The sequence below is a fragment of the Molothrus ater genome, chromosome 1, assembly GCF_012460135.2.
Source record: "Molothrus ater isolate BHLD 08-10-18 breed brown headed cowbird chromosome 1, BPBGC_Mater_1.1, whole genome shotgun sequence".
Lineage (NCBI taxonomy): Eukaryota > Metazoa > Chordata > Aves > Passeriformes > Icteridae > Molothrus > Molothrus ater.
The window spans coordinates 53,600,070-53,744,248 of record NC_050478.2 but is presented as its reverse complement, the minus strand read 5'-3'; positions in this window follow the sequence as shown (position 1 = coordinate 53,744,248).

The window sequence follows — 144,179 nt, the reverse complement described above, 5'->3', positions numbered from 1 at the left end:
GAGCCTGATCAGCTGGGAGGAAAATTATTTCTCTATCATCAGACAAAAAGCTTTAATAACTAGCAAACAAAAATCAAAACACTTATCAGTGAGATGATGAGTCTGTGTGAACACATTTAAAGACAAAAAGAAGTACTAAGACTTGGTTATAATGGCATCAGTTATTGTTTTGTATAATAGGAGAGTAACTTGTGGAGCACAAAGTAAGAGTTTATGTTGCAGGAGCACCCTTGACCCATTTTCTAGAGCTGGGATTCTCACAGAGATAATACCAAGATATTGAAAAGAGTTTACTGTGCTTCCAGAAGATTGAAACCCAGATGAATTACAAGAAATAACATGTGGATGAAGAAATTGGTAGAATTGGATAGTGGTAGGATGAGCTCATTTACAGACGAATAGCTATCAACCAATGAATCTATTCTTGGCCAAGCATTACTGTCTGGCAGTGTTTGGTAGGCCTTGTGGCAAAAGCAAGCCTTGAGATGGGATGAAATCCAAATTTAATAGCTCTTTGAGTTAAACATAGTCTAATCTTATTAAATTATTCGGGGAATTTTAGCGGGACAGGTGAAGGAGCAAGCGGTAAGGTTCAGTAGCTGGATGATTTTCTGAAGAAACCTGTTCTTACTGCAGCAAAGGCACTGAGGAGGGGAAAGCAAATTCCTCCTTGTCCTGGCTGCAATGGCAGCACACTGGTGTTGGTCAGTGAGAGGCTTAGATGTGCCCAAGCAGAGTGTGTCCTCCTTGGGCATCTGTTTAAAGGGGGAGGGCGGGGTGCCCTGGTCAAAGTTATTCCACCACCTTTGCCATGCACAATTAAAGAACCCAATGGCTTCAGAGCTGGAAATCACTCTCAGAACCCTTAGGTTTCAGAACTGGTTCTCACAGATTAAGTTTAGCCATAATGAGGCAGTTCACTGTCCTTTTTGTCTTTTTCTCCTTAAATAAAACTTGTTTGGTTGTTGCAGCAAGATTTTGAGGATTGGTGAATTGCATGTAGAGTTAGAAAATAAATCGCTGGTCATTGTTGTCAATAAAACTATGAAAACCTATATCTAAGTACTATATAACAAACATTAATTAGGTGAAATATTTCAGGAATATATGTGGGGAACACATTTTTTCTTTCTACTTTTAGAATTAGCTTTATTTGCATTTCATTTTATTTGTGTTATTCTTTGGGTTATTTAAAAATCCTTTGGAGTTAAACATGACAAGTTGTATGTGTGCATTGGAATATGATTTACCACATTTTTCCCATGCCATGAGTGTATGAATTCCTGCTTACATAAGAAAATATTTGAACATAAAAAGCAATAATTTGGAATCAGATTGTGCAGGATGAATCATGAGACAAAATCTCCTTAGAGATCCAAAAACATATTCTGGTATTTCTGCCAGAGTGTTTTCATAAAACATTTTTTTCTTGAAAGGAAATGCTCAGAAGGTAATAAATAAAAATCATAATAAAAGGCAAGCAAAAGTTGCAACTTGATTTTGCAAAATGTATATGTTAAATGAAAGAAGAAATATACCTTTGTCCTCATATAGATTACTTTTCCAAGCCCCTCCTGAATCACAGTTAAAGAAAAAACTTCTATTTTGGTGTCTCACTTTTTGTTGCTTAAATATAAAATATAAATAGTATTATTAGATAGTGGAATAAAGTAGCCTACAGTCTTCATCCTTTTTTTTTCTTTTTTTTTAAAAGCCAAAGCTATCCAAATTCCCATGTCCCTTATAATCAGTGTGACAAAATCATGGGCTGCAAGTTCTCAGCTTGCTTTCTTTCTTACATTGTATTCCTGTGCTAAAAGCATCAGCCTGTCTTCACCTGCCAGCCAGTTTCTGTAGGAAATGCTGCTTGAAGTTTCCACTCCTGTGTTAGTCTCACCAGGATCACAAGGGAGGTACAAGGTAATGAGTCTAACACGTGCCTCCAGGAAAACACTGCAGAAGGACCCCCATATGTCTCTGATGGGACTCTTGCTAAAATTGAAATGTGCCAAAAATGAACATAGCAGTTTTTCTGAGAAAAGGAAATACTTCTTTCTTTTTCTATCCCTTTGGAATGAGGTAAGGGATGCCACATTTAAAATGTGTTTTATGTACAAAATACAAACAATTACTGCAGGTTTAAAAATTGTGCACCTATAAAATAGTAAGTCTGGCAGTTTTGAGTTGATAGAATTATGATAGAAATGGTAAGGTTGAAATTTTGTGGGATTTGCTGTTGAAGTTATCTGAAAGCGTAGTTCCCTGTAACTGGACCTATACTAGAGCCTCAGTTTATGTATAAGATTTGATGAATTTTCCAGTTAAAAAATAATTAAAAAAAAAAAGTATCAAAACATTCAAATGTAGATTTTAAAATCAGATTTTTTAAATTTAAAGCTATTATCCATTTGACAATATTGGACAGTTTTTAATATTTTAAATATTCTTTAATATTGCATAATATTTTAAAAGAAAAAATAACCTCAAAGTTGAGTATTTCTTTTTAAAAAATTGATAGTCCCATTTAGGATACACAGGCTCATTTCTTGCTTGTGGGAAAAGCTTAATGCTTCAATTTTTCAGTTCAACTTTTTGAGATCATAAAAATTCTAGAAATACAGGAAATCTGTTTTCCACTCCTGCACGCAGAGGCACAAACCTGTGGCCACGCAGCACATTATTTATTGGGAAAATAAGGCACTATATTAGTATAGTACTGTTTTACCAATGGATGTGCAAATACCTTCATGACATCAGGGAGGTAACTGTTAGTATGTAAGAGTTAGGAGCTAAGAAAAATCTGCTTAGCAAACATGCCAGGTTATTGACTTAAATGGCAGTCCCTGTTGTTCACCTTTCTGTAGTGGGGGGGGAGGGGACTACATATGGAGCTCATTGGAAAGTTCTTAAGCCTAAACTAAGTGAGCCCAAAAATCCTTTCAATTCCTCTTGCGTGGTGTGTGTATGCAGGTATTTTGGGGGGGGGTTGGAGGGTGGTGTTGTAAAATAATTATATTGATCTTCAGCTCTATTATTTTCATTGCACTGTCCATTATCATATTTCCCCCAAATAATTTTGGATCTACTGGCTTACTTCAGGTAAGTTTGCTAGAGGAATTAGGTAGTTGAAAGAGCAGAGACCTTGTCAATGTCCCCACACAGGAAAGGGCACTGGTGTGAGATTTCCCATAGTACATGCCAGAAAATTCACAGGATACAGAAGCCACCAGAATCACTGAAATTGCAGGGAAAAGAAGAAATTGGAATTTACACTTTGCTATAAGCCACTGTTTGAACTTTACACAAGGAAAAAAATATAGAAATTATCTCTAGCACTCACAAGCTACTTACTTCAGCCAACCTGTCTTTTTTTTTTTTTTTTTTTTTTTTTTTTCCTCCCCACTCCAATCTTTTGTAAGTACGAAGCTTTGCAAGCAAGCTGATTCCAAAGTAAAATCTTACAGTGACCTGGAAAGAATGGGGATGCCGCATGGGGAATATAGTGGAAAAATGGATATAGCAAAGTCCTGTATGGTGGGAAGGTAGCTGCTTGGAGAGTACAGCAGAGGGCTGACCATCATTCAGTGTTGCAGACTGCCCTGGGACTCTGAGCTGGCTACAAGTGTCTTCATGCCAGCAGGCAGCCTAGGGCTGAATAAGTGGCCTGGGAATGGCTGTATCCGCTTTTAGGTACATTTTCTTCATTTCAGAGATTGTATTATGAAGCCGGAGGGAGTGCTTCAGGCAGAATATATAAATTAACTGGTTACTGAACTGTGTAGGAGGGACTGAAGTCCTGAAAATGGAAGCTTACAATAAAACCTCTGTCTGTGTGCTGCAGAAAGGCGTTCAAACTGCCCAGGTCAAACCTCACACACTATTTCCAGCAGACGAAAGTGGTGGCCTAGAACAGCTCAGGAGACTGAACTGGTGAAAACAGAATCTTGGCTCACCACATGGTTTTTCAACAATTGCGTTAATGTAAGATTTCCAGCAGACATGGGTGGAAGATTCAGGATGTGAATCAAAAGACACTCTCATACTATCCCAGAGTTTGGAAATGGGGTTTGGCTGTAAGTCTATTATAAAAAAAGGCAATTTTGTAGCACTCAAATCCTGTTCAAGCTATCAAGTGTCCTCCAAAATTTAGAGGTATCTGGATCAAGCCTTCTTGCTATGGTCCATCTCTAATTTTCACAGAGTATTCTAAACTTCTGAATCCCCTTTCTGTCCTACTTTTCTTTCCTGATTGTATTTTGACTCTATTACCTTTATTTTTCTTGTCTGTTTAAAAATGTCAGTTGGGGTTTTACCAGGGAGTTTTATTACTTTGGAATGCATTAAGTTTTGTTTATCTGGTCTTCTTTCTCCAAATCCTCTCCCCACCTCCCTGTCCCCGCTTACCCCTCCCCTCCCCAATCTGTTCAACAAATTTATTTTGTTCTTTAACTGCAGTTCCAAAGAATAAGCAGCAGTCACATACATTTAGCATTTTAGTCACATTACACTATCTGCTCATAACTAGATACAGTGAAATACTGTTTGTGCTCTATACTACCCAGAAGTTTAGGGGTTTTTAATTTCAAAACATCTACGTGTATTTGTGTTGCAGTTGGAGTAATTTTGAACTATTTCTCCTGCAAATGTTTTTAGTTCCAATTACAATATGGAATTATATATGGATGATAGAAAAAATGCTATGACAAAGATATTCTAAAGCAGAATCCATGGCAAGCAGAAATTTCAACAGTATTTAGTACTCACCTTTGTATGTGTACAGAATGTATGTTTATAGTGCAGCTTAGTTCATTAATTGATGATTTTATTATCTATAAAAGCAATGAGTCATCTCATCTGCATGTTAGAAAAATACTAATCTACTTAATCCAGCACACAGTCTTTAGCAGCAGTCTAAGCAGTGTGAAGACACAGGTCAATAGTAATATCAGATTTTTACATTTTTACACTTTTACACTCTGGGTCTGAACACAAAAAGCAACAGTGAAGCATGTATAGCCTGTTTCAGAATTATGTGAAGGGAACAAAAGATGTGTCTGAACAACCCCAGCTTCATGGGTACAACCATAACAATCTAGAAGTAAAACTAGTGTTAAGTTGCTTTTATTTAGCCATACAACAGTGACAAATTCAATATTAATGTGTTAATGTACATCTGTATGTGAAATGGACCCTTTCTCCTGGAATGAGGCAAAAAAAATAGAGTGCTTTTTGTCAAAATATTGAGATAGATCTATTTATTACATTTAAATACACCATCTTTGACTCTAGGTGCCAGAAAAGTTTTTAAAGTATGTTCTTTGCCACAAATATAGTGGTGACTGTTTAAACAGAAAGAAATGAAAAAAAAAATTTAAAAAGTCTGAGAAGGTGAAGAATGAACGAAAGTATGCATCTTTGTGGTCTTAGTATTACTTCTTTTTGCTTGCAGTAACATTTATCAGTACAAGGCCTTATTAGCATAGAGATTTTGATTATGCTCACACAGTGCTTAACGCACTCATCTAAATTTACTTGGGGTTTTCCAAATTCAGCTGTGTAAAGTGTGTGCATAAAGCTTTCCTCTGCTAACAGAGGATATTAATAAGTTTGCATCTTCAATTGCTCAAGTAGTAGGAAGTTGCATTCTGTAAGACTGTCAGCAAGAACTTGGTGAGTGCCTTATGTATCTATGTTGAAAGATTTACTCAATCACAGAATTCCATGCTTCTCTTTCTGCATAACCTTTTCAATATTTATTGATAGACATTACTCTTGGAGTTTGCAATTAATCTCAATTAATGCTTTTTGTTGTTGTTCAAAGTTATTTGAAACACAGTCTGAATGCATGAAATTATGCATTGTTAATTTCCTCTCAAAAGTGCATTTTTAAAAAATAATTATTATCAGTGCATTTTCAAATTGTGTCAAGGATTCTTTCCTCACCATACCAGTGAAACAATTGAAGTGCTGGCATCCCAGAAACCAATGTTCAGAGAAATTAAGCTAAATGCATAAATTTATTTTTGGGAAATCTGAGATGTCTAAGGCCTGATTAGAAATTAGACATTCCAATACTATGAATTAGTTTGATCTATGCAACATGGAATGGCTGCAGTCACATCTGACCAGCACCTATGTAATTCAAAACTCAGCTTTCAAAGTAGGCATCCAGAAAATGAGTTAATTTGGAGTTAAACAGAGCTTGTGACTATCTCTGACGAGTTACCTACAAAAAGCTTACACGATAATTCAAAGGCCATAATTTGAGTGCCTTTTCATGGAGATTAGAAAGCCTTGGAGCTATAACAATAAAGGTTACTAAACTTGTATCTTGTCAAACATGACTTAAACAATTTTTTTCTGCTTCCTCCTACAAATTGCACTCTTGGAAATAGTCAAACCCATTTTATTGAAATTAGGGATAACATATAATTCAGTCCACAAAAGAAAACAGTAAAAAATTCAAGCAATAATAATTTGTCAGTGTCAGAAGTGAAGAAAAGTGGGATTGTGCAAAAGGCTTCAGTGAACAGTGGTTGGCAGGAGAGCTTATTGCAATGCTTGCAATAATACACATCTCAGAAGTCACCTATCTCAATAGCAATAATGAGAGTAAAAGGATCAGTAAATTATACTGCAAATACAAAAAGAGATAGAAGGGATGCCATACTTCTTTCTTACCCCTGTGTTCAGGCAAGAATGACTAAATTGACTATTGAGACAGGTCCTACATTTTTGTGTAGGCCTGCAAAGCTTGTCCTCCTGTGGATAATTGATTTGTTCACAGGGACTATAGCATTATACACAGGGCTATTTGAGGATGGTAGGTCAGCAAGTTGATTCCCTGAAGCCTGCTCAAACTAAAAGTTTGCCTCAGGCCCGAGAAGCTTGCTAGAATGAAAATATTGTGGGAAAACACTGTATTTATTTGCTTCCTTTTACTTTAATATCACATAGTCTTCATTCTCAAATATAGCTGCACTGAGCTTCAAGGGTTGGCAAATAGAAACAAAATGCCAGCCTCTAGATAAAGCTGTATTCTTTCTTCTTCATATCTCACCTGCCACTGACAAGTGTTTCCCAGGCTGACTCACACTTGTACAGAGCCTGTGCTTGAGAAGATGCACAAGTGTATGCTATGGAAAGGTGGGTAGTAAATCCAGCTGTGAGTAGGAAGAGTCAAATATGTTCTATCCTCCCTTCCCTGCTTAGAAATATGGGGAGCAAAAGCAATGAAGAACAGGTTAACTCAGGTTTGCCTCTTCCATCTGCAGTCAACGCTCACCTGTGACGTGGACCTGATGCTGCTTTAATTCTTGGGCTGAAGTAGTTTAATTGACTACTGTAGGAAACTGGAAGGAGGAAGGGAGGCCTTCCTGTCGCCTGGACTTTTGTTTCAGTGGAGAAATTGAGCTGATTAACTTGCTGGTTTCCCTTTTCACACCCCTCGGCAGACATTCAAACAGCAAGGACACTGTTGGGTCTGCTTTGGCAATGTTCTCCATGTCTCTTTGTGTGTTTACTTACAAACTTCACTGAAAACCTGCTGTCAACAGTAGTTTACCATGCAACACTGAATTTCTAATGCAAAGACAGCTTTGGTATAAAAGCTTTTTGTGCATTTTTCTTCTATGGACAAGGTAGCCTTTGGGTAGAAAAGGCTGGATTCTAAAAGGCTGGGATTTGAGAATAGTGATATCCTTAGAAAAGACTGTCTAGGAACAAACTAATGCATGCTCCTGATCCAAAGGGAAAAAAATAAGTAACTGAAAATTCATTTGAAGGAAATACAGTTTTGTCTTGCTGAGGAGAGGGATCTAAGCATCAGATTGTTTCATTTAAAATAGTTATCTTGAAGGTAGTGTTACTTTTATTGTCTAAGCCCTGAACTAGAAAGCCTTTAACAATATGGAGACCTTCAAGAATGTAATGTCAAGGTTCTAATTGCCTCTTACAAATTAAGCTTAGTTCCCCAGGCAAATAAGTAAAAAAAGAAAACAACTCCCACAAAAGAGAATAACTGTTCTTTTTCCTTTTTCTTGGTCTTTTTTTAATCCATTGTAAACTCATCTGTTATCATGACTTTGCATTTGTTAAAAATTTGAAAGGATTTTCCTAGAAGTCTCACAAATTATGATAATGCCACAGTGTTAGAATTCTTGGGGTTGCCTAAATTCTTCCAGTCCCAAATTTTTTAAAGGAATATTTACTGTGAAAGGAGGCACAAGAGGAGCATCCTATTCTAAGTATTGAAGAAAGACAGAACAATAGTTCTCTTTGCTACAGGTAGCTCATACAAGTATCACCCTGTTGTTATGCAGCGACAGCCCAAAATAACGCAGCTGAAAGTTGCCTTGCTACGTACTCTATTCTGTGGGACACTTTGTACAGCATATAGTTACAGAGGTGAACCCTTCAGACTCAGCTTGGTTGCCATCTAGAGCTTGGTTCTGTGGTGCTAGACAGCAGTTTGCTAGAGCCTGTCAGAAAATGGAGAAGCTTATTTATTCAGTTTGAAACCACCGGACCATCCCTGGATATTTCTAGTCTTACACTCCGGGAGGGTATAGTAACTGCCTGGAGTTTGTCAACAGCAGCTAACACACTTAGCCTCCAAAGTTGTCCAGAAAGGTTTTTATCCTCCAAAAAGGTGGATTAAGTTTCTATGAAGCTAAGACATTATTTCTGAGTCAAGGTATTATAACATAACCCACCCCAGCCAGGTTTGAGGTTCAGCTGCAGGTGTAGGTGTGGGTATTTTGCAAGTGTGTCTCACTGTGACAGCCTGGATTTATAATGGACCCAAAGATAACTTTTTCTCTCTAAATTAAATGTATACTTTCTTCATGCAGAGCAAATGCAACAACCTAAGATTAATGAGCAGCTTTTCACAAGAAGTAATATAATTCTGAAGTTCAAATCATTAAGTATAATCATGAAGGAATGTCTGACTAAATAAACAAATAACCTCTATGATTTTATATGCCTGACTCTGCATGTTCTAGTGGGTTTTGACAGGTGTAGGATTACCTGTGACCATGATAAATGGTGATTTAAAAAAAATTAAAATTAATAAAAATAAGTAGGGCATCTGGGCATTATGTCACCTTCATTTAATGCTCTCAGGAAAGAGGAAAGTATGCCAGGCTTCCGGGGACTTTGTAAAATCTCTTTTCAACTGTGTCATGCAACACAGGAAGTTAAAATGTAGGTGGAAAACCCCATAGAATGTGAGATTTACTTGAAAGCCTTATTACAGAGTTTGAAGCTAAAAATGCATAGTCGACCTTAAATTTAGAGGTTCTCTTTCCAATACCTGTTTTATACTATAGAGTTTTTTTTTAATATCTATATTCACTTCTATTGCTTTTTAATACAGTCACAATAATTGGCTGCTACAGGTTTGATCCTGCTCTGCATGCTACTGGATGTGTTTATTTACTATGATAACCTAAAAAAGCTGTCAAGATGCTGATTTATGGTAGTGATCAGCTTGATATTTTCATTTTCTTTGCACATGGGAAGGCACTGCCTGCACAACATCAGCTGCTTGCAAATTAATTCCTGCCTTCACCCTTTTGCCTAGGGCATAACTATCCTTCCCTAACCTCAGCCCAAAAGAAGATTTCTTGTAAAGCAGATTCAATTGCAGTGTGACTCCTGCTTCTCCAGTTCCACTGCAGTCATCTGAGAGTCAGGGAGTGAGGGAACACATGGTTAGAGAAGAGGAGCAAATAGATCCATCTGCCCTGATGGCAGATGTGTTGTGTGAGCTTCTAAAAACCATGTCAACTACTTGTTCTTCCCTGAGCTCAAGGGGAGAGTGAATGGGCAGCATTCACAATCCATATGCTGAAATGAAACTGGGCTGTTTTAGAAAAGAAGTTGAGAAGTTGTACAAAACCAGAAAAATAAAGTTATGTTCCCCTTGGAAACAGTTTTTGCACTTAGAATGGAAGGTAATTGGGCATTTTACATGGTTAAGAGCCTAGGTTTATGCTTATAGGGTGTTCTTCTAACAGTGTATATTTTTGATTGATGTTTTATGAATGCATGTTGGTTTAAACAGAGACTCCAGAATATTTGACTGGCAAAAGAATCTATATTAGAAAAGTTACTTAGGGATGACCAGTTCAGGATGGATCTGATTCACCATAAGTGGAAGAAGAACTTGTAGAAAGCGTTCAGGTTTCCTCAGTACTTTCATAAATTAAAGACTATTGTTTTGGTGAAGGACTGTGTGAGGACCTAGGAAATAGTTTCTCATAAAAGAGATGAGGAAAAAATAGTCAATTCTTTCTATTCATAACTTTTGCCTTGAACTTTTAATGATGCAGTTAAAGTGAGACCCTATATTCAGCAACTCTTACTTCAGAGTCATCAAGGAAAAGCACACAGTTGCTTTCAGTAATTCCTTAACAGTTTCACTGTTCTATACTTTGGGTTTCTGCAAGAAATTACTTGGTTTCCATTTGTGCCCTACCATAACTCATAGTGCAAAGTTTTTAAAAATAATTCTCCTGGCCAAGTGCAGATTGCAAACTGTTATGTAATGCTCCAGTGACGTAGTAGTGGGATTTTTCCAGCATTGCTGAATGGGTCGTTGTTAACATTTGGGGGAGATTTGCAGCAGCTCTTGAAGAGCTGGGTCATGATATTAGCAATACTACCTCAGTATGCCATCTTGATATTTCATGAGTTCAGCTGATTTTTTTAAGCTGAACTTCTGTTCTAGTCAGGTTATAAGTTTCTCCTTCATAATTTTCATTCCATGAATCACTGAAACAGGCCCCAACTTGGTATGAATGTTCTACCTGCCACTTGCTTACAAAGACATAATTGGCACTGTTTCAGCTGTTAAGCACAAGGGTTTAGCCGGAACATTTCACCACACTCAACAAAACCCACCTGGCTTCCAAGTTTCAGAACTTGTTAGCCAGTGATTTTTTAAGATCCTGAGTAAACAAGAATTATCTAAATTCACTATGGCCACAAATGGTTCCTTGATCTGCCAGCTATAACAGTCTGTGTAAGTTTCTGGACTTATCAGTTTTCTCTATGAAAATTTTACTCTTAAGCGAGAGGCTCTTCAGCTTGACTTTATAAAAATGTCCTGGTTCAATTAAGCTTCATTTTACTCATCATAACTGGTATCTCAGTTTGCAACTTCTATCCTAACTCAGATGATCTTTCACTAATTGTTTCTCACTTCTTTACTTTTGTGGGTACTTTTTCAATTAGGTGGAAATAAAGTGAAAGTACTATTTTTCACTCTGCTTCAAATCCTGTTTTTTTTTCCTGCAAAAGACTTATCCGCCTGCAGACTTTCCTTTTACATTCAAGAAAAACAAATGTGAGATGAACGAAAGACCATATGAATTGTAGCTGTGAAAATAAAATCAGTGAAAGTCAAGCCAAATTATTACGTTTTCTACTTGTTTGAACAACCATGGTTTGCCTACACTGGACTGCTTTTCTTTTTTTCACTAATTGCCTTCAATTACCTGAATGCCAGTTTACTCAAGGCAATTAACACATCTCTAAAAGTTAGTTTGGGTACATATATTTCAGCATAAGAATTCTTGTGTTCCATCTCAGTGAAGTCCAAGAATAAATAATCATGAGTGTCTTGGAAATATCTAGTCTAGCTTAAATATATATATATATTTAAATAAACTAGTTGTTAGGACATAAGTTAAAAACTCCATGAAGAAAAATAGGTTAAACCCCCCCAAAGCTCAGCCCCTTGAGCATGTCTCATTTTAGACAAGGGAGTCACAGTTGGAGTGGTGGAGAAAGAAAGCACAAAATTAATAAAAGTCACTGAAATGTAGCTGTAGTTAGATATAAAAACCTGGATATAATCTATATAGAGTTGTATAGGCCTATGAAGGGGGACCATGATTGGTGCATACAAAGGTCTTTGACATCAGTTCAGTGCAATTGAGACTTATGAAGGAGATTTATCTACCTGTTTGCTGGGGCTAGAGTCTGTCCTGCTGTCTTAGGCTGAAAATGCAAGATGTGGGCCGGGGATGTGTATTCTATTGCCATCTGTTAGAGGTTGGACAGTTATCTTCTGTTAATTTGGCTACCTGTTAAAACGAGGTAGGGTGGTTTTCTTTATCTCTTCCATGACCCATCCTCCCTCTGGAAAATATCTGCAGTTAATGAGCCATTGAGTCTCACTGCATGACCGATGAAATCTCATCGTCCCATTGTGAAATGCTCCACCCAGGGGGAGGAGCCAAGCATTCCTACATGGATATAGCCTGAGATTCAGAACACCACAGGCAGCCTTTTCCACTGGATTCCCAGAGGAAGACCAGATCCATCTACACCACCACTGGGCCTTCAGAGAAAGATTACACCCTTCTACAGGATCACTGCTTCAAAGGAACCACATCTGTCACTCCAGGAGGACTGCAGCCACCATTTAATGGGACTGCTACAACACCCTGACCAACAGGGCGCCAGGTTGTATTCTGACTCTGTCAATGTTGTTTTGCATCACTGCATTTTAATTTTCATTTTTCTTAATAAAGAACTGTTATTCCTACTCCCATATCTTTGCCTGAGAGCCCCTTTAATTTCAAAATTATAATGATTCAGAGGGAGGGGGTACATTCTGCATTTCAAGAGAGGCCCTGCCTTCCTTAGCAGACACCTGTCTTTTCAAACCAAGTCATCTATGCAGTGCAAGCCCAAGACAATTTGTGAAGCAGGGCAAGAGATAAAAAAAAAATGTTTTTTTTAATATACAATTGGCAAAGTAAGATTATTCCATACAGAAGGAACATGTTTCACATTTAAAGAAGCTGGAGAGTGACAATTTAAGGCTAAACTATGGAACTGAACTTTCCTTTACAAAAGCAGATTAAAAGCAGCAAATGGCTTAGTCAGCAAACCACAGTTACTTGTTCCAGAAAAGAGGAGTTGTGTAGAATTTAAGCAAATTAACCACAGCCTTGGACACCTGATCACAGGAGTCCAGGAACTGTAAAAATCACTGTTCCAAAACAGAATCATTGACTTGTGATCAATGGAGCACTCTTCAAACCCTGGCTGCTCTACCTCTGAAAATGTTAGCTGAAAAAAGTCCCCTTACATTTTTAAACAGAGAAACTGAACATGCACTGTAGAAGACAGGCCTATGGGCAGTTTTTTGTGTCCTTTAGAGGAAGTATGCCTGCAATTCCTTTGCTCTGGATACCAGTTAACACAAGCTACTGGTTCCATCCATGTTGTCTGTATGTTAAAGGTTTTTTGGACTTTGGCTTCTTTTATGATACCTACGTTTCTGTGATTTTTTTCCTTGGGCTATGGGTGTTTTGCTTCATATCATTAAATTAAGCAATCAGTAGGCAGGTTTTTCAGAAGGATGTCACAACATTTTCATGAAGCTCAATATGAGGCAGTTTAGACTTCAAGAATATCTGTTTCTCTCTGGATCAGTTATGAGGCTTAGTTCTGGATATATCAAAGTAGATCTTGCGCCAGGTGCTTTGTACCTGAGCTTGGAATGTCAGAGGTAGATTTTGTTTCAGATTTCAAGGAAATTTCTGTTCTAAGTTTATATCATAAAAAACTCAGAGCTTTATTAAAGTGGCTTCCTTTCCTCATCCCCCCATCTTTCCCCCCCTTATGGAAAAAAAGCATCCTTCTGCTGCTTGATTGACATTGCAGTTCTGGAGGGCAGCCCACACTGCTTGAACATGATCTTCACAGTGCAGGGATGCATGCTAGATTTCTTCCTAGTTATGCAACATACTGATTTTGTGCCAAAGCTGAATAAATTGTCATTCACAGGGCCACAGAGGAAAACTGTGAAGTGTGAGGACTAATCTGGGGGCCACAGGGAGGCTAATTCAAGGCAGACACTCGGCCTCTCTGGAACACCCAGAAGGTGCCCAGGCAGACTAACAGAGACACCAGCTGAGCTCAGCCTTTCTTGTTTCTTTCCACAGGGTTTCCTTTTTCTACCATTCTCCTCTCCTTGAAATGAGTGAAAATGACTTTACAGGTTGGGTGCCAAGGGTCACTAGGTTTGCATTCAGTCGTACTTTCTATAGCCTATTCAGGCTACTGGTAGTGTTATTTGTTTTCTTTCTTGAATCATTAACTGACTAATGACTTTCTAGTAACATTTAAGAACTATATTAACAGGTATTAACATTTAAGAACTATAAATACATCAGAAAAATGAACATGTTTAGCATCATGTAAGAATGAAAGTGCAACTTGCAAAAGGATGGGATGATTTCCCTCTCTCATCAACCCTCCAATGACAGACCCTAATTGATAGCTCACTGAAGCCAACACATGTTGTCCTCTCAGAAGTTGGGGATAATCTCTCCAGGCAGCCAGGGTGGTACAGGGGCAGATTGCTCTTGATTTGAAGAATGTCTAACAGTTGTCATTCAAAAATCACTTAGGTGCATTCTGCTCAGAAAAAAATTACACCTATCAGACTGAATTTCTACAACAGATCTGGACCTTTTTCTGTAGACAAAGGAAGAAAGGGTCTGGAAAGCAGCTGCAAGCATCCAGCCACATCACTGAAGAACTCTTTGCTGGCACATACATGTTGGTTTCCAGCATTGCACATCCTGCCTGTCTTTCCAAACCCTCATCACCATGGGATTTATGCTCTTGAGAAATTCAGCAGCTCCCAAGAAGACGGCATTATTTATGCCTCTGTTTGAAAAAGTGCACAAGAATAACAATAATAAGGCTAAAAACATAAAAAAAATTAGATAAGCAAGATAGTTTTTATTTTCCATGAATGTAAAGTAGTAAGATGAAAGAATACTTAAAAGAAACCAAAAAAAAGCTGAGTAGAAACTAACCTTTTGAACAAAGGCTCAAAACAAATTCTCAAATGAACATTTGTAGCTGGAGGAAACATCATATTTCACTATTACTGGGACTTTGTGGACTCCTGCAGAAGGAGGAGAAGGAAGGGTAGAGTGTTTAAATACCTAAATGAATGGAGTAAATTGAATGTATCTGTCTTAGTGTCAACGTTCTTATGCCTCAGATCATGTCACTGATACCACCATTAACCCCCTCATATGGTGATATCTTGTTGGAATGTGTCAAATGTTTGCAGTATTTTGTTGTTAAATGTCATGGGATTAGAGCAAATTACGTAAGTCATCAGGTTTCTTAGAGATGCATTTTTGCAAATCTTCTTTGGTCACAAAAGGAACTCAGTCACATGTTCTCTAAGACAAAAAGGTAGAATCCTTCTTTCAAACACAGAAAAGGGAATTTTACTTACAGCATTTCAAGTAAGGCCACAGGGCATTTCTCTATGAAACCAAGGCTAAAATTAGTTACCTCCTTTCCTATATTCATTTGGGTTAACTACATATATGTGTGACAGTATATGAAGATTGAGATTTTTTGACCTGCACGTGAAAGACATACATGAGTTTTCTGAGGAAAACTCATAACTATTTCTTCTACAATCCCCTGCCTACTACGTCTTTGGCTAGTTGTGACATCCCAGCTGCTCTTTGATACCATGGTTTGCTCTAGCTGGTTTAGCACCATGGTATAACCTTTGGCTGTGGGTGTGCCCACACTCACATCCTGACCTTGAAAAGAGATTAATTTTGTTGACTCCTTCAGCTTTACTTTCTTGGTTTTGAGACTGTCCCAGCAAATTTATGCTGTCAGCTTGGGCACTTGCTTGTTGTGAGGCATGATCTTTAAAGAGCAAGCCAATATAATTCAATTGTAGAAGGAAAAATATCTTATGGGATTTTTGACAATTGGTTATTGTTCTTTTAGAAATAAGAGAAGTACTTTAATTATTTTCATTCCATATCCTACATGTTATGTCTCAACACTGAGGAATGAGAAAGCTTTTATTTTTTACTGATCTTTCTCAAGAAAATAATCTTTTAGTGTTGCTAATGAGATGGTATCAAAAATAAGTTATTTTTGGTCTGTGAAGCCTTGGAGATAATAGAAATCTGTTTTCTCTTTCACAAACAGAATTCAGTACCTACATATTGATGTGTCTTTCTTGCTTATCTGGCTGGTCCAGAGAAAGATGTTCTGGGTTTTCTTCTGCTTTTCTGGAATTTGCCTCATTGCTAAGAAAGATTAGGTTCTCTTTAGATGGCCTGCAAGACCAGGGAAGTTTACATTCTTTTCCCACAAAGTTACCAGAGGGAAATCATAAAAGTGTAAGCATTCAAATTTTTGTGAAACCTTGCATTAATTTCCCACAGAAAGGGAAATTTCCAAGCAGTGGTCTCTAATTTCTTTCTGCCTTAATTTCTATTGAATTTTGGCCTAAGTAAAAGAACTTACTTTTGTTCCCTTTATGTTTTTCAGCCATGGACATCCTCATCAGCCACCATCAGAACTGATGACATCCATTTAATTGCAATTTGTTCCCACTGAACATATATTGCTATTTTTTGTTTTGCCAAGGAGGTAGCACCTCTTCTGTGTTTTCACATATTTGCTGGTGCAAACTATGGTGACCAAAGGAAGAATCCTGCTGTCCATGTTCAATACATGGATAAAACCCTGCCTTTTACTCACAGAGTTTTCTAGAGAATAAAGATAAGTTGTCACCAGTTGAAATGAGTTGATACACAGTTGTCTTCTGCATCCCAACAGCATGAGAGATTCACTGTGCCTTAGCAGTAATCAGGCCCCAAAAAAGAAAGTTATACTTGCTGGATTTGTTTTCAACCCTGTCCAATTGTATTTTTGCTCCTGGAATTCCAGCGGTATTTTTCTACCCATTGTCTTTTGTCCATCTGACAACTTTGTGGAGCTGGAAGATAGCATTACTCAAATTGGAAAGAATCATAATTTAATTCCTGCATTTCTACAAGAAAAGAAAAATAACCCGTTCTGACTGTGAGGTGCAGGGGGTTGGAGGAACACATTCAGTCAGTTCCCAAACTCAGCTGGAGGCAACCCTAGTAATCCAAACTTTCTGGGATGCATGAACACTCTCCTCTGCAGTAACCCTTCATTTTACATTCCTATCTTTTTTGGTCCATCTGTCTTTCTCTATACAACTCCTGCATTCCTTGATTATTTTCTGTGCTACTCAGTTTTTAAACTCACACATTTTCTTTCATGTTCTTTCCTCCTTACTTGTTCCCAGAGTCCCATCTGTGAAATGGGAGACTGTGCATAGTCCACTCTGTCCTCACTGCTGAACTGCCTGATGTCTTCTGGTGAGTGAAAGAGGAGCTTTTGTTTCCTCAGCTTTATGCTGATGGATTCATGCCACTGCACAGAAATGAAATGCCATTTCGGCTGTCTCTGTTCTTTAACCCAAATTTAAAGAGCATGTAGTTCTTTCTTCACTGTCTAATGGAAAGTAATTTCCTGTTAAAGACGTGAGGAATTCTTGTTTACACTCCTTGCTCACTTTATGCAGGGAGAAGACAAGCTCTCTCACTTTGTTCCTCTTTTCATAACCCCAAAGTTTATTGGAAGGTTTCACTTCTGGTTCAAGTCTCCGCTTTCTTACACAGACTGTGATGAACATCTCTATGTATTGTAAGGTTTTTGCTTGCTTTATGTTAGGGAATTTATCTGACTAAGGATTTCTGATTGCTGATTTCTTTTGAACAATAATGAAAAGAACTTTTTGGTTTCTCTTGAACTGTAATGAAAACCCTTTCTTAGTTCTCATTTCATGGTTCTTTTATACACAGCTGAAAGATTCCACACCTCTATCTGGAGACCTAAAGCAATTACAAATACAAGAAGTATTCCCTGCTGTGCCCTCTTACTGATTTTTCCCATGCATGTTACCGTTTCTTCTCTTGAAACTCATACCATATAACAGAGAGTGGAAATGAAGAATCTTTCTCATAGAGTTCAAGGATCCATCCTTCCTCTTCTTATCACTGTTTCAATTAGCGCTGGCAACTGTTGTAAAATGTTATGGTTGGGAGGTTTTAACGTTTTCTTTGCCTGTTTTTTAAACATTTTACTGTGTGTAGTGTTTGTTTTCCCAGGAACACTGTGATGTTCCAGTTTTGACATTCTAGAGTGACCTTGAACTGTACTTTCAGATGCTTTACATACAAGTATAAAAAAAGTGGAACATTTGGGTTCATTTCTGTAACAGAGCAGCCAGTGAAAATGTGTGGTGTGGTGTTTTTGTTTTGTATTTGGAATAAGTCTTTTGGCATAGAATTTGTATATATGAGAAAGTAAAATTGTGGTAAGGTAGAAAATGCCATTGTGGTAGTGTATATGTATCTAGGTAGTTAAAAAAAAAAAAAAACATTTTCTCAGTATTGCTGTGGCACTGGGGCAAAGCTATTGAAGGATATAGTTTGAATTATTCTGGAGAGTGTAAAAATAGCTGGCAAAATATCCAAAGTTAATATCTTGCATTATATAAATAACTGCTTTTATAGATCAAGGCTTTAAACATAAGCCCTTGGGAAATGAGACACTGAATTTCAAAGCAGGTGAAGATTTTAAAAATGCCTTTTGTCACATACATTGATGTATTTATATGAACAACTCAGATGGTCATCACCAACAAAACTGCCTCCTACTTTCCAAAAGCTGCTTGAACCTGTTTATTCCTCTCTTGCTGAACAAGCAGATATAAATTATGTTGGCAAAGATAGAGAAAATCAACTCTCCATTTAATTTCTCCTCAATCTGTTGAAATAAATAGTACTTGCTGACCCAAGCATTTCTTCCAGATCTGTACATGTGAATCCTGTCAGAGATGGTAGTTACAATAAAGTGAAGGAATAGAGTTCTTAATATCTTTGATTGCTATATTTTCTGACAAGTCAACTTCACATCTATGATGGTATTCCTTTCTTGACAAGCAGTGTTTATAGGTAGCTTTGATTGGTAAGTCCCACATCTACAGCCTTCTTGAGATGAGTTGGTTCTAAGCTACTTTGGCCAAGTTGCAGTTTTCATGTGGTTTAGGACCTGGGAGTAGAATATCCCACACCAATTTAGATTCAGACCAGGTAAGCAGTTTAACCTATTTTTCCAGAGACACTTGACATTATTTTCTGCTCAAATACCTAATTCATGTAAGCCCTGTGACAGGTAGCCTTTAACGTTTTTTCTTTGATTTCAATAAAAAACAAACATTTCTATTCCAAGCAGCTACCTAGCTGTAAAAACCTTCTGGAAATGATCCTCTGGGGCAAAAGGATTTCCAGAAGCTGCTTACCAACAGCAGACCTCCTCTTGATGTGTACGTTCAGAGTTACAGAATGATGTGAGTCAGCAGTCATACTCCCTAGAACTGTCCAGCCAGGTTTTGGATGTTTCTACAGATGGAGACTCAATCACTTCTCTGAGCAGCCTGGCCCTGTGCTCAGTTACCCCCCTTACAGTGAAAAAGTGGTTCCTGATCTCCAGATAGTCTCCCAGGTTTCAGTTTGTGCACGTTGCCTCTTCTCCCATCACAGAGCACCACAGAAAAAAGTCTCACTCTGTCTTCTTCTGAGGTGCACTGCTTGCTGCTGACCTCCAGCTACACTTCATACCACTGATCACCACCCTTTGGGCCTGAATGTTCAGTGAGTCCTGAGCCCAATTTACTGCTCATCCAGCCTATTCTTCGTCAGTTTCCATTTGAAGATCCTATGGGATACAATGTCAAAATGCTCCCCTGACCGGTTGGCAATGTCCTCTCCCCTCAACTGCCAACCTATTCAGTTTATTGGAGAAGGTTATCAGGTTGGTCAAGTATGATTTCCCCTTTGTAAATCCATACTGACTACTCCCAATTGTCTTCTTCTTTTCCATGTCCCTGAAAAGCATTTCCAGCATTAATTATTCCATGACCTTACCAAGAACTGAGGTAATGCTGAAAAGCCTGTAGTTCCCTGGGTCTCCCTTCTTGTCCTTTTTAAAAACAGAACTGACATTTTCTTTCCACCAGTCACCAGGCATTTCTCCCAGCTGCCATATTGTTCTAAGGTAATCGGGAGTGTCCTTACATTTCATGACAAAAGATGTCATCACATCCCCCAGCTCCCTTAGTACTTGTGGGTGCATCATATTGGGGCCCAGGGATTTACATATGACCAATTTGCTTAAGTGTTCTCCAACCTGATCTTCATCCACCAATAGCACATCTTCCTTGCTCCAGACTTTCCCCCTGGTCTCTGGGGCCTGGGATCCCAGACTGCAAAGTCTTTGATGAAGACTGAGACAAATGTGGCATTTAGTACCTCAAATTTTTCTAAGTCCCGTGTCTCTTCCCCATTCAGCATCATGTCTCTGCATGATTGGATACCGTCCTATGTCCTCTCAGGTCGCTTGTCTCTACTTCCATCTTTTGTATACTTCCTTTTCATATGTAATCTTTGCCAAGAACGTCTTGTTTATCCATGCAGGTATTCTGGCATTTCTGCCAGGTTTGCTGCTTGTTGAGATAGACCCTTCTTGAGCTTGAAAGGGGTGATCCTTCAATATGAATATTTGCTTGGACCTATCTTCCATCCAGGGCCCTATGTGAAGAGATCAAAGAGTACTTTCTTGTTGATGCACTACATGATCCCTTAGCCAGGGAATATGCAAGTGGGTCTTACAGTTGTCTCTCATTTTTGCTCTCAGGCTGATCCAGCATGCCCTGAAGTCAGAATCTAGGACTTCTACCTTTCTGCCTTGAAAAGAAGGGCCTGAATCACCATGAGGTTGTCAGCCTTGCAGTCTTCCAATGCTGCTCAGGTCACACAAGGACATGGGGTCACACAAGCACACTGGTTTTCACAGATCCACATTTCCACGAACTAACCAGCTGTGTGGGCTGACCTGTGTGTGCTGGATGAGGGAAGGGGAAAGAGGAAATGAGCAGTAGAATAGTGGTATAAGTAATCCCTCACACAGATATTGGCATTCCCAATGTCAAATAAAAACCAGCTGTTATCTTAAAATTGGAGTATTTGGTGTTTCTTTTTTTCTTTTCTTTCCCCCCCTTTTTTTGATTGGCTTGACTACTCACAGTCATTTTTAAGCACCACCTCTTTCTCTTTGGAATCATCCTGCTACAACTTTTTAATTTGCCAAAAGTCTGCCTGGACTTTGCTCACAAATCACAATCATTATGTTTTTCTTTTCATTTTTTCTGACTATTTTCTGAACCAGAACTAATGAAAGTTCTGGTTCAGAAATCAACTTATGCAGTCTGTTTTCCTAGCACTTTAACAGTAGGACAAAGGTAGCTGAAAACTGAGAAGAATATTTTCATAAGTGCTTGCTCATACATAAAGATACATAGTTTGTATTAGAAAATACAAAGCTAAACAAAGGTACTAGGACTCCTGCTATCCTGACTCATTCAATTTCTATTAATGACTCTCAATGATGGGATGCAGATTTTAGATCTAAAAGCAATGATTAGCTCAAAGATTCTAAAGAGGATAATTTTAGAAAATTCAAGGAAACTCTGAATTCTTTCTTAGACTTAAAGGATTAAGTTGATCTGAATAATATTCCTATTGTCATCTAAGCAGTTGTGGGCTTACCTGAATCTAGCATCTGTTCCTTCAATTTTCATAGCAGAGCTGGAATATTATGTCTCTTTTTTATAGGAAATGTCTACAGTATTAACAACAGCATAGAGTTATGATTATTAAAATCAATCACTGTTAAAACTGTTTTTTTTTCTTTTAGTGATTTAACATACATAAATTCTCTCTGATGTGGAAAGAAGGTTCTCATTGAATAAAATAAGTTACCCAGATAATTAATTTTTAGAGAAAATATGATAATTTTATTAGTGTGAGACATTCCAGTGCTTTGAAATTGTGAGTGAAAATTTTGTTTCAACTTGACAGCATACATTAGTTGTGTTTTAAGTGCTTTCTACCACACATTCAAAACAAATTTTAAACTATTTCATGGGATAGGTGCTCAAAAAGCAATTTCCTGCTCCACAGAGTAGGGACTGTTACAGTGTACTCTGGTGTTAATGGTTAATAAATGAGAAGCTGGAAGTGCTGAATTCAGACCTAGTCCAAGACATCTTGTCCTGCTTTGGTCAAATCTAGGCTTCTCTTGAATGAAGACTGTTTCAAGCTAGTAGAACCAAAGTTTTCTTCTTTGGCCTTTAACAACGTACAAGAGCGGACACTGTCTAACTCAATTATGTGTGACCTAAGACTGATTTAATTTAATTCCACAATGGCAGAGAACCAAGTGTTCGACACCAACAAACCATTATTCCCACTGAAAAAATACCCTTGTGTGGTACTATTCTCTGAGGACGAACAACATCTGATTTTGTGCTTCTATAGCAAAGAGTCTGGCATGAATTTGGTCTGGGTTCATTCAATCAATGATGTTGGCAAACTACAGAAGTTGCTGCCATTTGAGTCTTATGAAGTGAAATGTAAAGGGTAGCTAGTTTTGTACAGGACTCAAAATCTTCTTTGCTGTCTTTTAAGGATCCACATGAGTTATTCTGGGGTAAAGAGAATCTCTTCTGGAGAGTGGCATAGATACATAATATATTGATTTTGTAAAAACAGTAACAGCTGTAAAAATGTAATGGATTTTATGCACTGTATGATCTAACTGTTGGAGAAATTTTGTACCAAATGCAAATGGAATTATATTAGAAAGAAGTAACATGGAACATGCAGACTGCAATAAACTTGCCATTGTTTATAACAACACGTTTCATATTAAATAGGAAGTGGCATGGCAGAAGTGAAACAAAGCTGTGGGAACATATCTAAGCCACAAATTTTTGAATTATTTATTATTATTTTGAATTATTATTTTGAATTACTAAATTAAAAGTTATAGATATACTAATGCAAATTTCTAACACCTACTTAACAAATGAAAAGGAGAGGAAGGTTCTCTGTCTTTTTAAAAAGTGTTTGTATTTTCCTGGGTTTTTTTGTGCATTTTGATGAAAAACTTCGTGATGCTCTTTGCTTGAGTTTGAAAACTGATGCAGAGTTAAGTAGTAGAGGCTGTTAGTCTTGGAGGTTCCCTCAGCTAAAGAGTAAGGGGTGATACAGGGCAGGCCTCCTGGGGGCCACCTGGTTGTGCCCAAGACTTCTGGTTCTACAATACAACAATTCTGAGCACAATCCTAGATCTGCTCACTCAAAAAAAGCATTTTAAGCATGTTCTGTCATTGACTTTGTAAATGGAACTGGATGTCTTATCAAGTACAAGCAGACTGAAACAGAGATAAGAATTTTATCCTGCATTCATTGAAATAAACATTAGTTCTCCTGAACTCATTATTGCAGAAGGTAGTTCTAAAATATGCATTAGGAGAATGAATGCATTTATAATTTTTATTTAATAAAAGGGAAAAAAACAAAGCCAGATAAAAAGGTTTTTTATGGTTTCTTTCATGCTATTCCTTTTCCTTTTTACACATGAGCCTAAACTAGTGGTTAATCCTCAACATTGGACACGGAAATGTGAGTAGTAAGGGCTAATAAATGTGAGTTTCATCATTAGTTGCTTTTCACTTTCTCTTTGCATAACATTTTGAGAAGTTCTAAATTATCCAATGCTTTGCCTGAATAAGACCACCCACAACTGGGATATGATAGCTGCAAAAAGATTTAGTGGAAGTTGTAGCACATCATAGAAAAGTAAATGAAATATTAATGATGTCATCTAAAGAAACAATGCATTTAATTTGCAAAATATTTTCACCACTACAATGAAATAATCATAGTAAAAACAATAAACTTCAGAAATATAAGATTCTTAAATAATCAATCCCACTACATTGGGCAGTTGTGAGAGTTAGCGATTATGTGGTTTGACCCTCATATGGTACATCAATCATGGCAATGCACTTTCCCTTTGCATCCAAGTAAAACCACTACTTCCCACGCAACATGTCATTACCATCACAATTGGATCTGCTTGGTAATAGCATCTGGAAGGGATCCTTCACTTTAAAGCACTGCTTGAAATCAAAGCTCCCTTCCTGTTGCAACTTAGCTTTAAAACAGACTTCTAGTGATCCTGGCAAATACAATGCTCTTTTTCTTTACCCTCCTCAGTTCTGATTACATTCATTGCCTTTTGGCTATATTTTTTAAATGGAAAACCAAAAAAGAGGTTTTCCAGATCTTGAAGTGGTATTAAATTCTAAATTTCAGAGGGGAAAAAAGAAGAATTTTCCAACTGACATTTGCCTGTGTAATTTTGAAACCTCCATAATATGTCCTTTAACTGAAACCATCCAACAAACTGAAAAAATCCCCAAAAATCTCCAAAGAATTAAACTGCAAAATTCTACTTTAATACAGCTGCATTATAAAGTAGTAAGCTGCAAACAGGAAAAATCCAGAAAACACACTAACTCCACCTGTTGCGGTAAACAGTAGCAAATGGTATTCACTCACAGACTTCACTGTTTGCCAACAAATTGTGCAAGAATTCCATCTCTTTTCCTTAATTTTAAATACTGAGTCATTAGTTGCTAAGATTTGTGCCCTCTCACATAATCAAAGGCTAATGTTGCAAAAGAAGATAGTTTGCTTTTATGTTTTGATCTTTCAGTACACATGGCTGCTGGTTTTTGGCTATTATCTATCCAAGAGTATTAGATATGAACCCAGCACTATGCGATGTGGGAGTTCCAGAAACATAATGGAAAGAGCTATCTTTCTTAATTAAAAAGGATAAATATTTCCCTCCTTTCTCATGTTACAGCTGCTCTCCTAAATAGGATAAAATCCCCACTGGGCTTTTGGGACAACCTAGCTGGAGGTTTGTATCTTAGGAGGGAGAGGGTCTGCCTGAGCACATTCATGTTGTGCCATGTTTTAAAGCTGTATCAGTCTGATTCCCAGCTGAAGCTGGATGCTACAGGCCATTGACCTCTTCTGAGAATATCCAACCACTATGAATTCACATAAAGTTTCCCCACAAACTTATCTGCTGTTCAGGCAAATAAGAAATGGCTTAGGATAGTAGAAGCAGCTGTAATTTTCACAGCTACGTATTAGAACTGCACAGTCAGCTTATAAATGGAATTTGAATTTGTCTAGTCACCTGCCAGTGGCCTTCTGGTCTTCTCCACTTGGAGATTAATGAATTTTCATGGGTTTGCGTGTTCTGTTTTTGTTTTGGTAATTTGTTTGGTTGGGATTTTTGTTTGTGGTGGGGTTTTTTGTTTAAGTCCTCCACATTGTTACCCAGCTTAGTGGGTGCTGCAGTAGGCTAATATAGTTGGTGAAAGCACATACTTCTATACCTAGACCAATAACAAAGTTGTGCACCAGGACAAGAGTCTGTACCTGTGGACTAAAAAGGATACAAGCATGAAAATCATATCAGGTTGTGTTTATTGCCACAGTCACAACTATTGCTGCTTCCATAACAGTGTATTAATGGGCCTGTCTCCATGATGGGGTATTTTGGGGGTATCTTTTGTTTATTTGTTTCAGTTTTTTTTGTTGCTAGGTCTTTATGGACAGCAGAACATGTGTCTGCACATGTCATATCTAAGGACTGGAGAGAAAGCAACAGCTTTCTATCACCAAACAATTGTGAATGGAACAATTGCATTACTGCATTCTAATATTTATAAAAATAATGGTTTTCTATAGTTTCTAATAAAAAGAAATGCCCTATATTCCATTTTAATTATCTAAAATTACTTGGATCCTTTGAGGCAATTATTTCCTCAAACAAAGAAATGAAAGGAAAGCTTACTTAATTTGCCGTTAGCTATGACTGCCTTCTCTATAACAGAAAACCTTTCTATGAATACTTAGTATGAGCCTAAGAATAGGGAAGCACTGCCTGGCTAGTGGGTGCTGATGGAAAGTGCACGTACCAGACTCTTGGGAAACACAGTATAAACCCATATTGGCGGAGGACTTGACCCTCAGGGGAGATGGTGTAAGGGATATACCCCTTGAGAGTTCTGGAGCAAAGCACTCTCTCTGTAAAGCTGTAAGAGGGTATAGCAGGCAGAAAAAGACGATGTACTGTTAAGGACATCAGACTAATCTGCCCATTCATTGCAGTCTTGGATATGAAATAGTGAGTGCTGCAGCTGGACAGGGAGCTATTTCAGCATTTCAGCACAGAGGCTATTGCTGGCATATTCTGGGAAAAAGGCAGTATTGCCTATGGGATTGTTTAGGTTTTCCTAATCCATTTTCAAAATGTTTTGCTTCTCTTCTAGTGAACTTCTCCTTATTTAAACCTATTTATTTGACTTGCTGTTTATAAATGGGAAAGTATGGCTCACAGAGTAACTTACAATATAATTTGATTGCCAGACTGCTGGATAATGTTTTATTTTGCACCTTTCAAAACTCTGTTGCCACTGCCTCAGCCCTGCTACTTGCTAATCAGTGTCTGGCTGAAAGGTTATGTTTGTGAAAAGGCAGGTCAACAGTGGAGGATGAATTGGGTAGTTTTCACCTCTAGTGGTTTTTCATGAAATTTGCCTTGTGTGGATGAATTTTCAGGGAAAAAATTAACTGACCTGAAAAAGGGGTGAGCTGGGAGATGACAGGCTGCTGACAGTTAATTGGGGTATGCAGGGCAAGGTTGACAGAAGAATTTCAGAAGGATCCAACAAGACTGAATGACTGGTCAATAAAACAGCAGATTAAATTCAGTGTGGACAGAAATATAGTGATTCACAGAGCAGAGAAAAATAATCCCATCTCTACCTCAACTTAAGGACAGTGACAGCAGAAGGACACTGGCCTAGTCAGATCTTTGCTCCAACCTTGTACATCTTCTCTATTTTTCCTTTTCCTGGCAAGAGTAGGACTACAAAGACTGTCCCTTTATGCTCTGTAAATTATGTAAATTCACAGCAATTTAAAAAAGTAAAAAAAGGAAGGAAAAACAAAATGCCTGACTCTGGGTTCATAAAGAGTTACAGCCTTCAGTTAAAAGTCACAGAAAAGCTTGTGCAAATCAATTTCTTCTTGCAGAACCTTTATTGTTGTCTTCTTTGTGCACACCTTTGTGGGAGAAGGAAAGTGGAGCAGAGAGTGTCTTTTCTAAATCACGTGTCTCAGCATCTGGCTCTAGGAATTTACATCATTCTTTTTTCTCCTCAGTTCAGAAGAGAAGAGAAAGAAGGGAGTGTTTAAATGGCAGTGACATCCTCTGGTATACAGACTACCTAATTGTCTTCAGGTTTTTGTTTGAAAGCAAGAGTACTTGTGTACAACTGGAGTAGGGACAGTGATGTCTTCAAGAACAGGCAAAGCAAAAACTAAGTTGGTCCAAAAATCATGTAGTGTTCTTGGCTCAGGAGGTTTATAAGCTGAGAGTCAGAATACATTAGCTAATTCAGAGAGTAGCATCTATGCTGGCTTGTCTGGCCTGCTCAAAGAGGAGTTTGTACAGCCTGTGATTCTCTGTGCTTATATTTTAGGATTTTGAGTTTAGTCTGGGTTAGAAAACTTGGGCTGGACTATGAACTCTTAAAAAGAGCACTCCAAACATTTCAAATGTTCAATCTTGAGTGTCATTTCCTTTCTTTAGAGAATGTGGTTTTCCTAGATACAAAGTTTAGCACGAGCCTCAATGTGGCACACCACTAAGGTTAGGATCATGGCTTTTATCTTTAAAAAACATTTTATAGCATTCTTAGCAGCAATCAATACTATGGGAGAGAATGCTTTATGAATTATTGCAGTCACAAAGTGCACACTTACGCACAAGGGACTGAGTACATCCTCAGTTGTTTTGCAGATGACAAGCTGGGGGGGAGGGTTGATCTGTTTGAGGGTAGGAGGGCTCTGCAGAGGCATCTGGACAGGCTGGATTGATGGGCTGAGGGCAATTGGATAAGATTCAACACAACCAATTTCAAAGTCTTGTACTTGGGTCACAACCCCATGCAGAGCTACAGGCTTGGGACAGAGTGGCTGGAAAGCTGCCTGGCAGAACAGACCTGGGGTGCTGGTCAAGAGCAGCTGAACATGAGCCAGCAGTGTACTGAAGAAGACTGATGGCATCCTGGCCTGTATCAGCAACAGTGCAGCCAGGAGGACTGGCACACTGATTGTCCCTACTTGATGCTGATGAGGCTGTGCCTTGAAGCATGTGTTCAGTTCTGTATCCCATACTTCAAGAAGCATCTGAGGGAGTTGGGATTGTTTAGTCAGGAGAAAAGGTGTCTCATGGGAGATCTTACTGTTCTCTGCAACTACTTGAAAGGAGGGTGTAGCCAGGTGGGGTTGGTCACTTCACCCAAGTAACAAGTGATAGGGCAAGAGGAAACAACCTCAGGTTGTACCAGGTAAGGTTTAGATATTCTTCATTGAAAAGATTGTGAAACACTGGAATAGGCTGCTTGGGGAAGTGGTTGAGTCACTATTTCTGGGGGTATCTAGAAGATATGTAGATGTGTCCCATAGGGACTTGATATAGTGATGGACTTGGCAGTGATAGATTAACAGTTGGACTCAATGACCTTAAAGATCTTAAAGGTCTTTTTCAATGTAAACAATTCTATGATTCTAACTTAATGTATGACAGAATTTTCCATCCATTTTGGTGTAAGGCTCCAAAGCATAACAGTAACATCAGTAGGATGGTGTAGGGCTCTAAAGCATAATATTAGTAGGATATGCTAATTTTCTCCACAGTTCTCTTAAATGCTTATGATTTTTGGTTTTTTTGCATTCACCTACTGTGTCTTTTTTGAGGGACGTATGAGAATTTTTTTATGTGGTGAACCAATATTTATTTAGTATTTAATCAAAAGTCCTTGGTGCTCATTTGTAATGTAAGTTTTCATCTATGTTTTCATAATAGATACACTAGATAACCAATGTGTATCTGGTGTAGACAAAGAGAAAAAAATGATGACAAGTGGAAGTGTGTTTCTAATTGTAGTGGGAGTTTGAATTGGCTTCAAGTTATTATGTTTATGCAATATAAATTATTAGATAAAGCTAAAGCATTGCTGAATCTTCTATTATTGGATAGAAACTTAGCTATAACACAGACTGAATTGAGTCTTTTTTGTATCCTCATACACATGTACACACAGAACTACTGACATAAAGCAGTCTCTGAACATAAAAAGTTACTCCAGATACTGTTAAAGAGGTGTTGGAGTAAGTAGCACTTGAGAAGTTCACACTTTTTGTGTTTGTTTCTACCTCTTCCAGGAAGTACCCTGCCTCTCAAGTTGCACCAATTCATGTGCCTGGTTTTTAACTTGAAATTTTCAGTGATCCATATTCAGGCTAGTCCCACATTCTCCCTCATTTTAGTGAGCTTTGAATGTAAGCAAGATAAAGTACCAATAAAGTGATTTGCGTGGTGTATCACAGGCGATAAAGCTATGCATACATTTCTCCTGAACTGAGTACTATGACAACAAGAGAATTCTTGTACTAAATCACATATGAATGTTAAACTCAATTCTTAAGAGATTTGGTATATTATAGAAACATTTCAGGCAATGAAAGGACAGTTTTGTAAATAGAACATATAGGACCTATGCTCTGAATACCAGTAGGCATTGGGTGTTACCTTGAAGAGCCTATCTAATTTCTGACTGAAAATCAGATGTAGGAACGTTCACTTTAGAGAGATGTTGTGAGGTTGTGAGATGTTGTGAAAAATATTATTTTCTCCAAAATTCTTTCCTGTTTGTTGCTGAGGGCATACCTGGTAGGAAGATAATTGGTTTCTAAATACATAACATTTGCCCTAAGTCATGAATCCATCTCCTGCAGATACCAATTTCTCAGACATTGAATTTGATTAGAGAAAAATACTCAAAGGGCTTTTACTCAAAGGATTTTTATTGATGGATCTGAAGAGTAATTGGGTTTTAAAAGTTACCATTCACTAAAATCCAGTAGATCTGTTTCCTTTATTGTGTTGCATTTCTTTGTACATATATCCACATGCTTTCTAGTTTGTACTTGTACTTACTTCCTATGATTGTCTATTTAAGATGAACAAATTTTTGCTATGGCTTCTGAGAAGAGGCTACATTTTGAAACAGTTTCTCTAGAGAAATGAAGAAACAGTGTTTGAATTTAAATATCAGTTGTGTTTTTAAGGTCCTATGGTGTCTAAGAGATGTTGCTGCTGAAAAACAATTCCAATAACAAACTTGACTGAACTTCATATGCTGGTGTTGCAAGCATATTGCTATTCTGTAAAAAACTAGCAGAGGAAGAAAAAGAAATTATCCTAAGTTATTGATTTTGAAGTTTGACTGTGAAGAAAGAACAGGTGGTTGAATTCTGCTGTTAGTGGCAGAAAATCAGTTAGAAATAGCAGCTGAAAAGTAAAAATGGAAATTTGAAAAAGAAATGTATCCATTAGGCTAAAAAGTCTTTTGTGTGCTGTAATGAATATCGGTATGTGTGCCATCGCACATACTCTTTGTGAGTATCAACGTTTGCTGCCTGTTAGCTCAGCATGGAATACAAGCTTGAAGTAATACAACCAGTTTTCTATAAGGCTCTTTCAGATATGTTACTGCATAGATATGGAATTGCCCAGCTGAGCAGTGCTCCCTGTGCACTGCTCAGTTTAATCTGTCTATCTCTTGTCTTTGGTGATGGCAATATACTCCATTCCCTTCAAGTGCAAGGATTTAGACAGAACTGGAAGAAACTAGAGTTTTCAATTAATTGCCACGCTGAATATTGATTAGGAATTCTCCATTAAGCACAGGTAGTACCTCAGGACCCAGTTTTGCATTCTTGCATATAATCACAAGTAAGAAGAATTATTAATACTTAATGGTAATTTACTAGCCATAGGAATGGTAGAGGCGAAGCAAAATTTTGTTGTCTCATACCAAGGATTCCAGGTAGTACAGACCTTAAAAATAATTAAACAAAATCCTGAAACTACTGTAATGAATGTTTTTTACTCTCATGTTTACATTTGGTGCTAGCATGATTTAAAATATATATATATGTGTGTGTAAACTGTTTTAAGGGAAATATTGAGAAAATACTTTTAGGATTAACTATTAGGATTTGAATGCATTACCCATTAAAATTTGGTTTTGTTTTTACTTCTGCCACTCTAAAATTGGGTAACATCATGCAAATCAGGGCATCACTTGGAATCTGGGATTTCCATTTTAACAATGCGGATAATGTTGTTCAGTTCCGCCTTTCTTCTATTTTCTTTTGACCTTTTTTTAAAGTGTTATGCTTTTACTAGCCTCTTATGAGACAATATTTTCTTGCACTGTGAATATGCAGAACTTGCACAGATATTCTAATGTAGATTGACATGTTTAAGTATTAATACAATGTTAAAAAAATCACTAATTTTTTTTATCTTTCACATCTCCTATGTACTCCAGTGGATCTTTTCTTTAGTAGGCTTGTTTGCAATTTGAAGGGTTAAATAACGTAACAGTTTTACTTTCTGCAATTTGGTTTTCTGTGCTCTGTTTCTTGCTGTCGTGTTAAGGGAGCTGGTCAAGAGAACATAGAGCAAATCAGTAGATATTTGTACATATATTGAGGACTTTAAGGATGGTATTCAGGTCCCTTTGAAATCAGTGAGAATTCAATGGCAAAGCTTTCTCTGTTTAAATGGAGGAAGGATTTCATCTTCTTTATGGTCTTATAGGAAAGTTCTGGATTCGAGAAAAGAGCAGTACTTCAGTTAAATGTTTCAGCAGTGTTTCTCTCAATCCAGCTGCACTCAAAGCCTTAATTTTTCAGTTAGATGTGAGGCTGAGTAGATGCTCAGGAAAGGATAAAAGTTTAACTTTCCAGCTCAGCTGTGGCAAGGAAAGCCATTTAAAAAATCATTCAGGAAGGAGGAAGGGAAATCTCCGATGTATTTTTTTTTAATGTGTAACAAAACACAATAATTTTACATTTTAAATATTTTTCCCTTGTTCAGGAACACTTAGTAAGAATATGTGCAGTTTTGGCTGCATTTTGAGAGATAATTCATGCATTTTGAGATGAGCTATTGTTGTGTAGTGAGATCGCTGCTGATAACATAGGGGATTAATATATATTATTTAGCCCAAATCAGAGTTATATGAATGTTTCCTTGTTTGAAGGGAGTGGGGATGGGACTTCCTGCTCCTGTAGCATTTCCTGAGCATTTCCTGCTTTTCACAAAGCATCAGGTACACCTACAAGAACCATCAAACACAATTAGCCAAAAGCCATCAAGTTTGTCCTCTTTTCTTCACCATGGTATTAAAAATCAGTCATTACACAGATCTCCAGAGAACATAAAGATCATCTGAACAGATATTGCATACTCTTTTCAACTCAGTAACCCAAGGGATCACCTTGTCTCCATACTTGACTTGCCACTTATTATTGCCAAGGCATGAGCAGAGATCTTTGTAGAATATAGAGGTCAATATATCCTTTACACTAAGACAAGCTGTATTATTATCATAATATGTCATATAGGTTTATATCCTATACATACATAGGTACACATAAATAAACCCCCAGAAGTTCATGTAGTCATAGATATTTTTGCTATCTCTTTATTGTGTGTAGCTTTAGTTTTAATAAGGCAAACATTTGATATCAGGTACTCAAAAGAATTTCTACCACAAAGTGTCACAGGGTGTGGGATGAAACTTTAGTTCTTACAGCAAGTAACACCTAAATTCAGACCTGGATTCAATTTCAAGCTTTCAAGCTTAGAAAAAGAGTAGCGAGAATCAAGGATGTTTTCACATACGTCAGACTTTTAAGCTAAAGTCTCCTACACATGCTTTATGCAAGTACTAAATAACTCTGTATTTTATAAATTAAGTAGGTGGACATGATGTTAAGAAATTATTAACTGGCAGTTGGCAGGTGTACCTTATAAAGATGATGGAGAAGAAGTACAGTCAATATAAGGCTTCTGCTGAATTTCACAACTCAAGCACATATGTATGCACATGAACAAAATTAGTCATTAAGTAGAAAAGTAGTAAGAAATTATAATGTTATAAAATGTGTTGACTGTTTAACTTGTTTCCCATTCCTTTTTATTCTCTGAGTTGCAAAGCAAAATTTTGCCCACACATTGAGAAGTTAATGATCGCTGAATAACACAAACAATATAAGTGGGACAAGGGCAAAGATGCAGTTAAGATTTTTTTTCAGTACTTGATCAACTATGTGTTGCTTGATGGGATAATATATGGTGACAAAACACAAGCAACACTTTAACTTTTAGGTAGCTGGAAACCAACATGACATGGTGCCCTTCTTGCAGTGCAACTACCATGGAAAAAGGTTAGAGATGCAAGAAAAATACAAATGACTATGCAGACAGTTTTTCAAGCTCTCTTTTTTTGCTCTAAAAGAGAGAGAGAGAGAGAGAGAAAGAAAGAAAGAAAGAAAGAAAGAAAGAAAGAAAGAAAGAAAGAAAGAAAGAAAGAAAGAAAGAAAGAAAGAAAGAAAGAAAGAAAGAAAGAAAGAAAGATTATTATTTTTACCTCATACTTGATTTATTTTTTGCAGTTCTGTTTTGTTTTCAGTTTTTTTAGCCAGACTTGGGAAATGTTTTGTTTCAAACTAATTTGGGTAGATTTTTTTCTAAATTGTGGGAGGAGAAACATAGAAGCAAGGAAGAAGCAAAACTTTTTATCTGGTCAAGCCTTTAAATTTTTTTTTTATTTGATCTTTGGCAATTTTCTAAACAAAGTTGTCACTTCAAAATGAAAACAAATGAGTTTTTTTAGAGAAAAGTTTAAACTTTTCTGAAATTAAAACAATCCACAAAAATAATTTTACCACAGCCACAATAACACTTGTCTAATGATAAAATTTCTTTTGCTTTTATTTTTATTTTTTGCTTCTTTAGCAAAGCATATATTAAAGCCCCCAAAAATTCTCTACTTCTGTTTGGTTTTAGTTTAACTCATCTCTGACAACATGTCTCTTTTGGTAATCTTCCTGTTGTTGAAAGTTTCCTTGCCTTTTTCTTTACCCTCTTTCACCTTTCTTTCCTCTTGGACTTTTTTTTTCAATGGTGCTTCTTATAAATGCAAATTCTCAAAGAATAATCAATGGAGGTATCAAAGAAGCCACAGAAAGTCTGTCAACACTGTAGAGCAGCACAGCCGACACGGCTCTGTGTTAGTTTTCTCCTTGAATTCGACTCATCCATGAGCTGCAGTCAGAAGAATATGGTGACTCGAAAGGACTCCTGGAGGGCTGCTTGCTGGGTAAACCAAAGGGGAAAGCTAGTGAGCTAGTAATATCTTTATTGAAATGTTCTCAGTCACATTGTTTCCACTAGTATTGAGCAGAGTACTATTGTCTTTGTCTTCTGTACAATATCACATGGTCCTTTCACACCATATCAGGTTTACACCCTCCCAGGCAGCACAGAGCTGTCATGCATCCTCTTCCTGCATAAGCAAACAAAGTTTAAGTTTGGAAATATTGCTGTACTACAGTATCTATCTGTTATTTAGAGAAAATACAAATATAACTGATTCTAAGAAAGGACCCCTCATAACAGTCTGTTTTCCCCATGTTTTCTCTTGAGCTGCACTACTCCATACCTCAGGTCTTCACTGGGCTGCACTCCTACTGTTCATTAGGCCTGAGACTAGCAAGGAGTTTCTGTGAGGCTTGATGTGGGGAAAACGTCACATGAAAATAATGGAGTTCAGGAACGGTGTTTTCTTATAAGAGTTTCAGTGCAAAGCCAAAGCAACAGACTTCAGTGCAAGATTATCCCTCATTGCCTTTCAATTTTATTTTTTTTCATCCTTTCCTTGGTACAATGACCTAATTGAGATGCTGGAAGCATTAGAGTGGAGAGGTCATAAACTACAGAAATCCCACCCCTCATTTCCTGTCCTCTTTCAAGTTTGTAGAAAGTCTGTAAATTACAGTAACTTCTATGAAAAATAAAGATGCATTCGATATTAAAGGAAATTTAATAATAAAACCCAAGATATTGTTATTAATTTTGGTTTTGCAGTAAAGACTGTGTAAAATATGGGAGCAACATGACTGTTTCCTTTTAAAATTCATCATAACCCATCCAAGCAAGCTTGATTCAATTTGGGATCTATTTATGTATTTTTCAGTTTTGGACCTCTTGGCTGTCCAAATGGAGTTTCAGAGCCTACGCTTAAGCTTCTGCTCATTTATAGCTTGGTCTTAATTACAATATTATTGAATTGTTGCAATCAAAATCTCCATTGTTATGACTGGGATGGATGTGGGGATCAAAAAAAACCTTAGGAAAGAAAGAATAGAGTTTGTTGTTTAACCTCATAAACTGAAGGCTGGAGGAAAATGTGTAATGGACCTTTATAAAAGCATGGCAGAGATGAATGCTAGGGTCAGAGAAGGGGGACTTAAGCTCAAGGACAGTGCTGGCCCAGGAAAAAAAAAAGGATATTAACTGACTAAATTTAGCCTGGAAAAGGTTCCTCTGATGGTAAGAATATTCTGCTAATATTAGCAGCAAGACTCAGGCCAAACCCAACTCATTAGAGTTTGAATTGCTTTCTGAGTGGGATTAAATAATCAGCTTGCATTAGCAGAGGTCTTCTCTGGAGGCAGGTTCTCTTCTGTATTCAACTTAATTATTTTTTTATAACAAAAATTGTAAAAGTTTGTAAATTGGGAGCTTAAAACATTTTTCTTTAAGACACAATATTCAAGAGATTTATGTAAGAGTAATGTGAATGAAAAGATTAGCTGAAAGAATGCATGATTGTTTGGAGTTTGTTTGTGGCATTATATTAAATAAATCTTGATTGTATAATATACTTTGTATTGCTACATTCTTGTGTGATTGCTCTAGATAGAACTGGTAAGTCATTGAAAGACATAGCTGGAAAATACAAAGGATATTTTTGTTCCTTTCAATACCTCCCGTACTTAATTCAAAAATAGACTCTTGCTATGACACAATCTCCTAGATGTGCTGCAGTTTGTGGTCATAGTTTAGTGGCTTTGGATTGCAGCCCAAGGTGCATTGAAACAGTTTAGGTGTCACAAATGCTGCCCTGTTTCCAAATAAAGATCAGCTTCCCTGTGCTTCTCACCTTGAAACCTTTGAAGGCATGACCTTTTTGAACTTGTGTTCAATCCTTTGTGTGCAAGGATGCTTCTGGGTACACCACAGAAAAACTTGTTGCTTATAACTAGTAAAGTCTATGATACCCCATGCAGTCCATTATTCCTGAGTTAAACATTTGGGTTTCTCTGGACTTGGTTGTGCTTTTTTTCAGGTTCTGATATGTAACAGTTCACTTTTGGAAGTCTTTGTTATATGCAAAGCTTGCTTAGACTGGGTGCTTAAATGCTTAAAACTTCCATTCATATGGGTTTTTTTCACTGCTTCTTTACCTCAAATGAAGTGGCAATATGTAAACTGCAATATGTGGCCTGCAAAACTTCATGAATACATGTTGAAAGTCAGGTTTTCTGAATTTGGAAGAACCAATGAAAACCTGCCACTTGAAAGCCCAAAGATATTGAAAAGAAGCATTTGTGCCTGGGTCAGAGGAGAGTTTTAGTAATGTACAGATGGTAGCTATGGAAACAATATCTGAGTTTGCCTAGATGGTCTTGAGAAACGTAAATAATGAACAAACCATACCAAATAAATGTATATACTGTGCTGAACAGAGGTAAAACAAATTCACTAAGAAATCATAGAACTGGCTGCTGCACGTTTATTTCTGTTCAGTGTGTGTGCAGTGAATAAAATGTTAGCCAAGGGCTGGGCTGCACATCTGCCTTGACCCTAATGCTACAGGCTCCAACATAAACATTAAAAAAATCAGAATTTATTTCATTTATTCCAGCATAGCACACAAAGACCACTGCTCTCTGGAGTGATTTTAGTAAGTACAACTGCCCTTGCTTACAATGCTACAATGTTTTTAGCTTTCACTTTTCAAAAGCTCAACTCTGACCTAGCAGATAAAAGCAAATTTTATGTGTGATTTTAGGTAAATGGAGTTGGATTAAAAGATTTCAGGCTAGTCCCCGTTTCTGTATTTGTTTACTCCATGTTACTTTTACAAGAAGATGTCTGCTGAGAAATCCCACTGCAAACTTTGCTTCATCCTACCATTAGAGCTTTATGTGAGATATCCAGACTGGATGACTTTCAAGGGCTAAGTCAAGACAAAGTATATAGTAAGAGCTAAGACCATTCTGAAACCTTTCATCTTTTCAATTTAGCTTTGGTTGGACAAAGGTTTCTATAGTAAGTTTTTTGCTGTCTGTTTTTGAGCTGCTTTTTCCATTATTGCATATGCAGAGAGGGAGAGATTGATCAATAGCATTCTGTAAATAATCTCATTGCTATGCCTTACTTGATCAACTACACAATCAAAATAATTGATAAACTGTTTCAAAGGCTTTAATTTGGGAGGTTAAAGGTGTATTTGTCTCACTAAGCAGAAAATAAAGATGTTCAGCAATTGTTAACAAAAACATGCTGCTAGTAAAATAGTTTTCTTTCCACATATGTAAATTATTCAAAAAAATTGTTGGAAAAAATAAGTTTCATGTCGGCAGTTGGGACCCTTTACCCAGGAAGTGGCATCACAACAGTTATTGTTTCTAGTCTGTTTCTTATTCATACTTACATATTTCTACAATGTGCAAAGGGATGAATAAAGGAGATTGAAGAACCCATGTAATCACTAGAATATCCACATAGCTGTGCTGGAGATGGTGGGTTCATGTGTCATTTGGCAAATAAAAGTGGCCTGTATTTCGCTGTAAGTGACTGGGTTAAATCACTTTCCTCCATTTTAAAACAATCAAAACAAACTTATTTCTGAACAAATCTTCTTTCTTATCTGGCTTGAATTTGTTAAGTTTCAAGCTGAGACTTTTATGAAATATTTTATGGAAATTTTGTGGTTTGTGAGTAAGTTTTGCCCAGCTCTCATCTGTGTCCAGATCAAAGCAGACCTTAATGTGTGCTCAAGCATCATCTTGCACACCTAAGTATAAAGAATTGTCTTTTTAATACAGGTGGACAAGTCAGCCTCTAAAAAATGTTCTATGTGCAGTCAGTCTCTAACACTAATATTTCCTGGATGATCTCTGACAAAGTAGAAAGCCGTGAAGAGAAAATTTTATAGTTCCCTGGTAATCATAATAACAGGGCTCTTGTTCCAAGAAGGGGGGCCTAATTACCTTCTGAAATTCAAAAAAATCACACTGACTATAGTATATTTTCCATCATGTGCTACAGTTATTTTAAGATATGAGCAATTTCAATCTTTTTTTAATAAAAGCTTTTTGCATGGCACTTTAGAAAATCTGTGTATAAGTGGGTTTCCAGAATCACTTACTTTCTTGGCATATACTCAGGAAGATGCAAATTCTGTTAACTGGCATCTATATATAGATGTCATAAATGCAAAGACATAATTTAATTAACTCTTGCATATTTTTTTTCTTTTTAGAAACATCTTTAAAATAAACTAAAATTCTGTGCTTCATCTTTGAGGTAATTTTAAATAAGGCTAACTTAAAACCCCTGGGAAAATGCCTGCCTAGACCAGCCTTTAAAAGTTTGATCAATATGAATTACTGTTCTCTATTCAACAACAAAATCAATTAAAAAAATACATCCTTAATTTTTGTTGTTTTCACTCAGGAAAAGATTGAGAAATAATTAACAGAATGGTAGTGGTGGAGACACCAAAGAACAGTCAGAATAAATTTTTGAATACTGCAATAATTTTCAGTGCTTGCAATGCTTCAAAAACCATCACTGTCTCAAGAGTCTGATCCTAGTCCCCTTCAAGATGATGGAAGTTCTTCAATTAATTAAATGAAAAACAGCATAGACACAAGTTAAAATGAACTTGTTAGTTGGAGTGTCATTTTATATTCTGCCTCCACAGAGCTAAAATTTGTTGCCTTACCAAATGAAATTCTCTTCAATTGCTTACCACATTTTTATGTTTTAGTGAGAAACATCCCTGCCTTGTGTTTACTTGAGTTTAATCTTCATGTGTCTGTGCCACTGTGGGAGGTAAACTCACAGGTTTCCCATTTGAAATCAGTCCCTTACCTATTTACCTGTGAGTTGCTGCTGACTATTATGCTTTGGGAACCAGACTGATGGCTTGTCTGAAGTCACTACCTCCATCATAAGCTGCATGTTTTCTGAACATGTTGGCTTTAATTTTCTAGTGTTCGGCACACCTCTGAGAAGAAAGCTATCAAATCTCTTATAGTGACTCAGTGTAAAAATGGATTTAAGACCATTCCAGGCAGTGCAAGCACACAGCATTTCTCAATGTAGTGGGCTGCCGGCTAGACGTTCACCCAGCCGAGCTCCAACTCCTCCTCTTCCACAGGATGGGAGGGAGAGTAAAATGAGAGGGGGGGAAAAAGCGCTTGAGAGTCAAGATAAAGACAGGGAGATCATTTACCCAGGGGGACGGGGTTGCTGCGGTCAGTCCGTGCCAGCCCCTCTTGACCGCTCTTGCTTTCTTTTGCTGTTCCCCTGCTCCGGCGGGGATTCGCCTGGGCAATCCGGAGGCCGGAGCCCCTGCTGTCCCTCCTCCTGCTCTCCCTTCGGAGCTCGCAGGGCCTTTCCTACCCTTTTTTCCCTCATGCCTTCCTGCCCGCGGCTGAGGGGCTGGGTGGTGCCCGGCTGTGGCCGGCACGGGGCAGCGCGGCCTCGCCTCGTCGGCCCTGGACACGCGTGCGGCCCTGGCACCCTCAGCAAGAGCCGTGCAGGACACGCCGTGCAGACACTGCAGAAAGCCGAGCTGCTGCCCCAGGCAATCTCCTGGTGGAGCAGCACGGCGGCCTCGGCAGCTCTGAATCCTGCGTGCAGCGTTGTAATTGATTTGTGACAAAAGTGACACGTGAAATGTCGATTTACTGAGGTAATTGCACACTGTAAAAAGGCCAGAGATTTTTAGTAGCTGTGACGATTACCACGAGGAAAAGCTAAACAGATGTTAGCAGTTGGAAAAGTAAACCTGTGGGCACTGCTGGGTTGTGCAGAGGCTTTTGTCAGGGGGGTTCACCTGTCCCTGGCAGCGGGGGTCCGTGAGCGGCCATGTGCTGCTCCTGCCGAGCTGCGGCTCGGCTCACAGGGGAGCCACAGAAACTCTCTGTACGTGTTAAAACACTCCTTCGTTGTAGAGCCAGGCTAGCAGGGCTAATATATGGATTTACAGTGCTTGCTGAGGTGAAGGAAATATTACATATTTCAGTATTTTTATAAAATTTATCAAAGGTTTCTGTCTTTGTAGCCATGATGGAGATCTGTGCCCATGGCTATGTACAATGCCGGCTTATGCAGTGTCAGGTTTTGGGGTAGAACCTTTGCTAATGATCTTTGCTATTTAAGGTGTAGGGAAGAAACTGCTTTGACCTTAATGATAATAATCCAAGGGATTAGCACAATGAAGTTCTGAAGTTCCTTAAGATACCTACTATGCTCTGTATTGAAGAGCAAAAGATAAATAAGTGGATAATAGGGGACAGAACAGGATACAACAAAACGTGTATGTCAACGATCTCCATTAGGACTTAAAAAAAGCCTTTAAAAACATGCTTCCTTACCTTAGAAGCACAGAGAAACCAAGTAGCCCCACTATGGAAAACAAAATGTTATTTTTGAATCTGCAAATGATTAAGTCAAATAACAAAAAAATGAAGTGATTAGTGTTTTTCCCACTAAAAAGCTACCATCAGAAATACACAATTCACCCTGCAAGTATTATACTTATTTTCCAGGTTTTATTTATATGTAGAAACTAAGGAATTAAGCAAGAGTTCATATGAATAAATGTCCAGAAGTTATGAAAGATATGTCTATGCTGTAATCTAAATGTTGAAATACCTGAGTTAGCTTAAAACAAGAACTGGAACACTTTAGTGGTGATAAACTGGCAGTTTATCATTAACAGTGGATTTTCCCTCCTGTATTTCTCAGTCAGACACAACCGGGAAGATAGCTGGGTATGGGCTTCTCAGAGTAGGACAGCTGAGACCTTTGCTCAAGTAGGTGAACTGCTCTGAGTATCCCAGCTTGGTCCTTTGAAAGCAGCCTGGATATCTCCCTAATTGAGAAAAAAATTGCAGCAATTTAGGAGGCACCATGGCTTGGAAAAAAAAAAGCCATCAAACTGCCAAATAAGAAAAAAACTCCAAACAACCATAGAAACCAAAAATCCAGACCAATGTTCCTATATGAACTAATATGTTCCTAACATATTGACCCTTTATACCTCTTTTGGTATACCAAACAATCCCCAACCCAAAACCACACACAATTCTTCCTCAAAGTCCCCTTCTTGCAATGTCTGTACATCTAAAGGATGAGGATCCAACACCCACGAGTGATTTATGTGCCTTGCAAGGGAATAAAAAATTGCAATAATAAATTAGAAAAAAAGTTTTGAAAGGTTTTCAAAAAAGTTTTTCCTTATCACCGTATCAACTGTGTTTAGAGGATAAATCAGCCTTTACTCTCTGAGGTCGGGAGGAAACTTTTCATGTTGGGGCAGCTCTTCCTATGGTCACCTACTGAGTAGACTTAGCTGCACCTCATACTAAGCTGGGACTGCCACAGTTGAAGAGAGGATACCAGGGTATATGAACCACTGGTATCTTTTAGTATGGGAGCTTTTTTTTCCCATAAAGCTCAACCAGGAAACCTGAAAGAAGTGTGGTTTGGGGATCTCAAACTGAGGTAAGAGACAAGGTGGGTACTTGCAGAGGGATTTTTCCATTGCATCAGCTTCTGGATTGAAAATGTCCGCTAAGATGTTGGGTTTGTTTGGTTTTTGTTTGGGATTTGTGTTTGTTCAGTTTTTTGTTCAGTTGGGTTTGGTATTAAAAATATTTTCCTGTATGTTACTGTCTTTTTGCTACCTATATAGTTCATTTAAAAAAATTATAATAAAGGAACTTTTTATTAGTAGATTGCTGTGCTGACAATAGAATTTTAATATACCTCCAAGATATGGCCCTGACAAGGTCCTATGTAAATCAGATACAGCTGTTTCCTAAATCCAGTCGTTCCTGCCTTGTTGTTTTCTAGTAATTACCTCATCTACGAGAAATACTGTATTCCTGTATTGTGCCCTTGAGTATACTAAGTGTTTCTATTAGCTTGCCCTTCTGCTGAGACATCTCAGAGTTTTGGTGTGAGATTGGGTTTTTTTTTAAATATTTTTTTTTTTTAATCTGAGTAATTCCTATGGGTGTTGTGCCTTGCATCACCCATATTCCCACTGGTTTAAGAAAGGTTTTGGTGAACACACTCCTTGCCTCCCTTGAGGTCTGCCTCTGGATATTTGAGATGAGGGCTTGTTTACATACTGTGGAGTTTTATCAGTCATAAAATGAGATGCCCAAAGTTGGAATTCTGGCTGATCATAATTTTTTCACAACTTTTCCTGGGAGATGTATATCTGGTTTTGTCATTTAGTCCCTGGATTTTGAGCAATTACTCAAAGAATTAATGTAATGTCAACTAATTACCCCAGTCTCTCTCAGAGGCCTTTTTGCCTCCAAATGCAACATAGTTCCAGAGGGCTTTTTTAATGTCCCCATCTCTGAAAAGGTGGGGCTTAATTTGTGCATTTGTTCTATGTCTCTTAAGCCTGTTATGATTTTCAGGGTCATCTTGTCCTATTTCTGGTCCCTCTACAATAAAACTCCTCCTATCTTAACGTGTTTAAGTATTTCTATTGTCTTTCACATTGTTTTGATGCCTTCCTATGAAAAGGAATGTACTTCCTGGATAAAATCTGGTTTATTTCTCAGATTCAGTGATATGCTGCCTCCCCCTTGCAAATATAGGGTCTCTGTCATGCTTTAAGAAAAACATAAAGTTAAATATATTTTCTTTAAAAACTCATTTCGGCATGGTTTGCTTTCTTCTCTGAGTAGAACAGATCGAACCACACAGAAGTCAGACTGAAAGCCTGATGGGAACATATTTCTGCTTGCAGCAGTAGTAACCTCTTGTCCCATCAGCCACTTGGTTCTTTCACATTATGCACTCCATGTCCTTCTGTTCATATGGAATGACTTTTTCTTCCCAAGACTAGCATTGGCATAATATCAAAAGTGAGATACACTGCGCGATTTCATATGTGTGAACTTCACCTAAGTTTTCCAGGTTTTGTTTCATAGCTTTCCTTTGACTTTACTCATGTTCGCAGTCAGTCCTATACCAGTCTTTTTGAAAATGGTAGAAAAATTCCTGACTATTCATCATCCTTTTCCATGTCTTTTGGCTTGCAGTGATTGCTATTTTCCAAACTGCAGGGATGAAAAAGCAGCTTCTATGCTCTGTCCTCTACTGATTTTTCACTGCAAAGATGACCAAAGAAGTGCCAAATATTGTAAGATTATTGGTTTTAAAAGCCTAACAACATTTATATCAATTAAATATTAGTTTTTCACCAAGCATGTCATAGTTCAAAGACTTCTATGCAATGTCTCTCTGTCCTATATTCTTAAAATGGTGAAGCATGAAACAACCCTTTCTGAATGAAGGTGGATGATAAAATACCATTTGCACTTACAGCAAAACTTTTTTTAGGATTTCCTATTAGCTTATGGGTTTTGATTTTTCTTTGAAGGCCTGTGAAAGAAACATTGCCAGCTACATTACTTTCCAAATAAGCAAGATCATGCGAAGGCATATACTAGCATTTTCAAATGTAAATGTGGGATAGCCTCTGGGCACTAGATTAAGATATCTGTTGGTCTTGTACTTTTCAATATAGTATTTTTGACTTTGCTAATTATTTGTGTTAGTGCTGGAGGTAGCTGTTCCAAAACTGTATAAGTCTAAAGAAAGTACAAGGAAAAAAGAAACTGGTTCCAGAAAGGGAAGATATGGAATAAGTCTAAAGAAAGTACAAGGAAAAAAGAAACTGGTTCCAGAAAGGGAATGTGTCAGAATTTTTTTTTCATTATATTATGCTGTTTGAACAATAGTGTTGCTTCACAGCAGTAATTTGAAATTTAAGAGTTCGTTACGGGAAATAAGTATTTTGATACTGCAGCATTATATGCTCTGATGACTTAATGATTGCTTTCAATGTCTAGTAAAGAGGGACTTGTTCCTAACATAGTGACCCTTTATACCTCTTTTGAAAGCAAGTTAATGGGATACCAGCTGTATTTGTGAACCTCTTAGAAAAATTGAAGTTAACCCACAGTAAACACAGATTCTGTCATAGCACTTGAACATCTGTCAAAGGTTCTAGTTAGAAGTCACAAACAAAAATACTCCATATTGACTCGAACATTTCTACAATCCAGGACTTGGAATGATAAAGAATGCCAACTGTATTTATTTTCTGAGAGCCCTCCTTGCCAGGCTGTGAGTAATGCTCTGTTATCCATTCTACATTTTGTGTTCCAAAGTCCACATTGTGTTCCTTGCTCCAAATCATGAATTCTGGACATGTTGCAGGCAAAACACATTTTTATTACCCCTTGGTTTGATCCTTAGCTAAAAGAACAGGTTAATTTAGATGACAGAGACAGCTAAATCAGTGTAATTGAAAGGAGGATTGTGTTTCGTTGTGTTTCTTTGCTTGTATCATAAATCAAGCTTTGTTTCTGATGCAGGATAAAGGTGAGCCTTTAGCATATTTGAATGAACATCGGTGCAAAGCTTATCATAAAATCTGCCCTAAGTGTAGCTCTAGTAAGACACCATCTGATCTTCAGTAAATGCACAAGTGTAAGTAGCATAGATTAGAGTTTGAAATTTCTGAAGTAATTTCCTTCATCCCCTTCTAAAATAACTGGGCTGTGGATGGTCCATCAGTTTAAATGATAGAACAAAAGGTTCTACAGCTACAAAACAAACTATTTTGGCTTGCTTCTTGGGTGGCTGCTTATTGTTTTACAGGACAATGGGAATTGTCATAGTGTTTTGGATGATTTTCATTAATTTTTTGAATATTTATTGTCAGGAATACTTCAGTTTTGTATTTTGAAGTTTGATGCTATTTACATTTTAAAGAAATCCTCTGGTATTTTTCCAGTTTTCTGTGACTTTTTTGAACTGCTTGCTCTCAAAATCATTAATTTTTATTTGTGAACTAAATAAACAATCTGGAAGTCATTGATAGACAATAAAAATGGCACCCTACAATGCTGTTAAAAAAAAAAAAAAGGGCGACAGACACTATTATCTTGTCTACGTTTGACGTACTTTCCTAAAATTTCCCACAATCACAGGCTCAATTTCAGCTCTACTGGTGGTGAAAAATGTAGAAATGTTAGTATACACAGGGCACTGATGTGAGCTGGTGTTTCGGATCATCCATTGTTATTTATTGCTATTTATTACTTGTGTATTGAAGTTTCTGGGACCCAGCCTCATGGATCAAGTATTCCATTGAGCCTGGCACCAGGCCAGGTGTAGAGATTAAGACTGTCCCTGCCATAATGGGTTAAAACACCATGGTTAAACTGCTGGTGAGCCATGCACATCAAAATGTCTCTTTGGTTAGCAGAAATGCAGAGGCTGACCAACACAGCACCCAGGAAATTAAAATACTAGTTTGTACTTTCACAACAACTTACATGTGGAAGTTATGCGTTCTTTATCACTGTAACGTCTATGGGTGTTTGATTCTACTCACTACTACAAGTATTGTAGAAATAAACATAAAAATTGTGGTGGGGAATGAAGGACACTGACCATGAAAGATGTAGTAGTATGTAGGTTTTATTCCCTACTGGCAGATGTAGCAATTACTTGTCCTTCCTCTATCTATATGTAGGTTTCTGGAGAGCAGGAGAAAATAAATTTCAAATAGGTTTTCTATTTCTTGTGAAAATTGCTCTTAGACAAATATATCAGTATATACACTGCTTTAATCTCTAACTTGGAGAGCCAAGTTAGCCCCTAAGCAGGAGCAACCAGATTCAGTAGACACGTAACATGTAAGGAACTGTGAAAGTAATTTGGTAAGCTATAAATGTTACTACATTCACAGTATCACAGAATCTGATATTGCTGGTGAGCTGAACATATTTTGACTGATCTTAGATCAAGTTGCAGCCTTAAAACTGCTTTCTTATTCTGATTGGTTTTGACCAGAGGAAGTATATTTGTTCAAGTAAGCGCTTCTTTCAGACAAAGGTGTTTCATTACCCTTTGAGAACAGGCACATGTGCCAGAATAAATGTGTTTTAATCTCTGTAGATTTTTCCTAAGGTGAAAAGGTACTACTGTCTTTTCTCTTTTTCTGAGAATAGATGAGATCTCCATTACTGTAAGAAGACAATAATTTGTAGACACATTGAAGTACTGGCTTGTCTATAGATTTAGCTGGTAACAAACTGAAGTGGCATACTGAATTAAGGTAGTACAGTATAACATATCAGCCTGGAGCATTTTTACTTATCCTGAATTACATTAGTCCTTGATAATGATTGGATTGTTTCTTCTTCGGCACCAAATGCAGCATTGCTGGGAATTCACCATGTTGTGTAATGGGATTAACATTTATTTGTGGATTTCATTCATCAGTACTGAAGTAATTTCCCAAAGGCATTTTTGAATGCTTTATTATTATTATTGTATCAACTTTCCATTGTATCATCATGATATTTTTGGTAGGAAGCTGGCAAGTATGTAGGCATTTAAAAAGAATGCAGGAACTTGGAGCCCCACTGGAAGGCCTTCATTTGTCATTTTTAAACATTGCCAGTCTGCCCTGGGTATTAATATTTCTTGTTATCAATTATAATGGGTAAATAAACTGTTTTTAATTAATTTCTAATTGTTTAATGGTTTAGACAAAAGAGAGGAAGGGCTCTTGCTGGATTTCTTGAGAGTAGGACAATGATTGGTATCTTCATATGATCTCTGTAGGAGTGACATTTAGAAATTCTAAACTGGTAGAGGTTACAGGGATGTACTTTCCCTGCCCAAAATCTTTAGTGGATCTTCCAGATTTAGGCAAGCTCCACCCTGTCCTTTGATAAGAAACATTCCCCTTTTGTTTTGTCCTGTGGTATCCAGAAATAAAATCCAGCCTTTTTTATTTATGTATGTATTTATTTATTTATTTTAATGTCTCTGAAAGTTTTATTCTCTGAAATCACAGTTCCTTGGAACACCTCCCATGAAAAGTGGAAGATTCATTTGCTTCTTTACAAAGCACTTTGATGTATTATTTCCATTGTGCAGCCTATTTAGCACGTTTCTGTCTACACATTTATTTTGTTATAACCTTTTGAGAATACCATTATTAAAACCTCACACATCATACTATGAAAAGTATTGATTTACAGTAATCTTACTGGGATTATTTCCAGGTTTTCTATAAGATCATTGGGTGAGGCTATCATTATAGATGCTAAAATTGGAACTGAAACCACTAGGTAAAGACCCACTTTTCTCCATCAGAAATCCAATCTGTTGAAGATGCACAGCTACCAAGTCCTTGAGATCATTCTTCCGACTTAAAATGTTGCAGTACAACAGGAAAACAACTGAGAAGCTGCATGCCCCATCTCATCCACATAATGAATGTAAGAGATCACAGAAATAAAGCCTAGCTCAATGAAGTGATACCACATTAGGAACTGCAAAGAAAAGACTTAAGAGTTTAGTAATCCACTGGTGGGGGTGTTTAATATTTTCTGTCTGGAAGTTAGACCTTTTTAAGAGCTACAAGGAATGAGCATTAATCCTGCTTTGAAAAGAAATAGGAAAAAACCTAATACGAAAACATTTTGAAACAGTTCCAGGAAGTCAGATATCATTATGCTTGCCTTTCGTGATGAAGCATTTTAGAGACAGGTCAAATTCCTTCCAAGAGTAAATTGCATTAGTGGGCACAAAACATCTGGAAAAATATGGTATGTCTAGAAACACCCTCAATGGCCTGTTTTCAGAAGACTTGTCTGTATAACATGGTCTGATGTTTTTCCTGTGTGTGGTTCGGTTGGTTGGTTGCTTTTTTTCCAAAGTAGAGAATGTGGGCTAAGAGACGAGATATAAAAAGATATTTGGAAGACTATGGTCTATTTATGTAGTATTGACTATTGGAGAAAAAGAATGGTTTTGAATGGAGAAATGAAGTTACATGTGATTGTAGGTAATTTGCAGTGGGAAAGGGTATAGAGTGAAGATAGGTCAAAAAAAAAACCCCAAAACCTGAAGATCTACCTTGTGGGTCTTACCTTGAATGGCTTACATTTTTCAGATGGACCATAAGTAGATCAGTTTGGAAGTTTTCTTAACCTTTACTTTTTCACAATTCATGAATCAATTGTTTTGATTCCCTTTGGGAGAACATGACTAAAGTCTTTTAAAATTATAATGAAACGCTTGACTTAGCTTTACTGCAGAAGTCAACTCAAAATTTTACATAGCATTTCAAGCTTTACATTGTTCTTCAGAGTGAACAGGAACTAAGAATTTGCACCTGAAATTAGGTCTATTATGTTTTGTTGTGAAAAGTGCTTTATGATATTAATTGGTCACAGCTAAAATTGTGTATTAGAAATGTAGAGTTCACATTAACTTAGTATTGCATTTTCATTGAGCATTTGATAGGAACAGTGGCAAGAGTTTGGAACAAGGGTATCAAATTTTGCAAGGAATTAAGTTCTTACATATTGAACATATTACTGAGTATGAGCAGTGTCCTCGCTTGGTCAAAAGGTTGATTCAGACTTATTTTTGTCCTCATGCTCTGTGGTGGAAAGAAGTAGGCTTGTGTTCATGTCTTCTTATGGTAAAGCTTTAGTTCCACAGAGGTGAATACCCAGGATAGAGTTTAGTATTACTCAGCTTCTTTCAAACAATTATTCCAAACTCGAGTATGTGTTACTTCCCTTTTAATGTTGATGTGCACCCTTGTCCTCTGCCACTCTGGGTCAGGGAAGTTTTAAAAAGTATGCTGAATGCTGTGGGTACAGTTATGTTTGATTTTTGTTGCTTAAGAGTGTAAAGGAAATGTTAGGAGGAAAGGCTTCAATTTAAAATTTCCAGCTTATGTCTTGCAAATATGGCCAGGATTGGTTTTAGAAATGTCCGCCTCCTGTTTTATTTGTACTTCTGCAAGTCAAAGAAGAAAGAACAAGTGTGGCATATAAAAATTGCACTAAGGTGTATTTGGATGAAAAATTCTGTTTCCTCAGTTTCTAAGGTGCATTTGAATAGCTATTTTTGAATAACCTTTAAGGCAATTTCAGGCATAGAGCAGGAACAAGGTCAGAAGCAAGCTGAAGAATGTGCTTCAATCAATGAAATACTTTATTTTCAAAATATTTTCTCACACATACTGTTTCTTGGTAAACAGGAAATGTTTTAGAAACACAGTAGTGTAAAGGAATAGTCACGGACCATGTGCTGAATCAAATCAGTACTGGTATCAAATGATCCCTTCAAATTGAGTGGACAATTTGTTGGCAGTACTGTTGAGATATCTCCACTTTATTGCCTTGCAACTATTAAATAATAGTTTCAGATATTTAAGGCTCTACACTGTGTCTTACAGGGGTAAGACCTGTGTATTTTATTTTGAATGCGCCTTTTGTTTCACTCATTTAGCTGTACTATTTTTATTAATTTCTTTGCAAATAGGGATAGCTCAGGATGCACTCTGTTGCTACTTAAAATGGAGAAAGAAACCACAACACCATCCTCACTGTAAGCAAAACTCTTTTCACATCTATCGAGTGTCTGAACAGACAAAAGAGCTTTGATCACTTTCAGCCTCTTTTAACAAGGGACTTGTTTTAATTATAGAATGCTTTAGCTATTACTAAACATTTGCCTGGCACAGTTGGCATATGACATCATTTTACAAAAGCTTGGGTTTCTTTAGAGCATTCCAGCCTTAGGCTGCTCTTCTTAGAACTAAAGAAGGAGCATTTTTTTTCCACTGACTGAAGAAGGTATCTTTAAATTAGAGCCAAGAAAAATAAGATGATAATCCAGAACCATTCCCAAGTAATGACCACAATGCAGCAGTCACCTAATGAAGACCTATTTATATTCACTACTGCAGTATTTCCGGTGACCTCATGACAATACCAAAGATTTTCCTATTCCCTCATGCAGGAAAAAAAAAGAAGGGACAGAATTTCTGGTAATCTCCCCGCAGTTTTCACTTTACAAAGTCGTATTGCTCTCTGAAAAAAAACCAAAAACAAACAACTAAACTCAAAATGATGGAGAATGTTTTCCTGTCATTGTATATGCTGTATACAATGTGTATTATAGATTAAATGCCATGCAGAGTGAGTATAGTGTAAGAAGAATCTGTCCGATCTATAAATGAATAATGAAAAACCAGTAAATAATATTTAATGTTTGACTTTGACTACATTGCAATATGCATAGTTTGTATAGAAATAGTACTAATATTTGTTGTCACTGACGACTATCAATATTTTCTTTAGTTCTTAAAGTGGAATGAGATATGATGAACTGGATCTTGTTAATTACATTTTAGTAATTCTTCAGTAGAGCAGAATATGAAGACTATTCTTAATGTCATTTTTGTAACCACTGTAAACTTCATACATATCCCATCATTTGGGCTTATTTGCTCTTGTCTTCATTCAGCTTTAAGTCAGGATTATATTTTCCCCTAATGAGATGTAAACTATTCATATTTTTTCACACAACACAGTATGTTTAAAACTTAGCATAGTGTAGCTACAATATTATGACAGTGGCTGTCTGAAGTTAAAGTTTCATAAAAGCTTTTCAAGTTCATTGAATGATTCTCAGAAATAAAGACTGCTGAACTAAAATTTTACAGCTTGGTGTTAGTCAGTCTTTTCCTCCATTCTTGGGAAATTAATTTGGTTTTGGATGTCTCAGCATCACCAGTACAGAGTGCTGCTTCTAGGTAAAGCAAAAAAATATATAAATTTCTCACTGAATCTTGGTATTTCTGCATTCCTGTAGGTTTCAGATATTATTTTATTGACTACAGAAGTGTAGGGTCAGTTAGGGAGAATCAGTAACCGAGGCAGAGGAATTTTTAACACCATTCTGAGTATTTCAGTCATATTTTTGTAGAAACTAAAATTCCTTCCTTTTTAAGTTACATGACTGAATTAATTTATTCAGGATTTGTTTGTATTTTCAGCAGTATTAGTCCTTTTCCAGTTGTATGTTGCATATGTTTATCACTACCCAGTAACTCTTTGGTCATCTCTAAGATAAGTTTATCTTTTTAACAGCTTTGATGTAAGTAGGGCCATATCTGCAATGTATGGTAAATCCAATGAAAATTAATTCGCTTAGGCTATATTTATCTGAATTTTCTTTAAAAAGCTTGTCAGCTTACCATCTGGTGATTTTTCTCATGCTAAGTCTCAGAGATTTAGTTTACTAGTTGGTATTACTAAATATTTGACATAAGAAATCTTGTTTTCTCAGAACCATTACCAAAATACTCTGACCTGACTTGAATAAATTTCAAAAATCTTAATATATCAATTTATATATCCTTATTGTTATGGCTTTTGAGCTACTTTATAGGACACACGACTTTGCTTACCAGTGTAAAGAAGTGTTTGTGTTACTGTGTTTTTCATTTACATGATTCAAAAAGCTACAGTTATTTACCTGCATTAAACACATTGCAGAAATTATAACTTATAATTTTGTAATACAGTGTATAGGTTGTGCATTATCATTCAAAGCACTACAGTTGACATCAAGAATCCAAAACTTCATTAAATTGGATGAGTGTGAATGCCATTCAATACCATTTTACATTTGGAGGTTTTAGCCTTCCATTTTCACAAGGCTGAATATGATCTTGTTTTCTTAAGCTTAGGATTTGCCTGCCTTTGAAAGAGAACCTAATTTTCTATTTTAGAAAAGTTATCTCTCTGCAGTGTCTACAGGGTGCATCTACATGACAAAATTAAGCAGTGGAACTGTAGTCATCTTTATCACACTAATCCTTCCCCAGAGATTAGACTGTATTTATTCTACTATCTGAAGTATTTCAGTATATTTAACATGAATAGATTCATATTATCTTTAATTATGCTATTTAAACCCTGTTCAACTTAGTGCTCAGATAAGTCATGTTCTTCAGGAGCCATTTATGTATCTTGGGTGAGAAGTTATTAGGATAACGTCATTGACAGTCGTAGTAGCTCTGATTTATCTCTATTAGTGTGACATATTGAAACCTCATTAAATTTCTCTGTTATATTGAGGGATGCCAGCCTTGTCAGTTGGTGAAAGTTGCACACTGTAACCAGCTGTGTTTTCTGTTTAGGAAGGTCTTAGCATAGGCGTGAGACAAAAATGAGAACCTCCCCTGTTAGTGTTCACATCATAGCTCTAAGCAGTGGGTGGAGGGTTAATGTGATGACATTTTGTGAAGGCTACCTGCATTTCAAAAGGCTACCCCTTGTTTTCTAAGGTGTTGATAGGTCTTTATTCCTCCGGCAAATCTGATACAGTGCTGGAGCCCAGCTGCTGGTGCTGTATTTTTCACATAGATAGCAGCCTTTTAAAATACTTTTGAAAACTATAATAAAAACAAATTTAAAAAGCAATTATATGCCCTAAGTAGTGTTATTAATGCATAGGTAGCATTTGTAAATATGAACTGTTTGATTATATAGACCTAAAATAAGCTTTTTATCCAACATAGTTTTATTCTACTGATACTGAAATGGCACAGGGTGTCAGCAAGCATTTGTCCTGAGTTAACCACTTCCTCTACTTCCCCTGAGAAGCAGTGATGCTGTCCTAGAGGGGAATGAGAAGGAAGAGAAATTATTTAGGCATTCTTTAGGATAGGTTTGCAGGAGTTCTGAGCTAAAACAAATGTACACTAATAGACCTGAAATCCTCAGATGCATTCTCTTAATGCAGTTTTACAAGCAATAAACTTGGAGAGGGAGAACTGGAGAGAAGACAAAGCAAAAACCTAAAACCCACATTTCTGCATTTCTCTTGAGCTCTCTGCCTTTCCTTTGGGTTGGCATGAGTTTTCTGTCTCTCTCACTCATTGTAAGTGCTCTTCTTCCTGGAGGATGAAGAGCAAAAGTAGGCTTTGCTGCTTTTCATTAGCACCTGCCCTGGAATGTCCTTGAAAGTTGACAGGGAATTCTTAGAGGGGCACTGTGTAAAAGAGGGGCAGCAGGGCTGCCAGTCTATTCCAGCACTTGTGAAAGACTTCAAAACACATCTTCTCTCAGGTGTTATTTTTATGCTGTATAAAAAGGGAACCAAACCAGAAATTTTGTGTAATGTGACAAAAATATTTAGGTATGATAATGACTTAATAATGCTGATTTTTCAAAGCTGCTCTTGACAGAAGCATACATTTGAAAGGATTCTAAACTGGAAAATGTTTCTGCTCTCTGTGAGGTCATTGATTTGAGAGAAACAGCTCTTTGAATAGAAAGGTAGATGGTGCAACATGAGAAGTAAGTGTCTAGAATACAGGAAGTTTACACATCTCTCCCATGTATCAGGTGAGTCACCACACTTTTATACCCTTGGCTTTCCTTGGGTGGAACTAGTCCAGAAAAGAAGAAAATAAAAATTAAGGGAAATTTAAGTCTTAGTATTGCACAGGACTTTGTCAAGTTATTTTCTAACTCAAATCCTGCTTAATGATGGCCTGAAATTGAACATGTATAACAAGGTAGTAAAATATTTAGCTGGGAATAGCAAATCTGATGTAAGCCTCTTTCCATCCCTTTTTTTTCTTACCTCAGTAGAGTTGAGAGCCAAGGGAATCCTGAGCCAGCACTGATTTAGGATGGTATGCACACCAGGTGCAGGATGATGCATTCACAGTTTCCCTCCTGGTTAGCTCATGCAGAGCAGTTTCTGCAGTGAAATACCTGCTTCTTGGGCCATGACAAAAGGGGTTGTACAGCTTCTGGTTACAGATCTCATGCAGTTCATGGTATGATCTCTGCACAGGAGTCACACAGTGAAGATCTGTGCTTAAAAAAACTGTCTCATAAGGTGTGGCAAGGCCCTCTCCTTATATGTATTCCACACCTTGAAAAAATCTTTCTTTATCTCCTAGCTTTCAGCCTCCATTCACAAGAAAATGAGGTTTAGAGGATTACTCTCTCTCTCTTTCTCTGTGCGGAACTTCGTTTATTTGCATAAACTAGAAACCTGAAAACATAACAAAAACAGATATTTTTTCTTTGAGATTGAAGAATATAAACATGTGTTGAAACTCGTTTTTCAGCATTATTAAAAAATTATCATATTCATTCAGTGGTAGACTACTGCTTTTTTTTAATCACTGTCCTTGGTTTCCTAGTGAACTAAGATGCTCTCTGGCTACTACCATGGAATTGTGTGGCTTTTTGCTAATAATGATAGAATTTTAGTGTTAAAAGGGAGCACAAGAGAGCATATAGTTCATCACCCTGCCCCAAGGCAGCATGAGCTAATCCTGGCAGATGTTTGTCTAACCTGTTCCAAAGCTTTACAGATATTCTTTAAGGCCCCTAGGCAACCTATTACAGGGCTGCACTACACTTACTCTTGGGTATTTTCTGCTAATGTTAAAAAGACTTCTGCTGTTAAGCTTGTCACTTCTTGTCACTGCGGATATGGGAAGCAGATTGCTAGCTTGCCCTTTGCAGTAGTTTGGGGTTGTTTTTGTTTTGTGTTTGGTTGGTTGGTTTATGGGCTTTTTTTAGCTTAAAAATCATATCATGTCTTTGCTGTTTTACTTTGCTTCCTGGGGTTCCAGTCCTTTCAGTCTTCTTGTGTGGCTGATGTTTCTATAGGCAATATATATAGCTATCATATATACCTGTAAGATCCATTCAGACAATTCCTGCATTTCTTTTTTTACCATTACCCAGAATATATTCTACCAATTCTACCAGTTTGATAGCATTTTTCTGTACTAGAAACTCAGTTCTTAAAAAACCACTCTTCATTTGTAGTCTGCTAGTGAAATGATACATAGCAGCAATGCAGAGATAGCTGTTGTATTTTTTTTTTTTTTGTTAAGAGATTACCACTGCAGGCAGTAGTGATATCTGTATCCTTACTTAGTAGTTACTCATTCCTCAACATGTGCTTAAGACTGGTGTTGGAGACTAGATATTGAATTGGATTAAATTACCAAAAATGGCTGTATGCTCCAATAATCCGTGGTTTTCAGTGATGTCTTACTGCTGTGTATATGAAACTTCTATGCAATATTTCTTTAATGCTTTAAAGATTAGTGCAATGCTTGGGCATGTTAAAAGGCCTATTGAATGTCACTTTATAGTGAGTTCATAAAGAGAAATCTGCACTGTTGGCTGTCTCGCTGATGGTCATGTCATTTGCTGTTCCACAGAGGAGCCGGCAAATGCTGTGGGTCACAGGAAACCCCTGGCAGACAAACTCTATGGAATTAATTTTATCCCAGTTTATAATGGAGGGACTTGTGACCATTCCATGTACATCCATGGAAGCTAGGCATTTATAGATATCAGAGGCACTGTGAATGACTTGTAATCTTTGGGGAAATCTTTAACAAGGATTAACCCTAGCCATGGTCTTGAATTTCCATGACTGTCTCTACAAAAATGTATCTCTCGGGGAAAATAGTGTTTTGGTTTGATTGTTAAATTCTGAGTGAAGAGTTCAGTTGTTTGTGTAATACTGTTATTAAGTCATCGTGTCTCAAGAGTTAAGTGATTTAAAGGACTTTGCTAAAAAGAACTTTCATTTTCACCAAACCCGTCTTACCTGAAAGCAAAACTTCAAGGTGGGAATCCAGCTTCTGAGAAAATGTTCTTCAATAAGGAAAGTTCTTTTTGGCCATTACTTTATCTTAAAAATAAAAAAAAAAGTTTATTTTCTTTTTTTTTCTTCTTTGTTTTCCTTTCTTTCTTGTTTTGTTTTTGGGCATTCATATATTATCACAGCCATGTCTCTGTCACTGTCCCCATTTTTTCTTGAATGTTCTGTTTTAACATATGTGTAGCTTGTCTAAAAAACCAGCTGGGATGCCACAAATAGTGTGCTCTATTTATGACTGCAAAGTAATTACAATGGAATTTAAAGACTTGGTTTATAGATCCAAGACGAGGATTTTCTGTGTACACTAAAAGGATGAATCCTTTCCAGACCACTTCTTATTTGGCTGAAGATGAACTTGAGGAAGCATTTTGGAGTGTCAGCCAAGGCTGCTTTTAGAAAGACCTGGGTGGGATTCATACCGTTGATATCCAAATAAAAATAGGCCCTGATTTTAATCTCTGCATGGTTACTTTATTGTAGTTATGAAATCATGAATTAACTTTAAGGCTTTCAGGGATGAAAGGAGACATATAAGTAAGTGCCTGTTATCTTTTTTAGATTCATGGGAAAATATTTCATCCAGTGTCCTAGCAGCTTTCTCTTGTGGACTTGTCTTTTGTTTATTCTGTTTCTGTGTGGTATGCATATTAGTTTGTTTCCTGTGAGAGCAGAATCTCTGTGACTGGGAGAGATATGTTACAGGAACAGGAGAAGATGGGCAGTTTGGGGAGGAGAGAGGGGCTAATCTGCTATATATAAATGAAAGTGTACTAAGTATTCTTCACTTAAGGTGAAGTTGAATATAGCTCTTTCTGGTAAATGTCACTGAAAATTGTACAGTTTCAGTATTTTTCAGCAAAAGAGTTTATTTCAGAATTCAGTAAGGGGCAACAGTTTCAGAATATAGCCCTAATTGTATGAGGGATATAAATATAATCATTCAAAGGAATATATTTTAGATTTTCCAGAAACCTTTTAGAGTTTAAATACTGTTCTCTCCCTGGTTTCTCTAGACACCTCAACATCCCTCTCCCTGTCCATAAATCATATGGATGTCAGGGCATAATTTGTAGGACAAATATACTTATTCTGCATAACGTTTTAACACTTAAACATAAATGAAAGTAACTTTGGGACAGGAGAGAAATATATATTTATAGTGTGTGTGACATAGAAAAATGCATTCTCTAATCACTACTTCACATGATTTTGAGGTAGAGAGGTCGCTTTGCTATCAAACTAAGACTTATTTTGTCATCAAGACAAAGGATAATTGGCTGCATGACTGTATTCCTAAGCAAATGTTTATATTTTGGCATCTAAAGAATAAGATATGCTGGTATTCCCAGCATATAGAGATGGTCTCTTTCTGGTTTGCTTCTTGAGATATAGTCAAATGGGATTTCCATGTCTAACTGGAAGGCAAAACTGGACTCATCTAGTGATAATAACATTTGTTAATGAGCCATGGCTTATAATCTACAGGCAGTACAGAAAAGAGCAGTGATACCACTTTGAATGTAGCCATTGAGTGAATATGCAATCAAAAGGAGGCTTGCTTCTCCTCATCAGCATGGAACATCAGATACTTCAAAGTCCATTCTACAATCTTTTATTATGAAGTTGTACTTCTTGAGCCAACCTCTATGATAATGACGTTACTAAAAATACCTTCCAAAAATGAATTCTCTGCTTCATTTATCTTTCTTCATGGAGTATGAAAATTTTCTTTTTTCCTCCATCTGCTCCACTCTGTGTTTCAGCTTTCCTTTTTTTCCTACAATGTCGTTTCACAGCTGTAATAAATGTATTAGGGTTCCTATATATAGTTAAACTTGTGGTCTTAGCACAGTTAGACTAAGACAACAGAAAATGCAAGATTAAAACAAGACTGTTGTGCCAAAAAGGTGGCCTAAATGGAGTGATGTGGTTGTCCTTGGCAATCTGCTCAGCAGATACTGTCAGCGTTACTTGGTGGGGAGAGAGAGCAGGAGATGAGCAAAAAGAGACCATCTGCTGTGCGGTTTTTTACTCTGGGATTATACAGTTTTCCTAGTCCCTGTTCCAAAAGTGGCAGATCTTGCATGTCTGTGTGGTTTTTTTAGTGGTTACATATAGCTGCAGTGCATGTTGGCAAACAGAACTGACACCATCTTTGTCAGGAAGCAAACAATCATCTCCTTAGTTAGTCCAAGTTTAGCAAGAACTCCTGTTCATCCTGACCATCTCTGCATTCCCAAACTACATAATTTTGCTTTTTCACCCTTCCTAAAGAGGAAAAATTATAACCAAACTCCAGATATTTTAGTGAGCCTCTACAAACATTATTGCAACTGTATTGGCATACGTGATAATTTCTCTTTGGGGCAAAGGCTGTGAGTTAAAAAATACACTTTTGCCATTCAGACTGCCTATCAGTTACTGGAGCACTGTCAATATTTTTATTTTTTTAAATTTTTTTTTAATGGGTGGAAATGAGGACACAAAAAATTAGTACATTCAAAGACTGGAAATTATTTATAACTTTGTAGAATGTAAAAATATGTGGAATAAAGCACACTTGTGTACCTGTGCCATGTGAAACTTGTTCTTGTCCACACATTAGTGGGAATTTGGGTTTACAAACTTGGCATACCTTTTCCTTCTCCTAGGTCTACATGGCAGGAATCAGCTCCAGTATTCTGCTCTATCAGCATGGGCAAAATGCCTTGTGAATTCAGAAAACTCAGTAATTGGAATTTAAAAGGGTAACAAGATTGAATATATGAAGTATAGCAATCGTCCCATTTTGAGAGGGAAAAAAAAATTGCCATTAAAAGCTTAGCTGAGCCTAAATCATTTAGGTAATTCAGTTGACAGTTATTTAATGTTGGCAGCAGTATGTGTGTATGTACCACTGCCCTGGTAGTCAATGGAAGATGTCATAACCATTCAAGTGATTTATCAGTTTATAATTGTTATGGGTTGCATTAGCTAGAGGCCAAAAGGAAGATAGTAGAGATTCTGCTTTAGCTCAAATTTTCGCTGTGGAAACATCCTACAGAATAGTAGTAAGAATAAAATCAGTGCTTTACCATAGAAACCCAATAGAATTATCTCATCCAAAATCCTATGTAATTTACTGGCCATAATTATAATTCTTTGCTCTGTTGACCATAACACAGAATTGCTCTTACTGTGGGATGTTTGAGAAAACAAACTACAAAAAATTTTGATGAGGTTATCATTCTCCATTAAATTTGGTAGTATTCTTCCAAAATGAGCTAAATAAATAGTGTCCAGATTTAGATCATCATTCAAGAGGAGCTTCTATAAAGCAAATTATGCTATAATCTATTTCTACCAAAGAAAATATTAGGTATAAATAATAGGACTAATCTAAAGCAAACAGTGCTCAATTTACCAAGCCAGATGCACCAAAAAAAAATTAAAAAAAAATAGATGGGCTTACTCCCTAGCAGAGTAATATCTAGATGCTTTTCTTTTTATTCCATACAGATACAGAATGACCAAAGACTTCCCTAATTTAATTCTTAAATCCACCTGTAGTTTCTTGGGTTATAAATTATACTTTCTGACTATGAACAGTGTTAAGTGATTGAGGTTTGCCTGAGTCTGCACATGGCCTGAATCAAATCTCAAAGCTGCTTCTGTCCTGCCACTTTGAAAAAAAGATGATGCACATCATTGTTCCTATTATTAAATGTTTCCATAATGGCCTTTTGAGCAAGTGGTTTGCATACTTCCCCAGGAATTCAAATGTTCTCTCATTACCATGAGTGCAGAAAGCTCTGAACTTCTGCCATCCAGTCATAAATACCCTTAGCCCTCTCAAATTTTGCGCATTCTTAAAACAAAAGTCTGCATTGAGAACTCAGATTGTTTGCTTTTGTACATTTTCTTTAGTAGAAATGGATGTAAGAGTTATGGTGACAGAGCTGCCCTTACAAAGTAAAATATAAAACTTTCAATCAGTACTATTTTTAGAGGCTGTTTGGACAACTACAGAAAAATCTTAGAGGATTTATTTTAGAATGTTAGCATATCATATGAGTAATTTATAACTTTTTTTGGTTTTTAATAGTTATATCAAGAATTGCTTATTCTACAAGGCTGTTTAAAGGGTAAGCATTATAGAAGAAAAGAAGCCATGGGGACACAGCAGACAAGTGACTTGAAAACTTTAGCATGGCAGTTAAAAGTTGAATTTCATAAGAAAGAAAAGAGAAAAGTAATCTGTGTTTTCTAAATACATGGGATTATAGTAGTCAGAAAAATTGAGTTCAATTTTCATATTTAGCTCAGCACAGCTCCATTTTTTGTGTTTGTCATAACACTCTGAATAATTGTCCCTCTCTGGCACTGAGACATACCGGGATATGGGTGTGTTACATGTAATCAGAATTGGTCAGCACTGTGCCTTTTTGTTACCTGATACAGTTTCTGCAAGGTGTATCTGCAGCTTTTGCATAGTTAGGCATTCTGAGCTTTTAACAAAACTAGCAAATTTGTTTTCAAATCTCAGCTTCAAAATATGGACAAGTCCCACCGTTTTCATGACTCAGATGGGAGCTCTGTGGCAGAGGGCTTAATATTGTTTCAGGTCACCATTACACAGCGAGTCTGATGTCCTGCTTTAACTCAGCTGTATGTGTACAGGAAATAGTAGGGACAGGAGTAGCTCTGAGCCAGTTTTAGATCCCTCTGAAGTTTGGGGCTGTCCTCAGATGTACCTACTTCTTAGAAGAAACCAGAGCAATCTCAGAACCTCACTGCCCATTGCTGTAAATGGAGCAGAGTGCAGCAGTCGCCAGGAAATTCAGTCCCTTGTTTTGCGTGGAGAGCTTTGTACAAGCAATCAGTTACCACTGCTACCTGTATAATTTTTTTTAATATCTTGAGAAATTCCTTTCAGGGATGCAAGTCCCTTTTCTGCTTGTGTGTTGTAAAAGGGCTGAGACATTCAAAAACAAGTTAGGCCCAACACACACAGGGACTATTATATGTAGTTCCACACACCAAACGGGAGATCTTGTTAATGTTACAAAGTCTAGACTGAGAAGGAATAGATTGCTTTACACATGTGTGTACACTACATTTAAATCATGTGTCTGATTTTGCTGTATGAATTTTATATCTCATGTACCTTCACTTTTAGGTACAGAAATGCCAGTATAGAAAATGCTGTACTCTTGAAAATGCTTACTCTGTGTGAATAGCAAAGAGTTAAGAAACAAAGACAGTCCAAACATGAAGAAAAATGTAAAGACATGTTGCAGTCTGATGAAGATTACCAGACCATCACAGCAAAGCCCAAAAGCATCCTTCAAACCTCAGGAAAAATGCACTAAAGAGTTACCATGGGAACAACAAATTTAAAGAACAAATGAAAACCAACAGCTATTTACACCCCAACAGAATAATACAAACAAACAAGAAAAACAGAATCGTAAATCAGCTAAGCTCAATAACTAAGCAGAATGTGGAAAAACTAAAATATTAAACATGGAAATAAAGGAGGCAGGGGGGAGGAGAGGAGAGGAACCACCCAACAATCCAGTGCTAACTAAGACATAAAACAGAAAATAAAAATGCTGTATAGAAAACAAAATGATCATTACCACAAGACAAGATAAAAAGCTAAGCAAATGCTTCAATCTAGATAAATGTTAGCATATTTTGTGTGAATTCTGCTAATTTCTTTACTGTATCATCAGTGAATTTTTTCAACACTGATCACAAGCAGTCCGTACTGAAATCAGTGTGTTATGCTGATTTAATGAGAACACCTTTTGTCCATCATACTGGTATTAATGAAGAATATATTAGATATTGATACCTTGAAAATATAGAGGATATGGGATTTTTATTAAAGGGATGTCAACCTTTATTCCTTAGAGATTCAGGTCCCCTTAAACTCAGATTCCTCCAATATATGCTTATTTATTTTTAAAAACCAGCTATGGGATACTAAAACTATGGGATACTAAAAAGTAGTGTTATAAGGTGACATTTGACATGAGGAGGTAAGGCTATTAACCTGTAGCTGGAATAATTTTAAATGAAGAACTCAGATATGATAAAAAGATGAGTGAGAAGAGGCCCTCTAAGATTAATTTGTGCATTGACAGTGTCTTGAAAATGTTGTCTTCCTCAACCAAATAATTGATTTATGGATAAGATTGCAATAAAAATTTATACTGCAAGAAAAGAAAAAAACCAAACTAAACCCAAAAACTTATATACTTCAGTGTGTTGGAAGCGTCCTTCTTTATATTTTACTTATGAGATAAAATGTAGTTTTGCAAATTACTGGAGTCCATTGAGGAGGAACAAGACTGTGTGGTCCAAAGTCTCACAGGGATTCTGGTCTATGTTCGGGAAGCAGCTTATTCATTTTCTCCCAGACAAATATTTGTTATTTAGCCATTAAATCAAAGATGCGTTCATGCTGCCAAATAGATTTGAATTCAAACCATTAGAGAATTTTAGGTCACTCCCTTCCAGAGCTTTGATTTGTGCCCATCTCTTAATGTGGGGAGGCTTTTAAATTTCTGCTTGCTTTACCAGCATTAGTTAACAGATTAAACTGTGTGAACAGGGAAGGGAGGGTGGGAGGAATTCTGCCTTTTTAAAGATTCTATTAATTTTCTTTGGCCAGACTTAGAGTTTGCCTCTTTTCCCTTTTTGGCAAGGTCATGGTTCTCATTAATATTTGACTGAGCCGTTGAATCTGCACATGAGAGAACTTGTAATGGAAGTGTGTATTTTGACTTGGTGCTAAGGACAAGTAACTAACACAATACACATTATATATTTGTACATTTTACTAGTAGAAGATAATCATCTGCACTTAAAAGTTACAAACACCTTTGTTGTGTGAATTTGAGTTACTGAGTTTGTTTCTCATCATACTTCTTGCAGAAGGAAATAATGTGTTCGTCAGATAAATAATTAATCAAAAATAGATTTTGATCCTATAGATCATTTTAAAAAAGAAAAACCCTACCTCTTGCTGGTTGGAGGCAAAATTCTTCCCTTGTTTGAAGCTAATCACCAATTTAATATCTATGCAGTCACATAAAGTCAGAGAAGTTAGTTGTCTGCCTCAGATACCAATTAGTGTCTGTGACACAGTTGGGAATACATTTCAACATTTGTTGGGGTCTCATCCTGCAATAATATTCTGAGTTGTTCCAAGCAGGTCAGTGCCTCCTAGAATAGCTATTTTTTTGGGGATTCCCATTGAATATGGGAATCTGTGCAGAAGTTGAGATTTAGCAGCAAATGGAGAAATTTATAACAATGCTATAATACTAACAGCTTGAAGTGAATTAATTGTACTTCTATTGTAGAGGTATTATACTGAGGTTAATCAAAAGAAAGAGAGTTAAGAGAAAACCCATCCTTTCCACATTGAAAAATGTGGTGTTATCAATAGCAAAAAATAAATGGGTGATCGGTGAAGATCTCTTTAATTTACTGTTTACTGTTTGGTTGCTAAGGAATGTCTTGGAAGATGGGGGCCAGGTTTGTGAAATTAAAGTTTTTTATCCATTACAGATTTTGTTCCCTGTGTGAGTCTGCGTCAGTACCACATAGTGAAATTCAAAGTTATTCCAGACTCCTTCATTACATGTCTGCTAACTGCTACTGAAAACCTCATACGATTTTAAAATACATTCTACACTATAGAACTCAAAAATTCATGCAACTTTTTGAATAATTTCAATTTTTTGATGGGAAAAACAAACCAAAACAACCCAAGCCAAACAGCATGGATTTGTTCCTTTTTGTTTACAAGAATATGATTGTGAAACATTACTAATAAACTTCTATTAACAATAATAAATGACAGCTGTGTGTAACATGTACCAAAAGCCTGTTCAAAGATTCATTTCTAGGTTGCATGTCATGTTTAAAGCTATAAAGTAAAATGACCTTTTCAGAGATCAAAGCTCTGGGTTTTTTTTCCTAAAGAGATGTTTGAGGTTGTAAGAGCAGTGAAGCCACTGAGTTAAGTTTCAGTTTCTACCAGAAGTTCATTAATAGAGAAGTTGTGAATGATAGTGCCATGGGTGAAGAAGGGGGACAAGCCATCTGGACAAGCAGTGGACTACATGCACTTTTCCTCATGCACGATCTAGTAGATTAATTTGCTACCCATGGATCCTGCCCCTAGCAGAGGACTCTGTAATGAACCTGCTGTAGGTGGATTTCCTTGTGTGCATTGTGGTGGATTGTGACTGGCACGGAGCAAGGCTTTTCTGATAGTCAGCTTGCTATGCTTCATCACTCATAACAGTGTTGATAACTCTCTCGTGCCTGCACAGAAGCATGGCTAATGTGGTAGCTTTGATGCTCTTAGTCTTGTGGAAAGATTTCCAGGCTGGCTCCATTCAGCTAGTGTAAGCATGCCAAAGGACAGCAGCATCATCTGGATGCACATTCCTGTTTCTCCATCAGTATTGTCACAGGCCTTGATAGTACTCCCTGTCTATACAGAATCTCTACAGATGCATGCTTTGGAAGTAGTATGTGTTCTTCCTATGGCATGTACTATGCACTTTGCTTTTATTCAAACTCGTGGGTGTTCAGAAAGGTATTAAAAGGTTCTCACTGTCCTCAAATTTGGCTTGAGGTTTATAAAGTACAAAGCAGCAAACTGATGTGTGAAAAAGTGATGATGTTTGGAATGAGCTACCAGGATATTGTCACATCTAGGGACAAGGATATTTTAGTTGGCTACCTTTGGCCTGGAATCTTGTCTGGAGAGGTCAGGCAGTCTCCCTACAGCAGAAGCTTGCAGGTTGTCTTCTTCTGCTGTAGCATAAACAAAGTAGCATAGATCATATAACAATCTTGCTTGCCACTCCTTGCCGTTGTGAAATTCAGATGTAATTCTTCTAGGCCTTTCTCTGTTGTGTGAAAAAGTATGAACCCTGTTATGAGTATTTTAACCACAGGTTCCAAATTCCAGATAAAATAATTTTTTTAAATCTTCTGGGAAATAGGTAAAAAATTATGATGACTGAAAAATATTTTTTTCAGTGTTTTTTTCTGAATGAAATTTTGTATTAACCATCTCATGTTTTACGGGAAGATCAGCATGGTCTTTGCAAAACTGTGGTAGGAGCTGTGTCTAAGGGGAGATCCTTCTTGTCCATTTTAATTGACTCGGTAAGGTAAGATTTCCATGATTTCCATCACTGCTCTTTTTCGTGAATGTTACAGCACCACTGACTTCGTCTGTAATTGTAAGTTACTGAGTAAAGATAGGCTTCTCAAGGAATGTATTCAAACTCCCCACTGTTGATAACTGTGCTGATGCTGAACAGATGTTGAAAAGGGTAGTTCCAGTGTTGACTCGTACTTTCACAATCTTTGGTCAATATTCTTACCGTCTGTGCTCTTAGTTAGCATTTTTCTGTGCTGTATTCATCCTTAAAATTCTTTAGCTGAGCAGAGACAGCACAGGTGGAGGAGTTCATCATCACAAGTACCTGGTATTTCACCACCTTACTTTCATTCAGCATTGTTTTAACTTCCTAGCATACCTTTCCATAAGCCAGCTTCCCAGCTTCTTGGTTTGCTTACAAGCACTGTAGAGAATTACAGGGAGTTTGCCCTTCTGTGCTTGGGCTGGCATCACCAAGTGTTTCAGCAGTGATATCTTAGCAGCCAGGTTTGAAGAGCTGCAGCTCAGAATGAGGGAAGGGGCTATTTTGGGTGGTATTACTCCATTGCAGACACAGAGACTGTGGATAAGCACATATATTTATAAGGGCTGAATTTTGGAAGACACCAGATACCACAGTGCCATACAAGTACCTAGATAAACTCTTTTCTGGGAGGCTGCCAATATAACATCGAATGAAGTATGAAGTTAACACCTTATGTTACGTGGTGGTCATAAACCAGGGCATTTAATATTGAAAAGGACAAATTGATGACACTGTGCTATCAGCAACTTCAAGTTTTACTGCAACCTAATAGAAAACTCAATCTCCATAGCACCAGAAAAATGATGAGATGGCATTTTTTAAAATGACAGTAAGAGAGGAGTCAGTAGCAAGTACAAGTTGAACAGTAAATAACACATTTAGTTATGGCAACGCTTGCCATAACTACAGAATTATTGCATACAGAATTATTCTCCCATGAATAGCAATCCATTGGGTTTGGATGAGACTGACAAGGCATTGCAGTTCTTATATAAGCAAACAAATGGATACATAAGTAAGTTCTCAGAATCAAAGAAGCAATTAAGTTAACCAATATACATTTGGTACAGACATAAAATGACTATACAGCGCTCTCGGTTTAGTCATAATATTGTGCGTATATATTTTTGGTTCCTTTCTCTGCCTGTCTCTCTCTTTTCCCCCTTTTGGACATTGTCCAGATCTTCTTTCCTGCCTGTGGGGCCTCACATTAGGGTATCATATTTTTTCCTATCTGGTGGCCTGTGGTTTGTCTGTTCGTCTATCACTTGAGTGTTTCTATTTTGGTGCAAACTTATAATATCCCAGACTTAGATCAAGGGTTTCTAACAGAGATTGTGCCTGCCTTCTTCCCATTTGTGATCATAAAACTACACCTTTTGTTCACACAAAAGCTCTGCAATATGCTGCTCAGGGAACCAAGACCTGCCCTAACAAGGCAGACTTTCTCCTAGTGAAAATGGAATTATTCCAATGGAGTCATCTATATGCTCCACACTTTTCTCACCCAGGCATGTAGGAGTTGTGTCTGGGCAGACTGGGTACAGTTTCATTCTGTACCAGAATTAGGAGAGCAGATGGGTGATTTAGAGTCATATTTCCCTCCCATCTCTGATCCTGCACTGAATCCAGATCAAAATCACTATTTTTTATCTCATCACCCTCATTTTCTTCTAGCTGGGCTAATTCTTTTCTCTCTTTCCCAGCCTCCACAAGGAGATGTGTTTATTTCAACAAGAGATGGTTACCAAAAGTTTCCTGTAGTCATTGTGAAAAAGGATGAGTGTTGATCCAAAGTTAGGAGGAGGTAGGGAGTATCTTCTTCCCCACCCTCCAATTCAAGTAGAATGAAAGTAAACTTGTGCTAAAAGCAGAGTTTAATTTTTAAATCTATTTTAAAAGCTGGAGACATGTCATGCTAGAGTAATCTTGTATTCCAAGGATGACAATACTATCTTAATAGGGAAAGGCATTCTTTGAGCAGTGAATTCAGCCTTCAATGTGCCTGCATTACGAGTTCCCTCAAAAGTGCTGCTGCTGTTGCATTTCTGAATGCCTTTGAAATGTCAGGTTTCTGGCTATAATAGCTTTGATTCCAGATTATTCTTCATGAGGAACCAAAAATATTTTCATTTTCATCTTTTCACAACACATTTTTCACCCTTTTGGGGCTATAGTGTTATTAGGAGAACTAGGGCTGTTTTATTCTTTTCTGTAGCTCTTTATTCCATAAATCATATGGAAAGCCAAAGAGACAAAATGGAAACACAGAACCTACCAGTTATCTATGCATTAGCTGTGGAGACTGTCCTTGCATTTTTGTATTGAGTACTTGGTTTTGTCTCCATATAACTTTAAAAATTAATTTTTAACAATTTAAATTTTACTATCCTGTCCCATCTTCCATCCAATTATTTAAATCAGGTGCACTACAGTGCAGCTCTTTACTTGTCATTGGTCTAGAAATGAAATCTCTTAAGACCTAGGTTAAATTTAATAATAAAGTTATAACTAAACAATTTAACAAAAATTAATGAGACTCCTCAGAGGCATTCCAGCATTCTCTATCTTCTTTTTCATGCAAAGCAATCTGTGTCATGTAACCAGTACTATAGAAATGCAGCTGCAGTTTAAGGCCAACGCATTGTATAAAAGTTGGCCTTTTATAGCCATAAGCCCTGTCCTTAAAAGTAAGGCTAAGCAAGATTATGCTATCTGAGATATTGCTGCTATTGTTTTGCTCTGGATGCTAAGTTGTATTCTCTTACCCCTTAGATTTCATTCCTCTATCAACCTTACTATGTTTGCTGTTTCTTGTGTCCTACATATACTTTGAAGAATGACCACTACCCTGAACTTTGACAGTAATGTCAAGGGTGTACCAAATATGCCTGTGTCACAGGGGGACACCAGCACTATATAAAGTAAAGCAAACTGATTGTACAAAGGATCTACTGACAGAAATCAGAGCTTTCTCCCCAGCCCCCAGCTCTGCCTGTTTCACCAAGCAGAATATAAGAGCATATGCACAGACAAACTGGCGTCCCATTACATTCCTGCAGGGTAAATAATTTATCAGGACTGATGCTGATTAAGTATAAATGTGGAGAGTGTCAGGAGTCCAGGTGACACAGTAGTGAGTGCTGGCTTTTGCCTCCAAGGAGTGCAAGTCACATTTCTGCCTTTACATCCACATCCTCTTTCAGGGAATATTTGTGATTCTTTTGTGCTATTTTACTTTTGGGGAATAGAACTCTTTTAGAAGAAAACAAAATATATTCACTCAGACTAGTGTCATAGCACTATATACATAGCACTAGGACGTTTAGTCCTTGAGCGTGCCTTCATTAGGAGTTAATTACATTTGGTTAGATCTTCAGTTCACTGATTTTATTCAATCCTCTTTATAAATCCTTCTGTTTCAGTCCTCCCTCCTGAATACATTTTATTCCTGAAGTTTTATCAGTCTGTTTTGAAAATGTTCCAGTTTCCTTCTGTCTTAAGGCTATAAGCTTTAAGCAGGTTAAAAGTTGTGTACACAAACCTTTCATCAGATGGCAATACTCACTGCACTGAATTGTTGTAATAAAGGCACTAAGACAGGCCTTGGAACTCCAGTAGCTCACAGGACATCCAAAAGCTAGATTTTGTAACACCTGTGGGGGTGTTAATGTGGAGGTTGTCAAAGTATCCAAAGCCACTTTTCCAAATGGATCTCATCCAAAGTATTCATTTGGTTCTTGCACTGCTGAGATGGGAAACATCAAAAACAGCTCAGCATTTTCTTTAAGAAAAAGACATCCCTTTCCTTTACAGTCCTAGCATTCTCAAAGTCCATGCCTTTTGCTATCCAAGACAGTCGTGTCTTGAATTACCTTTCTCTATTTCCTACATAGCTCCTTGTAAGTCCATTAGCAGGAAATCCAATGGAATATGCAGAAATAACTTCCAGACTCATGGAAGACAATCCAATAATTTGTCCGTCGACATGGAATATTTAGCCAAAACAGAATTTTAAACTAATCAAAAATCTACCGACTGTTAGAAAAAAAAATTAAAATCATGTTAGCTAACTTATAAAACACTAGTCATTATAGAGTAGAAATATGTAACTCTTACAGTAGTTTGATGAGATTTACTAATATTTTTATTTAGACTGTATCTGCTCTGTTCCATTTTCTTGTTGTGTTAAACTGTGTTGACAGCTATCCTAGTGAAAGTATTTCAATGCACTGAATAGATGAGGAATGACATAAAAGCTTCCCAAAGAATAACTGAGAATAAATCCTATAAATAAATATGGAAATGAGCTTAAAACCACAAAAATTTATTGGGGCTGGTCTTGAATTTAACCAAATATTAGAAATATTCAAATCTAAACTCCTATCCTTTTTTTGTTTGGAAAAATTGACTTTAAAAAAAAATCTGAGAGGTTTAAAATTTTCAAAATGTGTTGATGAAAACATGTTTGTTTTTCTAGTTTTGTTTTAATTTAACTTATCAAATCAAATATAATTTCACTTCAGTTTCTTTAAATCTGAATGCCAAAACAGTATTTTATATAAACAGCAACATTATTGTTTAAAACATTTTTTTCCTCCTGAAAACTGTTGGTACCATGCAAGATGTTTTTCTTTTTTTTTTTTTTTTGGTCAGTCTTACATTTCTAGTAACTTTGTCCAGCCTCTGAATTACATAGCTGCTAGATTTTACTATCAGTCCCCCTAATTCAGCTTTTCTTGCTTCACAGGATTTGATTAATCAAAGTAATTATTTTAAGTTTATTGTGAAATGTCTCTTAAGTCTGGCAGGGGCTGTAGCCTAAGTGAGAAGTAATGCTATCTAAACTAAGAATAGAAGACTGTACAAAACATCTCAATGAAGGAAAAAATAGACTCAGAACTTACTTCTGAAATAATTTCTCAGTTTTGCTGTTTATATATAGCAGTCTTGTTCACCAGAGACAATTTAGAGGACTGGGAGAATACTGGCTCCTCTGTGTGTGTCATCTTGTCAAGGTGAAAAGAGAAGGTCATTTCATGCCAGTTGTGAGAGTAGCACAGAGCCCTCTTGGAAGTGGTACAAGGAAAGTCTGCATGTTGCATAGGAGTCAGTCTTCTTTGGAAACCTTTTATTAGTGTCAAGCAGTAAACTAACTCATGTGTATTCAACATCATGAGATAGAGTTTGAGTGTTCCTCCCCCTGCTCAGAGCCCCACCAGTAGGATTAACAATTTTAAGCAGTATGCAGCTGTGGAGCTGTTCAGGCCTGACCCTGTAAGGTCTGCAGCCTGTTACTCATCTCACGTAATGTGTAAGGCAGCTTGGGCTGATGCAGCAAATTTACCTGATTTTTTTACCCTTTCTTCTAGGTGGGAGGAGAGAGCAGTAAGCACCTTGCCAGTGAGGCAGCAACCTTACAGTGTTTCTGAGCACTTGGCTGGAGCTTAACCACTTGTGGCTGGTTAAGTCAGCCTTGGATAACAATCACCGAATTGACTGTATACACTACTGGTGTTCTCTCTGAAGCCAAATCAGATACCTGCTCCTTGTGAAGGACTTAGATTGCAAAACCAGAGCTGTGTTGAGTTCAGCATTTGAGTGGATTTGGAATGCTGTTTGGGGAAAAAAATAGAAAATAACATGACTCATTCTATGACAACCATGAAGTACAGCAGTGTCAGAATCATAAATTGTTGTCCACGAATGTATCACCCACCTAGCAGAGACAAATTTCTGCCAACAGCTCTGCCAATAAGAGATAGAGTTTGGCATAATTTTTAAGGTGGAACATGCTGGATTTAATTACAGAACTAAAGTTTGCCACTCAAAAAACATCATGGCATTGTTTTAGATTATTTCCTGTTCCATTCTCAGCAGCTGTACTGTGGAGCAGTAGCCTTCTTAAATATGTTTTGTGGACATTAGGAAATAAAGGAAATCCTGACAACATAGTTTCCAAAGTTACCCACGGGTCATTACTAAAATGGGACTACCAGCAAAGAGGCAAGGTAGAAAAAAGAAATCCATGCTTCGAACAATGTCAAGTTTTGTCTTCACTCATACAGGATGTTCTGATAAACCCAAAAAAATAATCTTATTTGTCCTTATTTGCTTAGTTGTCCCCTTCACTGCTTAAAAGTCAGTAGATTCATACAACTGATCTCTGGCTGAATTGCCCTAGTTACAAAGAGCAACCTGTATTTTGGCTGAGGTGGGTACAAAACATAAGCAGTTAAGGGCAGAATGAGATAGATTTTTTAAAGGGGATTTTTTTAAGGGGTGTGCTCATGCAGAAGAAGGAAAAAAACACCTATTCCTATTCCTACCCTTGCTAGTCTGCATGAAGCATGCTGGAGAATGAATACTGTGATCATTTAGAGCAGCTTAAACTCAATTTATATTTTCGGAGTGCTTGTGTTGGTTATCATAGTCTCTTAGCAAATATGGTAATTATGGGAATAACAAGTGCTAACTGTAGGAGGGACAATAAAGCAAGCCTGAGAGCTGATGTAAGGATTGCCAGCTTCTTAACTTTAAGGATGACATAATTGCTGTCACCACAATCCATCGATGCAAAGAGGCTGGAAGCAAGCTGGCAGAAATACAAATTTTTCAGAGAGTTGACTGGTGGAGTGGAGTAATTTATTTTACTGTCCTTTTGAGCAATGCTAGGACTCATATAGGCTCCCCATAGAGCACATACTGTATATCGTCCCTATGAAATATGATGAAGCGCAGATCTTTTTGAGCACATTAGTAACCAGATCCAAAACAACACGGCTATAATTTTACAGTTACTGTGCACAATCCAATTGCCTACATCTCCTCATCTCTTTTTTGGCTGTTACTTTTTAAAACATAAAATATATGCTGTAGTGCAACCCTTCCTTAAAGAATATATTATCAGTGCTTCTGTGTAGTGGATGGAAGATTTCTGTTATGTTTCTAATTTTCCCAGTGTTTTTCAAATTGTTTTGAGAATGAGACAAGTCAAAATAACTTGAGCTAGGAAAAGGAGGAGCCACAGTTAAGAGTACTACTATATAATAAGATTTAAGTGACTGTTAGGATTTTCAGTGTCTTAAAAATTGTAATGGATGCTTGTTGAAGTGCTTTGGATGCAAGGAAGGCTGTAAATACTTTAATTGCCAAAGTTAAGCTTCTTCACTGCTCTTGTCTGTAATACAAAATCACCTAAGGAAACTTCTGATGACTGGTGCCTACTCAAGTGTAGAATTTAAGAATCATTGAATAAGATGTGGTGCTACCATCTTGCATCACCACTGACATGGCTTAGAATATTTGCATATTCTAACACAGTGAGGTGAAGTATTATTTTACACCATATATGGGACTTGGCATAGTGCAGTGAAACAGACTTTTTTTAATACCCTTTTTTCCCTCATTTATTCAGGGGAGAAAAAAAAAATAAAATTGAAGTAAATACCCTAGAAAAATATCATAGGGAAAAATGTTACCACTCTCTTATGCTATGTAAGATTGCTTACGTTCCTGTAAGCAGCCTGAGAAAGTGGGAACAGCTTTCTGTAGGATCTCCAGAGACTGCCAGTTCTATTTTGCTCCTAACAGAATTTTATGGAGGTCATAAGCAATACAATGGATTTTTACGGAAGAAAGTATTAAAAGATTTCTCTATGAACCTTGCTGCCTTAGACAGAACCTACCTCATTTGGCTGGGATTGTGGTTCATTTTCTTGGCAGTTAGTATGAAGACCGTGGCGCTTAGGGGAGCATAGCGGAAACTACAGCCTCGTTCAAAAGGTGCAGAGTTGGTATGGCAAAGCTATAACTTCGCATGCCCCTTAGAGAAATTGATTGTTGAACTGACCTGACATTGATGCATCTGGGAAAGGAGTCTGACAAGGAGCTCACATGAAAATATACAGGATTTGTTGTTTGAAATGACAGGTGGCCATCTGACTCCAGCTCCTCCATGTCACAGGCAACAGGGATACTGACTCTCTCAGTTCAGTAGTTAAAATTTCAAAACCAAGCTGTGTGATTAAAGTCAGGAGATATTCTGATTTGTTGAGTGTATTGCAAAAAATGATCCTGTAGAAACTGGCCTGAAATTGGCTCATCTATCATTCAATATGTAACATGTTTTTTGCATTATGATTCATGCTGTCATTGCAATTGCTGTAACTATCAACTTATAGCTGACAGTGGGAGCTAACCTAAATCTCAGGATAAACAGGGAGGGTAAACATTACTTTCAAAGGAGTTGTGCCTGCTCCATTCCACCAATTAATTTACTTAGTTTCATGAAATGCCACACACCATTCTTTGTTGTGTTTTTGAGGGAAGATGGGGATTTTAAAGGATGTGCAAGTTTTTCCTCCTGTTAGGTGGCATAAATCAACAAGTCTTGTGTTCCAAGGGAGAAAATAGGCTCCTACAGTGAAATCCTAGTTAGTGCTAGGAGCTCTGCTTTGAAGAGCTAAAGTCTCACCCCTTAATTTTCAGAATTAGCAACCAAAGTATGAATGAATTTCTAAGTTGTAGTAAGGATAATCTATTACAACTAAAATATATGAATCTTTGCATTTCTGCTGAACAAATTGAGATAATTGCTTCAGCAAAAAAAGGTAAGATGACACTTCTCAAGGGTCCACTATTTGAACATATATCTAGTGTTTATTGTGTTTTCTTACTGTGTTCCCTTTTTGCACACAAAACCCCTGTTCTCTGCGGGGAGAATTTTTGAAAGCCCAAAGAATGCAGGATCAGGTAGAAGTTAGGCATGGACATTCTGGCTGTGTTTTCAGAACATGATATATCATTCCCTTGGTAATTTCTCATAATGCCTGGCTCACAGAGTACACTTTATTCAGAGAAAGCAGTGTAGCTGGTCTATGTCGTTGGGACATAGCCCAGACGTGCGTCGGGGACGTACAGCATGCGGCACTCTGCTATTTGTTTTCTGAGCACTTGTATGTCATTGTGCTGTCCATACATAACTCAGATGTAAGTGAAAGCCACTTTCCTGAGCTCCCTTGTTGATCCATAGGGTCTTTTCAACTTCGTAGAAGCTTGTAGTGGCAAAGGGCAGAGGTAATTAGAAATGACCCTGTCTGTTCTGTAGGTTGCATCTGTTTAAATTTCAGCTCCTAATCTGTCGTAGTGTTCTCAGAGCCATGTCTTTTAAAACTTTCCAGTAATATTAATAGGCAATGAGGCTAACCTGTGTCAATTTTACATAGAAAAGGATTTTCTCAGCTGAACTTTTAAGTATATACAGCACCATTTTCTATTGCTTATCTTTGTAGCATATTTGTTGTACAAGAATGATGTGTTTTCATTCCTCCCAAAGGTAGCCCTTTCATTCTTTGCCAGTCTACATAATGATTTTGGAGGATGACTTAAGAAGTTCAGTCTGAGCTCTTACTGAAAGCTCCCTTTTTATCTTATCTTCCACTCTAAAAGTAACTTGCTGATAAATTTGTTTGTTAGAGAGGATAAACTGTTTGCTTCAACTTTGGTTTAATTCTGATACTGAACTGTAAAAAAAAACTTAATGAGAAAGTGCTTGATCAGTGCTAGAGCTGGAAAAATATTTCTGCATTTTTACTAGAGCTAGAAATATATTTCGGCATTTATACAATTACTCAAAATTTGCAATTGACTTCACCCTTTGGAATTGCTTTGTACATAAAATCTAGGAAAAAGTTTATTTGCAGGATACTTGCGAAAAAGAGCAAATTTGGCACTTAAACTAATTTCCTTTGGTTCAGGTTTTAAATAGCCAATCTTATTTATGGTTTCCTGCTTAATTTTTTGCTTTCTTGTTTGTAAAGTTGGGCATAAGAAATCCGGTCACTAAGGAGTGCTCTGGTGTGCTTCGTGCATATGTGTAAGATGGCAGAATCACAGATTAATCTGAGTTGGAAGAGACCTGCAAGGATCATTAAGTACAACTCTGAAGTGAATGTCCAATACGAGGATTGAACCCCAGCCTTGGTGGTACTAGCACTATGTTTTGACCTAGATGATGATGATCCCTGCCACTATGAGTCTAAATTTAAACATATCCTCTGTCTGGATATCTCTCAGTATCTGTTTTGCAACAGAAATGTTGTTGAAATGGAAAGGCTTTTGGCCTTTGCTCAGGGTGTCTGAAGGTCCCAGATACAGTATGTGTGATCAGTCCATGGGGCATGTGGAGAGCACAGGCAGGTACAGGCTCCTGGTCTGCATTTGTCTGGTAAACTGAGCTCAAATCATAGTGCATTAGGGATAGGTATTTAGGAAGTGTCGTGCATGCACCACTAAGTGCAAAAATAAGCATCTGAACCTATGGAGCTGACATTTAAGACACCACATCAGCAACTGAAATCGAGAGAGTGACTTGCAACAAGCAGTTCAGAAAGAATTTACGTCTATTCAAATGGTGAAATTTATTAATGAGCTGAAAAACAGCATAGTGTTTTGAAAATTGTTTGAACCCCATTCAGAGGACTGAAGTGATGCATATGCCTTATGCTGGTCCTCCACAGAGGAATGATATTCATCCAGTGTGAATACTTTTGAATAGACAATGAATATTTAAACCACATGGAGACAACTGATGAATAGAAAAAGAGGATAAATTATCAAATTAATTAATATTAGTAGTGAGTGCTTACAAATAGTGCTCATCAAGGACTAGACCTTTTGTTGCTCTGACTGGGTGGGCCCTTGCTGGTTTGAATTATCTTTGTGAGAAAGCGATCATCAAAGAAGGCAAAACATATTTTAAGAAACCCTTTTAATACAGCATAACTCAGAACAAAATATACTATTGTTTAATAAGACTATCATAGGCAAAATTCAGAATTTATGAGAGTTTGCCTTTTGGCTTGAAAGCAGAACAATATCCTATTCCAATACATTTATTTTCTTATGAGGAGTTTTATTCAAATATAATGCATTTGATTATAATAACGTAGAACATAACTGGCCTATAAAAGTGGAGGAGAGAGCAGCAAGCCAAATGCTAATGCCTAATTTCTGTGAAGAAGTACTGAACAACATATTTATTTGGTTTTTATCAGTACCATTATTAACTCTTAGATGCAAAACATACAGAAAACAATGTAGAAATTCTACACTGTTTCTAGAAGATTTTGATACTTCCATGTGTACTTTTTCTGAATGCTATGCAACCCTCTCAATTTTAATCACTTTCAATTTCTTTAATGTATGACAGTCTCACTTTTAAGTTTTGAGATTTAGTGTAATGTCTGAATTCAATAAAAAGGAGCTTTTGAGATATTCTAAATAATTGTAAATATTTTAAAATTTGTTGATGAAAAACTTAAAAAGTACACATGCATTTTAATAACAAAGCATACGTGTGTTTTGATCCATATACCATGACCAAAGCTTCTGCAGTGAAGTATTTCAACCATTAAATCTAATCATTTCAATTTCAAAATCTATGTTGTTTCATTGAAAAAAGTCTTGCATTTGCAGATTGTAAATTTTTTACATTTTAGCAAATATTTTTAAGTATGTAAGTGTCCTCAGATAATTAGAAAATTGCATAAAAAGGAAGCCTACAGTCTTTCGTTTTAGGAACCTCACCCGAAAAAAAAGTATTGCCAGATGGAAGTATTATGCTTATTTGACTTAATTTTTCACTAAATTAAATGAATTACCCCCTGTCCATATCTCTTCTCTAGGTGTCCCAGCTTTGCTTTTGGTCTGTCTTCCTTAGCTGACACCTTGTCAAGTATAACTTTGTTTCAGTGTAGTGTTTAATTTATACTTAGATGATCTATACTAAATCACAGTTTTCAGGTGTGTCTGCTACTGTCCCAGCTTTATTCCCATTGAAGTCACTGATTCCCCTTCCTCCCAGCCCTGATGTCAATAGCAGCAGTTAGGCCATTATCAAATATTATCAGAAAATTTGGTGTCTGTCAACTCTGCACAGTCAGAATAATGATCCTCTCTCTGATATATCCTAAAGTAGTCTTACTTGAGTTCAGTATAAATTAGAACTCTAATTTATGGATCTGCTGTCTTCCCAGTCTCAGGCCAATTGGCTGAAAAGAGATCTTGCCTCTTAATAATTTTATTTTTCTAAACCAATTTTCTTGCACCTAGATTTTGAGTTTTAATACAGGCCTTTGGTTTCAAAATATAGCAGTGTCATCACAATAGCTATTGGCATAATTAGCATTTTGGGTTTCTTCACAGTAGAAAGAAAATCTATGCAAAAAGTATCTTCCCAATCACAAAGGGATGCTGACCTGTGCTCTAGGGAAAATCCACATGCTGTGATCTGGAGGATAGAGAGTACATATACATTGTAAATAACTGTGTCAGAGGGAAAAAATGTACTGTGCAGCAGCTATAGCCTCTCCAGTAGTCTAGAAGGTGAAGCTGAATTGAAGAGGGTGGATATTTTTGCATTTTACCTTCTCAGGGAACAAAGCCTGGGAGCTAGCAGGGAAGAAACAGCTAGTGTGTGGATCCAAAACTCCAGAAGGGACCATAAGAGCAGGAAATAGAACCAGAGGGTAGTGAAGGTTGGCATCCTCTCCTCTGCTTCCCTCCCAGTGGTGGGGATAGCCCTGCCCCAAAGGCTCCCTGCAAACTCCTCAGCCAGCTCAGCAATGGAGGGGCATTCAGCTCTCCTCGAGAGATAAGATTATGTCCTGCCTTCCCTTCACATGATTCTTTTTTTTAACCCACATCTGTTTTGTTCTTTTTCATCTTACTTGCTGACTTAATTCTCCAAAAGTTATTTTCAATATTCTACATGTTAATGCACTGATGTGCTGCATGTCTTAAGTCACATGCTTTTATTGGATCCTCTTCCTAATTTGGAAAAGGCTGTATAGTAGGTCTCTGATAAGCTGATACCCATCTTCCCTGAGTCAGTTATGTGATATTAATTAACCTGCATTATGTAATGATTACCTGTATCAGTACATTAATCACTCTTCCACAAATAGTGCAGACTTACACCTGGGTGTTACCTTAGAGCTTTCTGTTATTTCATACTCTTGTTTGGGGTTTTGGCTGGTTCTAATTTTGACACATCATGATGTGAGACTCTCTCAGATATATGTTTTAATTGTCTTCTTAATCATTCCATTCCTCAGAAGGGTGAAAAATACAGCTTATACAGCTCAAGTTCCAAATGTCCATGATGCAACAGATAAAGCTTTCTCAAACAGTTATAGAAATCTTCTTTTCTTGTAAATTGCATTAGGACTGCTGTGGAAATCCAGTGGAAATAATTAAAAAGTGGTGAGAGCATTTGTTGCAAGCCCATCTTTAACATATTAAAATCACTCCTGAAACAATACTGGCTATGGACAAAAGGTAGTGTTTCAAGAAGAAAATACAGAAGAAAATAAAGAGTTGGCCTGCCACTCCCAACACATGCATGCACAGCCTGCCACAACATTTTTGTAGATTGTCCCATTTTTAAATTACCAGGATGCAAAATAGACACTTGTTTTATTTTCCACATTTGAAACAGTTAGATGACATCAGAGACCCCCATGTAAAAAAATTATTCTCATATGAATTGGACTCAAGAATAAGGTGAATTTAACTTTGGGCATCACTAATTCATGGATCACTTTACCAATGGTGGATGGATATGGGGAAATATTGTATCCCAAACTTCTTCTCTGAAATTTTCTGTTAGTAGAGGAACATATACGTGAATGTGTGTGTTGCAAGAAAGCTTTCTTCCCTATGTGCAGAGCAGACACCCCCTCCTAATGCAGTGTGCTACAATCCTTGCTCAGAGGTGTAGGACTTTCATAGATGGGTTTATTAGCTGGAAGCTAATAGTGCTATAGCTGGAACACAGTGTTTGGCACTGAAATACAGAAAAAGAAAAAAGTCTCCTCCAGTGTAAGAGAAAACTTCTTCTTAATGATTTTCCTATTAGCATCTGTGCCTAGTGAGATCTGTTCATGGCCTGATTTAAAAATTAAGGAGGTTCTGACAAGGTGGGAAAAAATATTTACAGATATGGAATGCTAACTGTGGACAGCAGTTTCCTATTTAAATTGTGACAGAATTATAAAGGTTTGTAACTCACAAGTGGTGAAGCAAGAAGTACTGTGAATTACAAAAGTCCTATTACACATATCTGAGCAGAAAAGTGCTTTATTAGTAGCTCCCATAAATTTCTGGACTCCATCTCTTAATGCTTTAAGTGCATGAATTAATTTTTACCTTTTTTTAATGTGGTTTTATATATTTGACTAATATTGAAGGCAAGATAAGGAAAAAAGTAGCTCTTCCACAGTGAAGTTTATCACTCCATGTGTTAAAGTTTAGCTTTTTCTTTGGTTTGCAGAAGAAAGATTACCAGTTTTCTCCATTTTCTCATCTCAAGTTGTAGAGATTTTTGTTTGTTTGTGGAGTTGGTGTTTTTTGCCTTTTACCCTGTGGGACATGAGATCACAGATACCTAATCCATATTAAAGAGCTCAACTTCTTAATGATATTTTCCACTGAATCCTAAAGAGAATCTGCAGGTGAAGAAAACCTCTGAGTTGCCTGAGAAGGACATTTTTGTCTTAATACAGACATGTACTGTCTAGCTGAGCCTTTATCTCTTTACATGACACCATTTCAAAGACATGAATAAGACCTGCAGTTGGGATCCTGTTGCCTATAGGTGCACTTGGAGCTCTGAATGGGGTGGCCACTCCCCACAGATACAGAGTGGTCTGTGCTGGAGTTTGAAATTGCCCTAATTTCTGAAGGCAACCTGTATCTGCATCTCCAGATATATAGAATATTTTTGGTGCTTTAAGTTAAAAAAAAAAAAGGTGAAGAAGAAAACTCCTGGAATCTTAGATTATGCATTTAAACCAGCAATCAACTATCCTCTTCTTTGCCTCTCCTTCACCCTTCCTCAGTCGATAGTTTTGGATCCCATGTAAATGCAACAGACATGACTGATTTAGACTGGAAAAAATGTGGAGGACTTGCTCTGTAATTTACTTCAAAGCAAAAATAAAGTGCCAAAAATAATATTAAAGTATTCAAGATACTTTTTCAAGGAGATATACTTTTACAGTAATTAATTCATGTGTAAAAAAAAGGGGGGGGGGATTTTTTACAGAGCTGGCTGATAGTTTAACATAATCCACACATAATGAGTACGTCAGAATCTTAAAGAATACAGGTCACATTACACTGCTAAAAACATGCATGTGAACATCACTAAGGCAGTTATTGAGACTCTATCTCATATCATCTCACAGGTTTATGTTGATTCTGACTGTAAATGTCCATATATTGTTGTGAACAGAACTTCAATTTCACATGCTACTTGTAATCATACCCAACACCTGTCAGGTATACAATATGTTACAGTTTCTGTATAGATTTTATATAGAAACTATTCTGTCGATTCCTGTAATTAATGTAAGAGTTTTTTAAGTTGCTCATGACTATTCTATCAGTGATATACTGCTTTGGTAATCCCCAAGCAATGGGATAAACATGGGAAGGATCTTGTAGTCATGAAATATGGCTCTCCAATAACCATTATGGATAATTAATCACATTAGCAGACCGTACTGTATTTCATTGTCTTCTTCATGCATGCAGTTGGGTAGAGTCTAGATTGAGACTTTACAATACAAAAAAGAAAAAAAAACAAAACCAAAAAACCAACCAAACAACAATACACAAAAAAACAACCAAACAAAACCAAATCATCTAGACCAAAACCACCAAACAACCAAAAAATATAAAACTCAGAAAACAAGTGCAAGAGGAATATTAGCTTCTTGGACCAATACTAATGCAACAGGACTTCATGAATTCACAAGATGAGATAGACTGCACATATCAAGTGCTGCATTATAGAAAATCAAATCTTATTTTCTGTTAGAGAATATGTCCTGATTAGATATTATCATACATAATCTGTCTTGTTTTGAGATTTTGGACAATGGTCACAGACACTTTGTATGATTTTTCTGGTTAGCCTGTGCGTGGCCTAGGAGTTGGCCTTGATGATCCTTGTGGGTCCTTTCTATCTCAGGTGTTCTACTGTTCTCTGATTCTGTGATAATGGAGCCCATAACTGAGATGGACTGAGAAAGACACCATAGCTTTGGCTGCTATGCTTTGGCTGTATGCAAAAAGAGATTCAGAGTCACTGGAGACTGGAGAATAGGATGGAAAAAATTGGATAATGTTGTCTGTGGATGGATAGCAAGCAGAAAAATTTCAAGGAAGGTCAACATGTGCTCCCCCCTTCTACCTAAAGGAATTTTGTTTCTCCAGCAATGATTATCCAAGGATTGCTGTCATTGTGGGTAGTGTTATATATAATCCTGATTTGTTGCTCTCCTCTTCACTGTCCTAATGTCAGGAAATAAGTAAAATACTAAAGGTAACTGTTGGTGAGACACTGTATGGGCAAGATCCAGCTTTAAATGCCCTTTCTTGGGAATTTTATGTTGGTAATTCCAGGTTTCTGATTAGACGTTTGTCTGAAAGAAAGATATCTCTTTAGGTATTTCCAACTGTTTGGTTATTTTGCCTTTTAGAATTTGTCTGAATTGAAGTAAAGGCTGTACTAGACTGACCTTAATCCATTTCCCCGCTTCCACAAAAAAGGTGGTACATAGGGGAATTGCAAAATATTGGCAGTACCCATTTATCTTTGAATTCCATGTTTTTACAAAATGTATCACTTCTTCTAGAAGACTAAAAACTGTACTGTGCGGGTAAAAAACCCAAAGTTTTGATTGAACCTCTTCAATTTCCTATGTATTTGAGAGTTGATTTGAGATTTATTTGATTGCTGCTGCTACTTGAGATTTCTGACTGTACGGAATCTGGGAACATATTTTTCTCAGGAATGAGCAACAAGAATAAATACATTCATATCTTACATCAAGGAATTGGTGGGCTATTTTCTGTAACTATTTTTACTGTGATATTTTCTCCTACAATAAGTTTGCTGACAAGTTATTTTTCCTCACAGGAGCAGTAGACTCAGGGAAATAAAAGATGGAGAAGTCCTATTAGGTCATATTGTCAATTTTCCTGTCAACACAAGAATGCTCCTTGCAAAGAGGTTCTCTTCAGTATTTCTGTCTGCTGAGCCATATGAAAAGAGTCAAGAGTATGCATTTTCTGATGTAATAACAGCAGTGAAAAATGAGGAGCTGCTATTTAAATTCCTTTTTTGAGGCAAAGGTGGCCAGAACTAGGTGGAAAGAAATTCAAGGCAGTTCTTTACAAAGTAAAAAATTACTTGAAGTAGAAGTAAACAATGAATTTTACTGACTTTGTCAGAAATTATCTACTTTGGTAATGATAATTTGTTATTTTTATTTGCAAAATGTGCTGCACATACAAATGTCCACATTGGGTCCCATTCCTCTGGCCATTGTTCACAAAAACTGTCCTTACTTAGGACATACCACAGATTGCATTGAGGCTTGTCATAGAAGTAGGAACTGTTTTTACAAGTAATAGTTTTCAACAATGATTGCATAAGCTGTGAGAGGGAAAATGCAGTATGAAGAGCTGGGCAACAAATACATTTTCTGTTCTGGGAAAATTTTCATGTCATAAAAAATGTCCCTGTTGCATGGAGGGAGGGGAGGGCAGGAAACATCTTTAAAAATTTTCCATCCTGCAAAGAAGGTGTGGGTGTACTTGTTCACTAGCACAAACACGCAGATTAGCCAACTCCTCTGTTCTGTCCTTCACCAGCCTCAAGATGGCTCTTCCAGTGTAGGGCTTTCCTAGGCTCCTTCTTGCAGTTATGGGATATATGCGAGCTCTTTCTTGGCTTGATTTTTTTTTATGTTAAATGAGGCATCTGCAGTGAGAATGAGTGTCCATAATATGGCCCAATTTTAAGTCTTACATAGTATGTGAGCAACTATCCGAAAAAGAGCTCTGAAGTCAGGTCTCACATCCCCAGAAACCACCTGTGAGCTGTTGGCTGTCCTTGATCTTCACAGTTTCACACTGGAACTCCAAGGCTGTTTTTCCTTAGAAAGTCCCATGAGAACTGCTATGCTCCCATAGAGTTTCAGCTTCACTGAACTTACTCCTCATTTTCCATTATAATCTGTTGCATTAAAAAATTTGCCACTACCTCTATTTCTCCAGACTGCTAAGCCATACTTATAATAAAAGGGTTTTCTAAAAAAGAAAGCAAACTACATAGTACTTTTTTGAATAGAGGAACTCTGGTTTGCTCAGAAAGGCAAATTCTGCAATACTAAGAGACATCAAAAATACCAAGCAGGTCTTTCCTGACACTGTCCCTTTCCTCAGGTGGTATTTCTGGTTATTAGTATATGTCAGTTTATATCATTCCTTAGGAGGAAAAGAAGTATTAACTTGGCAGTGACTAGCTGTGCTCCGCTTGTAAAAAGTAACAAAACAATGAACCTGTTTGCTTCAGAGAGTTGTCTCTGAATGTATTTTGAGAGCAATGTTATAGGTAATCACATTATATCAGTTTTTTTCCTTACATATTTACCACTATGTGGTACTTCAGAAACAGATTAGGTAAAAAATACATATATCAGACTGAAACCAGTTGCTGCACTTCTTCACTACTGTAACCTTATGTGTAAATACCCCTGGTTGCATCCTGCTTATAACCCACTGAATAAATAACAAATTGCTTTTATTTGCTGACTTTATTTACTCAAGAAGACCAATGTATTATGGCATCATTCACAATATAATTTTTTCAAGTCCTTTTAATAAAACACAGAAATTTTTGTTTCTTATGTTTCTCAGTATTAGCTTCTGTTGCTGGCGGTGGTTTTTGTATCATAATCTGTACTGTGGCATAGAAATATATGTGGGATAACTCTTATTGTTTTTTGGGGGTAGTTTGATTTTGGTTTTACTATTTTTAAGTACATGACAACATTTATGATAATTTAATATCATTAATATAATATACAGAGTGCAGTTCTGTCCAAGTTCCAAATGAATGAATATCAAAAGACTTGGTGCATAAAAGAGATTGTAATCTTTGTCTAAAACTAGAAGTTGTCTTGGTATGTAAAAAATTCAGGAAACAGTGCAAATACTTGACATTTATTTCTTGAGTATAGTGTGTATCAGAACTGATACCTTATAAAGAAGATTGTTGAAAAGCAAGAATTACTAAGTTTTGCCTATGAATTTAACAATAAGATTTGGTTTTGGAGTGGGGTTTTTTATCTTTCACTTGGGGCTTTTAACCACTTTCTATTTTTGAAAGAAGTTTTAAATTCTTGTTCTTGTCTTGCCATGCTGTTTTATCAACAAATATGCATTATCTGCCTCTGACTGCTTACATATTATTCAGTTGCTTTGCCTCTGGGATCTCTTGAAAAGCTGTCCACAGAAATACAGCTGGAAAAGTGGCCTCTTTGTTTGTGTCAGTTTTTAATGCAGGGTCATTTTGAATTCAGGGGAATTTCTTATGCTTTCGTAAAGAAGCAGTACCTGATTTCTTCGAAAAAGCAATGCTTGAACACATGCATACTAATACTTTGGGCATAATTGCATTGTCTTTCAGCTTTCCAAATTACTGTATTACCTGAAATAAATGTGAATCCAGATTTTTTTTTCTTTCTTTTTTTTTTTTTTGGAACTGCTAGGATGAACTTTGGTAAAGGGGAAAAAGCTAAAATGGAGAAAAATGCAGCCCTGAGTCTAGTGAATTAAAGGTACTAGAACCTGCCGTACTAATGCTGCAGGTTTCATGGCTTCTTTTTCAGGAAAAAAAATTAAAAAGTAAGCTCTCAGAGTATGAAGTGGAAGGTCATGCAAACAAAATAAATGTAGGCTCAAAAACCTGACAGGCTAACTATGAGATACCACTGGTAATGCAGTAACAGTAACCTCAAATAAAGTATGAGGTCTGTGTTAATTGAAAGATGCATTTCTAGAACAAAGGATGATGGTGTAGTGCTATCCAGCATGTGCTAGTTTTGTCCTTGTTGTGAAGATATTTAAACAGCTGCAAAGCCTTTACACTATATTTGAGGGAGATGGCTCAAAATTAGAACGTGAGCAGAAAAAGATCTTTTTTCCAGTCTGAAAAATCATAAACTAATCAGAAATTTTTTCCTCAAAATGTAGATAAACAAAGTGGAAAACAAGAAATCATGCAAGATTAAGATGGGCCAGAGAATCAATCATTATCGACTTATGATAAATTTAGGGAGGAAATCAAGTGCATTATAGTTCTGAGTCTTCCAGTTGGGAAGGCACAGCCAGAACTTGTTAATATGTAACTACAAAAGTTTTTTACCATATCTCTGAGAGTGGGAGAGTCAGCCTGATGGTGCAGGAAACTGCTTTTTACCTTATTTTCTCCTCCTTTTCTCCTGTATGAGGAGAGTAAGGTGGAATTGTTGAGGATAGCAGGGACCTCTTGAGATCATCTGGTCAAACTGCCCTGCCCACACGGGATCACTAGGTCACCCAGGATTGTGTCTAGTCAGGTTTTTAATGTCTCCATAGATAAAAACTACTACTCCTCTGAGCCAATGGCAGTGATTGGTCAAGAGGTAGAAAAGAGGTACCAGGTAGAACATTCATGCAGGTGGAACCAAACAAAGAAAGCTCCATTGGGCACATTTGAAAGTTTCCTGTCAAACATTTTTATTACTTCCAAGCTTTGCCTAGACTGACTCCAGCTCTTTAAAATCTGACCCACATAGATGTTTGTGTAAGGTGAAAAGATTGTTGGAGCTGTTTTATGCTTCAGAACATAGATTTGGGGGTTGGATGTGAAGGTTAGGATTCATGATCCTACATTGTTTCCAGATTGACAGTGTTGTAGCAGTATGACCTATTGGTCATTTATCATATATAAGATGTATACTCAAAGCTTTATACTTAAATTAGTTAGACTCCAATCCAGTGTAAAGCTAAGAACAAAAGAAGGGGGGAAAATAGTTTTTTACAAAATTTTTTCCCCCTGAAAATTTCCAAAGCATGTAAAGATCAGCAGTTGAGTAGTAGTGACATTTTTGTGTCATGTTTCTAACATGTGAAAGAACTTCTGTTGAAACAACCCTGCTGTAGTGACCAACTTGGATTTCATGTAGAGTTTAGGTTGATAGCATGGAGTTCAATGGAGTCATTAAGGGCCAAATCCTGATTTCCTTGCTAATGTACGTGGTTCTTGTGGCTTCCATGTGACTTTAAATTAAAAAAAAAAAGATTTTTTGAAGATATTTCTTTCATCAACAAGCTTCCAAAGAGGTACTTAAAAATATATCACCATATTTTTCTTCAGAACTCTGAGATCAGTAGGAGTGGTTGCTTAATTTGCTCCTAAATTATGTTGTAACATTCACCTCAAAATTCTAGGATCTAAAGTACAGTTTTGATGAGAATGTATCTCTGAAAAGAGATACATTCTGAAAAGTCTGAAAAGACAAACTGAATGATTTATCATGTGATGTGCTGAGAAAGCTAAATAGAGGTGATTTTTTTTTCAAATTTTTTATTTCAGGGTGAATATGGCGTACTGACCTTAATGCCTCTTCTTACTGCCCAGCACTTCAGAGCAAGACCCATTCTAACTATCTTGCAACCTCACTTGTTTCATACTGAGATTCAGAGAAAAGCTTTCTTAAGGTGCCATTGCAAAGTTGGGTCAGGTATTTACCTTCCAGAAAACTTCTGTCTTATGAGAGGGAAGACCTGCTGATAACTTACCCAAACAAGCTGGATAGGTATTCCCTTACCACTGTCCTAGTAGGTGTATTTACAAGGTCAGTTTTCTAGCAGAGAAAAGGAAGTTATCTAGTGTTGATAGTAAAGTAAGTTTTTACAGGGAGGTATTGGATTTCAGTATTCCCCTTTCCACCTGCATTATCTTTTACAGATACCAAATGACAATTGTTTGCTGACATTTTAGTGAAGACTGAGTGAGAGAGTAAGCAGTTGAGGGGAAAATCCTTGTCTTGTGCAGCCAAAGTGAAAAGAAAAAAAAATCTCTTGGAGAGGGGGGTGCTAGAAAACAAACATGAAAATCATTCTTGCAATTGAATGTTTTCACTGATATTTTAAAAATGTTAACCATTGTAATTTTGCCTCATAGCTGATATTCTGATCCCAATCTTCTGTTCTTTTGCCTGTTTGGTCTTTTGTTGTCATTGTTTCTTTAAAACTTAAGGTTTGAGGCCTTATCATGTCTCAGGGTCTTATGAGAAAGTATTTTATTGATTGGGTAGAGGTTTTTCTAGTGGGACAAGACCAGCTGAAAAGGCCCTAAAACACAAAGGCATTGCTGAGGGTGCAAAAGCCTCCCAAAAGATAAACTTTTAAACTTTGTTTTTGTTTTGTTCTGCTAGTATACCATGGCAGGCTGCCTGGGTTACTCTTTCACTAGGTATTCAAGTAAAGCTAACTTTGCATTTGCATGCTATCTTAAATTTTGGTCTTGTTTATTGGCTGCTAGAGACCTCAGCAGGGCAATGAGCTTAAAGAGACAAAGCAAGTGAAACTGCAACAGCTAGCTACAGAGAGAGCATTTACTCTCACAAAATTCCTTTGTTTTTTTGCATTTGGATTGGGTTAAATGTCTGCATACACTCGTTCATGGACAGCTGATTTTATCAAGGACAAAACTTGGTGAGACGCACAGGTGTGTTTAAAACTCTGGCTTGATGAAATAGCAAAGCCATGACTGGCTGCTGCTAGTTAAATCTGTAAAATCCATAGACTAAAGCCATAGTCAAAAGTAGCTTCCTCTCTCGTAAGAGTCCTTCATCTCTCCTTCTAGTCCTGTAGAAACCAACATGGCCTATGCACTGTACTGTATCTTGACATACAGTAACATCCAGAATAGCTGGTTTGCAAGAGCAGCTTCATGAAAAAGTGGATTGTACTTTAAAAGAAGTCAGAAATCAGGAAAGATTTAGTAAGGGTAGCAGGGGGATAGAGGTCTTCTGCATCCTTCTCAATACTACCCTTCCCAAAGGCAAACCAGCACAACTGAAAAAGCTGTGTATCACCTGGCTTTCATATTAATATTGCTCTCCATGCCATCCTGTAGCTGTGAGCCCACCAAGGTCTGCAGAGTTCCCTGACGCCTGAGGCCTGACCCCTGTGCAGAGGTTTTGCTCTGCCACTCCAACAGGATGAATACGAATCTGCAGAAGAGGCTGCAGTGTCTTGCTGTCAGTGGATGCTGGTTTCTGCCTTGCTTTTCTGAGAATCAGTGAGATTCATGCAGGAGGGTAGAAGGGACTTTGTTGCAAGCACTGGCTTATGCTGCCAGACAATGCTGTGGAGACAGCAATCCATGATATTGTGGCTGCTGGGGAGATCATCCCTGAGCACTGCAGCTTCTGACAAGCATTTTTACAGCAACACTGAGCAGTGAAAACTGCTTCATCCTGCTACATGTGGCATTATTACAGCTCCACTTATCTCTGTTCCTTTGGATTTAACTTTTTGTCTTATCACTGCATGGTTTGTTACTTGAGATGACCCCCAGGATTATAGAACAGAATACTTTCCCACATGGGATGTCTGCTATTGATTTTGGATGTTGTATAATCTTCCTTCCTCACCATTCCTCTCTTGTTCTTACAAAAATGTTTTTTGGGGGAGAAGAGGAATCCAGTATGAAGACAAGTTGTACTGTAAACTGTGGCACTAAGGAAGCTATGTCCACAGCAAAAACCCTGTAGTCCTCAAGGGCTCTCCCACAGTATATCCAGTATTCTTTTCACACTCCTTGGAGCTGAACCCTGTGTACCCATTACCCTCTCCTCCCCCTATCACTTTAGTATCATTTAGTGTTTCACAGTAGGTTGCAAGGCATCAGATGTTGCAGGATCCTCTGGGCATGAAGGAAAGAACTTCTGGGAGCTGCTGTGGGTGTCCTTGCTGTGCAGGCATGACCAGACTCTTGTTGTGCTCTCCTTCCATCCTTGAATTTCCAGAAATTTATAAGAATCTGGTATCCTTTCAAGTCCTATCATCTCCCACCTTTGTCAAAACACAGTCCAGACTAGCATAAAAGTTCAAAACTGGGAAAAGAGGCAGATGCACAGAGACCATAATTATTCAAGTCTATTCCTCTGCAGAACTCAAGCTTGCAATGCTCAATTTGCAGCATAACTGGTGTCACATTTGTGGGTAAGGGATTAGGTTAACCATTAATACGGGAATGGGGGTTCATGTTCTTCCATCCAGGTTATTTTGCTCAGCTGTGAATGTTGTCTCTGCCTCTCAGGGACTGCTCTCAAATGATTGCAGACAGCAGCACCATGCAGAGCCCCTGGAAAGAGCTCTTGAGGTTGTAATAGGGTTCCCCGTGGCATTTTTCCAATTTTGTTTCTGCAAAACTGGATACCTATGAAATAACTAATTTCCATTACATCAGTATCGTAATTGTTGCAGCAAAACACAGAACACAGATCATTCAGCAGTGTTACAGAATTTGTTTGCATTGCTTTTTTTTTTTTTTTGTTTTTTTTTTTTTTGTTGAGTTGGTGCTGAGTTGAGTTAGGTTGAGTTGAAAAAATAAGCAAGCTGCATGGAAAGGGTGAACATATACCCAGGAAATAGTTTGCTGATAACATAGGAGCCTTCATGTCTGGTGGGTGGTGCCTTAAGTTTTCTTAACAAAGAAGTGAGTGTTAGTTCTTCAAATAAAAGTTACTTTTTGCAGTCACATAACCAAGGCTGAGAATTTCCAAGATGAAAAACTTGGCCTTTTATTTATTTTTCTTTTTTAATTTTTTTTAATGGAACATAATTTGAGTGGGATCTCCTCCAGCAACCCCCTACCCCCCACATTGCCCTCCCCATCTTATTAGGATTACAGTATCCCAAAAACTCTTTTAGTACTGTGAGCAAAGGAAACAGAAATGGCTTTGCATTATGAACTGAACAGAGATTAAGTTATTGGAGGACTTGAAATAGCTCTTTCTCAACTTCTATTCCCATGAGGTTATCCACATAAAGTTGCTGTTTAGTACAGGGTCAGTGTGATGAAATTTATTTGTTGAGTCTCTTCAGTGCCAAACCTTTTGCCAACAATGTGATCTACCTGATAGTGGTACTATTTCAAAAATGTCCAGTCAGTAACAGAAATGCCATATCTGTAGAGTTTCAAAGACAGCAGTAGTAAGTGGGATCAGAGTAAAGAAATCAAAACAAAAAACATCTCTCCTTTTAATAAAATAAATGGATATAATGATTACTTAGACCATTTACAAGCTATGAAAAAGTAGACATCACTTTTTCATTTCACATACCACCCCTGCCCCTAAGCTTGGGAAATCTTTTTTTATATGACTCTATCAGTGGACTGTATTGGATGTGTTTGTGTCAGCCACTATATAAATTAATTAACTCCTAGCTGTCTCTTTCAGATAAAATTGCAGGAGGAGAGTACAGGACCAAAGTGTTAAGATGGCATAGACTGTGGATTTTGCATACGGTGTCCATTTTTTTGCTTTTGCTTTATTACATTTAAAGAGTTCTCTACCTAACCATTTGCTATACTAGAAAATCTGCAGTACTGTATATCTACATAAATTATACATAAAATAAAGGCTTAGGAAATGAAGGCTTGCCATTTTAAGTACATATGTTGTAAAATTATATATGCATTTATTTAGTCTCCAAACTGCAAGGGAGCGTTGTCTTTCATTTTATTTTTCAAAACCTTTAATTACCAACATCAAATGAAATTATGATAATCTCCCCTTTGTTTAGTCATCTGTGAAATGAGCTTATGGCAATGGTTTCCTCTAAGTCAGTACCACATCAAAACCCTGGAGTGTACGGGAGGCGTGTGTCTGTGTTAGCTATGGCCAATTCAATTTCCCATTTTGCATTTTATAGGGAATATATATATATACAGGTATAGGAATACCACAAGAAGCTTTCCACTCAGCAGCCTGCCTTTATTTCATTGAAGACTAATATGAAACGCTGGAAAAAGTCCATCAAACCTTTGCCCACCTCTGAAGCTTGGAATGGATCAACTTGAGACAAGTAAAACCACCCTTTTCAAAAGCCTCACTGCTCTGACCTGCTGTCCTACTGTGCACTATAAGGTAATGTGATTTGACCATTATGCTTTCTGTTTACATTCAGATATTAGCCAAAATTGTTTAAAAAAAACAAAAAAGCAAAGAAAAAGCCAGTAAATTGCTTTTGTGTTCTCAGTAACATAAAATAGGGCATATACAATGCAAAGGCCCGTTTCCATATGTTGCATTGCAAAATAAATGTCTGGCAGGAAGAAAAGTTAGCCATCTGTAGTTTCAAATTTCTACATGCCCAGGATGGTGTACCAGCTGATAACATTATGGCAGCTTCTTGCTCACCTCAGCTGGTCAGTATGCTCTGACCTATTCAGAGGGTGTGTTTTACCTGTTGGCTCACCTTCACACCAAGGGTTGCTTCTTCATGACTGCCTGTTGCATCTAGGCTGCTGCAGAAATCCTGCAAGACAGTGACATCCTTCTGTAGGAATCTCACAGCCATAGCAGGGAATACAATTGTATTTATTAAACTTAGGGTTAACCCTCATTTGATGAGCACGGATCCTGCCTGGTAGGCATGCTTTCCCCCTTTTCCCCTGGTCCTCAGGTTTTGGCTATAGGACATTCTCTTACATTTAAAGATTTCAGAATGTCATGGAGGTTTTTTTTGGTCTGAGATAGTGTTGTCTAAATATAACACAAAACACTTTAAACTGCCAGTACTTCTTAGAATGAGCAACTCTGTGGCAGGAGTTTTTCAGGCTCAAGCAAGGTAGGCTCTAGTTTGAGGAAAGCAGACTCTTGAAGGCAAAATTACAGCCGTAATGGGTTGCTCTCTGTCTTTATTGAAGGACATAGGGCTGTGCAAGAGACTGAGCTCCTGAGCCTTGGACTTGGGTAGCAATATTTCCCAAGCTGCTGGTGTATCCTAGTCAGTGCCTTGAAATATTTTGGCCCTGATTTTTTCTTCACCCACAGAATGACAAAATTTTGTGTTGCCTACGTGGCTGAGATTCCCTTTTGTAAGGCTGCACATGTTCAGACAGCAGATTTTGAAAATAAGGTGGAGAATGTGTCAAGTGCCTGCAAGGTGTACTGTAACTTTGTTTAAGACAGGTTAGGATTGAGGGTGGGCCTCATAGTCATGGTTCATGCCCGGACTGCTTGTCATAGTAGCAGTATGAGGAACGTGTCCAGTGTTGTCAGTATTATTTTAGGAATTTAATCAAGGGCCATATGCTGACTCAGTCACAAGGGGATGATAAAAATCTCCTCTGGATTCTACTCTCACAGAACTTGTTCTCACTCTTTCCTCCTAGCCTATATTCTTTTTTTATACTAACAACTGAACTCTGATTATATTCTAAATGATTTTTTTTCTCTTTCTCTGATGTCTTGATTGTCCCATTCTTTGTATGTTCTTCTGATTGCAATTAGAAACCAGTAGCACTTAATTCAAACTAGTGGTATCAGAGGATTTGAAAAATCCACGTGATGAATTAATTCACACATCCTTTATTCAGATGAAGAGATGTCAAATGCCAAAATTAAAAAAAATAATTAAAAATCATTATTTCAGGAAATTTCAGTCTTTCAGGTTTCTGTATTTTAACAATTAACATTAGAGGAAGACAGCAGTAAATGATTGGAAATCTTCAGTTTGACAGTCTTGATATGGACACTGGTAGTTCAAATGCATGTCATCCAACCCTTCACCCCTTTGTCTTAATGATAGACTGCTTGGTATTTTCTCCTAAAGCTTTATTTATCCTATTGTGTGTTAAGTTTCCTGTGCCAAATTCTCTAGGTCTGTTTTCATAATTTACATGATAAGATAAACAGTATTTGTCTGCCGAGGAAGGTTAAATTGCCTGCCACTTGCTTTATGTTTAATCTGTTGCTTCAAATAAGATAGAGCAGATACAGCACATGAATAATATCAGAAATGTATTTTTTGTGGAATGCATATTGATGGAGTTTTAAAACAAGTAAGCATTAATTAGTCTTGGGCAAAGGCTATTGAATTAAACTCTTTAGTTCCCCAAATTCTTCTGTCCTTCTTGTAAAGACTTCTGCAAACAGGCCCACATTGATCAGCATCCTACACTTGTGCTGAGCCAGTGCTCCGGTCCACTGTAAGGTGAAGCATGTTGGAGAGGCTGGGGATTTCCTGGTGGGCCCCCTTGCCTACTCTGTGTGATGTAACCCAGGGAAACAGCAGTAGACCTGAGGCAGCTCTGGGCAGTACAGGGGAAAAGGTGATCTCTTCTGTAACTTGGCTGTAGGCTTCAAAGACAGCCCAGGGCACAAACAAGTTGGCACCATGGGGCCAGGCATGCTTGTGGATTCACAGCCATCCCACCTACAGTGGCAGAAAGTCAGCAGCTACTGATTCCTGGACCTGCTCCAGCTTGTCAGCATCCTCCAAGGCTGACAGAGAGCAGCCACAGTCTCGCTGAAAGGAACGGGGATCCAGGCAGAAGCAGTGCTGCCTTAGAGAGCTGGACAGAGAGGCCATACAAGGCAAATCTTTGAGAGTCTGAAAGATGAGCTGAAGCTGTTGTCAGACAGGTTTTTCTTTTGGGAATTTGGGGTTGTGTTCATATTTTGTAGAGGTGGAAAGATAGAGACACTGTACACCACCGGATGGATAAGCATTAGTATTAAACAACAGCTGGAGTATGTTTCTCAGAAGAGATTTGACCTCTGTGAAACTGCAGCCCTCGAGAAAGGAAAGTGTGAGGTGGAGGGTGGCTTGTTATGTTATACTTCAGTGCACTTTGATGCGCAGCAGGGGCAGCAGACCAGTGTGGAGAACTGTGCCACTAATGTGCAAAAGAGCAATAAGCTGGAAAGACAAATTTAGGTGACTCTCAGAGGATTGTGTTCCCCCCCACTATATGTCCTCACAGCCTACCTCCCTGCATTCTTGAGCACCTCCCCAGAATGATACTGCATTTTAAAAAGATGTTGAATACTCCAAGTCCAGGTATTATGGTGTGACATTTCTCATATGAATGGGCTAAAGAGTTTTGTATCCAGTACAAAAGAAACAAAATAGCCACATGGAATTTTGTATTCACAGGAGAGTATATAATATAATTTGGATTTTTCAGCCTTCATAAAACTGATACACAGAATTAGTTCAGGAGGATATTGTGCACTTCTGTTGAAAGGTTTGACGTGAGTACTAGGAGGAAGAGAAAATTGGGCAGTGGAACAAGATGAAAATTTGGAAACCAGAAAGTAACATGTTGGGTTATTCCAGTCAGAACCAAACAAATGGTAGTTACCAACTCCAAGTACAGCAATGAAGGGCTAAATTTTATGAAAAACAAAACAAACCAAAAAACTTCCATGCAGCTGTCTGTTGATAATTGATCATGTCAAGACTGCAGTTTCAAAATATTTAAGAGAGCTTTGCCCTTGTCCTGGCAAAAATCAGGTTTTTACTTCATTAGTATATATCTCACACTGATTTATTGCATTGCAATTGCTGTAGCTTGGCATGTATGTAGCTGAAGGCCATGTTTAGAATTATAGTGTTTAAATTTTTTTGTTTTAATTAATTTTGTGTTAAAATAATTTAGAGCTACTTGGCCCAGATACCTTCACAATTGAAGATTTCATTTGTCCATGTGATATTTCCTGGTAAAAGAATACTTAGATAAATAAAGAACAACATGAGGAAAAAAAAGGAAAAAGAAAAAAACAGAAAGAAAAATGAAAAAGAAAAAATAAAACCTGCCAAACACTAGGCAAGTTTTCATACTGGCATTCCTTTCTAAGTTATCATCATCATCAGACATCCCCTCAAGTCCTGCCATGGTATTGTTGATTTTGTATTATGAGAACAAGACAAGTGCCTGGAGGTGCTGCAGATAGCATAGCTGGATTAAGGAAGCCTGCAAATTGTGGCAGCAATTTCCATTAAAATTTTTTAATTACCACATGGACCATGCCAAGAAACTATTGCAAAATATGGACAGTTTGATTTGTTTCGTGTCTCCAGGGTACGTTGTAAAATGGGAATCTGGGCCTATTACCTTTAAAAAAGCATCACTGTTGTAGACAGACAAATATATGATGCTTGCAGTGCCAGTGGTATTCTGCTAGGTCAAGAAAAATGACTGGTGATCCAAACAGTCTCTTGTTTTTTAGCAGATAGAGGGACTTCTTTCTCATTTGCTAATTTCCTTCTCCAGCAGAAGCCCCTTTTTGGCATATTTATTTTAGTGAGATGCCGCCATCTCCTAAGGTGTCCCATGTCCCAGTGCCTCACTTCATAAGGGAGGTATAATACAGGACAGTTCAAGGGGAGGCAGACTCCACCCTGAACTGAAGAAATATGCATATTAGCAGGAAGGCAGCTGAGATTTCCCAGAAACCAAACCCCATATGTTGTCTCTTCCTCCACTGTATTGTCGAGGGCAAATACAGCTGGGAAGCTGAGGTATTTTTTAAATTGCATCTTTAAAACTTTTAATGTTCAAAACAGACTACATGGAGACATCTGCTCGCTTACCATTCAGTGAGTCATGACTCGGTGTTGTTTTGGTTTTTCCAGTGTGAGAATTTTTATTTATCAAGATTGTTGACCCTGTTACAGGACATAAAAATTACCAAGGATACAAATTTAAGCATTATTTTGTCAGGGTTTTGTCATTTAGCTGTAGATTGGGTCCTGTTAAAAGGTTTTAAATTCTTCACATCTGCTGTGCCACAGCAGAAAAAAACAGAGCTTTGTCTGGAGTTTAAAGTGTGGTTACAGTCAAAAAAGTGACTGTGAAAAAGGCATGTTCTTAGTCAACAGATTCATTCCCTATGTGTATTACCACTTTCATATGCATGCTTGACATGTGAGAGTAAGTCTGTCACTACATTTCAATCCCTTTGCCTCTGGAGTGCCTGCAGGCCTATGGAGAGCAAAATGTGGAATGCTTTCTTGCACATCACAAATGGGATCCTCAGTGAAATCCGGGCAGCAAAATCCTTTGCCATAGAGAGGGTGCATGAGACAACCTAACTTTCAGAGACATGGCTGATGGCGTAATGCTGGTTAACCTTGCTTCCGTTTCCATTCCCCCTCACATGCCTAAACAGAAACAGAGCAAAACAAACCCTAGCCCAAAACCCAGTGCACGTACCATCTTTTTGGTTTCAAACCAAATAAATTTGATCTGGAAGTCATTGAGAAACAGTAAACATGAAACCCTACCGTGACATATTTACAGAGTGATATATTCAGAAAATGACCGCACTTAAATAAAATAAGTTCAAAGACCAGTAATCAAAACCAAATATGGTCAGTCCATCTTCCAAAGAAAAAAACACAAAAAACCCAAAAAACCAAGAAACCCCTGAAACTAGCATTTCTTGAGTTGGACTGATACTTGTATATGAGTGGTAGCAAGCAAATGATAAACTGGTAGGATTTGAAGTAGAAAAATTAGCATTAGAAGAACAAAAACTTAGGTGAACAAAAAGCTTGAGGCAAAATTTATGTGGTGGCTTTCATAGTTTATGTTATTACTGTTCTAGAAAACTAAGCAGAGACTATCCCTCTCTTTCCTCCTTGGACTGCTTTAAGTTTATAACACAGTAGTGAGCAAATCACTGCCATAATTCAATCCTAACACTTTTCCTCTGCTACAAGTGGCAAGCCCAGCTAAGGTTGAAAACTCATTTTTCATAAGCCTTTTTTCTCATCTGCATACTTCTGAGCTGCTCTGTCCCACAGGGGTGGGGTGAGTGGGCATGGGTTTCTGCTATCCCAGAGGCAAGTAGATGTGCTCTGGTTTGGGCTGTCTGCAAATTACTGATGTCAGGTAACATTGTAGTCCCTCACATTCTTGCAAACTGTGAACTGTATGAGAGGTGACATGTAGGAGGGTGAAAATTATATCTCTGGAACTTTCCAAGTGAATTTCCACATGTGGAAAGGCTGAAAGAAGCTGTAAATTGGAGACACTTACATTCACTTAAGCCCTTTAAACTTTCTTCTGAATCCATTTCTATATCCTATTAGGTGACCAAATTTGAAAGCCTCTTTTCTATGCTGACAAGCTACTAATTTATCAACTTGTGTATTTTGAAGTGAGTGGGGAAGAAGGAAGAGAATAACAATTTTGATTAATAACTTTCATCTTTCTTGCTTTAGGAATTATTACTCTTCAGCTGCCATGTGTTCTTTCCTATAATATTTCACTTGCACTTGTTCTGTTTTCTTCCTGTGATGGAAGTCTCAGTGGAAAGTACTATGTCATGTAAATAATATACACATGACAGTCTATTATTTTCTGAGGTTATTAATCCCTGTAGAGTTGAGAGCTTTCTGGTTTGCCTTAATGTAAAATCCATAAGCATGTTCCCACACAGAAAAACTTTCAGACTTGTATTTCAAAAAGCTTAGAAAAGGTCTTTTGTGAGATTTCCTGAGAAATTTTAAGAAAGTTAAAAACCTGCTGATAAACTTTGAGATGCAGATTAGGATTCAGACAGGCTTCACTTTCAACTCTGCATAACTACTTACAGATATTTAAAAATTACTAAAGCCCCTGCTGTTTCTAAGTTTGATGTGCATTAATGAAGCCTTGAAGAAATCAGTTTTAATTGAAAATGGCACCAAAACAAGTTGTCCCTCTCAGGGACAGTGAAATATTAATGTAGGGACTTGGAATCAAGCAATCATGGAGTACAAAAGAGGTGTTCCCAAGGCCTCATATCTATACATAAGTAATGTCTAATTTTTGCCTGCTTTACTATGTATCCTTACCAAATTCTTCAGAAAGCTAACTTAGAAATGCATGTATGCTTGTACAGAGCTTTTTCCTAAGTTGGAATTTTCCTGAGAGAATGTCTAATTTACACCTATTTTACTTAAATGCACAATATCAGAGTTTCAGTGTTGTAATTAGACAAAATCAAAATAAAGTAAACTCCTCTTGCAGGGGACTATTTTCACCCCAAGTTTTTACTTTCTAGCTGCTTCTAGAAAGTCTTGCTGTTCAAAAATGGAAAAGAGCGTATTTTTTTTTTTCCTGAGGTGGAATTTTCCTCTTTCCCCATACTTCCTCTCCCTTTATTTTTACAATCACTGAACTGTTCACCCTTTAAAAAAAATTAAATGTAATCACCTGCAGCCAGAGGCTCAGAAAATATAATCCTAGTGATAGCTGTCTGAGAAATCTATCATTGTCTGGAAGCAAGAGCTGTGCTATTGACTTCTGTTATCATTTTTGAAGCAGTTCCTTTTTCTGCAGGATCTATACCTTAAGAAGCATAAAGTTTGCAACAACCATTATTAGATAAAGGTTATATTATCTCCCTGAAGGAAGTAACTCAGGAGAAGTAAAACTAAAAGCCTGTAAAGCAGAGAATGGAACAGTCCATTTAATGGACACTTGGAAAAAAGAAAACAAAATTACTTACACAAAGGTTGAATAGAAAGAACCAGTAAATATGCAGGCTGTGAAATATTTTTACTTCAAATACATGTGATGCCCCATAATCTCTTAATAATTTATTTGGCAAGAAAATAGTTGATTTTCAAAAGGCCTGGACTGCCCTCTGTCTCTCCGGTCCCAGGCATCTCCAAGCTCTAAAACCCTTGCAGTGAGGGAGATCAGGCAAAGTGGTGCAAAACCTAGGGTGTTCTCTTTGGAGATCAGCAGGCTCATCCTATTAATGCCAAAGAAGTAGTTAATATGAAATAGGCTCCAGTGACTCACAACAACTCTCGTGTTTCCCTGCAGGCTGTCCCTGAGGCAGTGGCAGTGTCTCTTGCCATGTTCTCCCGTGTCAAACACACAGGTAAACCAGCTCAGGGCTATGGAAGCATCACAACTTGAAAGCCTGTTCTGAACACACCAAGCAATCTCTTCAATACCTCATCTACACCGTGCTGAGTTCAACTTGAGAAAGTAAGTGGGGAAGCTGAGAAGCAAACACATTTTTAAGACTACTGAATCTAAGGGCAAATGCCTGACTAGAAGAAGCATCACAGAAATAACAGTGAGAAAGTCATGTCCAAGCTGCTGGAAGTGGTCTTTCTAAACACTGAATCTTGTATCCCTGGGTTTTACAAAGATCACACAGAAGCCAACGCCACAGTGAATCTTAAAAACCAATTACATGTGTGGTTTACCTCCCAAGGTCTTCCCCAGTATTATTATCTCTAACAAGGGGACCAGTTTTATAATAACAGTCAGTGTTGGCTAAACCACTTGAATGCCATTAAGAAAAGTGTCTTCCTCCCTGGATTACAATCTAAAAGGTTTGACTATTTATTTTAATTCAAATTGTAGTAAAATTATAAATGGCCCCTACAGAACCAGTAGCTCCTATGCATAAATTGTATGCCATTAACTGTAAAAAAGACAAAAGAAAAATTTTGGAAAGTTTAATAAGAGTATTTACAGTTCATAACAATCAAGCTTTTAAATGTGGTGTCATTTTAGTGTTGTTAGGTTTGGGCTTTTTTTTTGCTTTCACATTTTAACCTCTCTAATGAGGAGGAAGTTGGTGCTGAAAATACTGGCATCAATACCTGCTCTAAGTGTAAATGCCCTGGCCCTGGACACATTTCTATTGGCAGAAACAGTATGAATTCTGCACTGACCTGGAATTTTGCAATTTTCTTCTTCTTAGCAGCATGAGATCTTCTGGAAAGTCCCACTGGGGATTATGTTTCCATGTTCTTCCCTCCTTTTCCTACCTCTGACACCATCTGCTAAATTGGATTTTGGTAAATTGCATAGCCACTCCTTTAATACTCTTACTTCATACTCTCAGTTTTTTCATTCCAACATTCCCATACTCATTGCTCTCCAATGCTCATGCAAACAGACTGGAATTAGTCTTTTTTATTGGGTTCCTAAGCATGCCACTGAGGATGTTTACTAAGGAAGGAAAGACTGATATGAACCTGATAGATTAATGGAGAACTGGACCCAGATTTTTTAAGAGAGTCCAGAATTTCATCTCTGGTGAATAATGCACTGAACTTTGATTAATTCCTGCACAGTGTCTTTGACTGATGAAAGGGACACTTCTCAAAAAAAAGCAGCCATCTAAGTTTCACATACATATGTGCAAATGGCCTTAGGATCGTTGCAGTGAGACTTCAGATCCTGTCCCAAGTTCCATGCTGACCTCCAATTAAATGTTTTACCATATACAATCAGCCAGTTGCACCCTGATTAATATTCCTTACCTCAGACTGTATCTAAAACAGGTTTTGAGTAATAGAGGGAAAAAGTCCAGTCTCGTTCTCAAGTAACACTGAAATCCTTTATTCTTGAGTTAAAACAAATTCATGGAAAGCTAAATTGTGGGCTTACAGAGGATACATTTTTATTGAACTGGATAGAAAGAAATGACCTTTTAGTCGCATTTAGTTTTTTTTCTATATGAGAGACAAAGGTTTATTAAATGTGTTCATCTCTGCTGTGCTACAGCTGGGTAGCCTTAAGACTGTGGTCATGTATTATAGCTTCTTCTGATACATCCCCTCACTGGTTTAGATATCAAATTTTTATTTTAGATTCCTTATCCTTGTAAGGAGACAAGAATTAAGTAACGTGTATGTCTGTGCCTATTAGTCTTTGGATCTCTTTGCTTTCTACTCTTCTCCATCCTTCACTCTTCCTTCCACAAATTATGTCATTTAACTCATGGTCATGTTCAGCCGGGCTTGGCAGGCAAATAGACATCTCAAAGATGGGTCTGTCTGTGCAGATTTCTGGGGGTGATCAGTTGACCTGAGTAGTGAGGTCTGAATGAAGGTGCAGTAAGGATGAAGCAAGAAGAACAGGTGTTGTGACCTGTCTGACAAGGCCTTCAGACCCCACTTCCTCTCTGGATAAGTGACATGCTCTCTCTGCTGAATAAGAGACCCTATCTAGGTTTTTGGCAAAATAATGAGAGGGAAGTGGGTTAATGCAAGAGGAAATTCCTCATGAGACAAACTCCTCATGAGACATATGTAAGGATGCAGATTTCATTAGTTCAGCTGTACCAGAATGACTTTGAAGTACCTCTAAAATTGAGATAGGTTCTAAGTTCTTCAAAGAGTTATTTTTTTTCCACCCAAGATATTCAGCTGCTGGTTTTGTTTTTGTGCACAGATATATTTCTTCTAGTTAATTTTCCTTTACCCATATGAAGGCTATTAACACAATCAAATACTTTGACTCAGTAGTTCCATCTGAGAGACATGTATTTTTCTGTCAACAAGAAAAAACAGTAGAATTCAAAACAGATCAGTTCTTCAGGATTACATTTTTTATAAGATACCATGCTTTTGACTTTATGAATGAGAGACACGTGCTAAAATGACATTTTAAAAGCAGCTAGTGTAAGGTTTGGGAAGCAAGTCGGGACAACGCTTTGGGAAAATAACATCAACCTGTAAGCAAGCCATTTTCATCATATACCAGTGGTTCTCAATGAGTGAAAATCCAAGAGGTAACACATCCACTGGGATTTACTGAAACACTCCCTTTTCTGGTAATATCACAAGAAAAAACAAAACAAAATAATGTCGCGCCTTTAGCCTTGTGATGTCAGGAGTGGTGCCATATGTCATCTTAGGACAAACTGCCAGTCAGTAATTGCACCCTGTCTATTATTTTTGTTTAAAATTATTTAAACTCATTCCCTACAGATAGAAGTCTTCACAACAGATTGTTACTACTTTGTTATTTTCTAGATGGTTTTATTCTTCAAACCTACAATATAATGACGAGATGTTCACCCAAGACAAATTTTCATGATTCTGTTCTGCTAGAGTCAATGATTTTGCATTCTGGACATGAGATAGTTACTGCCAGTTGTGAGCATGAATCTTGTACCCATGAGCAGTTAGTCACCTGGTGAATGGCTGGACTGAAAGAGTAATGTGTAAAAAGTCAAAAGTCTGGTGTACAATTTGCTGCAGAAATTTGTTTCTCTATCTGAACCTTTCAGAACGTCCTATCATTTCTCATAATGATAAAATGGCGAAATTTTGCTTCTTTCCTTTTTGGCAGAAGTCTTTATGATTTTCTATACTTGTATGTTATGAAGTATTTTATGCAGTGAATTATTATTTTTCAATACCTCAAACTGCAAGTTTGCTGTATTTTTTAATTTAGCAATGGTAAAAGTTACTTAACCTGTTAGAAAAGAAACTCCCTGACTGCTAGTAACTTTTTATTTACTGTCTGATTGTACTAATCTTAGGATTCAGTTCTGACTATACTTAAGAATCTCAGTGTTCTAATTTGCAATCAGAAAACAGCCTGAGTTTTAAAAAGAGACTAGTTATGTAAAGATGGTTCATACTTGGGATACACAGTACAAAGCATTCTGAAAGAAGCAGGGTTTTTGGAAAGTATTGTCCCTTAGGAATTTTCCATCCTCTTCAAATCACTAGCGGTTTTGAAAATTAAACCAATGGTCTCCATTGCAGCTGGTGGCAGACTTCCTAAAAATTTCAGAAGGAGCTTATACTTGTGAGGTTTTCTTTTCCTGGATGCTATAGGATCAGTATATACTGTCTCCTCATAAGCATCTGAGCATTAGAACTTTTAGCCATAGTAAGGTATAAATTCCAAGGTTTGTTTTTTGTTTTTTTTTAAATCTTCATATTAGGGGATTGAAAGATGAGATTGCAAGGAAAAAAATGGTATAATTCATAAATAGTTACTTTTGGAGCAGATATGTCATCCTTATTGCTGAAGTCCTATTTTAATCTAGTGGAGTGGTGTTTTATTCTGTGCAGTGTCATTGTATGGTGTTGATTCAATCCCTGTGTCCACTTGAGTTTGACGCTAATTGGCTGTAATTGCCTAATTTACAGATGATTGCTGAGAAATCCTCTACTGGTCTAGCAAAGACCTTCTGCATTTCTGGACTCTGTAATATCAGGCCATCATTCTTGTGGTCCTCAGTCTTTCACAATCACATTAGTTTGGCAAATGCCCAAAAACATATTTAGTCATGAACTCATTACTGATACAACAGGCAACACAGGGCATGAAACACAATGCTGCCCGCAGCATTCCTCCATTATGTGTTCTGGAATGCTTATCTTAGATTCCAACTTGTTATTACTTTGGCACACTTAAATACATGGACTTGTCAACAAATAACAATCAGGAGCAACAGGCAACGTTTCATTCAAGTTATGTCATTACCCTTCAGATTTCAACATCCATATGTGAAATGCATTTTGTTCTTGGGAAATAAGAAATATAGGGAAAAAATAATGAATTTCTATTAGCATTTGACAGTAATTCATGTGTTTGTTGAGTAAAGGAGGCAGTGATACCAATCTAACACAGCAGCATTATGGTAGCCAAAACCAGTAGCTTCTATTCCATATATTAACAGTGAGTCGGTGCTTCATTTATCCAAACTGCAGCTTGCCACCAAGAGAATCCTTTGACCCCAGTTTTTGTGCAAAACCAGCAAGAGGTGGCCATCCAGAATTTCAGAGGCAGAATTTAAGAAGCAGTCATAAAAATTGTGCTTATGATGTCTTGTGCTTCCTTGCATCCTTTTGTAAATTGTAGGGGAGAAAATCTTCATTTTTGTGAGCTTTTTGGAACCTGCTTTATTCCAAGTTACTGGAGTGCATGTCAGTAATAAGGACCAGTATGCTCTTCACATCTATTGTAAAATGAGTACAGAAAGAGGGATAATTTTCTTTTTCATATGGTCTAGAGATTTAAAGTTTTTGGTGATATTAACAGTCTGAGATTTAAAGTAAGCCTTCACAATACTTCATACTTTAGGAAGAATTATTCCAGTCATAGGATCTGTATGTGTGGGAAGAGTGTGGGAAGGGGTGTGTGCATAACTGAGGGCCTTCTGAAAAGAGCAAAAGCAGTTATTTCTTGGTTTACACTATATTAAAGAATACAGTGTGATTTTAGGGTTTCCTTTTAAAATACCTGTTAGTACTTCTGCCTTGGGCACTGGGGAAGGCATATAGAAGACATTGAAAGTGGTACAATCAAAGAGAAGGCATTAAGTGGGCAATAGATAAGGCAGAGGCAGTATGAGTGGTGTGGAGTGTCATCAGTTATAAGACAAACCTATAAAATGGGCAATCTGTGAGCTATCCCTCTTTTTCTGACTAGAAGTTACCTAGAAGTGCAAAAAATATTAGCAGCAAGAACTATTCTTATATTCTTATTCTGTATCTATCCAGATAGGTGCTATATCCTGATACATCCAAATACACCTTTCCAAAATAAAAGGCAGTGTAATTAAATATTTTATTGTTAGCATGATGCTATTGCTACTCAGCAAGGCAATCACTTTCTTTGTCTTGTATTTTAAGTTTTCCTGCATAGCTATACTTCCCTTACTTGAGGCTTTGCTTCCAAGTGATAGCAATTTTCCACTGAATCTCTTTTTTTGGCCAGTCCACTGCTGAAAGGAAGATTGACATTTTCAGCAGTGCTGGGTATTTCCCATTGTAACAGCCTACTGTTTCCATAGAAATCCTTCAAAGTGTTTTAAGAGAACATTATTTAAAAAGGAGTTTTGTTGACACATTTAATCTGCCAGGTTATTAACAACTTGATTAATGTCTCCTCAGTATTCACTTCTTCTAAAAAATAAATGCAAAAATGTAGAAAACATACATGCTGATGCCACAGCACTTTCACTGTCTGTTTCCAGGACCCTTGGATTTGTTTCCCCTTTCTCTGCTTTTCCTTCCCATCACCCCTCAACCTAATCATCATTTTGTCCCTGAAAGCCCTTTTCTACATTTTCTACAAAATTAACACTAGAAAATCTACAGTGGTGACAAAACCCCCTTAAATCAGACACTGAGCATTTATGATTCATCAGAAACTCTCTATGCCTCTGAATCAAGTTGCTTACTAAATGGTGGCTGCATCATGGGCAGAGCAAAATGTGAGTAACCCATGCCACGCATTGGAACTTTTGGAGCCTGTTGGAGATACCCACGTTGAGCTGAATACATTTTGTTTTAAGGGGGTGTTGATTTAAATGTTGGATGATTCACTGCCTCCTGCTGTCTCCTGCAGTGTGGGCATAATAGTCGCACATTTGAATGCAATGCTTTTTAATTGCTTTCATTTAATGTCCATCCTCCTCATCTATGCCACAGCACGATGCCAGTTACCTTGGGAAATGTTCCAGTTACTCTGTTCCACATTCACTCCTTATCAGGCTCCAAAGTTGTATTCCAAAATTCCTAGGAGTCATAATTCTAGCTTTCAGCATAGTTGTTATTCCTGCAAGGTATTATTACATATAGCCGTGTGAATCCTTCTGGTGCCTCTCCTGAGTTTGCTCTGTTCACATTAAAATAAGAATTAGCTGTCTCTAGTTGTTAAGTATGAACAGAAATAGGTAATGCTGGCAATGACACATTAATTTTTTTTTTTAAATTAGATGCTCTGACATCTGGAAATAAGGTTTTGGTGAGTCTGATGATGATCAATAGACTTTTTATGTGATCAGCTGACCTATTTGTTCATGACAGCAATGGAATTATCATGAGCCTAAGTGCTTGCTCATGAACCTGAAGGATGATTTGAGTTTTAGCACAGAGTTCCCATTTTTTGTACCCATTATGTAATTTCAAAGATTTCAAGCTAATAACCTGCTAAGCAGAAATCTCTTAATCTGTCAGGCCCTATAATGCCCTCAGCCAGTGAAGCAAGAGTAGGCTCCTTAACTTAGCATCTACCTGTTTATTCATCTTAAAATATTTTTCTCATTTCTCACTGCCTCCAATTATTCTGTATTTTACACATTTTGAGATAAATTTCTGGGTGTTTCAGTATAGGTATTTAGTGTCTGTTCAGATGTCTCCTCTAAGTATTTGCAAATGTCTCAGACGGAAAGGTGTATCTAAAATGGTACTAGATGGCTGTACTTAACCACCTGAATCTCATCCCATACTACTTTTTGGTCAACATTTGCCTCACTAAACACTACAAATCAGATAAATAAAGAACTCCTTAAGTGCATCTTCAAATGACTTGTGATAGGTAATAAGCTACCTCTGCTACTTGGATTCCATTTCCATTGGAGTGAAAGAGACCCTTTTTATAGCTTGCATGTCACTGGATCACACTTCTTTCACTATCCTGTGTTTTCAATGTTATCAGAATGAATTGGTGTGATTTGAACATATACCCTTCTGTCTGTGGAGATTGGCTTCTGCCTATCAGTTGCTAAATTCTGTTCAGTGTATGTCAGACACCAAAACTGCAGCTGACACCCATGATGAAGAGTGTTCTGTCCATGTCCTTGGAAAGACAGGATTTTAATTTCTTACTGTCACTTGAGTAAAGTGTCACTATTGCCAGGGGACTTCCATAAGAGTAACAAGACTACCAGATACCATGTAATCACTCTCTAAACAGCCCCTTCATGGCACTAATTTGGGATTTTCTCCATGTCTTACTTTGAAGGCTCAGCAGCAGTGATTTAAATATTTGGACTGCTTCTTAGTTGCAGGTAAACTAAACAATTTATGAGGAAACTAAGTGAGAGAAAGCACAAAGTAGGAAAGCCTAAAAAATTGAAGGAAAATTAAGAGTGGCATCAGTGGAGAACACTGACAGCAGATGCAGATCTAAAGAAAGACCAATCCATTGTGGTTTCTTAGCAAACCAGGCTAGCAAATTTATGAAGCCATTATGTTTAGAAAACCAGGGAACAAATAAGTAGGTGAAGGATAAGATATTGCACCTCTATTCCTGTTAAAGCAATTTTACCCATTTAAATATTAAGCAATACAATCTTGTCATATACATGAACCCAAGAATGAATCCTTTAAAAGTTCTGATATAATAAACACATGCTCAATGAATTGCAGCAAATGAATGGTATTGTAAAATGTAGTGGTTATAAGAGCTTGCAGAAACTGCCTTAGGGTCTTCTGTGTTGTCTTACAGTTATGCTGCTGCTAAAATTCTTTATTTAGGGGATAAAAACAGCTCATTAAATTTAATGCAGCTTCTTCAAGATGTGACAGAACATAATGAAGTTAATAGTGATTTGGATTAAGGAAATTTTGATACTGATATTTTTGCTCTGACTGTTGGCATATATTGAATGACTGGATAATTTCTTTGCAATGAATAATGGATAATTTTGTCTAGCATACTGTAACATTATGCAAATTCATCACACACAGCAGCGGTACAAACTTTGCTCTTCCCTCTTGTTACATCTGTCCTGTGCTGAAATAAGAAAGACTGAATTCAGAGAAGAGGAGCAGGGCTGTCCAGTGTTGCTGGGGATTGTAACAGCTTTGCCATTAAGACCATGTTTAAATACAGAAGTTGTATGAAACCTTTTTGTCAGGTTTTCTGCATTCAGATCAGCATGGCATGCAAGCTTTGCCTGCCTTTTGTTATTTAAGAAAATTAAGGTCATGTTTAGCACCAGTACACAAAATTGCTTCAGCTGAACTACAAGCACAGTGTTAGTTAAAGCCTAATATCTCCTGACACAGCCTGTGAATCTGAACATGCCACGAATTTTGCTATGCATTGATTCATATTGCTGCAGAACTTACAAGAAGTATAATCCTTACCAGTGCCATCATTACTGAAAAGTGTTTTTATATTGGTGAAAACACACAATAGCAGTGTGGAGGATTGTTGAATTATACAAAAATATTGGGAATGGAGAGCATATTGATTTATTTTTGTTGCCTGGGGAAAGATGATTTTGCACAATTTCAAATGAGCTGTCCAGAAATGAATAAAAATAAAAAAGCTTATTCCCAAAAAGCCTTCATATGAAAGCTGTAATTCAGAAGCTCTGAGCAATGTCAGTAGTGAGTATACTGCAAAAGTGTAAAATTTTCAGGCCTTTTCTCTCCTATTCACAGTGTGGGAACTCAAGCTTAGTGGAAGCTGTTCCCCACAGAAAGGGAGAAGAATGGATCTAGCCACTAACTGGGATAATTAGATCCTTTCCTACACTACTTTATGGACTTACACATTTGACTGACCACATAAATGTTTCACCAAATATATAAAAATGGCTCTGTAAATTTGATGGCTAGATAAACCCTGCTGCTTCAAGCTAAAAGTAGGATGTGCATTTTCATATGTGTATTGCCACAAAGTTTTCTGAGGGTCTGACATGGAACAACTACTTTCTGGAGTGTGCAGCACCCTGCCACAGAAATCCAAGTATGGACTGGAAGTGCAGTATCTTCAAATACAGACAGATAGGCATGTTAAGTATTTCTGCTTTGTACAATGCCAAGGATGCTGATGCTACAGCTTTATTAGCTGACTTGCAGCCTCAGCAACTAGGAGGAGTATAGAAGAGAAATCATCTGGAGAGGGAAGAAAAGAAGAGAGAAGAATATGGGATCTGGGTGACTGTACTGTTTTCTGAAGGAAGAGATAGTTGTGTTTGCCCAGAACAGTCCTTGTGCTGCTACTGCTTTCTTCGAGGATAGTCAGTTACTGCCAAGGATTTACTGGGTAGTCAGGGGCCAAGGTTCTGGCTGCCAAGAGCTAAGTGGAAGGAAAAGGTTTGAGAACTGATCAGTAAACTTTGTTCTTGAAAGATGAAATAAATGAGAGCTGCTCATTGAATTTTAAGCCCTTCAGCCTCTCTGGGAATTACATGTGTCTCCTCCTACACAGTGCAATGCTAAAAAGGTTTCTGGGGAGGGGGAAAAAGGCTGTCTCTTCAAAGTCTCTTCATACATCCCCTCAAGGGATTTATTGCTTTCAGATGCTGTTTCTCACTCAGTGTGTGTAATCCCACTCTTCAGCTTAGGTCTGTCCTTTACTCGATAGGATTCAGTTCTTGTCAAGCCTTGTGTGCTACAATGGGCCAAGGCTGTTTTAGGAACTTTTTCTCTTGTGTTGAATCACAGGCTTTATATAAGCCTCAAAGGAGCACAGGAACACTTTGGCTGTGGCCTTTTAGGACTGCAAACCAGTTTCATACTCCTATTACTGTATCTCTTTCTGAGATGCCTATAAAGTCACGGCTGTAAGGGGGATAACATGGTATAAAGAGCAGCAAGAGGTACAGCAGATTATATTCTTCACATTTATTGTAAGTTACTGCAGATGCATTAGCTTTCTGTACAATGTGTTTTACTTGCACCTCCATCTTTTTTCTGTGCTTGCCCTGAAGTGGCAGATTTATGTGTTTTTAAACACTTGGTGTAAACAAATGAGTACATGAGACCTTTTGCAGTACTTATGAAACCCCTCCCAAGTCCATCTGTCCTTTGCAGTTTTTCCTAGCCACAGACAGGGGTGTGTACATGTGCCAGTGTGTGTATATGTAACCATATATATATATATATAGCTTAAAAATAATCAAACCTATAATTTTTCCATTAAATAGTACTGAAAAACACTCACTTTCAAATACATCATGGTTTCAATACAGGATTGCTTTTTTACCGTCTCACTAAAAATTAAAAGTAAAAAAATAAGGTATCATGCAAAGTTGCACAGTGTGCTGAAGAAATCTGAAGTGGATGTCATGCAGGAAAGCACTGCTTTTTGAACTGAGTTAGTTATGAGAAGGAAAGGGAAATAAACAAGGACTGAAAATGGGCAGTACCTCCTTTTTCTTTTGCAGTAATTTGTGATGTCAGAATTTCTTCTTAATGTCCTGTTCTCATCCTCCCCCTCCTCCAGATGTACCCACACCCTAGCAATAGTATGTAAAAGAAAGTTTTTAGTTATATATCTCAGAAAGTGAGCAAACTTCTCTTTATAGTATGGCAGTTAGACATGTTTGGAAAACTGAAAAATTTTCATTCAGATGTTTCCTGGTCCCCTTGTGAAACCCATAATATAAATAGCAAAGCCTCTCCAATATTTCAAATATTTAAATCAGAGAGTTGCAACTGTGCTGAAATGTTTATTGAAAACGCAGGCCATTTTCCTGATGAAATTTTACTGTTGATGAAAAGTATTGCCACTTTTTTCATCAGACCTAATGCCACCTAATGCCTTTTCATTTAAAATTAAATTCACAGTATATTAATGACTATTTGATGGATTTTTAAACATTGTTTAGTAGGTTAATTCAGCTGGTCAAGATTTTGAACTTTTGGGGTCTTTGTGTGCACGTGTGTGTGTGTTTTTTTGGTAAGAAGATTATAAATCCCTGTTGAAGCTATGCTCTAATACAACTAATGGCAATCTGGGGATAAGACTTGAGCATCATTTAAATTAATACACATTTTTTTATTTTTGTAGGTGAGACAACATGTCTAAATAAATTCTTCCACCTCTAATCTATGCTGTTCTGAAGCTGGTGTTTAATGTTGTTCTGTGATTCTATGGTACTTCTGGGGGCTATGTGAGTGCCAGTTATGGACAATACTTTAGTTTAGCTCCACTGAAGTATTCTAATGTATTTGTGGAAAGAGTTTCTTGATATTTCTTTATATCTGAATAGCATGCAATGAACTACAGTCAATTTTCCCTCCAGATAAATGATGGAAGGGCAAATAACAATTTTGGGAGTTGTTTTAATCAAGCAATTAAAATATCCACTGTTTTCAATTCTCTTGTTATTGTGATTTTAATGGTAATACTTCTTGTTTCAGTTTTCCTCCCATAATGCTATAATTGAATGAAACTTGGAAATGCAGAGAGAGAATGACAAGAATTATATAAATAACTAAAGAAGTGAGGAGAGGAAAGGGAAAAGGAATCTATGTGCAGTTTGATTTTTAAGGTGAGGTATTCATCTGTTCTTAATTTATCCATACTAATACAATCTTCCCTATCCAGCTCATCATCTCCTGATGAATAATGCATGGATAAATATTGCTACCTATGAATGCAAAAGTAGTTTATAATTCCCCAGAAAGGTTTTATTTATAGTACAGTGTTAACCACCTTGGTCTGAGTCATAATTAATTGTTAATGTATATGTGTGAAACCCAAGGAAATGAAGACAAGAGGAGGCAGAAGACAGGAAAAAATCGAACTCTGGAGTTCATTGTATTAAAAGAATAACTTCTTTTTAGTCTGAGCAGGAAGCTGGTAATACTTATTAATGTCATTCTTTAAAATAGTCTTTTAGATGATTAAGTTAGAAATCTTCATTATGCTCTAGCTATTAACAGAAACCACCTGAATTTTTGGAAGGAAGTCCAATGGAAATAGAGTTATAATATCCAGAAGCCTCTGTAATGGCATGCTGAGTTTTCCATTGAATGGTTTAAACCCTCATATTCCATTCTCACTTTTAAAATATACTATTAAGGAGAGGTTGAGAGGTGAGCATGTTTGACGTCTTATCCATTTGTTGCTTCACAACCTATTAAAGAGAATTATATCAACTAGTTATAAAAGAAATTAATCTAATTAGTAATGCTAAGTTACATTATACACACACTCCACTAACCTTGTGTTTCACACTGTCTCCAAAAACTCACATTGAAAGGTGGCACAGCAGATCACTAACAGGATGAGAAGTGAAACCTGAATGTGCAAACTATTATTTAAAGTTCCTCTGTTCCTTCATCAGTGTGCAAACTTTGTAGAAGGTATAGTCCCACAGAGGTCTGGCAACAAAACAATTCTTCTCTGAGTATAATTGAGTGGATTGGACAGGAGAGAAATCCTGGTAAAAAGTAAAAAGCCCTAGTAAATAGATATAAATTTAATGCTCTGAACTCCTCTGAACCCTGACAGTGGCAATTCATTCCCAAAGAATACTTATTTGTCATTCCACCCACTGCTGTGCTATAGCTGACACTGAAAACATATTAGGAAAGTGTATGTAATGTTCAAGGCATCTTCAGACTCCAGATCTGGAAAATCCAGACTGGTTGCTCAACCACCTTTTCTACCAAAACACCAGCTGGAGAGAAGCTCCTAATTATTTGGAACTCAGTGTGCTAGTATGAGTTTGAACAGATGAAGAGTAGATGGAGCCAAATTGCCCTTTCACACCACCTTTACACTGGTATAACATCACCAATTTAAACACCATTAAGTGACAGATGAGTGGGTCTACATATCTGCACATAGTGTGTCGCGGAAAATGAAAACTTTTTCTCTAAAATGATCTTAGGAACTGTTGTGGGCAGAGGAGGGAAGAGGAAACAAAAAATATAAAGTGGTCAAAAAAAAAAATTCAACCAATTCACAGGGGAGGAGAAAGGCAGTTCATGAGGGGAACAGAACTCCCATGATGAGAGACTTCTGTGCATGGTGTGTGTTTCTTACTGTCATACCTGCAGTATGCAGCAAACACTGAAAAATGCCATGAGTATTTGTGATCAGAGCTTTTTCATTCCTGTGCTGTGGAATGTCCAGGTTAGGCTGCATGAGCACTAGATATGCATACTGTAAGTAATAACAGTTTGTTCAGGAAGCTGCAGAGGTTTTGGCAACTACTTCAAAATTAGCACAGATACTTGGAGATTTACGGGATCATTTTGTTCTCTGTGAGAACAACAATTCACCCTGTTATCACTTGGTGTAAATTGACTCTTGGAAGAATTTCCATTGAATCTATTTAAGGAAATAGGAATTTAGAAAATAAATCTTTCATGACTTGTAATGCTACTGGTTTCACTTTTCCTTTAGCCCACTCTAGAATGTAATTGGCTGGATTTTATTACTTGACTATTGAGACTAATATAGCTCTAGGCAAATCTCAGGCACAGAATATGTATGCCATCCCTGAGCCACTGATAATAATGTTTTTAACATGTTAACATTGTCATCAGTTTTTATATTTTTTAGCAAGAAAAGCTAACAGAGTCAGACCACTTCATTAGAAGAACACAACTGTGAGTCTCTGAAGTATAAATTAAACCTCTTCTTGCTGCCCTTGTCTCTCCAAGCTAAGAGGGAGTGTTATCAAACCATTTCTTTGCACTGCAGGGTAGCATTACTCGTTGGAAGATCTCCAGCAGATGGCCCCATAAGCCCTTTAGGGGCAGCTTTCCACAGTTCATGCTTCTTTCTTCTTAGTGGCATGAAGTCAGAAGAGGGGACCATGAACAGGCAAAGTTTTGTTATCCTCTGTTAATGAGCCTTGAAGATCCCCAAGTAGTCTTCTCTCCTCTAAGACACCCAAGAATGGAAGACCTTGTTGAATGAAATTACTTGCTAATAATAAAATCATAGAATATCCTGAGTTGGAAGGAATCCACAAGGATCATCAAAGTACAACTCCTGGCCCTGCACAGGACACCCCAAGAGTCACACCATGTGCCTCAGATTATTGTCTAAACACTTCCTGAAATCTGTCAGACTTGGGGCTGGGACTGCTTCCCTGGGGAGCCTGTTCCACTGTCCAGACACTCTCCAGGTGAAAAATCTTTTCCTAATATCCAACATAAACCTCCCTTGACAGACGTTCATAGTGTCCTTGGTGTCCTATCATTGAGCACCATACAGTAGAAATCAGTGTCTGCCGCTCATGAGATAGTTGTAGACTCCAATGAGGTCTCCCCTCATTCTCTTCTCCAGGCTGAACAGATCAAGCGACCTCAGACTCTCCTCATATGGCTTCCACTCAAGGCCCTTCACATCTTCATAGCCCTCCTTTCAACACTCTCTAACAGCTCAATATCCTTCTTATACTGTGGTGCCCAAAACTGCTCCCAGCACTGCAGGTGAGGCCTCTCCAGTGCAGAAGAGTACAGGACAATCCCCCTCCCTTGCCCAGCTGCTGATGCTGTGCCTGATGTACCCAAGACAGGCTTGGCCCTCCTGGCTGCCAGGGCACTGCTGGCTCACATTCCACTTGCCATCGACCAGGACCCTCAGGTGTCCCTTTCTGTGATGCTGCTCTCCAGTGTCTTATTCCCCAGTCTGTCCATACATCCAGGGTTGCCCCATCCCAGGTGCAGAATATGGCATTTGTCTTTGTTCTCATGGTTGGTGGTTGCCCAGCCCTCTAGCAGACTCCATAGAGCTTGGGAAAGCTCCATGGAGGATTGAGACTTAACAGTAGGAACTGCTGAGTCATGATGAGACAGCAAAATAAGTTCCTGTCTCTGACCCCCTGCCCCAAAGCTTATCTCTGTAACCCCATAGGTCACTTTTCCCTAACCCCTACTATTGGAAAAGTTTGGATCCCCCTTTACCCTATAAAAAGGGGCTGGTTTAGCCCATTTGACAGAAGAAGAGCTGTCACTGGGACCCTTCACAGAGCCCCCAATAAACCATTGCTGTGGAACCCCCAGGACTTCTTCTCTCTCATGTCTGCTCCTGCCTCAGCCAAGGGAGCCCTAGCAAGCAAGCAAAGGGCTGAGATCCTAAGAGAGCTGATAATTGCTAAAGAGCTGACAATCACTTGCTAAGGGTAGCCACGGTTGCGAGCTGCCTGGGTATTCGGGCACCCTGTCTCTCTGACTGGGCTCCCGGACCATCCTGCACCGCTCGATAATAAGGCCAAGATCGAGGCTTTATTATACAGCCCTCTAATTTGTCTAGGTTTTTCTGAAGAACATCCATACCTTTGAGGGATTCAATGTTGTCTCCCAATTTGCTGTAATTGAAAAACTTGTTTAGTGTGTCTTAGTGCTGCATTCAAGTCATTTATGAAGATGTTGATCACAGGGCCAAGGATGGAGCCCAGCAGAACCCCACTAGTGACAGGTCACCAGCCTGATGTCGCCCCATTCACTGTAACCCTTTGTGCCCAACCCATGAGCCAGTCGCTCTCCCATCCCATGATGTGTTTATCCAGCTGTGGGCTGGAAATTTTGTCCAGAAGGATCCTGTGAGAGACAGTATGGAAAGTTTTACTGAAATCCAAAAAGATTACATGAACCGGCTTTCCTTGATCAGGGAGGTGGGTTACCTTGTCATAAAAGGAAATTAAGTTTGTCAAGTAGGACTTTCCCCACATGGAGCCATGCTGGCTGTGACCAATGGCTTCATTGTCCTTCATGTATTTTCCCTCTCAGGATAATTTTCTCCATATTTTTATGGATGACTGCAGAGGCGCCAACAGACCTTATAATTTCCAGGGTCATCCTTCTTGCTCTTCTTGAAAACTGGAACAAGTCCCTACCTGATCAGCTAGAACTTAAAAGAATAGGCAAAAAGCTCTTTCTTTTTTAAGGCACTGTAAACAGGTAAGAATGCAATCGCTATTTTAGTATTAGCACTATAATCCTGCTAGCATTATACAATATACTTGTTGAGCTACATAGAAACAGTCTAGGTAGTGCACTTGATACACACTATTCAGGACATAAGAGTTTGACATGTGGAGAACTTACAGCCCCCACATATGCCAAGAAAAAAATGTTGTTATTATACATAGAACTACAAAGAAATTTACATTATCAATGAGGCAATAGCATGTCATGTGTTTCAGTTCATAAAATTGGCATTTTTAATAAAAGGTGTTAGTTTAATTTAGAGCATAACCAGAGAATATAGGCAAATATTTTCCAATTCATTAGGCCATAGGCCCATAGCATGGAAATAAATTCTTCTGATGAGTCCTGTCACCACATTGTAATTCCAACACTGCCATTTTCTGAAATTAAGCAGACCCATGGCACTCTTTTCTCTGTTGATGTAGCTCCAAGTATTTCACATGAGTTTCCCAGGGCTGGCTGTGATCCTGCATCATAGTGGTAGCCATCTCACAGGATGCACATGGGGAATGGATGGGGTGTTTTGCCCTGAGTTTAAGATTAAGTTATGAGACATGAATCAAGAAAACAAACTGTTTTCGGTTTGTCCTCTCTTCCACGTAATCCTCTTGATGCCCACTCACAGAAGCATATTTGTTCTGCATTTGTAGCACTATTACCAATAGCAGGGTTTTGAGGACCTGAAATAAGCTGTGGATGCTGCCTCAATGTAAAGAAGAGAAAAGCAGAAAGACCCAAGTAAGCGCTGCAGCTTCTGTGTTTTTGAGAGGGAGGAGTTCTATCATGTGTGGCCTGTTGGAGGGGTTTCCCTACTTTATTGTGCCAACTGGCAAATCTCTTACTGAAACTTCTGTCAGTTTTCAGTATTACTACCAAAAATCAGTTGGCAGTTGTAATCCTTTTGTTTAGATAATTGCAATCCACTGTAGAACAAAAGATTTACGTCATCTGCAAAAGTATCCCAGTTTGTAGAAAGTGCATGGATTTTTTTGTTATTGTTGACATTTTGCCTTCAGTCATTCATATTTATAAAGGAGTAAAATCTCTTGGCACAGCTTACCTGGTGATTGCATTCAGGATAGACATTTGGAAAAAAATATTGGTAAGCTAAAGCTATAGCACTGTTGATATTGGTAAGTGAAGGTTGTCAGGCTTTCTCATCAGATGTGAACTGGTCAGAGGGGTGAGCACATCCCTCCTGCATTTCCCCTCTTTTTATGAAACAATCTGTCATGAATTGTAGTACACTTTATTCAGCATAAATTATGCAAAAACCAGATAACTTCAGGGAAATGGAGCACTCACCACTTAACAACTAAGATTAAAGAAGTACTTGTTTTTTTTGGTGATCTGGCTAATAGTTGCACAATGAATGACATCTTTGTCAGACTCATAGATACAATGTCTGCATGCTGGTGTTTGGGAAAATACCTTTACTCTCCCAGGATCCCACTTGAAGTGCTGCATCCAAGTCTAGGGTACCCAGCAAAAGAAAAATCTGGACCTTTTAGAGAGAGTCCAGAGGAGGCCATGAAGATGATCCAAGGGACCTCTCCTGCTGAGAGGACAGGCTGAGACAGGCTGAGAGAGCTGGGGTTGTTCAGCCTGGAGAAGAGAAAGCTCTGGGGAGGCCTTTCTGGGGTATTTTCAAAATTTGAAGGGGGCTTTTAAAAAAAATTTTACCAAAGCCTGTAGTGACGGGACAATAGGCAATGGCTTTAAACTGAAAGAGGGTGAAGAGGGTAGATTTAGTCTGTATATAAGGAAGACATTTTTTTCATTGTGAGGTTGGTGAGAAACTGGAAGAGGTTGCCCAGAGAAGTTGTGGATGACCCATCTTGGAAGTGTTTAAGGCCAAGTTGGATGGGGCTTTGAGCAACCTGGTCAAGGAAAGGAATGTCTGCCCATGACAGGGAGTTTGGAATGAGATGATTTTTAATGTCCCATCCAGCCCAAATAATTCTAATAATTCAAATGATTTTTTCTTTCAATGATTTAATGAAAATTAGACTTTTCTTCCATTTATATCTGCAAGATATTGGGTCCAAAGGGAAAAACATGTGATCCAACACTGGGCAAAGTTTTCCTCCCTTCTGCAGCCCAACTTCCTTGGCCTCAATGTGAGTGCAGTCATGTTCTAGTGATTATTAGAGAAATGGTCCTAATTTGATATTAAGAGAGCAGCTTTAATTGAGTGGAAACAAGAAATCAAGATGCAGCAATGAAAGCTTCCTGGTGAATGAATTTGGAATTACTTTTCCAGAGGTTTATACTGTGTCTACACAAAGTAGGACCCTATACACAAATTTTTCAATTACTGTGTTTTAGCAGCTAATAATATAAGAAGATTTTGCAAACATTGGACAATTTAAGTATACATTTCATGTAATTCTCTCCTATGGTTAGGAAATGAAAGAAATTTTATGTGTGAAAGTTCTGTTTCCCACTATTTTTTAATGATAAAAAACCTTGGATTTGGTTGCTGAACAAAATTTTCAGTTTCAACAGCGCTAAGTACTCTGCTCATACTTTTTTCTAAAGTGTTAAAAGTAAATATTGCACTTGAGGTAGGTTTTTCCTAAAGGTTTGTCACGAGAGCTTTTTAATTTGCTCCATGATTTCACTGCCATGGTAACAAAGACGTAAAGATAACATGTCTGTGGATCCAGTATTTACAGTGCTGTGTTAAATAATATAATTATAATCCTCTTAAGTACTTCTTGCATAAATCTAAATAACATTACAGACATAGATTCTCCAGACAGTATTGAAAATACAGTCAGTAGGCTTGCATTAGCTAGCCCACAATAGAATAGCCACAGAATTTTACAGTACTCAGCCTAATATGAGTATTATTTACATTCTTTTGTTAAAGAGTAATTCACAATGGCTCCTAGTTAGCAGGATTCTTATGTGGAAGCCTAATGCTTGTCATAGATTCTCACTAAAATCAGTGAAAGTATGCAAATTCTTAAAGCTCTGTACTTTAAAATATTTTCCTGACTCAGATTTATGTACCTTAAAGCTGTGGAAGTCTTTTCACTGCTACTAGCAATAACTGGGTAAGAATACAAAGTGCAGTAATAACCATATTTTTACCATAAGTGGTAAGTAGGAGACCCTGTACTTGTCTTACTTGCCTGTTCAATTCTTCAATTCTTATTTTTCTGTTAAATTCCACTTTTTTTTTGCAAACAAGTCGGTGTAGCTGTGCTAATATTTTTTTTTGTGGGAACAGTTTCAAGGAAGGAGATCTTTAATTGTTCCCTCTTAAAGCAGTAATAGGTACTTCCATCTTGAAGCAAAGAATGTCTGGTTTTTGTTGGTTATATTTTTCTATCCCCCGGATAACATAAAACCTCAAATATGCATAGGCATTATGTAGAGTGATTAAGGTTTGCATAGTAGAAAGCATGAGTTATATATTCAGTTTTGCCACAAAATAGAAGTCATTTTTTGCAAAGGAATGTCTGCATTTCCCCTATGTCAGTCTGGTTGAAGAGCACATGATTTTCTGTAATTTATGTGTTTTGGTGTGCTTTTTAAATTTTATCTTTCTGGGATAGTTTTAAGGGAAGCTTTTCTATATTCTAGTTTTAAATACTTTCTGGAAGAAAATAATAGGGTGAAAGAAGGAAGTTTGTTGTATTCAGTACCCAAAGGTAAACATAATTTGAAGTTTGTAGAAGGGCATCTTATCGGTCTGGGTCTTGATTCAGATTTGTTAGTTGTTGTTGATGTGGTGATATCTCCTGTAGCGTCAGGCAAGTAGGTGGAATGGGGCAGGTGGTCCAGCTAATTGCACTAGTGTTTATCATTTCTTGCATGAGGATTTTTACATCAAGACACAGGATGGATCATTAGGAGTTTGGCAAGAGTGTTTTGTGGGAAGAGTAGCCTAGGAGGAATACCACTGTAATAAGCATAGCATAAAATATAAAGATAAGCAGAAAAGAGAGCTTAAAATGGCAAAACACACTGTCTGTATCAGCTTAAACTTCTGAACTCATAGTTTGGAGAAATTAGAGCTGTAGTTACTATCTGAGATCTGCTTGGGTCACTGAAATCTTTTACTAGTCTCTATGTACAGACACAATTGTCATTGCTTTTCATCTAATTGATGATACAAAGGAAATTTTGGGCCACAGTCAGGCCATTTAGCTTGCTGGATTGTGCTCACTGAGGTGATTTCCCAATACCTGATGTGCAGTGGTTGGTCATTTCAATACCTTTAACCTCTCACTATCACTACTAATTAAGAGGCGATTCAGTCATTTTGAGGACTTAAAAAGATTTTGTGTATTTTGTAGTAAGTTCTCAGCTCTGATTTTATCTCTTTAATCAAGCGGTATAGAGGGACCCCACCGAGATGTCTGCTAGAAATCTTCTGCAGAATGTCACAGATGCTTTTAGGAATCTCCAGCTTAGCAAGATCTGGCAGAACTTAACTACAATCTCCATCCCTTTCCTAGGTGCCCATGCATGCACCTCCCATAAGCCTCCACAATCCACTGTGCCACAGTTCAATAGCACATATTCATTCCACAATTCCTGCTACCAATATATTGTTTATGCATCCTTCTCGTGGTTTGTCAATGTCAGTTTTATGGAATGTATGTCTATGATTCTAAAGAAAAGCATTGCTTAGTTCAGACTTATTTTCCCAGAAGAACATTCCAATAAATGTTGAAAAAGAGCTTCGGTAGCAAGTCATTCCTTTATCAGGAAATCTCATGTGGTGCTGCCATGGATGTTGGTTTTTTTAAAATCTTTTTCATTACCTATTACTGATTGTGAGCATTCGTGCTCTGTTATTTTACACAGTAGAGTTTTGACAAGTGCATGCTATCATTCTCAATATCTGCTAAAACCTGCTTCTCAAGTAGTTCTTCATTCAGTTTTGAGGTTACATCGGTAGAACATAAAGTATCATACAGCTGGGCCAAATATCATATGCACTGGATTGCTTGTTATTTCATATATTTAGGAAGTATGTTCTCTGTGTAATCTCTAAATCTCTATTCTTTCATCCTCTTTCATCTTTTTGCAGCCACCAACTCACCTCTCCTAGTTTTGGTTTTGATCAATCATTTCTATAATTTCTCTTGAATACTTAAATTTGGGCTTTTTTCCTTTCCTCATTTATTTTTCCCAGCTTTTTTACTTTTGACACAGATCCTTTATTTATGGCCATCTACTTAATTTCATATGATTTTAATGAAACCCATCTTGCACCGCTACACAGGAGTATACAGCATTTATGACATTTTGACTTACTGAACAGTAATAGAGATAGCAAAATTATCAATGCACCAATGAAAACAACTGGAAATAGGAGGAAAAATGTGCAACAAACAGAACAACTGACTGCACTCCCCATCCCCTGTCCCTGACCTGAGCTTAAAGAGAGGCAGAGCTAATTCAAAACTGCAGTTGAACAAATAATCTGTGGAAGATAAAAGCAGTCCTTTGAAGTTATAAAATACAACTTATGCTCTCTTGTTTTCCTTTCTGGTTGTCTTGGAGGCAGTTCTCTCAGTTCATTGGAAATGGCTAATCTGCATGTTTTGGTATATGAATTTCTGGCAACTATGTTTTGCATAGTTATTTAAATGGAGAAAAAGGTTAACCAAGTAACAGAATGTAATAAAATTCTCCAGTGATAGTAAACACAAGACCCAAGCTGAGAGGAAGAATTGAGCTTAGAAAGCAGTTTTACACTGCTGGCATTTACATGTGTTCTAGAAAACACTGACTGGGCTCTGCTTCTCATATTCAGAGCAGGAGAAACAATGAAGCATCATGTTATCTGGTGTAAATATACTATACTCCAATTTAGTTCTGAGTAGTATGATCCTAGTGAACAGAAGTCAGGTCAGATCAATTTGAGACCAAAAATCATTTCGCAAGCCCACCTCAAAATGTTAAAGCTGCTTTTGCCCTCACAAGGGTATTTTGAGGATTAATGTCCTGTCAGCACTTTGAAAATGTAAAGTGCTAAGTATATATTATTATAACCCTTTCCATTTATTACTTTTATTGATGGTCTCGTGGTTTCCATGACGCTATGTTGATTTGCACGGGATTTTCCTGCAGTGTGCATTTCATCTCATGAAGAGTAAAAAAACAAATAGTTCTTTTTAGGCCTTGTGCCTTGTTGGATAATATCCAGTTACTGGGGGACTTGTTTATGACCCACTATCTCTGCTGTGAAAGCCTTACTGCAATACATTATGCAGCTGTTTGTTTTCAACTTTGTTTTCTCAACTATATAAGCCTCTGCTGCTACTGAGACCCATGTGCTGCTCCTAACTGACTCCTAAGGGGTTCCTAAGTGAAAAGCAGACTTACCACCCACTGAACTCCTGTATTTTATAGTAGTAGTGTTTTCAAGGAGTGGGACTGAAGCCAGGCTTGTCAATCACTGGCAATCAGGGAATATCTTGCTTGTTGAAGTTCAGTCCAGTTTTTTCTGCCTCTTCTGGCATTGGCATTACAGCCAGACCTCCTGATGGCCAAGCTTTTCTGAGGAAAATTCCAAACTTTATTTCAAAATTTTAGATTTACACTTTGGCTCTGCAGCATGTCTGTCTAACTCCCAGCCAAGTCCCCAGGCGGCATTTACTTTTGGAACACTTTGCATCCTCAGCTCTGCTTTCCTGCGGACTTCAGGGATCAAGTTAGGCCAAGAAAAGCCAAAATCACATGAACCATGTGTGCCTTTTGCTTCCTCTTCTGTTGAGAGTCTCAGCATGGAGTTTGGCCCTGATCTGTCAACAGTGTTCCCTCAACTGACAATCTCAACCAGGAAAACCAGGCCAGGTTTTCCTTGGCCCTCCTCTCCCCTTAGGACATAAAGAGTTGTGGAAGCCACAGCTGCAGGTCAGCCAGCCCCTCTCTTGAAAAAAGTCGTGTGGCAAGGCAAAAGTGCAGCAGGTTGTGCCCAAATGCATGGATGAATTGCCAGACAATGCAGATACCAAAGCTATCAAGTCTGTGTTCTTGTGACATCTCTGACATCTTTTAGGGCCTCTTTCAATTGCTGTGCCTTTAACTATATCTCTCCACATCTTTTTCTCCAGGGGTCCAGGGGGCTTGGGGGTGGAAAAAGCCAGAAGGTGTTGCAAAGGGCCTTGGACCTGCTACCTCTTGTAACCTTTCATGTCCCTTGCTGAATCATTTCTGACAGACTGACATCTCCAGGAGAAACACAGGCCCACCATATTTCTGTGAAGTACAGGGGGCTTTGTATCACATGGAACTAGGACTCATGTAGGTTGGAAGGGACCTCAGAGAGTCATCTGTTTTATTCTCCTGCTTAAATCCAAGCTAGGCCCATTAGTTAATAATTAGCGATGTGGAGCATGCAATATGGTTTCTTTGCCAAAAATCTATCCTGAATATTTTTCTAGAGCATTTTCTTAGCTTAGTTTTCCTCTCCTGTTCAATTTAGTGAGAGAATAGAGTGCAGAGAGAAAAGAGGATGAAGAATCTAATGATGCAATCAATAATGTTTTGTTTAGCACTTTTGTGGACTAGAGCAGGAGTGATCAATATTGAAACAACAAAACCTCAAATATGATGATTCCTCTAGACAGACAGCATTCCTATTCTTCCAAAGCAATTCCTTCTCTTAGTGAGAGAAATCCCAGCTGTCCATGCTGGAGAAAAGAGTAAAAAATATTCTAGCTTCTTAGGATGTTGAGTAAAAATAATCAAACAGCCAAAGACTTGAACTTTTTCCAACACAGCTTAGAAGTCTGTAGTTCCTTGTTCTCTATGGGGAAGAACAGCAGGGTTTTCCTGATGCACCTAAAGGATGCACTTAATGTATTTTATGTGCCTAGTACCTACTCAATGTTCTTCTCAAGGTGTTAACTGCAGACTGCTATAGACTCATGTATTGATCCAAAAATGCTGCCATATCTACTTGGAATAGCTTATCTCCCTCCTTCTGTGTCAACTTCATCTGTCTGTGATGTGAAGAAGGACAAAAAGTCCAGACACTATGAAGAAAAATGGTCAAAAGGGAGCCTTTTTGGCAAACTGTTTTTGGTATCAAAAAGGAGTGAGAAGTTGTAAGGCAATGACTGGTCAGGACATAATTTATTAAGATCTTTGGGCACTGCCCCTTCCACAGACCTCAAGAGTCCCATCATGGTGCTCAAAATGTCTGGAATTGATCCTACCTAAGTCAGACAAGAACAATCATCTTTATCTTCAAGAGAAACTGTCCTGCTTCTGGTGGAGAATATGTCCTATCTCCGTGTGTACTGTCTGCTGAGAGAAAAGAAAAACACTAATACATATACAGAAGAATTGCATGCAGAGGTACCTTTCTTGCATAGTCTTGTGGGCTGGCAACTAACCTCTTTGGCTGTCAGAACAGTCAACAAGAAAAATCATGCAACCTGTCTGTATCTTGTGACTTCACAGGTGAGTTGATAAATGATATAGAGTTCAGAAGGTTCCTTGGTCACTGTGTGTTCACAGTCCCATGTTTTCCATTGTTCCTCAAGGCAATGCTGAAATAGCAAAGAAATTGAGAGGTGATGCTGTTTATGCCGCACTGTCTCTGAGGTTATGACTGTCATGTCAGATAAATAAAACAGATCTTCAATCTTAGGAGTTCCAAAGAAGAGAAAAGGACCAATATTCCCACTGGGACCAGGTAGACTTAAAACAATAAGTAAATGAAGTAATATTTCTCTGTAGATCCCAACAGGAAAAAAAAAAAGAAAAGTGAAGTAGTAGATGATGTTGTGGAGTTTGAGGTTTTTGTTTTGTTTTATTTTATATATACTTTTAAGGCCATTGTTTAACTAATATAGTCTAACCAGTGGGATGAATTCTCCACAAACAAGCACAAATGCCTAAACAGAACGCTCTAATCTTTTTCAAAAAAAGGAAATTATCTATAATTTGGAACATTAAAGATGATATGTGTAGGATATTGTTCACATGTATCAAATCCTGAAATGTCAAAAAGACAACAATAACCTTCATTACTACCTAGAGTAAACCTTAGAGTGGACAGCTATATTTCATGTGCCATAAGAACACTTTCTCTAACAGGACCCTGCCATGTACTGTTAATTCTGGCACCTAATCTTCAGACCTGTGACAGTATTCACTCTTAAAATATTGAAGGACTATTTCTAGAACTTACTGAAATATCTAACTACAGTGTTTTACAGTGTTATGGGGTTTGGGATCCATGGTACTAACACCATGTCCCTCTACCTGTGCTAAGCAGTCAGCTGGCCATCAAAACATTAAATGCTTATGACACCACATGATAGTCGAAACCATCTCTTTTTTTTTTAAAGTTTTTATTTCTTGTCCTCAATTTTTTTCTTCTTTTTTTTCTCTGAGAAATTTTCATAAATCTGCATTGCTTGGATATCCATACATAAAAACTCTTCTCCACCCTTCCACATCTTTAGATGTGTATGTGAATCCAGTTGTTACAAACCGTACATCCTAATGTGAAGGAGAATAAGGATGTTTATCCATGTACATCCAAGTATTTTGTTCTTCTGAAAAATAAGATTCTAAAGTCTAACTTTTCATTGGAAAGAAGTATAATCCTAAATAGAAATGAACATTGATGTCCAAGGATTAAAGTTTTTCCCGGAGCAGAAGAAGTCCTTCATGCTGTTTCCTCTTAGTACTGAATTATATTTAACAAGATTGGTGGTCTGGGAAAATATATCGGAGTTAGCTCCACCGTGCAGATTATATCAATTAGAGAGAACGCTGGGAGGCAGGGGATCCTTTGGTGTTAATGCCTTGAACAGTCAAATTTTGTGCCTATGCATCTAGAAGGTTGAAAAAGCACCTCATGGAATGGACTTTTATGTTGTGTTACCTGATTGCAATACATTTGCAGCTAAACAAAGATTAATTGTCCTGAATTCTTGTTTTTCGGGAAGGCTGAGACCACATTTATGTTGCCCAAAAATCACTCAGAAACAATCACTGCAACCATGTAAACCCTTTGAGTTTATTTCTGTAAAATATGTCTCTGCTAAATGTTAATGAAAGTATTGAGTCTGAAAAAGTTTGGCCACACACTGGACTTTCAATTAAATAGAAAGCTTTGAATGGGCCAAACATCTGTGTATTTTCAAGTTAGTGCAGTAGCTGAGGAGTGACTGTAGGTTTCTGTCTTACCCCTTACGTATAGCGTTAAACAAAGTAATAAATGAAACTCTGACTTTCTGCTTTATGGCTATGTAAAAGCATTGGATACAGAGAATGAAAGTGACATGTGATGAATGTGAGGAAAATTGCAAAATCTTCATGTGCAATGCAACTTACTTGGCTGTTTCTTTTTCAAGGAAATCTAAGCAGGGTAGCAAGACTGTCAAATCTGAATTAGAAAATAAATAGCATTAAGGGGAGAAGGTAACACTTGCCATTATTTCTGCATTCACTATATTTTTCCAGTCTCTGGAGAATGCTCAAATCTCCTTCCAAATAGTAAAATATTTAAAACAAAATAGCTTCAATATATATGCTTGTATATGCCAAGATAGGTCAAGTGCTTTATGAAAGGGATGCAGAAGTTCACTATATTTTTCCTTTTACTTTACACTTTGGAATAACCCCAAGTTATAGTATCATAGAAATGGAAAAGACCTATTAAATTATGCATCTCCTTGCCAGTGGAAGTGTACTCCAATATAGAACTTTCCATCTCAGGCTAATAGGCACCTACCCTGTCATTTGAGGACTCTATTCCACAATAAAAGTAGCATTGGAAATTTTCCCTACATCTCAGCCTAAAAATAGATTTGTTCTTCTGTATTGCCTTACTCACACCTGTGAGCCACCCTTTTCTGTGCTTCCTTCTTAAGACTTCAACTATCAAACTCTTGTAAATTGTTGTGATATATACTCCAAACTCTGTGAAGTCAAACAAGTGTAAAAGCAAAGTGGGAAATCTGTTTTTAAGCTGAAATTCCAGACAAACTGTTTGCATTTACTACAGGTGAAATATCTGCCTTCTCTTTCACAAAATTTCACAGTTGTATCAGTTCAAAGTGCTTTTGCCCAATTCTTACCTTTCGCAATGTCTTCCTGAACATTTAGATGACTCAGATAAAAAAGGGCAATATCACTGGTACAGTTCTACACTTGAATTTATTTCAATAGTATTGCAAATTCAACTTTTGAAACTGCTCAAGAGGTATGTTTCTTTCATAGAGGTCTGCTACCTCATTTAACATGGGCTCCACTTACTCTGTTCATAGAAGGATTTAACTTAGGAAGCAAAAGCCCTTGTGAGCATGTTGTGTGCTGAGTTGGAACAGTTCCTCCATAATTCCATATAGTAAATGTAGTTTCATGGGCTTTATAACTTGTCTATTAACTTGTGCCTTCAATCACTGCATTATTATTTCTTTTCATACTTCCATTTGATTTATGAGTGTTTCCCTCATGATAGGTAACGTGGACTGTATACAAATGGTTAAAAAACATTTGAAAGGTGCAATAAGACAACAGGCAAACATTCTAAATCTTCTTGTTGGAAAAGGGCTGTGTAGTTAAGAGAAAAGAAAAAGAGAAAAAGAAAAGAATAAAAATGGAAAAAAGAAAAAAAAAAGAAAGGAAGCACCACCACTGCTTTGCATGGGAATTGTGGGTCAGCTGCCCATTGTTAAATTAAGTTCATCTATTCATTTCCAGGAGTATTCCTTTTCAACAAACTACTTACTCTACTTTGCAGTGGATAAAAGCCAGGTTGAGGATTTACAGCCTTCTATGGCTACTCTTGCCAACACAGATCTTGAGAAGGTGTTCGGTATGTATGAAGAATCTTTAAAACAAAATTTGTTTGCTGTAGGCATTCACTGCTCCCTCCCTTTTCTTTCTTTCTCTCTGCCTTTCCACCACCTTAATTTGTCTGTGGACTTGGCTTCTTTGTTCTTTCATGACTAATATTACCATCTGTGACATTACATATCAAGATAGCAATGCAACATATTAAGCACAGGAAAACCCGGAATGTTTGAGCTCATCCAAGCATTTGTTGCTTAAAGCTCCAGCATTACTTGTAGCCACCTGAAGCATCCCAAAGTTTCTAAAAACACATTGCAATAAAACAGCAGGTTTCCATGTTGTTTCTGAAATTGAGATATAGGATCTTATTGGGGCTGCCTTCTTGCAAACAATCTTGGCAACTTACTTGGTTTTATTTCTCACTAAAGGCTTATAAAAAGAGCTTTCTTTTTTATGGCATTAGCCTAACTACCACCTAGAGCAGCTCACTTTGTGAACTCCCCAAGTTCTACACTGGAAGCACCATTCCCAGGTCACACCTATGACCACAGCCTATGTGAGGTATGCCTCATGCAGCAGGGGCCCAACAACCAGGCAGGACCCCAAACAAGTGTTTATCTCTGCCACCTTCTGCCCTTCCGAGGATGAGGAGGGGGCAGCAGGCGTAAAGAGAAATGTATCAAGTAAAAGAATCTTGAAATGGACAGGTCTCAAGATGGAAGATCACAATCAGAATGGAGATCTCCTCCTCCTGCTTCTCGCATAATTCTAGACAGATCCACATCTTATTTACCCAATAGGGATTGCAGTAACCACCAAGATCTGATATAGTGACAGACAGACCTTTCCCTCCCATTGCTGATTTTTCAGACATTGAGTTGCTTCACTGTTTATCTCAAAACCTGTATTTATCTGCAGACATCAACCTGTCCAGTTTTTCTCTGCATTAATAATTTTCCACTTCAAGTTCTAGTACATAGTATGGAATTCAATATTGAATAAACCTATGTTTCAGACTGGAGCTTATTTGCATTATTGCATTCTATATTTTATAAGAAAAGAGCTATAGCACATAGTAATAAAACAGCAAATTATAAAGTTCTGTGTAAGGTGAGTTTCTTCATGTCCACATTGGAAGTCTGTTATCTCTTTTCTAATTTATCCAGATGGCCACTAGCACAAGTAAGAGAGGAGCAAGCTTCCTCCCCTTATCTGCTCCACCTGTAGCACCCACAGCTCCTGAGAACTGAGGAGTTTATGAATCTAGTCCTCATACTGCCATATACAAAATCTATGTGGGTATGTATAACACAACACTTCTATACTATTTTTAATTCTCCTGTATCTGGACATTTACAAGTCTTTACTATCTAAGATGTCGAATAGTCTTGTAGATTCCTGTTGAAAAAAACCTCAAACAAATAAATATAATTATTCTTTCTGTGTAAGTCATAGAAAGAACAATATTACACAAGAGAGATATAAAAAGCACTATGGTAATGTCACGAGGTGGATTTGTTTATTTGATTCAGCATGATAGACTTAGAAAAATATGTAATGGTTGTATTATTCAGAGGAAGGAAAAGGTGAGCTAAAGCTGGAGAAAAGAAAAGAAGAAATTGGAAGGGCAAAAAAAGGGGAATGACAGCTTAGAAAGAGGAAAAGTGTGCTTCAACAGAAATCCCCTCATCTTTTGCTATGGGCCTGCAATCAACTTTGCAGGGCCAAAATATTTGCCAGTGGTGATGTCACTAGCTGTGTTTTGTATGGATTCTGGGTCATTTATGACCACTGTGTTGACATGTTAAGTGGTATGTGATTTATGACTACCATAGGGTAAATGATCTTCCTCTGAACAGGAATTTAAGGATAACCAATGTACACATTAGATAAATGTGTACAGACTCACACACATGCTCAAGAGTGCACAAGTAACACTGTTGATGAAAATCTGCCTGCATAGAAATCAACAGAAGTGCAGGTGTTGCCCCAAGTGTAGATACATTTTTTAGTCCATAGAACACATGTATTGAAATATGTGTGTAACTTACTGTAGTCCTCTACACTATGATGAGAGATACAGTGTGATACAGAAAATGTATTCAATATTCATTCGTGCATGCTGTTCAGATCCTGCCTATTTCTGTAGCTGATGCTTTAAACATTGAGTGTAAGGGAAATACTGATGGTATAGGCATAGATGACTGAATTAGACATGTGGTTAACTTCTGCTGTCCACCTCAAAACACTTTGGAGCACAGGCCATAGTTCAAGTTGATAGTGGCTTCTGTTTGTGAGCTGTCTTTCTGGCTTGGGTCCATGGGACCCCATCAGCTGAGATCTTATCCAGGGAGGTGGGGCTGGGCAGTTTCCGCAGTGGGGTGTAGAAAAATCTTCAGCAATGAACCGCATTGCTCACCATCCCTCAGAAGCTTTTCACGCCACTGCTACCCCCTCCCTGTGGCCCCGAAACAGGGTTGATGAAGCACAGGAAGCTTTCCCCTTGCTGTGGTCGCTCCTGGCCCCAGGCGCCCGTGGGGCAGCAGCAGCCCCTGTGGAGATGGGGCTGGGGAAGGCAGGTGTTGTTCCCACGACCAGAGCCCAGCTCCCAGGGGGGGAGAGTGGAGGTCAGGAAGTTAGCAAAGGTCAGCCAAGTCCCGCTGGCTCTTCGTAATCCTCTTTTCCACCCACAGCCCCTTGAAACTACCCTGATTTCTCCCAGTGCAGTGTCTGGGGGAGTTGCTCTACTGCTGCAGGATTCAATTTATTTTTCTCGCTTCCAAACTATGCTTCTGCAGAGTCTCAAGTCAGCTTTGTTTCAGCTGGAGTCGAGCAACACACAGGAGAGATGTGGCTCTATTTCGCTGGTTTGTTTTTCTTTTCCTTGCCTTTTTTTAACCTTTTTTTTTTTGCTATTTTGACAGGAAATCTTGCTCCTTTTTCTCTTGCATAAGTATGAAGTAACCCTGTGAAAACAAATACAATTACTTATTGTTTACGTGTGTAAAAATAAAAGGACAATTTTGCTGATCAAGTTATATCTGAAGAATAGAGTTGTATAAAGGGTTTATTTATTTGTATTTTTATGCTAGCCAAACAAAAAAAAAAATCAACAACAATAAAAAAATTCTTTTGGTCTACCCAGAATTAAAATTTGTCAGTTTTACTGCCAAACAGCAACACACAAATTTGAAAGAAATGTCATTTCAGGTCAGAAGACATTTCAAGTAGGCTTTTTAACATTGATTAAAGATAAATATAGGTAAATTTCAAAAGAAACCCTTAATGCAAAATGAGAACTGGAAAGTTTCTGTATGAAAACATCAATAGGATTACACTTGATATTTCAAAATGTTTCCTTTGACTGAAAAGTTTCATTCTGCTGTAATAAAGATTGCTCCTGGTAAGGAATTTAGAGCAACCTTTTTGAGACCAATGATGCTTCCTCATATAGAACTGGAAAGGTTAATAAGTGGTTAACTATCAATCTTCTCAGGTATAACTGGAGAATGTACTTTTTGGCTTTGGCTTTATACAAAGCATCTAGACAATAAACCAAATTAAAATATATAGACTATAGTGTCAAGATAAAGTTTTATCCAAAGAAAATTTAAGTAAATTCATGCATTTCACTAGGTTATAAAAATCAAACAAACAGATAATTTTGCACATATGTAATGGTCTCAAGATTTTGTAATTTCTCTTCCACTTTTAAAACAATAAGACCCAAATGTGGATAAAATCATCTCACTCTTCCCACTGAAAGTGAAGAACTTTTTCCAAGTTCTTATGCTGGAAAAAAAAAAATATTTCTTAGGGATTGATGATTAAAACTCTTATTAGTGCTCTAGTTAAGGAAAAATAAACAACTGCATTAGCTAATCTGAGTTCAAATAAACAGATGCATAAGCTGGGCTATCTCAAAACTATACAGAACTCAACAGAGACCATTAACACTAAAAACACTTCATAAGGTTCAGAGATTAACACCTTCAAAGCAAAATGGTTGCACTGAGGGACTGGGTGATAACACCTCTATATAGTGGCAAACTCTAACTGCATATTTGCTGGGCATGTATGCTGGTACACAGTGAAGCTCACATGAACTTAATTTTAAAGATGAAGAGAACAAAAAATTGCTCTCATTTACTGTTTACTGCAGCCAGCAAAGCTGACCAGACAAAATGGTGTCCAAGCAGAATGGTGCTTTTGAGTCTTAGCAAAAAATCTAAATTTTCGGGAACATTAACTCCCATGTGCCAGAAGAAAGTCCCTTTGAGTTGTTACCTAAATGTAACATGGTATTGAGCCTTGCTTATTCAGCTCTGTGAACAAATGATTGGTGGCTCACAAAAAAAATTTCATGATTTTTAAGAAAATCTTGGCTATCTGTGCAGCTGGGTAACAGATGAAAAGCACAAAATCTCTGCTTTGGTGCATTGTGGATTGGTGCATTGTGGATCACCAGCTTCACAAGTCTACTGACTATTTAAAAAAACACAAACCAGCCTACCAGTTAATCAGAAAAAAACTCCCCAAAAAACCCAAACAAAACAAAACACAAAAAACCCACAGCAAAAAACCTACCCCCAAACAAAAACCAGATCCATTTCAACTAGCAAAAGACTATTGTATATAGGTGTCAGGACACACAACAAATGAGGGCATCATGCAGTAGTGCTGATATCCTGATAGAAAATACAAGACCTGCCTGTTACCAATATGGAATGAGGCTTGACTTCTCAGGCAAGAGAGACCAGCAATTCTGACACCCTAGGGTTACTCAAATCTCCTTTGCACCTGCCTGGGGACTCTACATCACTACAGACCCTCACCTGACACCTGCCAAAATCTTTTTCCAATCATTGTTTTGCAAATGCTTTAGATTCAAATCAGCATGGATTGCTTTGACTGAATTTGTGATTCAATCAGACTTCTTCATATTTCTATAAAATAATTCAAAATCATGGTTGAAATTTCAATATTTCAGCATATTGAGGGAAAGGGGGAAATGTTTCACATTTTTTGAGAAGCACCCAAACAAGATTTTTTTTCTTTAGGAGTCCAGTCCAGGTTTTACATAGACTTCAGTACAAGCCAGGCTAGGATTTTGATGTTTAAGCCAGCATTATGTGATTGTACTTATAGAAATGATCAATAAGGTTTCTAGTTGCAGAGGTCACTATTAAAACCTTTACAATTGCCATTTGCACATAATTAACATTACCAAAAGATTTACTGTATTCCCCACACTATGAATATTGCTGTAAAGATAATTAGGAAAGCGTTAGTATTGTAAAGATTTGAATTGTGTATTCCTTAATACAGAGTCTCAATGCTATAATTTAAGGAACTCCCAATAACTGCAGAAGCTGCAGGGGGCTTTGCACGGGAAAGGAAGAACAGTATGTCTTTTAAGAGCTTCTTAAAACTTTGTTCCACCTACAAAATCCTCTATAGTCTCTATTATTATAACCTAAATAATCTATACTATAACTCCAAATTTATATATTTTAATTGTTTTTTCTCTTATAGAAGTGACTGTTTCTTCTGTTGGAAGAATTCCACTTGCAAATTTCATTTTCAGAAATCAATAAAAATAGCTGCAAGAACTCCTGATGGGTTTGAGGTCAGAACTTTCAAACAGGTTTTCATGATTGCCAGGTTTTACAGCCCATTTTAAAAATATGTGCTGGTGTCAAAGAAGCCCCGCTGCACTGAAATGATAAACATGACATGGGATGCTTCAGACTGTGGATGACCTCTTCAAAACACAGGAATGAGTCTTGACTTCTCAGGCAAGAGGGAACAGCAATTCTGACACACCTAGGGTCCTCCTGCATTGTTCTAGGCTGGTAATTACGTTCTCCCAAAATGTGAGTGCAGGGAATGTAGGAAGACTATTTTACAGTCGGAAGACATAAGCTATATCAGCTGAGATGTGGTATATCTGTCACCCCATAGCCTGCAGTGTAGACAAGTCCTGAGTGTGTTTGAGCTGTATAAACATAACTACAAGCTAAACACTTTCATTGTTCAATACATTTTTTTGCTGTGCTTGGGAATGGATTTATAAATTCCTTTCCATAAAAGCACCCTAAGTGTAACAGATGCCTAAAATATATCGGCTCCATTATCAAGAAATAGATTATCCAAACTGAATACACAGTATCAGAGTTTACCATTTTGTATATAATCTACATTCTTAACATTTTCCTGGACTGCTGTTAGTTTAGGTTAGTAGGACTTACTGTACTCTCAGTGTTGAAAGATGAATAGGCCTATCAGCTGAACAGTGTAATAAATTTTTTAGGCTGCACACATCATGCTCCACCTTTCTGTCATTCTTCATCCTGTATAATATAGCCTAATGCAATATGGCACCTGTTAGCAGAAAAATGGTGCAGCAGCCATAAAAAAGTGATTTATGTCTTAGTACCAAAGCAGCTAATATTAAGAAACTGGTGTCTGGGAGGGCAGCAAACAAGTGAAATGTGAAACATAGCACATATATATTCATGAAACGTAGGAAGCTGTGAAATGTTAGACTGACAGTGAAATTCTCCCTGGGTATCCACTGCAAGGTCAGATTAACAAAGGGGGTAATTGGTGGTGATGGTTGTGGATGTTCAGAGTTGCCCACATGTCACAGCTGCTTATGCTGGAGTATCAGAAGTATGTTAAATGCATCTCCTGACACGAACCCAAAGATCCTTACTACCAAATGACATAAGAAAGGCTAATTTAAGGTGGCAGCTGGCAGAAAGAAAAACATATCAAGCAAGAAAGTTGTTCTTAGCAGCCATAATGTAGAGAGGAAAGAGTGGGATGAGAGAAATAATGTGGGCCTCATTCCTCTGCTGCATTTTTCTAGTGGTGTAAATCAACCAGTTTAAGGCTATAGTCAAACATTAGGGATTTCTCCCTGGATGCTGAAACTTCATCAGAGAAAATTCTGTCTTTGGTTTACAACACACCTAATGTGACTAAACTTGATAGTGTAGCATCTTGTCAGTTTTGCCACTGAACAATGTAACAGATTAATCCAAGACACTGTGAATTATAGCTATCACATTAATCCTTGGTTACTGTTCAACATATCTGTGTGTACATATAATAAAAACACACATATGTCCATGTACGAATCTATTCATGCTGCTGCTAAGTATGGTGTTTTTGGTTCAGGGGTGGAAGTCTTCCTTCTCAGTCAGTACTCAACTAGTTCTTCCTCCCATGGTGCCTAATGCATAGTGCAATATGGTTGGGTCAAAGAGGTTAATAGCCCTACTTTTGTGAAAAGTGCCATGGAATCTTTCTAAGCAAGCAGTGAGAACCTCACATTAAATACCTTCTGAAAGAGAGCCTGTGACTTGCTCCGAGTTACAAACTGGGGTGTTGCTGTAATGCAGAAATAGGGGAAATCATGCTACATACTTAAGTTACTGAGTCATCCTGCCCCTACAGACATTTACCAGATGCAGTGAAACTTTGCTTGTGTGGAGCTACAAAATAATAACAAAAGGTAGTATGGCTGGAAAAAACTGGAGCTTCTCTTTGACTTAAAAAAAAAAATGACAGAAGCTTTCACCTGATTGTGTGTAGTCATGTCATAAATAATTTGGATGGAGATCTCTCAGACCTTTTGCTGTTATATTCTGGATTCAATAAGTACTGAGTAAGTTGAAGCAAGTGAGACCTGTGGCAAAATGGCCACATTTTGTCTATTTGCTAGAGGCCTTGCCTTGGAGAAAATTCCAGTCCTTTTAGGAAACGGCTACGGAATTCCTAGTTCCTGTGTTGTAGATGTCCCAAATTACTTTCTAGCCACTGGTTAACCAGGATAGAGATTATTCTAACAGAATATTTTATGCTTTAAAGTTTTGGTCATATCCAAGGCAAAATGAAATAACCAGGAGGACTCTATTTTGTGAAGCTCTGTTGAGCTGTTGCCCTTTGCAACTCAATGTGTCTAGAAACTTCACACTGACCTCTATATGGACTTTCTGGACAGCCACTGAAATTTAGCCATCAAAGTTTGTGTGGCTCCAGGACTAGGTACTGGTTTTGCAAATGCCAGCAGTGCTTTAATATTGCCCTATAGAGGCTTATGTAACTACAGAGCATTTCTGTACCCAGCTCCACAGAGACCTAGTAGGTCACTGCTACCACACTGAACTTTTCAATTGTGATTCAGATCACATTGAGGTCCTCACATAGCTGTTCTCCAACGGCATCAATCTTGTTGTCTTCTAACATACTGATGGCCAGTTTCGTAAGGGTTCAGCGGCATATGTGACTTCTCTCACCTTCCCAGACTTTCCATCCAGTGCCAAGGAAACCCTCTTGTGTGTTCAGAAGAGCCCAGTCTCTGTTAGCCCATTGGTTTTGACTTCTGCCTCCACAAGCTACTTGGGGTTTAAAATACCAGTCGTAGATCTGTGCTATCTTTTTTTTTTTTCCAGCACTGATTTATTCCAGAGGAAGGGAGCATGCCTGGAACTGCCATCACTAGAATTGACTAGCTTGCTGCAGCAACATGCCAAGAACTCATGCTGTCTCTGTACCCATGACTGGCTTTGTCTTTGCCCTGAGTACCAGGTGTAGGAAACCTGTAGCTGCTAAACATGACAAAACAGCTTAGGAACAATCTGGTCCCACTGAAGCAGGGGCACAGAGAAAGGTGTGCCTAGCTCAATAGGAATTCTTAGGAAAAAGACTTGGCAAGGACAGCAGGATTCATCCTACTATCTCTGCTGTTGAGACACCTCTTAATTGTGTCTCTTGACCATAACTGTTTTCACAACCTCCATGATTAAATTCTATTGTGTAATTACAGTACCATACTATTAAACATACATTTTTTTCACCAGTTTCTCTTCAATCTCTCTATTAGAGGATATGAAATAATATCTTTACATTTCTGGTTAAAAAAATCATAAATCCCTATGTTAAACAATACTGAAATAATATTTTTGTATTTATTATGTTGTTCAGTCACTACTTATCCCTTGAAAATTGTGATTGTTTCAAAAGTCCAAATTACGTGTTCAGACTTAAGACTTTATCCAAGCACACAGCGATTTGTCAGATAATAACACCCCTACATTGATATGGCCTGTTACCTGAATAGATTCCGAAAACTAAGTACAAACCATAGAAATTACTTCAGCTGTCATTACTTTGTGGTATTTGAGGTGAAATGAGGTAATTTTTAAATAGCATGAAGTAAGATTGCATAATAATTTAGGTCAAAAAGTGAGTAACAAGTCATATAGCTGAGATGAGCAGAATATAGTGAATGTAGAACTGCAAATACCAGGCATCCCTATCATAATTCTATTCCTATTAGACTAGCCATTTCTTGAAGTTTGAGTAAGGAAAAATGTTAACATTACTACCAAGAACAGTTCTAACAAAATCTGATGACAAAGAATGATCTGTATTTTTATGGGGAGTGATTAAAACATATTTAGAGATACAAGGTACAAGCAGTATATGATTATTGGAAAGCTGAAGAACTTACCCTCTCATGAACTGTAGCAGTAATTAAAACTTCAATAGAAAGAAGCAATTCCTGCCCACTACAGAAAGATCTTTTGCCCAATTATAAAAGGGCGTGTGATACTGGAAGCTAAAGCAATGCAGGCAAATTAAAGTGGGCTCCACTTCCTTGCTTTTCATTTTTGGAATGGCAGCACACATGGATCAAAGCAAAGGGCTTTGTTTGTGGCTGCAGCCTCTACCATTTGTCCTTTATATGCCAAATCACACAAAAGCATTCCAAAACAAGTTTTTCCAAATACTCCTAATCTTAAAGGATTATGATAGGTGAACTTGTTATTCTATATCACTATTTTACTGAATCATTGTTTTTATGTTTTATATATTATGTTTCAGCTTGGTCAAGTATGCTGTTGAAAAATGCTTCTAAACAGTATGTTTCTACCTAAGAGTATGTTTTCTATCTTTCAGTGGCAACCTATGCTTTGGTTTTGTGTCCTTCCCCCTTTGCATGAATCAGTAAAGCAAGAAGTCCTTTACTTTTCAACAACTACCTTAGTAGATTAAAGACTTCCTCTGATGGAAGCACCATAGCCACCTAGTTTGCAAGACAAGGAATAGGGTCATATCTAAACAAGTAAATAAGTTTATATGCAGCTTTACTTCCAGATCAGACCTTAAAAAAATCTTTCTTGTTCTGCTTGCTGTATCTTAGAATACTTCTCTGACTTCCAGCCCACTCACTCTCTTGCTCGATAAAGTACATACAAGCACTGCCTGGATCAGCATTATAAGTAGCTTTACATGCTCCTTCTCCCCCAGAGCTTTTTTCAAGAACACCCTGAACATCCTTGCAGTAATTCCAAATTTGGGTATTTATTCAACAGATATTCAACAGATGGTCATTCAGAACTAAGTTGCTGTGCCTTTTTTCACATTGGCTGAAAGTACCTGAGCTTGGGTCAGACATCAGCTTTTCAAGGAGCTGTGTGTTGTGCTTATGTACCTTTTTGCTTTATGTAACTTTTTACTTTATGTACCTTTTTTATATTCTTTTTCTTTGACTGTGTTCAAGTGTTCCATAATGAAGGATATTTCTGCCCTTGTTTATTCCAGAGTTGGTTGGATCCTGATTTCAGTCATACTGGACTACATCAGAAGTAATCGGAATGCAGTAACTCTAAATCTCTTCTGGTGTCACTAAGATCAGGTCTGACTCACTTCTCCTATACCTAGTCTTTAAAATCAAATCTGTTCTTTTTCTCTTTAAAACTGTAATTTTGTTCTGCTGTACTTTAAATTGTAGTATTACTTTGGAAAAAAAAAAAGACCATAAAAATGACATTTCAGGATTCTATATTTGTCTGACAGCTGTTTCTGTTGCAGAAGTGCTCATTTTATAAGTTAAAAAGTTGTCTTTCCTAATACTTTCCTAATACATATCCCAGAATGCAGAGGGTGTTATGATTCGAGTTATTGACACACCGTCTTCATATTCTGCAACCACTGAAGGCCATTTTACATTTTAAAGCCTCTGTTTGCTTGCACCACCCTGTCTTCTTCAAATCATGTCCCTGGTAATTCCAGGGCCAGACCTTTTGCATTGCGTAAGCATGTTACAGGTCTAAAGGATCATCTTATGCAAGGTAAACATACACTTCAGAAAAAAAAAGCAGCTCAGACTTCATGTTTGAATGGCAGGAATCACAACTGTTAATAACAGTAAAACGTCCTTTTTCTATGAGAAACAAATAAGGATCTATTCAAGGTCATTTTTGGGATGCCAGGTTTGACACGTAGAACTTTCAGCACAGAGATCTGGCCACCATTCTGTCAAATGTATCAGGAGAGCCTTAATTTGATCTCAGAGGAGACTCTAAGAAAATTAAAACAGTACCTTTCAGTTTGGCAGAAGTGGTAGTGTGTTCAGCTGCTTTGTCAGCTAATGTGCTGCTAAGGGTGTACAGACAGGAGTTGGCAGAGAAAGGGGTGAACTGAAAATTATGGATGCTGCACATTATGGACCAAACAAACTTCCACACCTCCTTGCAATCAAAGGTCTGTCTTTCATTTTCTTTTATAAAATGTATAAACTGATTAAGTATTAAAAGTACAACTTGATGTTGAAAATTACAACACATTATGACACAAAGGAACAAAGGCTGGAAGTTGAGGGAAATTTTAAAAAATTGAAGAAACAAAGAAAAAAATGAAGACATGAAAGAATTTTGTTTAGTTTGAAAAAAAAAAGCCAAAAAAACCCCACCCCAAAACAGAAAAAACCAAACCAAACCAAAACCATCATATTTCCCCTCGCTCCTTGCCTTTTTAAAAATATACTTGAAAATGCAACATTTGGAAAAATCTACACATGTCTAAATTTAGGGTCTGTGTTACTTTACTCTGCATTTCTTTATCACACTTTACTCATCATTTTGTAGAAAGTCTATGTGGCAGGCTGATGCATGTCTTACTTTATAAATATTTATTACCCACTAGTGTTTTCCTATCTTTGAAGTTACAACCACTTCTCCTTTTCAATCCTTGTTCCCTCCTTTTTTCTTATTAAAAAGAGAATCTTGTCAAACAATTTTGTTTATGTGAAAATGCTGTGAAGACTAGTTTTGGTTTTAGCCTCATCTTTATTTTAGTTTGCCTTGCTTTCCCCCTCACTTTTCTTCTGAGAACGCGTAGGCCTGGAATAAGAATGTAAACAGCATGATCTCTGCTGCTGTTACATGAATGCAGCAAGGGAAACCTGGCCATTCATAGGCCCATATGCCCATGGGTCTGTTTCCACAGTGATTCTTTGGAACACCTCGGAGAACTTGAGCTTGGAGGAAGTATGACTGGCCTTTGAAGAAAGCTCCGAGACAACAATCACAGGCTGTAGCTGCTCAAAAATGAGGATAATGCAGTTTTGTGGTTTAACAGGAAGGGATATTAAAAATATATATTTAAAAACAAAAACAAAACTGAAACACAACCAACCAACCAAAACCAACAACAAACACAGCAACAACCAACAAAACAAAACAAAGCCAAACAAAACCAAGAAACCCAAACAAACGAAAACAAAACAAGCAAATAAACAAAACAAGACCAAAAAAAAAAACCAAAAAAACCCCACAACCCAAAGCCACCGAGTAGTTAGCTGCATCAGAAGCCAACCAGAAACTGTCTGAATGTATTCTTGCCTTGTTATGTAGAGCGAATTCTCTCTGTCCACAGAGGATCAATGTTTTTTTCTCATAACCTGATTCATCATGTTATTCTACCAGAGAAAGTATGGTATTTTACTGAAGTAAAAGTGACATGCCTAACCGAGAATGAGCAATTAGCTTTTCCAGTCAGAAACATGATGAACTAAAATTTATGTCTTATTTTTTCTTCCCTCTCTCTTTCCCTCTAAAAAAATTGCATGTTTGAGTATGTTAGAGAGAGCAAAAGGGAGGCAGGCCTAATTGCTGTCTTGACCTACTTTTACACCCCAGTCACTTAAATCCAAGGGTTAAACCTAGGTTCTTTTGCTCTGGGTAAACACAAAGGAGAAATACTGACCAGATATTCTCAAGAGGTAAAAATCACACTAAGTTTACTGGCAAACTATGGAAAATCAAGGAATTTTGGCAAATGATTTAGTACAACAAAAAACACTTATCACAGCATAGACTTAGCCCATTCAACAAAAAAACCTTTAAAGCCACTTGATGTTACATTCTGTGAAAAGCTAGTTCAATAAGAAGAAAGGGAAAAAAACAGGAAAGACAAGAAAGACATAGAAAGACAGACATGTAGCCACCAACTCTTGGGTTCCAGCAATGTGATAGATAGAAAATTTCCAGATGAAGGTAGGGTTAAGGAACAACAAGCTTGCCTCATGGTCTGGCTTCTTACTACCTTGATGCATCCTGGGCCTTCTTTCCAGGTGGCATTTATGGTCTCTCAGCACTCAGGGTCTGGGTTAGGCAAAACTGGGACTGCCTCCAGTGTGCATGACCGACAGACACTGTGGGGCCAGGGGGTATGGGGGACTGGGCACTACCTCACCAGAGCAAAGCCTGACCCACCCCCTTCCACACACTCCAAGAATCCCAAGATATCTAGAGATAAATTATTATTTTTGGTCTCTGACACCTACCAAATGAGAGTTTCTGTTTTACCCTAAAGTCTGCCATTCTCTTTCAATACCCAAAACTGTGTCTGCATTTTCCAGCTGTATCAACAGTCAAATAAAATGTTCAGCTTGCTTTTCTTACTGGTGATGCCCATTTAGTTCACACTGGTCATTATAATGCTCAACTCCTTTTCCTGAGGGACAGTTCATTTCTATGCATGCAGTTCAATTCTGTGGAAGTGTTCAAGGCCAAGTTGGATGGGCCTTTGAGTAACCAGGTTTAGTGAATGACATTCTTTCCTATGGCAGGCGGATAGGAACTAGATGATTTTTTAAGGTCCCTTCCAACATGAACTTTTCCATAATTCTATGATTCCTGATATTCAGCTGCTCTTTCATTATTTTGTGAAGCTATTCAATAACTCCATGCCACCAGCCTTTTTTTCCATTCTGTTTTTCAGATTTTCATGCTCATAACACAGTCCCTAATGCAAAGCCAGACACTAATGACATTTCCCCTTTTCTTTAATCTCTTTTAATTAAAACTATTACTTGTGTGCTGTCCTCTTTATTCCATGATGGATTGGTTTCTCTAGGAAGAGTTAGTGGGATATTTTGTAAATTCCTCCTGGAAAATCCAAGCCGACTGTATCAGTGAGTGGAGGTGCTTCCATGAACTTGTTGATTCCTTCATAGAAATGAAACAGGTTTTCCACATAGCAAGCACACGTTGACCCTTATTGTCATTAATCTTATTTGATCTTTTAGCTCATTCTTAGATATTATGGATTTTGCATGCTGTTCTCATTCTTTTCCAAATTTATCTAATGTGTTTTTAGAATTGTTTACTGACATTTCTATTCTTTTCAGTTTTTCCTCAAATACTTTTTCTACTGCCCCATCATACTGAATTTTGGGCTATTTTTCAGTACTGTGACTCTACTGCAGTATACCTAAATAGTCTGCAAGCTGCTTTGAAATATTGAGCCATTTCTTTTACCTTCTTGAAGTTTTCATAAGATTTTGAGGTGTTTTCTTCTGCTGTAGCAGAGGAAGGTGGAAAGATGGACAAATACAACTTCTTCCTATTTCAGAACAATATTATGATAGTAGATATTGAGTTGGGTTATGCTCTTCTTCTTGTCTAGATGCTCCCTGAAGAAACCTTTTGTGGCAGCAAAAATATCAATCTCTGCATCATGACTTGATGTGATTGTTACTGCATGGGAGTAATTGAAAACACTCCTGTGCTGCTGAATTTTTTCTCTCTGCAGTCCCTCTACTTTTCCTTAGATGCTACAGACCCTCTCAGTACCTGGGTGGGTCACCAGCAGGGTAGGTGTAATACTGGGCTGCTCCTGTTTGGACTTGGAGTTTCTATTTGTAGAGAATGTCTCTTATTTGTTTAATTAATTAATTTATTTATTTATTTATTTATCTGATCTCTCTTCTTCCTGTCCAGACATGTGGGGGTAGCATAATGCTCCTATGCCTGAGGGTACTTTCTTAGGCTATGGAAATAGGAATGGAGGAGCAAAGCCTGAAGCCCAAACCTGGAGACAATTTCGCCACAACAGCTGTGTACAAATGACCAGGCTGCCCACTGAAAGCGTGAGAAAGGAGTAGGATTTACATGAAGAGGTATGCATCTGAAAGCATGCCAAATTTGAAACTGATTCACACTAAGGTAGTTTGCCATTGCTGAGAAGGGCCTCAATTGCCTCTGAGGGTTGTGTCATCTGCTAGAAATTAAAAAAAAAAAAAAGGTAATCGTGTGATATGTCACTTGTTAACCAATCTGTCTGTCCAGACTCAGGTAGATTTCTGGCTTCTGTATACTCTCTTGGTGGGAAAAGCGATGAGTGTCTGATGTCTGAAAGTGCTGCTGTGTGTCCTTCCTGAATTGTGCCATTTCTGGGACTGGCATGAAGTCAGTGAAGAAGACACACAGCTCAGCTGAGAACTAAGATTTAGACTTTTAAATAAGCTCCTTCAGTAGTAAGACCCTGTGAAATTGCATAATTGCATTCTGTAACTGTTTTTTTTTTAACCTCTAGCCTGATTTCAGTTATCTTCACATTTTCCAAAAGTATTCATTTTGATCACTCATATGTAGCTCAGTAAAGTGCACGTGTTTTCTACCAACTTACTATCTGCTCTTTTATATTCAGTGATCTATCTAGGAAAATAGGACTTCATTTTGCTTTCAGTTAAGCCACCCAGGTCTGTAACACCCATCTGCCTTCATTAAGATCAAGCCAACTGCATCCTAATTCAGCCATAAGAGGTATTCTTCTGTGTGTCTAAGTTGTGGAGGAGCAGTCTGCTCAAGAGCCCCTCTAGAGATCTCTACTAGTATCTCTTGCCAACTTTCCTCTGAATGTTTTTGTTTGAATAAAGCTGCTGTGTTGGTTTTGTCTGCTGTTATATGACATTCTGGAAACCATAACTCTGTTGATATACATTTCTATCTTCTCAGAAACAGTAATTTTGTCATGTAATAGAAACTGTATGAGTCAGATTTATTAAATAATTTATAGAATTGTAGAATGGCCTGGGTTTGAATATTGTCTAGCTCCCTGCCATGAGCAGGAGCACCTTTCAGTAGACCAGATTGCTCAGAGCCCCATCCAACCTTGCCTTGAACACTTCCAGGGATGGGGCATCCACAGCTTTTCTGGGAATCCTGTGCCAGTGTCTCACCACCCTTACAGTGAAGAATTTATTTCTGTCATCTGATCTAAATCTATCCTGTTTAGTTTGAAGCCATTCCCCCTTGTCTTGTCTCTACAGGCTCTTGTAAAATGCCCTTTCCAGCTCTCTTGTAGCCCCCTTTATGTACTGGAAGGCTACTCTAAGGTCTTGCAGGAGCTTTCTTTTCTCCAGGTTGAAAACCTCCAGCTCTCTCAGCCTGTCTTTGTAGGAGGGGTGCTCCATCCTTGTGATCATCTTTGTGGCCATCCACTGGACTTACTCCAGCAGGTTCTTGTCTTTCTTGTGCTGAAGCCCCCAGAGCTGGACACTGTACTGTAAGTGGGGTCTCACAAGAAGGCAATGAATTTGTCCCTGTGTCCACTGTTAAAATACAAAATAAACCCATTCCCTCTCACAGTCCTCTTAAGATGAAGATACATAGAACTGTCTAGTCATGTGGACCTTTCTCCCAGCTCTTTCACTTTTGGTGCTCAGAGTCACTGGCTGTTGGAGGGGAAAAGGAAACCTCATTGTTCACTTTGTCCTGCAGAGAGTGTTTGGGATTCTCTAGCAGACAGTGACTTTCTGCACTATTTTCCCAATGAATGCAATTTTAGCAAAGCTGATGAGAAAGAATAGTAGACAGGAGAAATGAGATCATATGGTGACATTGTGTGAGACAGCTCTTTTGAAACCATGAAGCACTCAGAGGTCATAGAAGTTGTGCAGCAGGTATTTGCAAGCCACAGATTTGATCACTGTGCTATACTTCTATCAGCAATATAAGGGAGGACAATCACCCTGACCCCTACGCAGTACTTCAAATCAGTCTGTGTTTGTATTTCTAGGAGACAGACAAACTTAAGTAAGAAATTAATCACTGAGGGCAGCCATATCTATCTAGCCATGAACTATCAAAACTTTGATCCTGTTAGCCCACTGACAAGCGTGGAAAGTATTGTTATATGCACTGGAACTAACCCAGTGATTCAATAGCCCAAGCAGCAGTGTGAAGATGCTCTCTAAGGTAAGATATCCACACTGAG